At 39.4% G+C, this 144,179-nt stretch overlaps 1 protein-coding gene across 17 annotated transcripts; it reads left to right on the plus strand.

Moving 5' to 3' along the window:
* The first annotated feature begins 4,087 nt into the window (after positions 1-4,087).
* LOC117405356 (LIM domain only protein 7-like) lies at positions 4,088-85,976 on the plus strand. Of its 17 annotated transcripts, none has more exons than XM_034008335.3 (31): positions 4,088-4,214; positions 4,918-5,021; positions 27,730-27,800; positions 32,163-32,232; positions 43,627-43,733; positions 53,449-53,479; positions 54,082-54,195; positions 54,550-54,745; positions 55,997-56,249; positions 63,284-63,313; positions 64,300-64,414; positions 65,607-65,737; positions 68,196-68,697; positions 69,757-70,059; positions 70,647-70,761; positions 72,176-72,337; positions 73,163-73,344; positions 73,670-73,733; positions 74,150-74,206; positions 75,893-75,918; positions 76,277-76,384; positions 76,790-76,882; positions 80,823-81,289; positions 81,653-81,718; positions 81,906-81,955; positions 82,268-82,426; positions 82,694-82,898; positions 83,338-83,637; positions 84,153-84,261; positions 84,978-85,080; positions 85,186-85,976. In XM_034008335.3, exons 2-31 carry the CDS (start codon positions 4,953-4,955, stop codon positions 85,206-85,208), a joined length of 4,281 nt encoding a protein of 1,426 aa, XP_033864226.3. In that variant the 5' UTR covers positions 4,088-4,214; positions 4,918-4,952; the 3' UTR covers positions 85,209-85,976. The 17 variants fall into 17 exon arrangements, with proteins under 17 accessions (XP_033864226.3, XP_058885755.1, XP_058885758.1 ...); XM_059029772.1 differs by lacking the exon at positions 4,088-4,214 and adding an exon at positions 4,239-4,402; XM_059029775.1 differs by lacking the exon at positions 4,088-4,214 and adding an exon at positions 4,239-4,402 and having other exon boundaries at positions 80,823-81,286.
* Positions 85,977-144,179: the final 58,203 nt, after the last annotated feature.

Consider the following 144,179-nt stretch of genomic DNA (forward strand, 5'->3'; position numbering starts at 1 on the left):
ATACGATGAAGGACAATAACGCTCGGATAACTCGGTGGTATCTGGCGCTGCAACCCTTCCACTATACAGTGAAACATCGTGCGGGTAAGGAGCATCAAAATGCAGATTTTTTTTCAAGGGAGGGGGGCCCATTGGGGAACTTAGAATTGGCCGAGTGTGCCTTCGGCATCACTCTGAGGGGTGAGATGTGTGACAGAGAGAGAAAGAATTCAAACTGTAAATCTCCCTCCCGACCAAAGAAGGCGCTTGGTAAGGTGGATCGTATGCTTCCTCCTAGATGGACTGCCTTGACGGTAGGAAGAAACCGGAAGGTGACCATATTAGGGGGAGCGCGTAGTTGCATGTACCTGGAAGGATTCCATTGCAATCAGCTGCGGGGCGAGCCCCTAGTGGAGAAACCATGGCAACGGGTTGCTTGCAGGGATGAGGTTCTGGGTACAAAAGGGGAAGCAGCTACGTTAGTACGCCCCTTGCGCTGATGACGATATTCAGCCGGAGCCTGTGTGTTTGTTATTGTTTTTTTGTGTCGTTATCAGAGGAGGAGTGAGAGTCGGGAGCTGCAGCCGCGGAGCCAGCATTAGACCCGGAGCACGTCCCTCACAGCACAACACAGCACAGCACCAGCACTCACCACGACCCCGGAAGAAAGAGCACAGTTTCGTGCACGGAGGATTGTGGTTCAGGAGTGTCATTCTTTTGTTATTAAGGACTGTAACCCTGCCGTGTTCCCCCCGATACCATCGCTGGGAAAAGGGGGGGGGGTTTATTATTATTATTTATTGCAATTATTGACATTAAAAACACAGACGTTTTTGGGAGAACTCTGGTCTGGACATTGCCTTTATTATCACCACTCACATCCTGTTCACAGAGCCTTATTTACTAAACTTATGTTCAAATGTTTCTATGTTAAATCCAGCTTGCCCAGCAAAGTTTCATGTGTAATGCAAGAGCTGTAGACAAGCACACAATGATTTTCAGTTTTACAAATAATGTATACTTAAAGTTTAAGCCAGTTGTGGGCAAATAATAAAGCTCAATTACATTGCACTGGAGCAAACATTTTATAAATGTATCCTTTTGTACCGTGTTGTTGTTTTTTGTCATAAATTTGCTTTATTCCCTTTTAAAGTAGCTTGGGCTACTGCATCTCTCAAAAGTGTCTTTCTAAACTCCTACTACATATACAGTTGATTAGTCTGTGGTACATGATTTAAGGTGATTTGTTAAATGTCTTTCTTCCATTGATGTAAATTACATTAAATCACTGAAGAGGAAATTTGTCCTAAAAGAATAAAAGGACCACAGCAAAATGAGTTATTTGTTATCCATTCTGGAAAACATCAGATACTGTGTATGGATTATCTGACACTCCAGTGGTTATGATAAGAGTTTGTCGTATAGGATAATAAGCTCTAATTAGGCACACATAACTCAAAGATATTCAATCATGTTCATCTTGCAAAAGGGCATCCCTGGAATGGATTCTTGTTTTGACCTCTGCTTAATTAGTCTGTTACAAAACACTGACTTGAAAATATACATTTTTATTCAGCTAATAATAGGATCTGTGTCCTAAGCTTTTCTAGATTTACTGACCTTACTTAACCTTGTTGTATGTCTTACCACTGCTTTGCATTGTGTTATTGTTTTTCCCAGTACAATTGAAGATAAACATGTGGTAATGGTTACCAGTTCAAACATTACCTGTTTCTGAATATATGCTTTTGTTTATCACAGAGGCTGGCTTATCTCACAGACATCACTATCGGCCATTCTAAAAGGCAAATCAATAGAACGCATGTATTTCACCATGCTGGTATTATGATACACTGTTAAAAAGCTTTTTCAACAAAAATCACATTATACCAATGAGATGAAAGCAGATGAAGTACCACAAGATACTGGAGTACCCCAGGCTACCATAAATCAGGATTTCAGGTGGCTTCATTTGTACAAAACAAATGTATTCCACAAATAATATCTATTTAACTTATCATTTATTGTAAGTTTTGTGTTGCAAACCCAATAGAAACACACATGTGGGTTTAACAGTTAATGTATCATTTTAACATCCAATAGGGATAGGAATGAATTGGTGTCCCATATAAAAATGCAATTGAAAGGCGAAAACCAGGCCTTGGGCATGGGAGTGATAGTTATCCAGTTACCAGACCTTCAGGATCATGTTGGGTCATACTAAATATACTGTGGTGTAATTGCATCGTCTTGTACTTGCACTGAACTGCTCCATACTTTGCTGTGTTCTACTACTGCTCTTAATTATAACTATTTTCTGTATCTTGTACTTGATTTTACTCTTAAAGGTATCTGTATTCATGTTTTTTGTACTTGCTGTTATTTGAAATCGTTTTTACCAATTTGTTGTACTTATTACGTGCTTTTTACTATAAGTTTAGCTGTTAGTCGAATTTGCTGTTAAATGTAATTATTTACTGTATTCTTTATTTTGCTCTTATTTTCTACTTATAATTTATAACTGATCTTATATGTAATGTAATACTTTGTATTGTGATATTTTGTAACAACTGTGTCTCCCTGGATAAGGGTGTCTGCCAAGAAAATAATAATAATAATAATAATAATAATAGAATAACTGGATTAGTAAACAATAGTGCTGTAGTGATGTTTGCTTCTTTCTTGCATTGAATGGCACACAATATACAGTAGTTGCTTAAACAAGCAGGTAAGTGGAGATGAAACTGAAAAATCTTATCTTAAAGGCTACACAAAAGAAGAGGGAGGCCAGCCTCCACAGAAGTGAGGTACAAAATCAGGTCTAGAGATTACCACTCCTGGCAGTTATAGATGGATCCTCTGTTCTTAAAGATGTAAACTACTGGCAAATGAATAACCTGAATGCATGAATAAGAGATTGTATATTACTGGGTTACACAGTGTTATTAAAACTACTCCATGCTTTCCCCAGGTGTCAGTTCAACTTCACCAAACTCAGAGTGGGCCCTGCACACCCATCCACAATGTAATACTTACCAAGTTACCATGCACATTTATGTTTTTTATACAACTGTATTTACCAATAACAACTGGTTAACATATTTTGTACTCGGAATAAAGATAATTATAAGGCCATATTTATCAGAAATGAATTAAACAGGGTACAATTGTGACTACTCTAAACTCACCGACCCCTTTTAACAAACACACACAAGTAACAAGACACAATTAGTGCATTTCCCCAAAACTGCAACAAGTGAAGAAATAAAACATAAAGGTTACTTCTGAAAAAAAGAAAGAATGAAAGAATATTTTTGTTGAAAGTTTTATTTTGGAGGGTTTGTTTATTCAGATGTATTACTGTGCATGTTTTGGCTTGTCTTGATGGCCCAAGTATGGTCAATTCAGGCAAATAGTCTAGCATTGATTTATGAGCCCTGTGAAGGTGAAATGAGTGTGCAAATGCATTAAAACAGCAGTGAATAGTACACGTTTTTTTCAGATGGCTTTTTATTGAAAAATAGAAAAACAGGATATTCCCTTGAGACTAAAGTTCAGTTTTCATGATGGCCTTTGGAACACAAGTAAATAATTACTTACAAAGGATTACCTTATACAACCTTTATAAAAGGTTATCTATGCTCTGCCCATGTGTATAGTAGACAGTATAACATGCTTTAATAAAGTAAAATTTTGCAAAAAGGTGTAATATAGAAGTAAAAAAGAACAAGACAGAATTCAACAAACACATTTAGAAACTTGAACCTAAAGAAGTGTAAGTGTGCAAGTTGTAAACTCTAAGAAGGAAAACTGAATTAAATAAAACAATAACCATTAAAAAAAGCTTTTACAATGGCTAAAAACTATATAAACAGTGCATTATGTAATTTCTTCTAATCTGTACGAATGTAACATTTAACACAACTTTTAATGTAGAGCCAGGTATTTCTCCACTATTATTATTATTATTATTATTATTATTATTATTATTATTATTATTATTATTGGTATAAGTTTGGTTCTTTAATTAGAACCAGTATACCGTAAATTCAGTTTGCAGGAGTGAAATTTAAGTTCTGCCGACTCAACACTAGTGGGCGTGACTTCTACACGGCTTTTTCAGATTAGCTTTGCTCTGATTGCTGGTTTACTGACATTTCATTCACACAAATTCCCCCGAGGTCTTACGTAGTCACCGCTGTCGTGGGGAAATTGATGAGAAACCCGAAGAAAAGGTAAAAACAACGAATGGCCTCTGGGTAGTGTTTTTGAATGAGGGTAGGGCGTTTACTCACCTGTGTGCACAGAAATACAAGTGGCAGAGAACAAGGAAGAGGCACTCAGAAAAAAAAAAGTTAAAAGTAATAAGAAATAACGGATATCAGCTGCATTAACGGAGGGCGCTTTAAGAATTAGATAGTTGGTAAGCAGACATAAAAAGCATACTGAAGTCAAGTGAATGAGACAGAATCGTAGCCTTTTAATAATACTATGACCTGTACAAACCAGATTGCTGAGTATTGTTTTTTGGTGTATCATTTAAGTAGTGGAAGTTGCAGGAATGTTTAACAGTGTTGGTTCTGAGAACCCGAGACGCTCCAGAATAGTTTATTTTATTTATTTATTTATTGAGTTTAAAATAGCATGTATTGCAACCCTCGGCATCTTTTTTTCTTCTTCTTCTTATTGAGCGCCAGGTAGTAAGCAGTTTGAATTCTAGATGTTTATCAAAAGTAAGCTAGGACGCCATAAAGTTTCCCTAGTTTGTGTTTTGAAACATCATGTAGGTTTACAGCTCGGTGATAATTACGCAGTCGGGTTGATGAGATTAGGGCCTCAACGCCCCACCTTACACGGAAACGATTGGATGCAAATATTGTGTTTGCAGTCTCCACAGTGTCTAATCTGTTTTGGTGTCAATTTATTTTGGATTTTCAGGTAGAGATAACGGAGACCTATCAGATTACTACGCGATGGAGTGGAGAGAGAACTCCGATGTCAGCTGTGATTTGGCTTTCACTGAAGCTCAGCGATGGGTGGAGGTAAATTTGTTTGCGTTTATGATACACATTGGTCGCCATCCTGTGAGTGTAGATATAGCGGTAGATGTAGTAGGAAGAATGGTGAATAGGCGATTCAAATTAACACTGTGCGAAGTGGATACATTAACAAAAGAAACGTATGAGTTGTAACCAATACTATAGAAACAGTCAGGTGTCTGTGATGCCCTTACCTTTTTGTGACTACAGAAATTTGCTTTCTCTCACCAAGACCCTCTTCTAATGCATTTTACAGTTTCATGTTACTCTTGGAAACGTTTATGAATTGTCCCCATTTCTTGTTGCTTCAAAAGCTTACGTTGGCAAATCATATTGCTGCACATTTTGACATTAAATTTATTTTTTGTTGAAAGCCTCATGATGAAGGAAGGCAAATATATTATTTGTAATTAAAAGTAAGCAAAATTCAGTTGGTGCAGTTATGTTGTCCTCCACAGAACTGCTCTACAAGGGTTGTGTCAGGTGCATTCTTTGCTAATGTATGTGCCTAGACTTCACAAAACAAAGTATCTGATATTGTCTGTCTCCTGGATAAGCTTTTCCAAATAAGAAAACCGGTGACCATGTACCAATTTAAGCAAGAAGTTGTATTAACAGTATTGAAGAGTAGCAGTTTGTATTCCAATTGCAATTATGTTGCAGTACAAAGGAGTGATAGAAAAAGCTAGACTACTCAAAACAAGAAGCAAGGCACATGCAATATAAATTTAGCTTTGTGCACATTAATTAGGAGTTTGCCACTCTTCAAATGCAGTGGGTTGTGTTGTGAATTTACTTGCCATGTGTAGTAGTTAGAAGTTGTCGTCAATGCGGTTTGGCGCTTTGACACAGAAATCGTGCAGGTTTAGTTGTGGCTTGAAATAAAAGGCGATGTGGGCTACCGACTTTATGTCAATTTCTGGGATAAATGGTTTAAAAACACTGATTTATTATGTTTCTTGTGAAGGGTAGCTTTATTATTGCATTGGAGGGACAATTCAGATGTCATTGTATCATCTTTCATTATTAAAGTAAAATAGTATTTCTCCTTTGTAAACAATAGCAATACTGGGTTGGGCTCACACAAGTCTTGCTGTAAATATTCAGGATTAATATTCAGGGCATGATTATGTTAACATATTTCTAAATATATATTAATTAAAATAATACAGCTTTTGACATACATTTTACAGAAGTTGATCTCATTGTGTTAAAATCAGGCAACAATAGTCATAATTATTGGACTGCTTTGAAACCATAATAATAAAATACCTGTGGAATATGGAATGTTTTTAACTGGAACTTTTTTTGCAGTCATGCCTGAACTTGCAGTCAGCTTAAGATCCCAGCTTTGGTTTAAGAATCCTTGCTTGATGAAAAGTACATGGCCGCTAATCCCACATTTGCATGGGTGTTACTGTAGTACTGTTTTGTCTAGTGGGAAAGTTTGCAAAGTTCTAGCTGATCTGTTATTGTTTTCCATGGGATAATGATAAACATGACCTTAATTAGTGTGTCAAATGTGGTGCTGCACTTGTAAATAACTTGCTATCGCAATGATAAATAAAAATGTTTGATTAAGATTTAAAATAGAATAACACAAAATAGACAATGAAAATGTTAGAACTTGGAGGTTAACTTACTATATTGTTTCTTAAAACTTTTAGAAAGAACTGTACTAAAGCAAAAGCTAATATATCGGGTCTGTAGTATTTTCAGGATAATTGCAAGGAAATGATTATCTTATTAGTAATACCGTATCTGGCCTACATATAGATGGCACTTCAGTGTGAAATATCAGTTCAAGCTTGTGTATTTGTACCCATTCCCAGACACCTGCTGTCTGGCATGTTGCACAATAAAGCTAGGAAGAGTAAGGCAGGCTGGAAATGCAGTGGCCACCTCCACCCCTGTGTACATCCACCTGCACCCCTGTGTACATCCACCTGCACCCCTGTGTTCATCCACCTGCACCCCTGTGTTCATCCACCTGCACCCCTGTGTCCATCCACCTGCACCCCTGTGCACATCCACCTGCACCCCTGTGTACATCCACCTGCACCCCTGTGTTCATCCACCTGCACCCCTGTGTCCATCCACCTGCACCCCTGTGTACTGTACTGAGGCTGGAGAAACATAACACAGTAACAATTAGGGCAGCATCGCTTTGAATGACTCAACTTTAGGCCTAATTAGATATTAAGTAACCTGAAGGTGTTTCTTTAAGGAGGTTGTCATGTTGCCCTTCCTGCTAAAAAGTATTCTCTTTTTATAACTGTGAAGAGCTTGAAGATGTCATTCAAAGCTATGCTGATGTATGGATGATTGTACTTCAAATCCAAAAACCCAGTGTTGTTGATTGTTTAGTAGATTGTCTTGTAGTACCCCCTACAAGACCCCCCTTATGAAACCCTATTCTTTACCTGGTGAATTAAATGTTATCTTACCCCCCCAAACCCCCCCCCCCCTTCACCTGATATTCTGTTCAGTTTCTGATTTTATATATTTAATTTTCCATTTAAAAAAAAAAATGATTTAAACCGTTTAAGAAAATGATAGGATTATCTACTTCAAGATGAAAACAAAATACACGCTTATTCCTAATTTTGTATTGGCCTGGTTCTTGAAGAACATAGCCCTGTATTTCCAAGAATTCAAGATTTGCAGAAACGCATCACAAAGTAAATATAAAGATTCTTAAATATATGGATTTGTGCCAAGGTAGTGTAGTGCTTATTTTAAGTTCTACTTGCATTTTTATTACCACCAGACATCAAGGTTTTACCCTATTTTAATATTTTAGTGGAAAACCTAACATTCTGGATTTCCTTCATATAGACTGCCACTGATCCTGTAGCATTTATTGGATTAATCTGTATTGCTGTGGTGCAGCTCTGTTATTCATACCCCATGACACATGTTGTGAATTGCTTCGATAAGACACGATGGTTTACATATAGAGTAATAGATCCTGTGATATGAGATGCGCATTGCATATTTTCAATGTCATTGACACTGTTTAGGCAAAATGTACCAGTGCCATTTACTTTGACAGTGACCTAATATGTATTGCTGCTTACGGATTATCAAACGCTTTGAGATAATGACTTCACATTCAGCACACAACTATATTTTATTACCCTGTAGGTCAAAACCTCTATATGGCTGCCATATTGAAGTCATATCATTTTGTTTCTTTTGTACAGAGCCAGCGCACATTGTACTGTATTATTCTCATATTTAGTGCACAGCTATATTCTCATAATGGTCTTGGTTCAATAAAAATGAAATGTTTATCTGATATACCAGTCCCCTTACATTGTACCCCTGGGAAACTTTGTTTTTGTTCACTATTCCAGTTTTGATTTTGCCTAGTTGTGTACAAAGAGTGTACTGCCTAGATTTCTGCAAGACATTTGTTGTAGGTCTAAAGAACCAAGACTACAGTATCTCTGTAAAACACAAACTTCTATCTGTGTTTATTTGCAAACTTGATAAAGGAACTGGGTTCCATTTTCAGTAACAACCCCGAACTCTTAATCATTGCAAAGCTTGTAAACATTGGCGACCTTAAAATAACACAATAAACTAAAGTATGAAGGTATGCCACCTCTGTAAATAAAAAGGGCATGCAAGTACTTTCAGAGCTAGTGGGCCATGACAAATCGTGCCTGTGTGATTTTTTTCAACCATGGAGCCAGTGAGAATATTTGAACAAGTTTCTGCTAAAACACCATTGTGTTACAGAAGCTTTTCTGGAAATACACCAATTGGAAAGCATTTCACAATTAGTTGTCAATTATGCTGTATTTTAAACCTGCATCTAAATGTTTTTTTTTTTTTTCATTAGATTAAAAGCCTGAGCAACCAGGGCCTAGACATGTACGGTATGCATTCTAAATGTTTCACCTTCATCTGCCAATGTTTCATTGCAGGAAACCACTGTTTTTGTGGGCGGTATTGTGGCTTGTTTTTGCCAGCAATGCAATTTGTGCTGTCCTCACACTGCATGAAGACCTATAGTCATGTTTTGAATCGGCAGGCAATAGGCTAAAAAAAGCTTAAATTTACTAGAAGATATTTGCTGATTGTTTACATTATTGTGGTACTGGTCTTCCGTAGTTTATATAAAAGACGATAATTATATGTTGGCAATATCAGTTTGCTTCTCTACGTCAAGCAGACTGAAATCTGCCAGGCAACACAGATTTAATGGCGGTGTCTGGACTAAATCCGATGGCCATGTGATTTTAGTTCTAGATTGAAAGATTAATGCTTCAACTTACTGGTTTCATGTTGGGTACACAACTGTATCCTGTGATTCCCTTGGTCAGGTTTGGTGGGTATGAACAGGAAAAAACAACCCCATTGTGTTGGTAATTTTACTAAGCTGCCCCCACCACAGTATCAAAGCCTCATATCTGAGTCCATTCGAGGTAGTGACTTGATATTTAAAGGACATGCTAAATGTAATGGTGACAATAAACTCTGATCTAATATGGCTACCATATTGAGTTAATATGGCTTAAATTAGACACTTTATCAATGGTACAGACCACACACTTTGACATAGTGTCATACTGTTACAGATGGCGCAATGTTTCTTTTGAAATTTGTCAACGATTTGTGTACCTAATTAAGTTTTTGCCTTTTACGTTTCAGTATGCAACATTGTCATATTGGGGAAAACTGGCTGAAGCATTACACTTTTGAATATAGTAATTTAGTGTTAAACTTTGAGAGAATGTAAAGCAATAGGCACGTGACTTGATACAAGAAAAGGAATATTCAGAATTCAGGACTCCCAATGTTTTACAGTTGCAATGCATTCTACTGTTCTGTTCGCCATCTCTCTTTGCTCTTGAGTAGATATGCTGGGACACACTAAATGGTTCTCGTATTTGATTTGCTGCATCATGTTCTTCCTGGTTTCCGATTCAATAGGGAAACGGCCAACCAGTGTGATGCAACTTTTCAACTAGCTTCATTTACTGAGTTTAGTTTGCCTGTGGTAGTAATGTTGTGCTATGGTAGCATTAGGTCCATACACAATCTGAATTGGGTTAGTGTTCAAAATATTTAACATGGCTGAATTTTTAAAAGTAAATTAAATGTTTTTATTCACTATAGCTGGCTTGGCTGAAAGGAGGTATCTCAAAATATAGTACAATAATACCGACATATGTAGTGAATGAAAAACCTGTTTTCAAATACACCAGAATGACTAATCGGAGCATTTCAGTACTGGCTTGTTTTCTTTGCGTTATGTCTAATAACAGTTTTTTGAAGCAAGCAAAGCTCCAAGGCCAGTCAATACATGACAAACAAATGTGTTTGTCTGTACTTGGAGGGGCACAACATAAGCACTTTCTTTACCCCCTACATACTTGTGCCACCAGGACCTCAGTCCTTTTTAAATAGTGACAGTAACTGAGCAAATATTGTTCTTGCTCCATGAGTGGTGAATGGAAATGCTTTCCCTGTGACATCAGCCCTCCTGCATGTGCACACTGGCTCTTTGTAGTAAGCTCCAGGACTTGGCAGCAGCATTATAGAACAGGTTTATGTTTGGTGCTTTATGCTTAGATTGACCAAAATTGAATAGACCGACCAGAAAGTTTTCCTCTGCCTTGGACCCAATGATTAACAGATTGTTGAGCTTTGGGGCATGTGTAATGGATATGAGAAAAATGAGGCGAGGCAAAACAAGAATCTGCTGAAATATGTCAAATGTAAGCATTCCTAAACCAGATTCCTTTGCGGTGTGTTTAATAATTACTGCAGTAAACCAAAGTAGTTAAATATGTGATAATTATCTTTAAAACAAATGAAGAGTAGCGCACTTCCTTTAGGAAACAATTTGCATGTGGCCAATTAATGGGGCTTTGAGAAACCAATCTTTAATGGCTGTGTAACAGGGCGAGCAGCCCTGTACGTATTATTATTATTATTTTTTTTAGAACGGGGTTTCCCCCTCCGCCCCTGTGCAGATTATTGTTTTGTGTTTGTTTTGTTTTATGATTTATTATTGTAGTTGTATTTATTGACGGCAAAGCGCATTTTAAAAATACCTCGTGGGAATGCGTGACTGTCAGCTAGTTATTATTGAATTAGCTGGCAGTCACGCATAATAATTGTACCCGTGTAGATTGTGGCCGAGGGGTAATAGAATAATTGCCAGCTAGTTAAACCCCTCGGCCACGGTATATAAGCCTGCAGCTCTCTGCGCTCGAGGTGTGTGTATGAGGAGCAAGAGTGGAGAGAGCGAGGAGAGAAAAACAAAACTAAAAAAAAATACATGAACAGTGAAGGCTACAGCCCAGCCTGACCTGTATTATTTTGTGTTCGTGATTATTTTTGTTTACCTTTTTTTATTTCGCTCTGTGAGCAAGTCTTTTTTGTTAAAACATTTTATTTATTTTTGCTTAATAAAAACGGCACCGCCGTGTCTTTTTCTGTTTAAAACTGCAGTTTGGTGTCAGTATTTTTAGTTCCTGCCTCTGCCTGACATCACCGCCAAGCCAGCCTGTCACAGGCTGTTAACTGTACAATTCAGTTTGTGAAAGGTACTTGGAAACATATAGAATGGGATACATGGTTTAAATAACTGACAGCTGTACACTATTCTGAATACCCCATGGACAGTAGTACCAGTTTGCAGTTGGTGGATGTAGTTGAATTCTACTGTTCATTGTTGAATAAAGATACTCAATTATCAATCAGATAATTTTAAATGACATGTTTTGTTCTTAATTTGGCCCCTTTTTCACTACCTGTAAACAGAAGAAATGCTTAACCTTTACAGCCTTAAGCATAATAACCTCACTGCTCATAATGTGTTCATGCTTACAGCTTTGTCAAAGTATATTCATGTATTTAAGAACCATAGTACAATGGAATCCCTCTACACTAACAGTACAACCACCATAGGGGTGAGTACAATTCTATTTAATGCATAGAGAGGCTGTGAGGTCCAGTGGTTAAAGAAAAGGGCTTGTAACCAGAAGGTCCCCGGTTCAAATCCCACCTCAGCCATGACCCTGAGCAAGTCACTTAACCTCCTTGTGCTCCGTCTTTCGGGTGAGATGTAATTGTAAGTGACTCTGCAGCTGATGCATAGTTCACACTCCCTAGTCTCTGTAAGTCGCCTTGGATAAAGGCGTCTGCTAAATAAACAAATAATAATAATAATAGAGAGCTTGTTGTAATAGAGGAAGATTGATTGACTTCAAATTGGAAGATACGGACAGACAGTGGTCTTAATTTTGAGTTTTTGTCACAAGAAGGAGAACTTATAGCAGCAATGTCTATTTTGGGAACCTAAGGTTTATACCGAGACTACAATTAATACAAATAATGAATCAGTACTGTATGTTTGCATCAAAAGGTACAGTAAGTGGGAGTTCAATTTGATGCAATTGCAATAACGAGACATAGTAGGATTGGAATAAAGTTTTGGAATTTGGAATATGAAAATCTTTTAATAATGTTTTATTGGTATGAACTTTTGAGTGTAAGAAAAGCTACCCCCTCCCTTCCAGCTGGATTAACATGCTTAATGTAAAATATTTCGAATGTCTTCATGAACAATTCTTTTCTTTCTTTAAGCATTAGGCAGAATGCCACTTAATGCTGACCTGGAAATGCTTGACCATGTGTCGCCTCAGCAGAAGCTCAGGGAGAATTCTGTGCTTTGAGCTTTAATTATTTTGTCAATGTGTTTCTACAAAAATTTAAATCAGTAAAATGATTAAACTTGTATGGATTCTTACTACATTCAAGGATTCTGACAAAGTGTATGTGTTTATTTTTTAAAAGCAATTGTAACACAACGTGTCTGCCTTATATAAATATGCTAGTCTGTTTCAACCATACGTTTGACTAAATGGTCTCAACTTTCAGGCATTTCACCAAATGACCTGTATACAATTTGTAGTCGTTTGGCCAAAACCTTATTTTTTTCAGTTGTTTGTGTAAATTCCTGACCAACACATTGCTTATTTAAAGGCTAGATGCTCTTTGCTAAGAAAGCAGGCTTGTCATCCAACAGGGTCTGAGGATGCAGATCAGGCCCAGGTGAGCGACTGTGTTCCTGCTGTTTGTGATGCAGTGTAGAATACTCTGCTGCACCGTAATGGTATGAAGTGCCATTAATCATGTGATTAAACAAATATTAGGTTCACCTTTTAATTGATAAAGCGATTTGATAAGATGTGCTCTTCTAGTCTGACATTTTTTAAATTAAAAGTATTTTTTTCACAGTAAAACAGGTTTAAAAGGCACTGCATATCAACAGGACACTTAGTACTGCATCTCCAGCCCCGCCCCACCCCTTGTTCGCTGTATTTTTCACATACCTCTTCATAGTCATGCATACCATAAATCATCTCCTGATCACTTGTTTTATCACCAAACTCCTCAATAATGTTATCCAAGTCATTATTTTATTACTATAACATCTCAAAAAGCTCTGCAAATGTCTGTGATGTTCTTTGAGCACTGGATGCAGAAGCAGCTATCTTGTTTGTTCATGTCCGTGGCAGCAGTGTGGAGTAGTGGTTAGGGCTCTGGACTCAATCCCCAGTGAGGGACACTGCTGCTGTACCCTTGAGCAAGGTACTTTACCTAGATTGCTCCAGTAAAAACCCAACTGCATAAATGGGTAATTGTATGTAAAAATAATGTGATATCTTGTAACAATTGTAAGTCGCCCTGGATAAGGGCGTCTGCTAAAAAATAAATAAATATCTCTGTGGTGCCGGGGCTATGTGTATTGCTCAGATCCGCCCCTTTTATTTATTTTTTTTCCTTTGGCTTCTCTCGGCTCCTATCGGTCTCACTCGACCATTAAATGGTTTTCTCAGCTTTTTCCGGAGAAAAAACGACTAGACCTGTGTTTTACATCTTTTTGATGATGTCGACAGGGTCCGACATTGGACCGGAAAGGGTTAAAGGTTGGGAACTACCCTGTTCTTGCTGCCACTACATTGCAAATCTCCCTGGGAATGCAGATTCTATCAACTATAAAGAGATCTGCAATCGCTCAGCAAGAACATTTATTATTTTGTCCTGCTGTTGGTTCTAATGACCTAGTATTATGAACCCGTACATTTCAGGAAATGTTTTATAACTTAAACAAATACAAGTTAAACTAAAGAAAATGTAGTCCATGTAGTTCTTACACTTGAAACTAACTAGATGGTGATGCCTTGTAGTGCTTTGGTTCCCTGTGGACCGTAGACGTAGCGCTTCTTGTCTGACAGCCTTTTCCGTTTTTCCAGTATAAACTGTATTTAAGTGTGTTTCGTTCTTAATTATTTTAGCAATTTTAGTAATCCTGTTTGCTAGGCGTTAAATCATTCTTTGCAAGATTAACAAAGAATGTGTTGCTGTTATTGCACCATGAGGGTACACCTTTTCATATAAATGTAGTATCTGAGTTTATTTCTAAAGTCTGCTTTAGGATCACATGGTTAAAGGAATGTTTAACGTGTTCAGCATACTGTACCTGTACCCTACTGCAGTGTGTGAATGCCCTTAAATAGGACAGGTTTTATTGGGTTATAAATGATTAAGTCCTTTTAGTTGACAATACTGCTCAGTAATTTAATTCAGGGTGTCACAACTGTAAGTACACAAGCACCAGCAGGGGTCAGGCTTTCCTATTTGACTGCACAAGAAGAATAAATCACATTTTCTTCAAGGTGTCTGAGATCTTTGACATCTGTTTGGTGGGACTTTAGAAGTAACCTGACTTTTAACAAGCTATGAAGCAACCTTTTACTGTAAATGCTTTTCCAGTTTATTAACTTAAAAAAACAAAAGCTTACATTTTGTAAACTCATATTTCATGTTTGTGTGATCGTCAAATAGGCAGACCTAAAAGAACAGCTGTTTCATACATTTTTCTTCACTATTTCAATTATCCCATTAATTGTACATACAGTACGCATGCAGTAAACCATTTCACACCCTTTAAGTAACCACACTTGATGCAAGCCAGAGGAGTGGTCAAACTGAAGGAATTTCTCTACATGAACATCCACAGATGGTTATTGCAACATGTACTGCAGTAGAAAATGAAATTTCTGCGTAATCTTTTAAGGCAAACCCATCATTTTGGAAACCTGCACAACTTTAGTATGCACTGAAATATTTTCTTTTTATATATTTTCACTTTCTTCTGCAAATGTGTATGGAGTAGATTAAACTTAATTCTTTCTTTTGGATAATGAGATTCACTCTGCGCTTGGTTGACTTGCTCAAAGCATATGACTCATTGTGAAGTGTGAGGTTATTTTGGTAAATCTTTTGCCCCCGCACTGAGAGGCAGTGTAGGTTTTAGCAGTGTCAGTCTCACATGCATGCACATTTTTTTTTTCTTTAATATGACCAGTTGTAGAGAAAATTGACACTAGCGCATGACCATTTTGAGAGACCGTGCTTACTTTTGTGATACTACTCGTGGTTTGTGCCATGACTGCACTTTCAAAATACAGGATCTATCTTATTAATATTAAACTAAAATGGGCAGTATGATACCCTATTCAGAAAGGACCATTTTAAAACAGTAGGGCCAGAAATGTATCCCATGTTAAATCCACTTCAATCAGTGTAGATGAAGGGGAGACAGGTTGAAGAAAGATTTTTAAGCCTTGACACAATTGAGACATGGATTGTGTATGTGTGCCATTCAGATGGTAAATGGGTAAGACAAAAGATTTACAGTAAGTGCCTTTGAACGGGGTATGGTAGTAGGTGCCAGGCGCGCGCCGGTTTGATTGTGTCAAGAACTGCAACGCTGCTGGGTTTTTCATGCTCAACAGTTTCCTGTGTGTATCAAGGATGGTCCACCACCCAAAGGACATCCAGCCAACGGCAGGCCAGTGGTCGAAAACGGCTCATTGATGAAAGAGGCCAAAGGAGGCTGACACGAATTGTGCAGAGCAACTGACAGTCCAGTACAACATTGGTGCTGAAAAACCCATAAAAGAATGCACCTTGACACGAATGGGGTATGGCAGCCGACGACCTAACAGAGTTCCACTTCTTTCAGCAAAACACAAGAAACTGCGGCTGCAGTGGGCCAAGGAATGAAAACACTGGACACTGAAGGATTGGAAAAACATTGCCTGGTCTGATGAATCCCGGTTCCTGCTGTTTCATGCTGCTGGGAGGACTAGGGTATGGAGAAAACCACATGATTACATGCATCCATCATGCCGCGTGTCAACATTGCAAGCAGGTGGTGGTGGTGTGATGGTGTGGGGTGTGTTTTCATGGCACACATTGGGCCCCTTGATAAAAGTGGAGCAACGTTTGAATGCCACAGGATATCTGAACATCATTGCCAATCAGGTGCATCCCTTCATGGCAGCAGTGTATCCATCTGCTAATGGATTTTTTCAGCAGGATAATGCCCCATGCCACAAGGCTAGGATTGTCCAGGAATGGTTCCACGAACATGACAGTGAATTCAGCTTACAGCAGTAGCTTGCCCAGTCACTAGATCTCAATCCAATTGAGCATCTGTGGGATGAGATGGAACGAGCTATTCGGAGTAGAGATCCACTACCAGCCAACTTGACACAACTGTGGGAAGCATTGGAGTCTAGAGTTGTCACGATACCAGAATTTTGAACTTTGATACGATACCTCTTCAATACCACGGGAAAAAAAAATCTTAACATGCAAAATAAGAGAACATTCCTTTAATAAAGGTAAACAATCTTGACTCTAGGTCAAACGGTGCAGGTGCAGTAAACGTAATTTGCATATTATCACTTAAGAATTTTTTTTTGTGTAGGACTACGATTGACTGGCCCTTTAATAGTTCTGCTTGTTTTTGGTAGTGAAATAAAGAGGATGAAGTTAAACTAAAAGTGGATGAATTTGAGATTTTTATTAAGTGATTCAGGTGAGTGCTCTGTACATTATTGACAGAGAAAAGTTCTCAAAGTTTTTACTGTTATTATATTTATGCTTATAACTGTGACTACAGGGGTTTCAGGTAAGTACCATATGTGGAATAAATCAGCACAAACTGGGGGTTCAGAGAATAAAAAATCCATTATTTGATTTGATACCCAATAAATTTAGTACAGAAATGTAGGGCAGCAGTGTGGAGTAGTGATTAGGGCTCTGGACCTTTGACCGGAGGGTCGTGGGTTCAATCCCGGGTGGGGGACACTGCTGCTATACCCTTGAGCAAGGTAATTTTATCTAGATTGCTCCAGTAAAAACCCAACTGTATAAACGGGTAATTGTATGTAAAAAATAATGATAACTTGTAACAATTGTAAGTCGCTCTGGATAAGGGCGTTTGCTAAGAAATAAATAATAACACTATGTAACACAATTTTTGTTCCTGGCTAGTAAGTGTTATTTCCTAATTGCTTATGCCTAAAGTATAGAAAATGGCTATTATTCCCAACAAACTTTGCTTTTGTGACCAGGACAGTGATATTTTGAAATGTACCTATTTCCACTGAGAAAACGGGCGAATTTGTGTCTTTTCGTTCACATAGTCAGAAAAATCAACATATGAATCCAAATTAACATGTATTTATACTAAAGTAATACAAAAATGACTACAAAAGATTTAGAAGTGAGTAGTTTTTCAAGATTTACGATTATACTGTAAATCAATTTCACGAATCAGCCCCCAAATGTAGTCTCCCATCATGTTCTCGTTATACTGTCCTTGGTAGCGACGTTCAAAGTCCAGTATATCCTGGTGGAAGCGCTCGCCTTGCTCCTCCGAGTACGCTCCCATGTTCTTGAATTTATCAAGATGAGCATCAAGGATATGGACTTTGAGGGACATCCTACAGCCCATTGTGCCGTAGTTCTTCACCAGAGTCTCAACCAGCTCCACATAGTTTTCGGCCTTGTGATTGCCCAGGAAGCCCCGAACCACTGCGACAAAGCTGTTCCAAGCCGCTTTCTCCTTACTAGTGAGCTTCTTGGGGAATTCATTGCACTCCAGGATCTTCTTTATCTGTGGTCCGACGAAGACACCGGCTTTGACCTTTGCCTCAGACAGCTTGGGGAAGAAGTCTTGAAGGTACTTGAAGGCTGCCGACTCCTTATCTAGAGCTCTGACAAATTGTTTCATAAGGCCCAATTTGATGTGCAGTGGTGGCATCAGCACCTTCCGGGGGTCCACCAGTGGCTCCCACTTGACGTTGTTCCTCCCCACAGAGAACTCGGTCCGCTGTGGCCAGTCCCGCCTGTGGTAGTGCGCCTTGGTGTCCCTGCTGTCCCAAAGGCAAAGATAGCAGGGAAACTTGGTAAAACCGCCTTGGAGACCCATCAGGAATGCCACCATTTTGAAGTCTCCTATGACCTCCCAGCTGTACTCATCATACTTCAAGGCATCCAGCAAGGTCTTGATGCTGTTGTAATCCTCTTTGAGGTGCACCGAGTGAGCCAGGGGAAGAGACGGGTACTTGTTACCATTATGGAGCAGCACGGCTTTGAGGCTCCTGGATGAGCTGTCAATGAAGAGGCGCCACTCATTCTGGTTACAGGCGATTCCGATTGCCTCGAACAGACTGGTCACATTGTGGCAGAAGCAGAGCCCATCTTGATGGGTGAAGAAGCTGGAAAAAGGTTGGTGACGCTTCCTCTGATCTGCAACTTGCACACTTTCATCCAACAAGTTCCACTGCTTGAGCCTAGACGTCAAAAGCTCGGCATTGGACTTGGTGAGACCAAGATCTCTAATCAAGTTGTTGAGGTCTTTTTGGTTGGGGTAGTATGGGTTTCTCTCCTCAGCTCCACCTCTGAAATTGTCATCTGGATCTACAACGTCTTCCTCGCTCGCTGACTTGCTGCTCTCTTCTAAAGACAGCTGCTCTCTCTCCGGAGGAGTGGGTACGGGGAGCGCATGGCAGTGTGGCACTGGGGCGATGGATGAAGGAAGGTCCGGATACGTGATAGCAGGTGCATTCTTGCTAGTCCGACGTTTGGAAGGGTCCACCATGCAGAAGTAGCAGTTGCTTGAGTGGTCAGTGGGTTCCTGCCAAATTCTTGGGATGGCGAACTTCATGGCTGTCTTTTCCCCTCTGTACCATCCTACAAAAATACATTTATTTCACCCATGACTAATGTGTAAGAGATTCTCGCAACATTTTTCATATATGATATGTTTTTTCAATAACATTGAAAATTGTAAAACATTTTAAAATTAAAAACTTTTACAATTTTAAAAATTAACAAATTTTATAAAAAATTAACAAATTATAAGATAACAAAGGTGAAATGAGGTGCCCAGGGTTTGTCTTGATCCCCGACAGGCATGCCGAAATATGCATTGTAGGCCTCACACATCTTAGCAGATGCTTCCACTGAGTACTTTTTCGCTCTTGTCTTGATAAATTGGCCGCAGACATAGCAAAATGTGTCTGCCGGATGCTTGCAGCCTTTTGATGCCATCTCAGAAAAATGCAGATATGTATCCACTTAGGCAGCTGGAACTAAACTGAACTGGTGGGCTTAAGGCCCCTGTATTTATACTACTATTTATATTACTGGAAAGTTCTAGAAAGTTCTAGAAGTTACTCCAAGTTTACTCAGCACTGAATCTATCTGGAATGTTCTGGAAAGTAGGTAAGTTTCAAAATATCACTGTTCTGGTCACAAAAGCAAAGTTTGTGGGGAATAATAGCCATTTTCTATACTTTTGAGGCATAAGCAATTAGGAAATAACACTTACTACCCAGGAACAAAAAAAAAAAAAAAATTGTTACACGGTGTAATAAACAAAAAACTAACGAATGGCAGGATGAAAATAAAATATGCTTTTTAGAAAAAAAGAACATTTGTTGTCAATAAATATATTTTTCAGTGCTCTAAATATATTTTTACAATCAAACTTCAAGGTCTTGGGAACATGTCTAAAATGAAAGAATTAAAACTGGAACACCAGAACAAAAGTTACAGCAATTTATAACAAAACTATAGAAAACGCAAGAAATGCAAAATAATATATAAAAGAAGAAAATGATCAAAAACAAGGGAAACGCAATCTTTTTTTATTTTGTTTGGCAATGTTTTCTTGCTATCCTGCGCTTCTGCTCCATCCAGTGCTCTCTCACACAGTTTGAAGCAGTCAGTCGGATTCTCACCGACGTAGCTGCACATATTTGGCATAATTAGAAAGCCACAGTCCGCCCCTTTCCAAGAGTGACAGCCATATGCGCCTATGATATACCGCTCTCGTGTACTACGTCGTAGAAGGCCGAGCCCGGGGCGACCGCAATAAAGCTAGACGAACCTCAAAGAGAAATCTGTGAAGTGTGTTTGATACATTGACAGATAACTAAAGTCGTTATTTGTAACATTAATGTGAAGGCATACAAATACTATCTATCACTCCAACGTAGAGCACAACACCGTACACATTAATCATTAGCGCTAAGTTAGCTAGCTTGCTTTCTTAATTTCACATTTCCCCATCGTTTTCATTGAGGATGTATTTAACTTGTATATGTGATGCATTCATTCAATAATCTACGCTGTCGCTAACCTGTCCGAATTATTTGAAGAAGTCACGGTGCCAAATGCTTCGCTAAATTGAGGTGTTGCCTCCTTTAGTTTGTACCGTCTTAAAGCACCGTTTGCATGTGGGCTTGGATGGATCTTTTGCTTTGCCCTGCTCATTCGCTTCATAAACGAAATATTTCCACACAGCACTCCTACTGTTCTCTTTTTCTAAGAGCGCGGGCCGCTGGGCTTGTGTGCATTCCATCTTAACCTTTTACTCCTGAATCCTGGCTGTCTCGTTGTCGTTGTTTCCACCTGGAGTGTATGGTGTCCCTGTGCGGACATAAAGGGAAGTTGTTGTTTTTTTTTTTTTTTTTTTAGTACGACTCCGTCTTTTACATGAAGGACGCAAACACGCAATTTTCATTATACAAGTACAGAGTCCTCCGATACTTTCTGTTTTTCGTTATTACCGAATGCATAATTAATGAAGCTCAGAACCGTTTTTGAAATTTGGTATCGTGGTAGTAACAAAGTATCTGTATTTTTGACAACCCTATTGGAGTCAACATGGGCCAGCATCCCTGTGGAATGCTTTCGACACCTTGTAGAGTCCATGCCCCAACGAATTGAGGCTGTTCTGAGGGCAAAAAGAGGGTGCAACTCAATCTTAGGGAGGTGTTGTGATCACAAAACACTTGGAATGGACTTAAATTGGTGTTTCTGTTGCATAAATACACTACAAAATTTGCACATTTCAGGTCTTATATATAATGGACATTTTTTGTATGTATTTTGCTATAGGAAATCGCGGTCGGGGGGGGGGTGGGTCCTCCTGTCGTACCCCATGAGTCGACAAACTCGCTAGTACTCTCTTTAGATGCACAACAGTCTTAGCTAAAGAAAATGGGTTCCTTCGAGTTTGTACGACCCACGACCGCCATTGGCCGAACCTTACCCCGATGATGTTTTTATAATGGGATTTGCCATAGGGAAGGGGGTGGTCTCTTATCGTACCCGTATCTCCACGACCCCTGGGCCAACGAACTCAGTTTGCGTGCACAAGAGTCTTAGCTAAAGAAAGACATCGGCCACGGGTTCATACGCCACCCCACCGCCAGATGGTGGCCGTTGCCCCAAAGGGGTTTTATAATGGGATTTCCCATAGACATTTTTCAGGGTGCTATATCTCGGGTTCCGGGAGTCCCCGAGACTTGAAAATCGGTATGGAGGTCCACCTTGGGGCCCCTGTCGATCCCTCCAAGCGACGTGTCCCCAGCTAGAAAGGACACCAGTTAGACTTTTTTTGCCAACATGGAGCTCAAAAGCTATTGGAAATGCAACCTTGACATGCCATCATGCTGAAAATGTGTAAGTTTGTTGAAAATGTAGCATTTGAAAACGGGTGGCTCCCTGTGAAAGAGGGCCCCCAGACATGACCTCGGATGCCAGGGTGTCTTGGCAAAGTGAATTTTTTCGTCATGACATGAGTTTTTGGGTGAACCACCACACCGTTTTAAGGGGTGGTTTGGGGTGCTCTCCTGAGTCTATATCACTTTGAATGGTGGTTCTACATGCTTGGGTTCGAGAGATATGCCTGAAATGTGTTTTTCAACCCTGCCATAGACATGAATGAGGCTGAACGCCCTGAAAATATTTTTTGCAAAGAATTGCTACGGTGGGTGTATGCGTGCAGGGGTTGCTACGGTGGATGTATGCGTGCAGGGGTTGCATGGTTGTGTCTGCGTGCAGGGGTCGCGTGGTGGTGTCTGCGTGCAGGGGTCGCATGGTGGTGTGTGCGTGCAGGGGTTGCGTGGTGGGTGTATGCTTGCAGGGGTCGCGTGGTGGGTGTATGTGTGCAGGGGTTGCATGGTGGTACACGTGTGTGGAGGGGAATTGGAGTGCAGGTTTTGCGCAAAAGAGGGGCGGGGAAAAGACTGGGAAGGGTAGGGAAAAAGAAAAATTACTACATTCATTTATTTTCACTGTCGACTCCCAGTCTACTTACCCTCATGTTATGATTTTATTTTGCGATTATTTAATTATTGTCAAAATTAAACGGCCTTCATCTACTCACAGTTGCAGTCTCATTTCTGTCCAAAAAGAACCTGAAACACTACAATATATGATTTTATACATTTTATATTTAAATATATCGCAAAAACGATTAGATATATGCTACTTGAAAGAAATAAAGTACACCACCACAGAAAGCCAATTCTTACATTCGTGCATAACATGATAATTCATATAAAGTAATCACCCATAGTTTGTTATATCAGTACAGCGTAATACCACATTATATTTTAATAGAAAGGTTGTGGAAAGCAGATCACTCTCTCTCTCTGATCACAATGTTAAAAATGCCTGCAAGCTTTTCCACTCGTGTGACGACATATTCACGTGACAGACATGGACCAATCAAAACGCGAGACTGTTATGCGGTTCCATCCCAAAAACCGGGCCTGTGTCATACCTCTCATATTCCGATCGCAAGATAAGACGCTTGCTAATTCACCTTCAGTTTCATGAATGTAACCCTCGATTCAGTTGCTGTACCCTTTCTGTTGTGTGCGTTTATCAATTTGCGCATCATTGTTGGCCCAGTTGTCGATTTTTTTTCCTGCTTTTATTGGAGGTACACAAATCATCGATTTTACTCTACAGGTCTGTGGCTGTGGCGGCCATGACAGCTTGCACACCAAGCCTCGTTTTCAAATTCAACATGGCCGCTGCATGAATAAAGTCCATTAAGGGAGGTTTTATGGCTGTTTTGAGACTTTGTTTGTTTGAACCCTTTTTTCCATGTGATTACAGGTCATATTCTTCCAAATCTTTATGGCTACTTATTACCATATTCTCAAATGATTGGTTAACAGTAAACAAAGGTAGGACTGGCAATAAAGTTGCACTTTAGGCACGCCCAGTCCCTCAGATAAAATGTACCTTTCTAAATTAAACATAATTAACTTTCAAAGGAATGTACCTCTCGCCAAAATACATTTGAGAATGTTAGTGAACACATTATTTAAATACTACATGTATGACAGTGTGGTTCTAATCTTGAAGTTTAAACAAGTGCCTTACATAGTAGTTTCACTGAAGGTGAATTAGTTGCTGAATATAATAATAAACTTCTCCTATTCCAAGTTCACTAGAATATTCTTGATTTTTTAAGGCATTTTAAATATCCGGCTCAATACAGTCTGCACCACTTTATTGGGATGCCTTGGGAGAAGTAAAAATATCCTGAAATAAGCGCCTGTTCCAAATATACGAGAGGCAATTGAGACGGCATTAGGCACACTTCTGTTTCTAAATGAAAAGAAAAATTAATAAAATTACATCACATAATGATTTAAATGTTAAACACATAATTAAAAATACGAATCATTTTTTTTTTTAATTCCTAAACAAAATTGTTTGTTTTTTTTATTTCTACATTAAATGAAAAATAATGGAATTGGATTTTATCACGAGGCGAGGCACCTGCGATGTTTACACGCTAACTTTCAAATGCAAGCGCAGTCTGAGAAACCACAGGAGACTCCAGTTCCTTCAAGAATTCAACGTGGTTTACACATTTTACGCAAGTCACAGGGTAATCACGTATTCACTGCACGGTGCTACGCGAAACTGCTTTGCTCTGAAAAGCGATCACTGTTCATCATTTGAAAATACTGTTTACCAATTAAACTGACGTCCCAATTAAACAACATAAATAGCATTGGGAAGAACCGTCTCCCAGAGTTACATCCCATTTAAGCAGACTTCCCGATTTATCAGTGTCCCGATTAGGAGCCGCTCACTAGCATGTTCCTTTGCAGTATTAGTTCAACACAACTTCCATCTTCCACCAGATGGCGCTGGTACTTTATATCTGAATGTCTTTTTAATATTCTATATATTCCTTTTGAAGTCACTTGTCTGTTGATGTCTGGACAAATTAGCAGTTTAACTGTCACCATAATTATTCTTGCATGGTCTGCAGGAGAATGGAAAGACAATGTGTTCTGATTTAGAATCAGATCATTCGTTTACCAAAGTGTGAAGTCAGTGTTTCAAGCTTGGTAGTAAATAGTACATCTGTGGTGTGTCATCCAGACAGAGTGCCTACAATTCTCTTCAAGCCCTTGTTATTTTGTCCTGTGAAATAGCAGACTTTGTAATGTTCTTGGGTAGAATAAAACACATTAAAATCATTTTAGAATGGACTTGATATTTAAACATTTTAGATGTTTAAATTGCTAAATTGCTGCTCTAGGTATTTTCCATTTAATTATGTTGCTTCTATTGTGGGAGAAATATATTTATGAACTGTTCAGTGTTTTGAGTAGACATGTTATGCTGCACTATAGACCTAGTAGTTATTTAAAAAATAGGCCTAAAATATGTAGTAGATGAAAACATACTTCCAATTTTTTTAATGATTTTAGGTAGTGTTAACAAGTGTTAGAATTATAGATAACACCTATTCAAGACTTTTAAGGTAAACATTCCCATATCAACTGTATCTGAAACCACATTCCTGGTACAATCGATGCATTACCTTTGATGTTCATGGACTGTGACAGAAATCACGTCTGTTTTCAAATGGACTCGGTCTGGTATGTTTTGTTTGAAACAATGTATCTGTGCTTGCTGTTCATCCTAATCTGCGAGTTTGTTTGGATGCAAGCTAAAGTTGTTTTTTGGCCCTTTTCCATTTTTTTTCAGCACTGAGTCCATTTGTGTACACAATGCAGTTTGCAAGTGCACTCGGCTCATTTATATGGTCTGTGAACCGGATGTTTACAATTACCTGCAATGAAAGATGGCAGCTGTTGAAGTATTGCTCCCAGTTTTTAATAGCATGTTTCAGATTCTTGCATTTTGCTGTGGAAGAAAGCATGGGGACATGGGGGAGCACTTTGCTAATTTAATTAATACATGTGTTGAATGAGTGTAGTAGGAGAATAGGGCTATATTCAGTTATGCAACCCTTCACTGTTAGAACATAAGAAAGTTTACAAACGAGAGGAGGCCATTCGGCCCATCTTGCTCATTTTGGTTGTTAGTAGCTTATTGATCCCAGAATCTCATCAAGCAGCTTCTTCAAGGATCCCAGGATGTTGGCTTCAACAACATTACAGGGGAGTTGGATCCAGACCCTCAGAATTCTCTGTGTAAAAAAAAAAAGTGCCTCCTGTTTTCTGTTCTGAATGCCCCTTTATCTAATCTCCATTTGTGACCCCTGGTCCTTGTTTCTTTTTTCAGGTCGAAAAAGTCCCTTGGGTCGACGTCAGTACTTTTTAGAATTTTGAATGTTTGAGTCAGATCATCGTGTAGTGTTCTTTGTTCAAGACTGAATAGATTCAATTCTTTAAGCCTGTCTGCATATGACATGCCTTTTAAACCCGGAATAATTCTGGTTGCTCTTCTTTGCACTCTTTCTAGAGCAGCAATATCCTTTTTGTAGCGAGGTGTCCGGAACTGAACGCAATGTTCTAGATGAGGTCTAACTAATGCATTGTAAAGTTTTAACGTTACTTCCCTTGATTTAAATTCAACACTTTTCACAATATATCCTAGCATCTTGTTGGCCTTTTTTTATAGCTTCCCCACGTTGTCTAGATGAAGACATTTCTGAGTCAATATAAACTCCTAGGTCTTTTTCATAGATTCCTTCTTCAATTTTCAGTATCTCCCACATTTTTATTGCCTGCGTGCAGTACCTTACACTTTTCTCTATTAAATGTCATTTGCCATGTGTAAGCATCAATTTGAGAAAAGGCGGAATATATTTTACCATTTCTGTGAGTTTTCTTTTGTCCAGTTCAGCTTGGATTTTGGTGAAGAAATTTTTATCTGAGCTTTAGTTTCCAGATTTGCAGAGTGAAAAACTGGTATGTTTTCTTCAATTCACTGAAGCCATACGATATCGGAAGCCGTTAAAATAACAGTATATAATTTAAAAATTAAACGTTGGGTCTATTTATTACAGATAACATATTTTTTTCTTTATATTGTCATCATGTTAAATGTACAAAAAGCCAGATTAAAAAAAAATGGATCAGCGATTAGTATTACCGTTTAAACATGATAAACACACAACACCGTGTAACAAATTATTATTTTTTTTTTGTTCCTGGGTAGTAAGTGTTATTTCCTAATTGCTTATGCCTCAAAAGTATAGAAAATGGCTATTATTCCCCACAAACTTTGCTTTTGTGACCAGGACAGTGATATTTTGAAACTTACCTATTTTCCAGAACATTCCAGATAGATTCAGTGCTGAGTAAACTTGGAGTAACTTCTAGAACTTTCCAGTAATATAAATAGTAGTATAAATACAGGGGCCTTAAGCCCACCAGTTCAGTTTAGTTCCAGCTGCCTAAGTGGATACATATCTGCATTTTTCTGAGATGGTATCAAGAGGCTGCAAGCATCCGGCAGACGCATTTTGCTATGTGCACAGGCCAAAGCCTGTAGAAGTGTAGTAGTCTTGAAGTAGCTTAGAGAGGGTTGAAGAAGTGAGGTAGTCAGTGGCCCGTACAGGGCATTAGCCTTTGGCAGAACTTGCTTATTGTGGAAATATTGTAAATAAAATGTACTTGCCTGCAAACGTATCGAGTCTGTGCCAGTGGTGGGAGCGGGAAACCAGTGATCAGCAGCACTACACTACTGGATCTGTTACACTACGCACAAAATGTTTACTTCTGAGTGGTCTTACCTTGTATAGTTTGTTTCCTATGTGCAAAAGGACTGTCCAGCAGTTGTTCGCATTGAGGTTTAGCAAACGGACCGAGACCACCTCTTTTAGGTGGACTCAATGCGATTCATTTCCCGAGCGGACTTTGTTGTTCACACTTCACACCAAACGTACCGAGTGCGGACCAAACAGTCTAAACGGACCCAGTGTCAACACAGCCTCAGAAGATGAAAGTTAATTTTCCTACATATTTTACAGCACTCTATCTATAGCTTTAGATCACTAGGCAGGAATTTGAAAATGGTAATTCACAATATTGTGACAGTCCTGTAGCAGTCTTGTCAGATGGGGTTGTTGAGCAGCCTCAGTCCAGCAGTGTTTGCTAAAGAACTCAGAACAAACTGAGACAAAGTAAAGATCCACAAGGGTGTGTATTAGAAGACTAATGTTTCTCTGATCTTCCAAAATTATAGTTTTCTAATCCAACAAGGTTCAAATTTTAAACCTGAAAGTTTTCTCTCTTTTTCACAGGAGATCACAAGAAAACAGTTTGGAAGTAATGATTTTCGATCTGCATTGGAAAATGGAGTCTTGCTGTGCAAGTAAGTAAAGCTTTTCAGTGAAATTTGACATTCTACCATGATATGACATCTAATTTTAGAAAAGCACGGAAAGGAAAATGTAATTTAATGAAATGTACATAATTCCTTTTGTAAGGTAAGACCACAAAAAATAAGTGATTATTGAATGAATGTTAACCAATGTTGTTAATATAGCCCATAGAAATGAAGTGTTTGATACAGCAGTAATATAGGAGTTGCCAAGTTGGTTAAGTTAGAAAAAACATATTAGGCTTTTGAAAGATATTTCCTGAATACCATTCTTGCATTTGTTTAGTTTTGTTTTTGTTTGTTTTAAGAAACAAAAAAAGTATTTAGCCTGGAGTTAGCAGTCTATACAACAGCAAGACATTTAATGCTTGGAGAATATTTTGTTTTATTGTTTGTAAAGTAGGAGTAAAGCAAGGTGAAGGTTTAAAGTTCAAGACAAATCCCAACCTAGTTACAGTAAGGCTATTGTCAACAAGGCTTCATGTTTAAAGTATGTACCCACTTGAGTCTCTACAATGCAGTGACTTACTTTATCAGTACCACACAAACATGCTATGATGAGTGGTGACAGTGAGATGGGAGGAGTCCCTGCTTGCCCCAGTCAATTTTACATCCTCCTGTGAAGGCTGAACTCTAGCATGTAATCTACATGTATGATGTAGGTGGTAATCATTACTACTGAAATCTATAACGTCATGACCACCTTCCGGCGCCTCTTCAAGACACACCTCTTCAGACAACACCTGTAAAACTCAACTCTTCCCTTCTGGTCTATATAGCACTCTGCCTTTAATGCACTTTAACTTGCACTTATCTGCTCCTTGTTTTACTGTATTTAACCCTGCACTTAACCCAATCTGTAGTATTTTATATTTCACGTGCACTCGTATCTAACCCTGATGTAACTGTCAGCACTGTTATCTGCTCTTGAACTGCCCCACTATCAAATCATACTGTGTTTTGTATTTGCTCTTATTAGGACTGAAGTCACTGTATTTTGTATCTTGCTCTTAATTTTACTATAATTCTTGATATGCATTTTTTTGTATACAACTGTAAGTCGATGTTTTGCATGCAGCAGTCCAAACCTAATCAGAACCTTTATGCAAGACTTAAAGTAGTCATTTGTATTAATATCTGTGACAAACTGAAGCTAGGAAATGTAATCCCAAAGCATCTTTTCTAAGAAACCAGAGTAACGCTACTGGGAATTTGTAGTTAGTTGTGTTGGGTTACCAACTGCCCTTTGCATTGGTTACAGTAGTACTGTGGATCCACATTTAGGTGCCATATCTGTGACTCAGCAGTATACTTTTTTGACCTGAAAAAAGAAACAAGGACCAGGGGTCACAAATGGAGATTTAGATAGAGGCATTCAGAACAGGAAATAGGAGGCACTTTCTTACACAGAGAATTGTGAGGGTCTGGAACCAACTCCCCAGTAATGTTGTTGAAGCCGACACCCTGGGATCCTTAAAGAAGCTGCTTGATGAGATTCTGGGATCAATAAGCTACTAACAACCAAACGAGCAAGATGGGCTGAATGGCCTCCTCTCGTTTGTAAACTTTCTTATGTTCTTATAATTAATTTGTTCAAATGTTGTGTCTCAGTGTTTTCCACTTTCTAAAATTAGCCACTCATTCTCATATGCTCATGTACCGAGTTTAGTTTGTTAAATGTTATCATACTTGGAAGAAGTGTGTTGTGAATTTAACCTTTTCACTGCCTTATTTGTTTCCTCTTGAATTTAACCCTTTCACTGACATATTTTAACCTCTAGCCATATCAGTGATGAACAAACCATTTTTCACAGAGTAAGTTGTTTTCAAAACATTTGAGATGGCATGCCTCTTAAATAATGCCCCAGGGGATATTTTTAAAACACAAACCAATACCATGCATTGCCAGGAATAATGCAATAACATGACATCACCATTTTGCAGATTATAAAGTATTTATAATATTGTGTGTTTTTTTTAAATTAAATTAAATATTGGACACAACCACTAATATCTCATTATTTGATTAGGCTAAGTTTGAGGCTGGATATAAAAACAAATAATAAAACACTATTAATTGGTATTAAACTGAACAAATATCTGGGCAACTACAATTGTTTCATACTGGTTAATGAATTGACTGGTTAATGAAATGATAGCTTAGAAAATAACTCTAATAGCTTAGAAAATAACTCTAATATTATACCGAAAAGCTAGTAAGGTATAATATTAGAGTTATATATACAGTTGTATGCAAAAGTTTGGGCACCCCTGGAAAAAATGTATGTTACAATGAATCTTTCAGTGAACAGAAGTTGACCTGACCTCTACATGGTACAAAGTTAAACATGACACCTTTCTGCAAATTTTAATACAGGATTACTATTTATTTGCATTTATTACAGATTCAAAATAATAAACAAAAGTGAAAATGGCGTGTGCAAAAGTTTGGGCACCCTTTTGGACCATTCTTAATTACTTCTTAAAAAGATGATTACTAAGGTCCAGAAAGGTTGATTCACTCGTTAGGGCTTCAATTAGTCAGGTGAAGTCAATTCCAGTGTTGAACGATTACTCTGAAGTAACTTCATACCTTCTAATCTGTCAGACTGTGATGGTTGTTCTGCCTGGTTTCAGAAACCATGAGCTCCTCTAAGCAGATGTCTGAGGACTTGAAAATGAAGATAACTGACTTTCACAAAACAGGAGAAGGCTATAAAAAACTCTCTCAACACTTCCAGCTAGCAATTTCAACTGTCCGAAACATTTTCAAGAAATGGAAGTTAAATGGAACGGTTAAAGTCAAGGCAAGATCTGGAAGACCAAGAAAAATATCACATAGACTTGCCTGAAAACTGGTCAGATCTGCACAACAGAACCCACAGGTCACTGCAAAGGACCTTCAGAACAGTTTAGCTGACACTGGAGTAGTTGTTCACAGGTCCACAGTACAGCGTACCTTACACAACAAGGATCTGCATGGGAGAGTTGTCAGAAGGAAGCCTTTTCTACGACCTCATCACAAAAGTCAGCGTCTAAAGTATGCAAAAGAAAACCTTGACAAGCCTGAAGCTTTTTGGAACAATGTGCTTTGGACTGATGAAACGAAAATTGAACTGTTTGGCCACAACCAAAGAAGGTACGTTTGGAGAAAAAAGGGTGAAGCATTTCAAGAAAAGAACACCTTGCCAACTGTTAAGCACGGGGGTGGCTCTGTTATGCTTTGGGGTTGTGTGGCAGCCAGTGGAACCGGAAATATTGTGCGGGTGGAAGGAAGAATGGATTCAACTAAATATCAACAAATCCTAGAAGCTAATGTCCTAAAGTCAGTCAGGACACTGAAGCTGAAAAGAGGTTGGATATTTCAGCAAGACAATGATCCAAAACATACCTCAAAATCAACCATGAAATATTTACAAGAAAGAAGTGGAAGCAGTTATATCTGGCAAAGGAGGTGTTACCAAGTACTAAGTGACAGGGTGCCCAAACTTTTGCACGCGCCATGTTCACTTTTGTTTATTATTTTGAATCTGTAATAAATGCAAATAAATAGTAATCCTGTATTAAAATTTGCAGAAAGGCGTCATGTTTAACTTTGTACCATGTAGAGGTCAGGTCAACTTCTGTTCACTGAAAGATTCATTGTAACATACATTTTTTCCAGGGGTGCCCAAACTTTTGCATACAACTATATATATATATATATATATATATATATATATATATATATATATATATATATATATATATATATATATATATATATATATATAAAAAGTAATACAAATAATAATTCACCAATTATTTGTTGAAGCTAAGCAGGTTTGCCATAGACTTCCAATAGGTTATTCCATTCATGTGTTGCAAACAAGACCAAGAATTTTGTTCTACATTTTTGCTGAAAAGTTCTTCATGCGAACATTGCAACCGATGACTGAAATTGAATACTTGATTATGATGCCAAAAAGTTATCTTAGCAAGTTCCTAAAACATTTACATTTTAAACTGGGAATGTTATCCTTTTTGCTAATGACAGGATGCAGACATTAATAATAAATTGTCAGCTGACGCCTATTACATGTTTTACAAATGTCCCTGTCAGACTAATTGGTTTCCTGTAAATTATGCCCACACCTGTTTACTGTACAGTTTCTGAGTTCATTGCACCTCTATGCACTGCGTGGTTCTCCAAATGAGTGTTCATAATTGTGCAATGCATGTTAGAAACTAAAGTAAACTGAAACCAGGTGAACCAAAGGAAGCTGTAAAAGATGTAATGCTGTGCTGTTTCCACATACTGCTACTGTTGAAATGGCCTATAACACAGTGAACCTCTTTCTCCTTTGCTTTTAGTTTGATCAACAAGATTAAACCTGGGATTATAAAGAAGGTCAATAGATTGTCTACACCAATCGCTGGTTTGGTAGGTTTTCATGCATATTGTTCACTTTTGTAATGCTCACACATGCTTTTTCTTAAAGTGTTTACTCTATTATTCATATGCTTCTATTTGTATTTATTGATTAATTATTTTAGAAGGTGACAAGCACCTGCTAAGTTGACAAAAACTAGAGCCAAACAACAAAGGCATACAAACCAAGGAGTGTATTCAGTTGATCTGAATAGTGATGGATCTAAATTCATTCAAAATGACAGCTAACTCCTCCAGCAGTATGACAGCAGTATTAAGATCTGCCACTGTTCAGATCAATGGAATAGACCCCCCACTAAGTTCACTTGAACACTCTCAGATCAGTTTAGGGTATTAGAGTAAATCCTTTAAAACGCCTGTGGTGTATTCATTTGTGTAGGAAACTGATCTTTACGATAAATTACTGTATTTATACTTACATTTGATGTAGAATGGATAGCACTAGATTTTAACTAAACGTGACATGTCCTTGGACTCGGACACATTTACTGTAAATTCATCAAAAGTAGAGGACCTTAAGGGTTAAGGGCTCCTTCTCGTACAGCTGGACCAGTGTTTGTGTTTTTTAAGTTAGTAAAAGAATCCCAAGTTCCTTGCAAATTAACTGCTGTGGTTTCTTATAATATTTGCTTGTACTGAACCTGATCTGGAAATGGAGCCAAGGGTCCCACTGTTTATTGGTTTACCACATTAAGCACTTTGATTTTAGTGGATATAGACTGAGGAAGCAGTTATAGATGACTTCATGCTGATTGAACTGCAGTGCAGAACCCTCAACGGCTAGGGCAAGGAAGCAGAACAGTATTTTAATGCCAAAGAAAATCAGGCCTTTTTAGTATTTGAGGTTTGCGGGCTTGCTGGTGTTATGAAAAAAAAAAAGTGTGTATGTGCATGATACCATTATTAACATCACATTCAATACTATAACTTTTAAAATGACCCTCAAAACACAGAAAACTACCATAATTCAAGAATATCCACCACAAGGACTACATGTTCATTTTAACACCATTTTATTAATGCTCTACAATGGGCATGTAATGCTAAAAAGTAATTATGTAATGGTTTTGTGTGTGTGTGTGTGTGTGTGTGTGTGTGTGTGTGTGTGTGTGTGTGTTTTTCTAGAACATTTCTGTTTAGGGCTGAGTAACTGTCATGTAATCTGTCATTAACTGCAATATTTATTTCCCAGCAAAAAGCTTTGATGAAATTCTACTGTTTAATAACCTGCAGCAAAGCTGATGTAAAATAATACCAAGTCTGTACATGTTCACTTGTAATTCACTAGTATTATGCTCGGTGCTATAGGGCAGTGTGAAGAAACAAGACACGCACAGTGAACAAATCACTCCATTTCATTCATGAATAAGTACAATTTCCTTTTTGACGTGCTGTAAGACCATATTCGTCAAATGTCAGATGGTGTTGTGAAGTTAATCCCCACACTTCAAAAATGAGGCTACCAGTAAGGAACTGCGAATCAGTAAATGCTACAAAATCATACATTCTGTATCCGTTGTAAAATTCACTGATCATTTGCTTTTACATATATTTACATATATCCCAGATATTCAAGTTCCATGACGCAAGTGTTTTGACAGATTTTATGAACTAAGTCTTGGAACTTGCACAATGAATCACATGAAGATACTTTGTGCTTGCCACGTCTTGGCTAAATGTGATTACAGTAGATTAAAAGCACTGGGCTGGAAAGAACAGTAACATATTTGCCTCTGAGGCCTCTATGTTTAATATAGATGGAGTATGACTCTAAAGCCTCACCTTCAGTCCTGCATTCTATCAAGGCTTGTGGCCTTTTTACAGAGCATACTTTTGTCCAGCACCTCATCTGAACTATCTCATCTGTTCTACTCATTCCATCAAACTGCTACCATGTGAAAAGGTCTTAATCCTGTATTTAATACACAGCTAATAAGAGTAATTATACAGTAGCTAATCTTAATGTGATTGTAATTTGCATTTAATATAAACTGATACCAGCTATCTTATACAGATAAATATCTACAATTCCTTTCTATCAAATTGTTTGTAAGAGTGTGATAGATTGAAATTGTCATGTTAAGATTATCTACTGTACAGTATACGGTTTAATTGTTCCAGTTTATTTACAGCAGACAGGATGGATATCGGTTTGTAGTAATTGAAGCGACATACAGTATGACTTAAGCAGGTGTCCTAATGATTTACATTTGAATTGTGCTGACTGAGTTGAACCCCTGACCTCAAGTCAGCTTTCTGCTCGCTTGTCACTGTTTTCAGTAACTACAATAAGGTACTGTCCATTGGCTTGCACTATACTGTACACAATTGAATTGAATTAAATTAAATGATGACCGTCCGCTTCCGCACAGATACACAAATTTTGAAACGCAGATTAACAGGAGTGTGTGTGTCATATATATATGAAATTTATTTCTTAGCAGACGTCGCTATCCAGGGCGACTTACAATTGTTACAAGATGTCACATTATTTCACATTATTTTAACATACAATTACCCATTTATACAGTTTGGGTTTTTACTGGAGCAATATAGGTAAAGTACCTTGCTCAAGGGTACAGCAGCACTGTCCCCCACCTGATTGAACCCACAACCCTCTGGTCGAGTCCAGAGTCCTAACCACTGCTCTCTCTCGCTCTCGCTCTCGCTCTCTCTCTCTCTCTCTCTCTCTCTCTCTCTGTATGTATGTATGTATGTATATGTATGTATGTATATATGTGTGTGTGTGTGTGTGTGTGTGTGTGTATATATATATATATATATATATATATATATAATATAATATTTATATATATATATATATATAATATATATATAATGTATGTAAGAAAAAAGAGAAAATGATATTTCAGGTGCATAAAAAGGTAGAATAATTGATTACAAATCAATTATCGGGACGTTTCGGACTACAAGTCCTTCATCGGAAAAATCAGAAAAACTGTTTTTTGTATTCAGCCAATGAAGGACTTGTAGTCCGAAACGCACTATGTTTATTTAAACAAAAATAAATAAAATATTTGCACAAAAACACTACTCACAGAGCAAAATAAAAGGTTGAAACAAATCCAAATCTCGAACACAAAATCCAAATAAATACTTTGCTGGTGCTTCCAGCACGCGTAGTAACTGTTTACTTTTAATTTTTGAGTTATTTTTTTTTAAGCCTCCACTCTCGCACACACGTTCCTCCTCTTTGAACACCCACCTACTCTCCACCCCGAGCAGGGGAAACTGCTGGGTTTTTCTATGGGTGACCATCTCCCGAGTAGCAACAAATTAACCAAGTAATTAACTCAGGAGATGGCCCCACCTTCTACACAGGGTTTTTGTGTGGATGGGGCTTCCCCATCTACGCTGTCAAACATTAATAAAATACACGGCTTTCGCAGTCATTATATATATATATAGAGAGATAGAGATATATACAGACGTGCTCAAATTTGTTGGTACCCCTCCACAAAAAACGAAGAATGCACAATTTTCTCTGAAATAACTTGAAACTGACAAAAGTAATTGGCATCCACCATTAATTATTCCATATTTAATAGAAAGCAGACTTTGCTTTTGATTTTTTATTCAACATAATATTGTAAATAAGAAAACAAATGGAAATGGCATGGACAAAAATGATAGGACCGCTAACCTAATATTTTGTTGCACAACCTTTAGAGGCAATCACTGCAATCAAACGTTTTCTGTAGCTCTCAATGAGACTTCTGCACCTGTTAACAGGTAGTTTGGCCCACTCTTCCTGAGCAAACTGCTCCAGCTGTCTCAGGTTTGATGGGTGCCTTCTCCAGACTGCAAGTTTCAACTATTTCCATAGATGTTCGATAGGATTCAGATCAGGACTCATAGAAGGCCACTTCAGAATAGTCCAATGTTTTGTTCTTATCCATTCATGGGTGCTTTTAGCTGTGTGTTTTGGGTCATTATCCTGTTGGAGGACCCATGACCTGCGACTGAGACAGAGCTTTCTGACACTGGGCAGTACGTTTCGCTCCAGAATGCCTTGATAGTCTTGAGATTTCATTGTGTGCTGCACAGATTCAAGGCACCCTGTGCCAGGCGCAGCAAAGCAGCCCCAAAACATAACCGAGCCTCCTCCATGTTTCACTGTAGGCATGGTGTTCTTTTCTTTGAAAGCTTCATTTTTTCGTCTGTGAACATAGAGCTGATGTGACTTGCCAAAAAGCTCCAGTTTTGACTCATCTGTGCAAAGGACATTCTCCCAGAAGGATTGTGGCTTGTCAATATGCATTTTAGCAAATTCCAGTCTGGCTTTTTTATGTTTTTCTTTCAAAAGTGGAGTCCTCCTGGGTCTTCTTCCATGGAGCCCATTTTCGCTCAAAAAGCGACGGATGATGCGATCGGAAACTGACGTACCTTCACCTTGGAGTTCAGCTTGTATCTCTTTGGCAGTTATCCTTGGTTCTTTTTCTACCATTCGCACTATCCTTCTGTTCAATCTGGGGTCGATTTTCCTCTTGCGGCCGCGCCCAGGGAGGTTGGCTACAGTTCCATGGACCTTAAACTTCTTAATAATATTTGCAGCTGTTGTCACAGGAACATCAAGCTGCTTGGAGATGGTCTTGTAGCCTTTACCTTTACCATGCTTGTCTATTATTTTCTTTCTGATCTCCTCAGACAACTCTCTCCTTTGCTTTCTCTGGTCCATGTTCAGTGTGGTGCACACGATGATACCAAACAGCACAGTGACTACTTTTCTCCATTTAAATAGGCTGAATGACTGATTACAAGATTGGTGACATGTGTGATACTAATTATAGAAACTAATTAGTTTGAAATAGCACTATAATCCAATTATTTATTATCTTTTATAAGGGGTACCAACAAATGTGTCCAGGCCATTTTAGAATATCTTTGTAGAATAAGCAATAATTCATCTCTTTTCACGGCTTCTTTGCTTTATTCTATGACATACCAAAGGCATGCAAGTATACATGATAAAATAGCTTTTAATTTCATCACTTTTCAGGAGGAATGAAGCATTATTTCAATGAGCTGTAAGGGTACCAACAAATTTGAGCATGTCTGTATAAATCATAATAGAAACACAAAATACACATACAAAATGATAAACTACACAGGGGTGGAGGGGTACCCCATTCTAAAATAAATAAATAATACTTTATATCAGCATGGCTTTGCTCTGCCCCCTTTCATGTGCAGGGCTCCTAGCCCTGTCACAACTGGATACAGGGATTTATGATGATTTACACAAACACAATGAGTGTCGACCTATCTACAACAGAACCAATCTAACAGCCTGAAAACCTTTTATGATCATTGAGAACCACTTTAGATGAAAATAGCTTTATCCGTTCAGTACTTTACAAGTAAAATTTGTATGTCCATAAATCCTAGAAAAAGTTGTTATACTTTGTCCAACATCATTGTGAGCAAGAATCGGTTGGATTAATCCTCTTTTGGGGAATTAGAAATTGTGAAGTGTGATGCTAATGAGGATAAATACTTGGATTTGCAGCTGGTGACGCTCCAGTGAACATCAGACTAACATTGTGTAAGCTACTTTGAACTAAATATTGTAGCTATAATAATGCAACTTATTTTTGGAAACACTTCCAGTGATCAAGTGTTATAGTACTGTAGGCAAATATTTCAGCTTTCTAAAGACACAACATTATACAAGTTTTTACTGAGAGTTAAATCTAATTTAATGGTGCATCTCCCTCAATACCAGTTGCTACACCTAGTTATGTTATTACTGAAACATCAAAACTTTGGAATGAGTGAGAGGTGTGGCTTTGGAAACTTATACATTCTTATGCATACTTTTTAGACACAACTCACAAGGTCACCACCTTGAGTTCCTTTTTAGAATACTAGTTGTAGTTTAACTTTTTTCTTTTTTTTACAATGGAATCTTTTTATATTACTATAAAGTGCAACTCTGCTTCTGTTCACACAAGGCCTGTCATTGGTGTGGATTATTATTATTATTTATTGTGTAGGTGTAGGCTGCTGGGCAAATTAAGCTTCTGTTGGGATTTTGGAATGACTTCCACGCGCATCATTATATTAACCAGACATCACATCAGTTTGGATATCTAAAGATACACCTCCTAAAATCGTACTGTCCTTCATAATCATCATGGTAGAATATAGTGATACTGGTTCTCCACAAACCACTATTTTTCTATCTACAGAGCCACCTCTTTTAGGTATTTGAAGTTGACATTTGCACATTACTCTTGCTCAAAAACCTGACTAAAATTTGGCATCGCTTTTGTTTGCTCAATCACTAATTGTAGACTTCCCCCTCCTTTTTCCAGTGGTGTCCTGTACCACTGTACAAGCAATTTGGGTTGTAAGATTGAGAAAGGAAAATCATATAACTGGTTCACGACGACACCTTTTGAAGGAGGCTTGCAAAAAGTGTTTTCTGATTTGCAAAATCAAAAAAAATGATAATTAAATGCACAATAGTAATTGTGCTGCTGTCTACTAGACCTACAGTAGGGTGTTGAGGGGTTAGTCTGAGAGAGAAAAAAATAAAGATACCGGTGAGGATGAAATGCAAAATGACATGAATGTATTAGAACACACCTTGTTGGCATCACTTTTGATCAGTCTTAGTTTCCATAGTAAGTTAGTGTTGAATCTGCCTATCAATTGTACTTCTGACACTCAAGAATGTTGCTATTTACTGTTTTGGATGACTTTGAAAGCCACAGTTTTAACCCTTTCTGTTGTTATTATTATTATTAGCAGACACCCTTATCCAGGGCGACTTACAATCGTAAGCTAATACATTTCAAGTATCACAGTACAAGTAATAATACAATTAAGAGCAAGATAAATACAATGACTTTGGTTCAAGCAAGTACAAGTGTGACAAAATACGATTCAATATTACAGCAGATAACAGTGTCAGTGATAGTTACATCAGGATATGATTAAATACAAAATACTACAGATTAAACACTTGGCAGATTACAGTACTCTGAAGTACAGGATTAAATGCAGTAAAATAGGGGGCAGATAAGAGCAAGTAAAGCGCATTAAAGAAAGGGTGATAAGTGTCCCAGGGGAAAAACAGAGGAGTTCTACAGGTGCTGTCTGCAGAGGTGAGTCTTAAAGAGGCGCCGGAATGTGGTCAGGGACTGGGCAGTCCTGACATCTGTAGGAAGGTCATTCCACCACTGCGGAGCGAGGGTGGAGAAGGAGCTCTGGAGGCAAGGGAGCGTAGAGGAGGTAGAGCCAGTCTTCTAGTGCAGGCGGAGCGGAGCGGTCGAGTGGGGGTGTAGGGAGAGATGAGGGTCTGGAGGTAGCTTGGTGCAGTCTGGGTCAAGGCATCTGTAGGCTAGTACAAGAATCTTGAATTGGATGCGAGCAGTGATCGGGAGCCAGTGGAGTGAGTGGAGTAGTGGAGTTGCGTGGGAGAAGCAAGGCAGAGAGAACACCAGGCGGGCAGCAGAGTTCTGGATAAGCTGGAGCGGACGAGTGGCGGACGCAGGGAGGCCAGCCAGGAGGGAGTTGTAGTAGTCTAGGCGGGAGAGTACCAAGGCCTGGACCAGGAGCTGGGTGGTGTAGTTGGTGAGGAAGGGTCGGATTCTTCGGATGTTGCTCAGGAAGAATCGGCAAGTGTGTGCCAGAGTGGAGATGTGCTGGGAATAAGAAAGGCAGGGGTCCAGGGTGACTCCGAGGAGGAAGAGGGAGAGAGTGTGGTAGATTCCAGAGGAACAGAGATAGAGAGATCAGAGGAGGGGGAGGGGGAGGGGGGAAAGAAAAGGTCGTCAGATTTAGAGAGGTTGAGTTTGAGGTGATGCGAGTGCATCCAGGAGGAAATAGTAGACGGACAGGTAGAGATACGGGAGGGGATGGTGGAGTCAGAGGTGGGGAAGGAGAGGACAATCTGAGCATCATCAGTATAGAAATGGTATGAGAAACCATAGGATGCGATGAGGGGGCCCAGGGAGCGGGTGTAGAGAGAGAACAGGAGAGGACCCAAGACTGACCATTGGGGGACTCCTGTTAAGAGAGGGCGAGGTGTGGAGGTTGCTCCATGCCAGGTTACCTGGTAAGTGCGGTTGGAGAGGTAGGAGGAGAACCAAGCCAGAGCAGTGCCAGAGATCCCCAGCTCAGCGAGAGATGATAGTAGAATAGAGTGATCAACAGCGTCAAAGGCAGCAGAGAGGTCGAGGAGAATTAGGACAGAGGAGAGAGAGTCAGCTCGGGCAGACTTTAGTGAGTTGGTGACAGACAGGAGGGCGGTTTCAGTGGAGTGAGCAGAGCGGAAGCCAGATTGGAGAGGGTCGAGCAGAGAGTGGTTGGACAGGAGAGCAGAGAGCTGGTGGTGTACAGTCTGCTCGAGGGTTTTGGAGAGGAAGGGTAGGAGGGAGACAGGACAGTAGCTCTGGAGGGAGGTGGGGTCAAGGGTATGTTTTTTGAGGAGGGGAGTGATGGAGGCTTTTTTGAAGGCAGAGGGAAAGAGACCCGAAAGGAGAGAGGTGTTGAGAAGGGAGGAGATGAAGGGAAGTAGAGCAGGAGCAGCAGCTTGAAAGAGGTGAGTGGGGAGGGGGTCCAGGGCACACGTGGTGGGTTTGTGACCCTGGAGCAGGGAGGAGAGGTCAGAGTCTGAGAGGGGCAAGAAGGTGGAGAAGGAAGGTGAGTTAGTAGGGGATGGAGCAGGAGGGAGTGTGGGGGAGGGAGAGGTGTTAAAGAGTTTGCAGATATCTGAGATTTTAGAAGAGAAGAAGGAGGCAAAGTCATCAGGGGAGATAGAGGAGGGAGGAGGAGGGGGGAGGGTTTAGGAGGGAGGAGAAGGTAGAGAGTAGTTTATGTGGGTTGTTAGTGAAGGCTTGGATTACAGATTGGAAATAAGTACATTTAGCAGAGGAGAGAGTAGAGGAGGAGGAGGAGGAGAGGAGAGTGCGGTAAAGGTCTAGGGCAGCAGGGAGTTTGGTTCTCTTCCATTTCTTTTCAGCAGATCACAGTGTGATTCTTGCTGAGCAGAGCGCAGAGGAGAGCCAAGGTTGGGGAGGGGAGGGGACAGAGGGAGTCGAGGGAGGAGGTGAGGGAGGAGAAGAGGGTGGAGGTAGCAGAGTCTACGGAGAGTTGTGAAAAGGAGTTGATAGGAGGGAGGTGAGAGAGAGCAGTGGAGGCAAGGACAGAGGGGGAGAGAGAGAGCGGAGGTTACGGCGAGAGGTGACACTGGGGGTAGGAGGAGCAGGGAGAGAGGGGAGAGACAGAGAAAAAGAGATGAAATAGTGACCAGAGAGGTCCAGGGGGGTGACAGAGAGGGTGGAGGGGCAGCAGGCCCTGGAAAAGGTGAGGTCCAGTTGACGGCCAGCTTTGTGGATAGGAGGGGATAGAGAGAGACAGAAGTCGAAGGAGAGGGAGGAATCCAGCAGAGTGGCTGGGGTTGGAGAGAGTTAAGAGTCTGTTGAATGTCTCATCTGTGGTTCAGTTATTCAACACTAATCTCTTTTTATAAAGTATTAATGATTATATAGCCTACTTGGAGAGCTACCCAGCCTCAAGTTCTGTTTCATTTGAAGTGGCTACACACTGAGTTAGAAAGGTGAGCTATTAAACCTCTGTTTGGATTTTGGATGACTTTTACCATCTGGTTAGGCTGTAATTGAATGTTCTATTTAGAACCAGAAAACACAGCCTGCAATTACAGGATAGGGAGGTTATGACACATTCACAGGGGTGTGATTGGGTTAGCAGTGATTCCGTTTTGGATACTGTAGTGACTTACAGTTTTTTTTTTTTACACATATAGTTAAAGCTGCAGTAGGGTGTATCAAAACCAGCATAATTAATAATGATATGTAGGTGAGGCAACTTCATCTCATTTGTGATGTTGAAGGGTTGTTGTGAAACCGAAGGTTTAATATGATTCAATGATATGATTGCCATCATGATTTCTGACATATGTACTGTCTGTCTGGTTGTGGCTATCTGTGAATGGTCTGTCCAGCACATCCCACTGTGCCATAGAATCTGGCGACTGTACTGTAGAGCCCACACTTGGGACCCACTCCACTCACAATTTCTGGGCAAACATTTTTTGTTTTTATTTTCACTATATGGTGCAAACAGAAAGAAAGAGAAAAAAACAGTAAATCTTGACCATCACTTTATAGATGTCATACTTTCCAATATGAAAGTTGCAGACATTAGTGTATGCTAAATGTGTGTTTGATCTTTAATGGTATTTTTTTTTTTCATTTAATAAAATTGGTGACTGTCTTTACACTCCTTGTTTCCATGCTGCACTTCTAGTTGAAGGAACATTACTTCTGGGTGTTTCAGTTCTTGTAGAAAAAAAATTCAGCATGTTAAACAGTGTTCAAGACAATCTGAGTTTCAATCGCTGCTTTTCCTGTGACTCATGTTTTCTTTTTCAACTTGGTTCCTTCATGCCACCACTCGGTTTCAAACAAATTACCATAAAAAAATGGACCTTTCCCATAGTATATGTGCACATTTTCATATATAAAAAAGTGAGAGCAAAGAAATGTTGGCAATACATATTAGGTCAAATTTACTAGAATTATTTTGTTAGCACGATGTACTTAGACATACTTCAAATACAGTATGTGATCTAATATACCTGTGGGATAGATCATGAAATCGGATCAGTGTGCTTCTACCACCTGTTATGAGATATTGAAAGTCAGTTTTGTGTGTGGGTGTGGGGAAGGGCTAGATAAAATAACAGAACCATTATCTAATGTATCTGCACATTTAATTTTTAAATAGACCTGTTAAGCATATTTAATATAAAATACTGTGATAGAAATGTAATTTCAGCTTTTAGATTTGAATAATTGGTGGAAATATCCCATGATATCACACCTTAATTGTGTAAAAAAAAAAACAAAAAAAAAACTTGTCTATACTTTTAATTGTCACAGTCCGTATCAATTTAAAAAAAAAAAAAAAAAAAGAGGTGTGCATGGCAACCACCAGCCACAATACATTCTTTGAGTCTTCCTCCAGTGTGGGTAACATGTTGGAATGGAATGTTCCTGCCCTCACCCCCCTGGTAGTTGACAGTTTCTGGGTGGGTCAGAGTGTGTCAAGTGGAGGACGTTTGCAGTGTGGCTCTCGAGGGTGGGACCTCACTCTGACGACAAGCTGGTAGTTACCTCCCACTGGCTCTGTATGCACACTATAACAGGTAATGTTTTAAAGAGGCAATCATTGCGATCCCACCGACTTCCTGCATGAAATATTGTCACTGTTTATTCACTGCTTCATTTATCCCCCTGGCTTCCTGAGAACTGGACTATGGATCAAAGAACTCTGAAACACGTTTGACTGAATCCACAAAACTAAGCACTGATATCCCTTTTCATTTTGCAGGACAACATTAATGTATTCTTGAAGGCTTGTGGGAGGCTAGGCTTGAAAGAAGCTCAGTTGTTTCATCCCGGAGATCTACAGGATTTATCGAGCCGGGTTACTGTAAAGTAAGTGATTCCTTGTACTATACATTATTGATGGTGTGTTGAAGTCTTAAACACTCTGTTAAGGTGTTAGTATTTGGTGCATCTGGGATTGTGAGGAATAGTATTACAGTCCAAAGTGCCTTGTAGTATTTGAATGCTGTTTGCAAAATATTAAGCTATTAATATTAATGTAGTTACTATCTTATGTTTCCTTTGTCCACATAGTACACAAAGTTCATACTTGCGAGGTGTGTTACTTAGTTTATGTGAAAGATGTATTCGTGTTAAATTTCACTTTAAGTTCAATATTAAATTCATGCTGTAAACTTAAACTGAACTTAACCCCCCGATTTTTACTGTAAAATACACAACTAAAATACAAATATATTAGTTTTTTGTGGTCAAGTATGAATTACAGGTACGCATTGATGAAACTGAAGTTACAAGAAAGCACTGATTTATTATAAGACAGACAGCTAGGTGATATGTAAATTGATTTATTGTTAACCTTTGCTGGCCACTTAACAGACCATTTACAAATAGTATTTATAGATGGCTGGACTTTTATAATCAGGCTTTTTTTTAATTTAGTAATCAGCAATTATTTTATTATTTTCTCCCAATTTGGCATATCCAATTATATGTTTAGGCTCATCTCATCTCACCGCTACCACCCCACGCTGACTCGAGAGCAGCGAAGATGAGCACACACTATCTCTGAAGCGTGTGCCGTCAGCCAACCATTTTTTTTCACACTGCAGACTCACCGTGCAGCCAACTCAGAGCTACAGCGTCGGAGGACAACGCAGCTCTGGGCAACTTACAGGCAAGCCCACAGGCGCCCGGCCAGACTACAGGGGTCGCTGGTGCGCGGTGAGCCGAGAACACCCTGGCCGACCTAACCCCTCACCCCCCACCCATCCCCAGGGGGCGCTTGGCCAATTGTGCGCCGCCCCCTGGGATCTCCTGTCTACGGTCGGCAATAGAATAGCCTGGACTCGAACCAGCGACCTCCAGGCTATAGGGCGCATCCTGCACTCCACTCTGAGTGCCTTTACCAGATGCGCCACTCGGGAGCCCACTTAATCAGGCAATGTTAACATGGGGAGATATGTTCACTAGGAGTGGCCACCATGGTCTGTACAGCAATGAAAGTTAAAAGAAAAAAGGACTTCCAATCAGGAAATCTTAACAGACATAAAATTGCTCGTTTTTATTTTTACCCATTTGAAAATGAAATGATTTTAATTGAGGCTGCTTGAGGACCTTGTTTATTGGGTATCTTAAAAAGGAGGTGTGTGTAATGGTAGGCTTCTGAAATTAGTGTTAAAAACTGAAGATAAAGTATGTTGAACAACCTGTTCAGCATCAAACACAGGTGAAAGAGGCTCGGCAGGTGTGTCACAGACACAAAAACAGAAGCTAGGGAAACTAGAAGCAACTCTACAATGATTTATTATCTGTGTTTTCTTCTTTTTACAAGTAACTGCAAAACAATTGCAGCAAAAAGAAAAAAGTTGCATTAACCAGGGCATTGCTTGTAATTTTATAGTATGTTGGGTTAAAAGAGGGTCATTTCTATATTTTTAAAAAAGTTTGATGTACAGTAAATGACTAGAAGCGACTATATGTTTATATGGCTTTATTAGTCAGCACCTTTTACAAAACGGTCTTATTAAAGAGGAGAAAGTACATCCTTTACTTAAACAGGTGTTGCTGTAATCATGGCACTGTAGTTTCTGTGAATTCAGAGCGTAAAATATATATTTTAAAACAATGAGCTCCTTTATTCAGAACTCTGAAAACTGACTATCTTTCAATGTATTTATAATAACTTGGTGGTGCAGTTGACCTTGCTGGTTTTAATTAATAGGAACCCTTTATTTGTCCAAACCATCTCTCACTGTCTATCACTCTAAGATGCTAGCTATCCAAACTGTATTAACCTGTTCTGTGATGTGTGATGATCATGCTTAAGTTTAGAAAAAAGAGTTGCATGCAGTTTGTATTTCTTATCTCCTTTTTAATTTCGCTGGCATTTAAGAGTTGTCAGTACTAGTACTGCAAGCCAAAACCAACAGGACTGCTTCGCTATGTAAGGTTTACCGTGGCGCACCCAGTTGTTCCTAGCAACCAACAACCCGTTCTGATAAAATAAAGTAATTGATGCTAGTATATTATACCTCAAACACTGCCTTGCCAACATCAGTATGCTCAAATCAACAGCAGTTCCATGCTCTGACTTCTTAACTATCTGGAAGGCAATATAATAATACTGTACGTGCTGATCTCCTCGTTCTGGTTTTAGATTTGCAAAGTCACTTTTTGAAACTTGATGCCACCATTCTAAAGAGCTGCTTTATTTCTGATATTTCTATGCTAAATGCAAGTCTGCATTGAAAGTAATTATAGGCAGTGTGAAGTGTCACCTCTGACACATTCAAGACCAGAATGGGCATGTGCAGTATGCTCGCTGTTGCTATTATGGGCAAGAGTGTATGCAGATCTGTATTCTTGTATGTTCCTAGTCATGGTCATGTAATATACAGCATTTTGTGTAACATTTTATTGTTCACTATTTTGGATGCACTTATATTGTACAAAACAAGGATGTGTGCCGTGAACTTTATACAGTGTATTGAGAGAGGGAAAAAAAAGCTGTAAACTTCTATTGTAAGTTTGCATATTGAGGTACAGAACAAGCAGAACAATCATATGATCCTCAAAACACTGATTTTATAATTCTTTACTGGCATTCCGAGGAAAGGGTTCCACTCCCTGGCACTTAAAATATATCCTCGATTTGAAAACTTCAGTGCCAAGCAAAATTAACCTGCTTTTTTCCATTGATGTGGACCTGATGCATGTTCCCCTTACATTTATTAATTGGCTTAAAAAAATAGCTAACCCCATTGGCTAAAAACACCTCGTAGGGGCAAAGGTAGTGTTTGATTTGCAATGCAGATAACTTGTGTACCACAAGAAACTAACATCAACATACCCAAGAGATGGCTTTAAGCTTCACAGAATCTACACATCTTTGCTACTGTGCGCATTCACCTGTGCCAGTAGTTAAATTTATAATTTAACTTGAAACCAGGGATGTTGCAAATTTGCAAATGCAAAACATGAACTGAACTTTGACGAACTCGAACATTTGCTCTTAGGCGTCTTACATCAGAAAGTGTTGGCAAATGTATTTCACTCTGGAGAGCATTGACATTTTTGCCCGTCTGTTTTTGCAGAATTTATTTTAGAGCCAGTGTTAGACAACAGGACCTCAGAAACAAAAAATAAATATTTACAAACCATGTTCCTATGGGATAGGAAGACAGAAGAAGAATACCAGTCTATATTTTTGTCATCATACTTTCCGCCACAGTTGGGTAATAAAACACCTTTTTGTTTGTAATGTAATTGTGGAGTGTTTTACAACTAATGTTTCCTTGAAGCACTCTGGGACGTACTGTAGTAACTGTTTGTAGAGACAAGCTCGGAATACAGATTCATCTTCCAATCAAATTTTGCATTTTTAAAACACTAGAACTGAAACACCACCATTGTTATATTCCTGAAAGCTTAAATGGCTGAAACTTATGTAATGGGAATTTTAAATTATGTCCTGTCGGCATTTTGGTAAAAATCAAAGCATAAATTAAAACGGTTTTATCGTTAATTACAGATTTTTTTATAAAAAGAATGTGATGTTATACCGGTCATTCATTTTTTGAGTATATGAACACATAATGATTGACCCATTTCATTTTAGTAAGCATGATTCAACTGGATGCATGGTTACAATAATAACAATTAGGTGACAGCTGAAAATGAACAGGTTAAAACTCATGAACAATGTTCTTGAAGGAGAGGGGGAAAGACAAACCAAACATTACTATTTATGCCATAAACAGTATTTTAAGGTAATTGTGGGTGTAGGTTTCCAGTATAGCTTTATACTGAGTGCCCTTACTTCCCATCATGACAAAGTCCTGTCCTAAAGTCATGGTTTGAAATTTGGGAGTGTCCATTTGTGTACAGGGGTTGCATCAATTTAAAATAACAATTGCGTGTAATGCATAGAGATTGTGAAAAAAAATCAACAATGCTGCACATACAGTAGCCAATCAATCCACATTCTTACCGTAAATGGTGGAGCCAGGATTGTTACACTTGTGCTCCATTTCTGAGCCGGGCCCCACCCTGCTGTATGACTTTAATGACCAGTTCCTATGTGATTACAGGGATATGATTAGCCTCTGTAAACAACATTATCGGCTTTGAACTTTTGAATTGCAACTGATTTAATGTGATTCCCTCTTCACATGCTGCATTTGAAACCCCCCTCGGCTTTACTTTAATTTCAGTACTGTACTAAAAATGTAATGTAATATGTTTGAACTGGTACGATCTCAGAAACCAGATAGGTACTGACTTTTTAGTTTTGTTTTGTTATGGAAACTCCTCTGGCAAAATCTAACATTGCCCTTTGCTTTGAGCTGTAACCTGGGACCTGACTCTTTTTTTAGCTTTCAGGATAATGCAGTAAATACCTACAGTGTGTGCTTCATATTCTGTGCCAGTCTGTATTCTCTGCTTCTGTAAACCATTTTTTTTTAATTTACTCCTGCTGTGTGGGGTTTTTTTTACATTGTGTTTCAAGGTGTGTTTATTTTATAAGTACTTTTATTTTTGCATGTTGAGAGAAAAAAGATGGCAGCATTGGTAGATATTGGACACAGTAATACTTCACCTGTCATAACATTGTCTGTTTCATCAGGGGTGGATGCCTCCAGTTCAGGTCTTTGTTACATTGTGTAGTTAAAACAAAATCAGGTCCTACAATACTATACTGCAGTTTATAACTGAACTATTGAAATTGGAATGCCCCTGGTCTATACGGTTCAGTCTGTTTTTTTCTGTTGCCAGACATTGGACTATCATATTGCACCCGTGGGTCCTTTGACAGCACTACTGTGATAAACACGAAGACAACTGGTTTACTTAGTGGGTTGATACAAGCAGAACATACATTGAAGTTGGGCTGTGTGCAGATACTGTATAAAAATCTATGACAGTGATGTAATTCAAATATTTACCAGTTGAAAGAAGGAATGTTCAGTATTAGAACATAAGAACATAAGAAAGTTTACAAACGAGAGGAGGCCATTCAACCCATCTTGCTCATTTGGTTGATAGCGTGTTGATACCAGAATCTCATCAAGCAGCTTCTTGAAGGATCCCACGGTGTCAGCTTCAACAACATTAATGGGTAGTTGGTTCCAGACCCTCACAATTCTCTGTGTAAAAAAAAAAATGCCTCCTATTTTCTGTTCTGAATGCCCCTTTATCTAATCTCCATTTGTAACCCCTGGTCCTTGTTTCTTTTTTCAGGTGAAAAAAGTCCCCTGGGTCGACATTGTCTATACCTTTTAGGATTCTGAATGCTTAAATCAGATCACTGCATAGTCTTCTTTGTTCAAGACTGAATAGATTCAATTCTTATAGCCTGTCTGCATACGACATGCCTTTTGAACTCGGGATAATTCTGGTTGCTCTTCTTTGCACTCTTTCTAGAGCAGCAGTATCCTTTTTGTAACGAGGTGACCAGAACTGAACACAATATTCTAGGTGAGGTCTTACTAATGCATTGTAAAGGTAGTGAACTATTCAAAGGAAATATTGTTCTACACGCTGCTGTAGTGTAATTTTCACTGCAGAAGAGTGTTTTGAAGACAGATTCATGAACGGTCACACACTACTGTGAAAACTGATTTCATATTGTATTGGCAACTTCATCACCTTTTGTATTAAGCATTTAAGCATAGCTCTTCGTAGTGGGTTGAAGTGGGCAGGGGAAATTAAAAATGAATAAGACTGGAGAAATGTGATTTTCAAAGTTTTAAAAACCTGCGTGACTAATTGAAACTACTGATTCATGAGTAAAATACATGTTGTTTAAGTATATGGTGTAGAATTACTTCATGTTCCTGAGAGTCAATGTCGATGCTTCTTAAATGTGTATCTAAACCTGAAAGGGTTTAATGTTTACAAAGAAGACCATTTAGCGTTAAGCTGACAAAGTACTAATGCTACTGTATCACAGTATTTGAATATGAAATTGAGAGAATTCCACATGAACACAACCTTTTACTTCAGGGTTGGAATGGTTTTTGACAGCAGAATGTATGTGTTCATATCTTCCAGTAAATAGCGCATGCAGGTTTCTGAATTGGAGGTTAATCAGTGTAAGGTACTGTATGGCACAGTAATGCTATGCAATTCTGGCAAGTTGCTGTTATTTTTTTCTTTTGCAGTAGGTGCATTTGTGTTTAATGACTTTCTTCCACTGAGGTGGAACACACACAAGAATGTAGTCTGGTGGGTTTTTTGTTTATTTTCTTTAAATCTACAAACCAGTTTAAGGTGTTTTTTTGTTGTTGTTTTTTACTTTTGATTCACCTGCAAAAGAAGGTGGATTGTTGCTTGTTTGAAATATAATCCACCCTTTTGTATCTTTTATATGATTACCTAAATAGATTTGCCCCACAAATGTGTTTGTGGATTATTTTTAAACAAACCCTGGTTTCAGTACCTTCTCCTGCATGTACTGTACCTGCGCCACGTCTGGTTGCACAGTATAAAAGTGCACAGAAACTGGACTGTACCGTGTGACTAATCGATTTAAAGAGTATCTGTCCTTAAGATCACCAAGATGTAATGTTTAATAAGCATTACAGTTGAAAATATAAACCCCTGTTTTCTATGGCAGAAAGTTTTACTATAGTGTACAGTACAATCGGTTTGTGGATGCATTGCTGGATTAGGCTGCAGCTGTCTGTTCTTTGAAGACTGGAAAATCTGACTGTTAAGCTTCAGTTTTATAGCAGATACACATGTTTATTCCAAAGTGCTTCCACATGAGCCTAATCTAAATTTTCTCTTTGTTGTCTTTGCCAAATTACATATTAAAAATAATTATATTTAAAAAAAAACGCTTTTGTTTTGAAGAAAATTGTTTATTATGACTAGGGCTTCTGTTTTTCATTTTTGTTTTTTTGGTGCTTATTTTTAGCTGATCAAGTTTATGTAAATCTTTTTTTTTTTTTGGGGGGGGGGCTTTCGCTTTTTATATACTGTTTGAAATAATTGTTTTTGGTTACCTTTTCTGTCTATATATACAACGAAATCCTTATGGTCATGGGCATATTCTTTTGGGTTTTTTGTGTATTTACGCATGTTTTTTCATTTTGCCACAATTTGCAATTCTGTTTCAAATTTCTACAAGCATGTAAATACTCCCTATCGAACTGTAGTATAGCTTTAAATCTTGTGAGTAATTTATTTCACTGGGAAAGGGGTCAAGTCAGTGTGAATTGAGTAACCTTTTCCAGTGTTCTTCGATATACACTGATTTTTTTTTTTTTTTGGGGGGGGGGGGGGCGGGGGGGTTGGGTGGTGTATGTAAAACCAAAAATCAGAAACTGTAATTATGACCCATTAATACCTTGCTAAAAATGGCACTTATTTCTATAAAAATTGTAATGTAAATTAGTGTTTTATAAAATATTTATTGTCCGCTGGAAAATTAACCACCCCCATAAATTTTCTATACTGCCCCTCCTTTGTAAACCATAAAGAAGCCTTTCATGCATAAATTATTGAAAGTTGCTATTGGTTTTGGACACTACTACTTTTTTTCCATTGCTTTATAGGGGAGTGGTGGGGTGGGGTGGGGTGATGGCATCCTCGTATGATCTTATCATGCATTTGCTTCTTCCATGGGACCCCATATATATTTCTGTCCCCATATGAGGTTGCCATACTTAAAAGGGTTCAATTCATCTTCTTTCTCGGCGGTAAAAAAATGAATACAAGTTACAGTAAAGAAGTTAATTGAGATCTGTTTTGCTGAACTGGTCGGCTCCACATGTTGAGGTGGGGATGTTTTGCACGTTTGTTTGGATGCCATTTAAAACTATGGACCTAATTAGCAGCATCAGGTTGATCCCCAGAGTGGCAGATATATTAAAATGGTATGCTGCTTATGTAATGGGATCATACGACAACTGTAGGACTTGCTTGTCATCCCACACTGACCTACCTGGCTCGGTTAAGGGATGAGGGGTATTCCAGATTGTATACAATAAAAGAATGAGGTATTAGTAACATACATTAAAATAATAACTACAGTATATGTAAAATGTAGTTTTCTACCGCTCTACTACGAAATAGTCATTTCGTCCCAAAAGTTTCCAGTCTGAACAGGGTTCCGTCCCAAATATCTCTGATTTACCAAGAGTTTGCAGTACTAGTATTATATGAACTTCCACTTACTGCGTCACACAGCTTTTAACCAGCGTAGTGTACTTAAGTTATTTGGTGTTATCAAAAATAAATAAATCAATCGATAAATACTGGTATGTATTGTATTGTAGTATGGTCTCCTGACCTGTGACTGTGAAGTCAATACATTTTAAAAGATCACTGAGCAAACACACCCACCTATGAGATCACTTGCAAGTAAATCATTATAATTGTCAAATATGTTTATGGGCAATTCACTCTCATTTAAAAAGTTACTCTACCCTTCTGTTGTCCACAAGATAAATTTGAACCCTTTTCATACGTAAACATTTGTTGAAAGCCAAAAGTAATTTTATAATATACAGCAAAGGTTTCCCAGAGACACAATCATTAAGGAGGAAATGTACCTGACCGTGTCGCAAGGCTGACTAGCAGCATTTTATTGTATTGCTCTACAGCAGCGGAATGTTGCACAGTGACCTGCCTAGTGTCTTGCACCTTGTTACAATCTTCTTTGCACATGCTCTTATCCAGCATGGGTAATTGTTATGGATTGAGGCTGTGTACAGCATTCATAGTGCTTTAGTAATCCAGATTATGACAGTTTGTGTGTGTGTGTGTGTGTGTGTGTAGAGCAAGTGGAATAGCACCCTGGTTACCAGTTTGACTGCAGTGGAATTTGTTTGTTGATTAGGATAGCAGACTCCTGTGTTTGGCTTGGAAAATTACTGACCTCCAGCATTCTTGGGGTTCTGTGTGGAGATTCATTGCTTGGCACTGGACATTCCTGATGCTTCTGTCAAATATAGGGAGGGGTGGAGTTATTTTATTTTATTTATTTTATTTTATGTATTTATTTATTATCTTGTTTGAAGGTTGTACAATGTTGCACATTTTATGTACTACCAAAGTTGACATTTAACACTATTTTACTTTTTTATTATTTTTATATATAGATGCGTGACATATTTAGTTATTTTTAAATGAACCCCCAGTAGAAGTCAGTAATTTTCCAAGATTGTTTGTTTATTTATAGTGTTGCGGGTTTAAAATTGTTTTTAATTTGTCATTTTTCTTAAGTGCTAATAGTGGGCCGCAGTGCCTAATGCAGCTGGACAGGTGGGCCTCAGGTAAACAAGTTTGGGAACCCCTGTTCTTGCCGAGCTGGTTTCCTTCTGTGTTGTATCATATTCCTGCAGTTCACGTAAAAGATTGCGGTAGTGCAGCAGAGGCCAAAGGATCTCATAACTACAGATGGGGTGACCTTTTGTAAACTAGGGTGGAGCGCTTGGCTTGGTTGTGAGCTGTTTCATTTTCTAGCTGTTTCAGTGGGTGACGGCACCAGCAGAGTTCAACATGCTCGCAGTTCTTTTATGCACAAGCTTTACCAGCTGGGGATTCTGACTGATGGACTATTTTTATCCTGTTTTAGGCGTGAAGAGACAAACAGGAGGCTAAAAAATGTAAGTACTGTAGCAGATCTGTCTGTGAATGTTTACAGTAGTTTTTCTGTACTTTTATTTAGGGGAACGGCGCCTTAATTGTGAAGTGCTGTGTGTTTAGATCTGTGTGTAAGAAATTGTTTTTAGTTCTCTATAAAAGTGTTGTTCATGTCACTCTAAGTGACTCCACTCGTAAGTGACGGCTCATTACCAGGTCCATCTCACAAGTGTGTGTCAGAATGGCACTTATGAGTGCTCGCATATCAGTGAGATAAATTTAAACCCTCACAGCAGGATTAGAAACACAACCTCAAAAAAAACTGCTCCCAAGTTATTAAAGATTCAGCTGAACGCTTGGGCTCTCCTCAGAGTGGATATGCACATGACTTTGAAGTAAATAGAACCTTTTTCTTTTTGTGATGGATTTGCTCGGAATACTGCTGCCTTTTATGTTCAAAGAAGTTGAAAGCACAAAATTAACTTTATTTTTTTTAGTGTTGTTTACACAGGTAATATATTTAGAGCAACTGGCTTAAGTGTATGATACCTTATTATACCACTAACATGCTTGAAGATACTATAAATAAATTATATTATAAATATATTTTTCATTTTTTTTCTAGGTTTTGATCACAATATATTGGCTAGGTCGAAAAGCACAGACTGATACTGTTTATAATGGACCTTACCTAAATTTAAAAGCTTTTGAGGGATTATTGGGAACAGCTTTATCAAAGGTAAGGCTCTGGTTCTGGGTAGTATACTACAGTTATAAAATAAGAGCATTTTATTTTACTCTGCTCTCACTTTTTTTAATACATTTACAACTTCAACATCCCATCGTTGTCTGTATAATCAAGGATCAATAATAGCCAAGTATTAGTGCGGAAGATAAGTGATTATTCAAATGTACCTCCTGCTAGCATTTTAATCCTGTGTTGAGCTACACAGTAATATCATGTGCTTAATTGTTGTAGTTAAAGGTTTTAACAGAGTGGGTGGTTTTTAGCTCAAGAAATCGCTTAACATAGTGTTTAACCTAGAAGTGACGTACTGTTGTGATGTAGTTGTAATTAATTTCCTTTTCTTAGGCTCTTGGAGATTGTGGCAGTTTGAAACGCAGTGGCAGAGACAGTGGGTACGCTGATAGTTGGTACACAGACAGAGGGGAGCTGCTATCCCTTCCAGCCAGTCACAGAAGAGACGATTCTTTAGATAGCTTGGACTCAGTGGGATCGAGGTCGGCGAGTATTTCTTCAGGCGTAACTTTGAAAGGCAGCAGTGAGGGTAAGAGATGTTTTGTTAATAAAATGTCTCAAGAAAGGAAATGGGCTGAATCAGAATAACAGGATGTTTCTGAATTACAATTTTAAAATTGTTATGACTGATTTAATTAAAATTTAGAAAATGATCAAGCGTTGCATGAAAATAAGATGTGTCTGGTCCTAGCTGATCCCCATTTGATGTAGTGCTCAACTATGAGTAGCATCTTAACTTGCATTTGACAGGTAGTGAATTGGCCCAGAAATTCCAGATGGCTCTACACTGTTGCCTGCAAAGGCTGATTTGAACACCTAAATAGATTCTAGAAAGCCCTGTGTTGCCATGAAACAAACACAACAAATGCCCTCTGAGAACATACACGGGTACAAAGTGTGTATGACGCAGCTCAGGAATGTGTATGACACAAGCTACACAGACATCCGTGTTTGCACATTCCACAGAAATCATTTACCCATGTTGAAGCTACCAAAGTGAATTTAAACTAAAGAAAGAGTCTGGATGCTACTGTTTTTTTTTTTTTTTTTTTTTTTTCTTTTTTCCCCCCATTTTCAGCAATATGTTTTTATGTTCTCTTTCTAGTATATCTAAAAAAAAAGTTAAATTTTGCATAGCCTCTGATCTGTGTTGAGTTATGAGTGAAGTAAATGGCATGCCTGCTATTGTTTCATCTTAGGGATTTATTCGCATACAAATAGCCTGTGGCACTACAAGCTGCCAGACCAGTTTTTGCAAATATGCATACTGAAACTGTGATAGCAACTGAATACATTGACAAAGCTTCAGTATGGACTTGTGTTCACTTTCATTTCTGTATCTACCTCACCAATCCTAATACTCATGCGTGTTTGATAGTTTTAAAATGCATTTAGTTCATTTAGATTAAATCGGATGATTTTCACTTGATCTTTCCTTGTTACATGCTGCAGTGGCAAGCTGATTTTTTGGAATCACATATTATTCATCGTCGTTTACCCCAATGATATATTCCAGGGCATTCAACATGACAACGCAAAGTGAATTCTTTGAGTCTTATCGCTGTTTATTAGCAAATGTCTGAAAAGTATTTCAGTTATTGCCAACATCAGAGTGTGAAATTTCAGATGGAACTTTCTTAAACTGGAAGCTCCACTCAATATAGCTGCACTGCTCTTGTAGCTTGTAGACTGTCCACCTTTTCCCTTTCTTCTTTTTTTAATTTTTTTTATAGTTTTGTTTTAAAAGAAAATCCTTAAAGACTTGTCTCTTTCTTTACAGGTTGTGGGAGTGACCTGTCTGAGTCCGACTCGCCATTCAGGATGACAGAAAACAAGGACAGCATGTCATATCGCCGGATTGCTGCCGTAGAACCAAAAAGCTCCACGCAATTTAACCAGTTTCTACCCAGTAAAAGCAGCCAGTCGGGATATGTACCAGCCCCACTGAGAAAAAAACGGGTTGATAGGAATGAAGACAACAGGAGGAGCTGGGCGAGTCCCATGTTCACAGAATCTGATGGGTCCTTTTCAAGGTATGAATAGAGCTCTTTTGATATGCTTTTTGTTGTTAACATGTATTACAGCATTTGCTTTGTTCTATCACTCTTGTATTAGAGATGCTTTTTTAAACCATACGCAAAGGCAAACTCTGTTTCTTCCTTTCACAGAACCCAGCTTGAAATGTGTTTTGAAAATTACAGTCAATGTTTTTTGTATATATTTTTTTTCTATTTTATGTAATAAGCAAACGACTGGCTTTTGCTGTGGCTGTGACACTGGATCTTGCCACCAAATTATTTGATTTGTGAAATTCATTTACACCCCAATTCCTCTAGTTTTCATTGCAGTAAATCTTTTTATTTATTTATTTTTTAAGAATTCGTGTCAGCAAACAGATATTTTGTCTTGTAAAGTGGAATTAAATTGTTCCCACTGTTTTCTGTGGTAAAACATGTTCTGGGTGGCCTCAGTGGAGAAGAGTTGGGTCCTGGGCACACCTCTCAGAACGGGCAAACTTCCCATGACTACCCTCCCCCAGAAAACCACCAGGCAGCATACCAGTATGAAAGCGGGAGTGACTCCGAGGTTGAAGCCAGACAGCCAGATGTAGTATTGGACGATTTGGCAAGCCGCAGGTTCCAAATGAACAGATCTGTGAGCCCTGCAAACTATGCAAAGCCTTTTCACGTGTCAGACACTGGCTGTCCAAGGTCCAGCCCACAATGGTTGGGCTTTTCTTCTACGACACCTGACCAAGAAGTGGGGTCTACAAGGTTAGAAACAGCAAAGAAGAATAATTTGCTTTTGCAGTGCTGAATTAGACAAAACTACAAGTGCAAAAATGCATAACTACTGTCTTAACACTGCCAGCTTTGTTTGTAATATCCGTAATGTTCATCGTTAACTAAAGGATGATGGCCTGCTCCAACTCTTTGCCTGTCAATAATAAATGAAGGGTGGTGCATATTTTTGTCTACCACTCATGTTTTCTGCAGTAAATGGCTCTGCTGTTTTAACCTGTCATTAAACACTTTCCTGTTGAACCTCCATTAACCTGTTTTGTGAACTAACATGGAATTTGAAGTTACTTTGAGTGGAAAGCATGATAACAGTCATCAATTCTGTATCATGGCAAATAAACCTTATTACTCGGTTGGGTGTTTTTGAGCAGTAGCCTTCGGCGGTGTGGTGGCTCCAAGGTGGAAAGCGGCACACCAGCCACAGACCCATTCCCCTTGAATGACACCTGCAATTACTCAGAGGAGGAAGATGACAACAGTAGCCCTGATGTCTGCAAGGATGACTTGTATGCACGCAAAGTGGGCGTGGTACTGCTGCCGACAGCAAATGTGCCTTATGATAAGTATCTTCCTAAGTATTGGACCCCCGAGGAAGACCAGCACGTACAGAAGATCAAACTGGGATCTCAGCGCAGACCTTGGTACAGGAAGTTCCAAGGTTTCAGGTTTGTCTGGGATACACAGCATTACAGATACAGAACCATCATACACTCTCCAAAGTAAAATATACTGTATTGATAGCTAACTAAAATGTCTGCGTTTTCTGCAAGTAATGCATACAGTTTATAAACCCTGTCCCATATAATAAATATCCAGGTAGAAAATATTTGTATTTGTCAGTCTATCTGTCAATGGCCTTTGTTTCTAGATGGGAGGGGGCTCACTTGTCTTTTAAATATCTTGCATAAGCAGTTGTTATTATTTATTTGGGTGTATCTATTTTCCCCTGCTAATGTCTGTTCTATACTTAGATTTCTTTTCTTTTTCTGCATCTTTTTTTCTGTCCTGGGTGTAGAAGGCGGCAATCTGATTTAGAGGAAGAGGATTCTGATTGCGAAGGCAATCCTTTCAGTGCTTCCTCTCCAGTTAGTGAGCAGCAGAAGCTAGAGACTACCATGCATCTTGGTAACCTGCAGAGATCTGAGGCTGCAGGGCCCGTACCCTGTGAAAGCACACCTGATGTCAGTCGTACAAGAGATTAGTAAAGGTTGATTGACAATTTGAAGACAGTAACCTTGTCTTGAATGCTTCATAATGATAACTTTAACAGAAAAGATCTACCATATTTTGTCATTATTGCAGATTTAGTTTAAAATTCTGTGTATGAATATTTCTAATAGAGAACTATAACTTGCCAAAGCTTAATATGACTTTAATTATGCTTAAGATAGTTTAATGATTAAAAAAACAGAACTAATATGTTTGCTGTAGGATAATTTAAGATAACAAATGCAGCACTGTTCTGTTTAGCTTGTTGAATATTTTCTTTGTACTGCTGATTCACCTTTTTTGTTTTCAATAAAAATGTTAATGCAGTTTGATATTAGTTGTACTGCTTTCTACTCTCCTAGTCACATAGCCATTCCCGGTAATCTGATGGCATTTTTTGCCTTCATCAAATGATTCAAGATAGATATTGGGTCTATTTTAATGATCTAAACAGTGGTAGATCTCAATATCTCTTTAATACGTTCTTTAACTCTGTATTATTCCAGATAGTGTTTTCTCCCAGGGTTAACCAATTAACATTTGCTACATTCAATAGAATACAATTAAATAAGGTTTGAAAATTAAAAATTGGGTTTATACATTTTGGGGTGGCAATGTTAAGATTTGCCGCTGTTGATATCATTTTAAATAGACCCCATTGAGTAATAGAGGTGTTCTGATATACCTAGTGTTGAAGAAGAAAAACTCCTACATGCTTTCAACTGTCCTTTCTACTCCTGTTCTAGTTTTCTTCCACTAAATTACCTTTCTCTTGTTGCTCACTTTCAGTCCATGCACTATAGATCATGACTCGAATGATTTAGAATTAGTGGAGCCCCCTGTCACTATGCCCAGACTTGATGCCGCTGCTGGTCGCAGAATCATAAAGTGTGAAAGAAGCTCTTTTCTAAGCCCTCTCAACCAGCAAGATGGTAAAGCTGCCCAAGAGGGCTTGCTTCCAGATCTGGAAAATGACATGTTCACCTGCAGGACAGGCTCCTTACACAGCAACGTGGACCTGACGCGTTACGAAACCGAAGGCAGGCAAAGCGCTGAGCTCCCACCACAGCCTGATATCAAGATTGTCACTCAGCACAGATATTACCAGATATTGAGAGAGATGATGTGGTCTTCCGTAAAGTCAACTTCAACTCTCAGAAAATGGTCCACTCCCCATCGGGAGCACCTGACGTGTACCACCCTGTCCCAATTCCAGGACCCTGCCTGCCAATCTCCAGTCAAAACTGCTTTGCCAACCAAATCCACCCATGCCTGAAATGGACAACATGTCTGCTCGAAAGCTGGGAAAAGTACCCCCTCCACAGGCTGTGCTGCCAAGTCCTTTCGTTCTCACTTCTTGTAGCAAACAGGACCTGAAGAAATGGGAAGCAATCCGGGAAGGCAGTAGACTGAGATACAAGAAAAGGAAGATGGTTGAGAGGTTAGGGCTTGGAGTTTCAAGTAGTGTGTTTTACGTAAAATGCTCAAACTTTTTCTGTAAATTTAGATCTAACCAAGCATGCTGATTGTGGACTCTAGTATTTGCTGTTGTATTATTTATTTATTTATTTATTTATTTGTGATGTGTGTGGTGTTTTTGTTTATGGCAAGCTGCAAGTTTAGAAAGTTATACTGCAAAGAAAGCATTATGTAAACACACATGCATGAATTGGGCACTGGGCCATGTGGATAGACATCATCAGCATGCTGGCTGGTAACATTGCAATTGTATTCCAGATATATACAGTGCCTTGCAAAAGTATTCAGACACCTGACCAATTCTCTCATATTACTGAATTACAAATGGTACATTGAAATTTCGTTCTGTTTGATATTTTATTTTAAAACACTGAAACTCAAAGTCAATTATTGTAAGGTGACATTGGTTTTATGTTGGGAAGTCTCCTTCTTGTTTGAGCGCTGAGTTTTGAAGGACGGCCTTTTCTTGGCAGTGCCTGGGTGGTGTGATGCAGCTTCCACTTCCTGATTATTGATCCCTAATCAATGCGTTTGTATTACTTTATCTCTAACTTTTGTAGAATGCTCTTTGGTCTTCATTTTCCTTCAGATTCACAGCCTGACCAATGATCCTTCAACAGTGGGGTTTTTATCCAGAAAATGTGACAGCTACTTTAATGGTTCACAGGTGGAGGCCAATGGTAAGGTAATTGTGTCCTCGTTAGGGCAGTTTCTTTCATCGGTGTAAACTGGGAGCTTCCACAGCACAGGGGTTGGATACTTATGCAAGCAAGATATTTCAGTTTTTTATTTTTCTTAAAAATATTTCCCAACATAAAACCAATGTCACCTTACAACAATTGATTTTGAGTTTCAGTGTTTTAAAATAAAATATCAAACAGAACGAAATTTCAATGTATCATTTGTAATTCAGTAATATGAGAGAATTGGTCAGGGGTCTGAATACTTTTGCAAGGCACTGTATGTGTGTGTGTGTGTGTGTGTGTGTGTGTGTGTGTGTGTGTGTGTGTGTGTATATATATATATATATATATATATATATATATATATATATATATATATATATATATATATATATATACACAGCTCTGGAAAAAATTAAGAGACCTCTGCAAAATTATCAGTTTCTCTGGTTTTACTATTTATAGGTATGTGTTTGGGTAAAATGAACATTTTTGTTTTATTCTATAAACTACTGACAACATTTCTTCCAAATTCCAAATAAAAATATTGTCATTTAGAGCATTTATTTGCAGAAAATGACAACTGGTCAAAATAACAAAAAAGATGCAGTGTTGTCAGACCTCGAATAATGCAAAGAAAATAAGTTCATATTCATTTTTAAACAACACAATACTAATGTTTTAACTTAGGAAGAGTTCAGAAATCAATATTTGGTGGAATAACCCTGATTTTCAAGCACAGCTTTCATGCGTCTTGGCATGCTCTCCACCAGTCTTTCACACATACCTATAAATAGTAAAACCAGAGAAACTGATAATTTTGCAGTGGTCTCTTAATTTTTTCCAGAGCTGTATGTATGTATGTATATATATATATATATATATATATATATATATATATATATATATATATATATATATATATATATATATATATAGTGTGTATACAGTGGCAACAAATGACCTAAATTTGAAATCACTGATAGTCAATTAAATTGGCTTCAAATGAAAGCATGATTTCCCATTAGATATTGTGAGACTGAGATTGCAGTGCCAAGTTCACATGAAGAAAAGTTTGTAAGGGTAAAAAAAATAAATATATATCTTCTTTTTTTTTTTTTTTTTTTACCCTTACAAATTTATTTATATATATATATATATATATATATATATATATATATATATATATATATATATATATATATATATATATATATATATATATATATATATTCATGAAAAGCAACTTTAATGTGTATGCTTCTGGAAAATAATTGTAGCTTGGAATGACATCTGAAAAGCAACACACAAAGTTTTAAAACATTATATGTACATGAAATGATGCCAAAAAATGTCTGGCCACATGTATACACCTGTGATCCAGTTGTTGATAGCAATTAATTAAATTCAGTTGTATCCTGAAGTACTTTGCTGTAGGTCCTTAATTATTGATTGATGCTGAGACAGGTCAGTTAAATAATCAAGGGGCTGCTTGGATCAAGGAACGTAGGCTGGAATGGACTTCAAGAGCCACAGGTTGGAGACCCATGGTCTACACGAGGGGTGTCAAACTCAGTTCCTGGAGGGCCGCAGTGTCTTCTGGCTTTCGTTCCACCCGAGCTGTCAATTACTGAATTGGTCTAATAAAGTTTGTTAAAGTTCCATTAATCAAATGAACACCTCTCCAGGCCTCCATTTTTTATAGGTAGGGTACCTTGAATCAAGTGCATTTTTTAAATCAACTGTAAAAGACCTTGAAAAAATCATTAAACATGTCCAATTGAACAAATAATTAGATCACTTAAGTTAATTGAGCTCTTAAGTTGGAATGAAGACCCTGCAGCCCTCGAGAACTGGCGTTTGATGCCCTTGGTTTACACAGTATCTGATACATAGGCGTGGATCTTTTTGCACAGTGTTATGCTGATGTTGAACTTATCTGAAGCAGCAGAGAGGAGCAGCAACTGGCTGTGGTTGAGACGGAAAGATTCTGGCTGGGGACAGGTAAGTAAGCTGGGCTGAGTTGAGTGGGGGACGGAGGGGGGTGATGCTGGGACGCCAGAATCACCGTCGAGCCCTCTTGAGGTGTCGTGGGCTAGTCGACGAAACACTGAGGATGGAAGGTGCCCACTTGAAAACCCCAGAGATGTACCCTACTTAGCTCAATCCAGACGGTTGTCATGCTGATGCGCTGGGGAGGCCGCACTTTGGTTGATCCCCGGAGCCAGCATCGCAGCCGTTGTGTGTGCTGATGCGCCAGGGAGGCAAAATAAGCTAATCCCTGGAGCCAGCATTACACTTCAGCCATTAACACCAGACAGAAGGATATCTACATCATCATATGGAAGGAAACGTAAATGGATGGAGACGCATATGGATCACATTAGTTTACTGTAAAGCTACGTCTTAGTTGGTGCTTATCTTGGCGAGAGCCGAGTTCAAATCAGCATGAAGTTTTAACATCTACTCTCGTGTAATGGAAATCATGATTGATAACTTGTCTTCTGTTATCTGATGCAAGCTCAGACATGGTGCAATATAAATACTGACCTGCATTCAAAAGACATGCAAATCACGGTACTCCAACTGAAATGAAATATTGAACAATACTGTAGGTGTAAATGAAGGAAACAGATCTGGTATAACTACACAGTTCATCTTAATGGTAAACTGGTTTCCTAATGCTAACTGCCAAGTTCCAAAAATGAACCGGTTTCACAGACCCTTACTAGCGCTTAGGCTACCTAATGGGACCTTAGGCGAGCCCATCTGAGTTCTGTGATATTCATGGTCTGTTAAACTAAGATTATTTGTTGTAAGAAGAAAAATAAACTATGGAAGAAAATACATTTTAAAATGTGTACATGGCTCTTTCGGTTGTTTTTGATTTCTTAGACTGCTGCAAAGGTGTTCTAGTGCTGATGGGTAAGTTTGTGCGCAAAGAAGGAATGCAGCATGATTGCATCTGTGCAGTTTTGTGCTCTTTATAGCTCCCTAATGTCGGATGGTCTGCCGAGCTGCCAGTTGCTTTGTGTGAGGCGATCTAGCTATTAAATGCTGACGTGTAAAATGCAGTGAATTTTATGGCCTTTGTTCCCAGGCTAATTGTTTTCAGTTCTAATAATAGGAAAACAAACCTGAGTAAGCAGATAGTCCAAATGAAGCATTTAATCCATCTAACTATTAATATCATTGAAGCCACAAAGCTTTTGTTTTAGACAAACGTCCATTTTTATTATTGAGAATTATTGGTGGTAGATATCAAAAAGTGCAGTCATAGCATTTAATAATACATTCAGAAAAGGTAATGCCACTCACTATTGCTTAACAAGTCGGTATTCAATATGTATGTTTTTGAAGCTGGTTATTGCTTAAGTTTGTCTGCCAGCAATAATGTGCATTTTTTAACTGCATCAATGTTCTGCCTGGCTGCTGGGGTGCTATAAGTTGGCCGTTATATCTAATGCAATGTGTTGCTGTTTCTAACAAAGCTGCACTAGTTAATCTAAATGTTTAAGAATGGTGTGAATGTATCACTGTGAACAAGGTGCTTGGTTTGTATTTAAGTAATTCTTAGTATTACAGGTATTTTGTTTTGTTTAAGTTCAGCTGAATTCTTTCCATTGTTATAATTGTTTCCTTTACAATACCAGAATACTTTTTTTCCTACTTTCACAGGGTGGCCATCCATCAAGATGCTTGTAATAATTACTTTAACAATCCCTATGACTAACATGTTTTATTTTGACTTTTATTATAGTTAACGCCCTTTTAAATAGATCAATTACACTATAAAAGAGAAATGGGAAGAAAGACAGTGTTTTAGTTCTAAAGGCTGTACTAATTGAACCGTCATATTTCTATTAAATGTCTTGTGTCTCAAACCAAGTACTTTTTTTTTTTTTTTCTAGGAGTAAATCTATGAGCGATGTAAGTGAAGAAGCAGTTGCAAACCGCCAGATTCGATTTGAAGAATTACAAAAAATCAAATCTCAGTTACAAGAGCAGGACCAGCAGTGGCAGAATGTGAGTAAACCTGGTTTTCTACATACAGTATGTGGTAAGATGCTGAGCTCTGCTCCTGCTGTGCTACAGAATGCGATGTTATTGTAGGTAATCTGACAGTGTTTGTAATTTATTTGGAAAGGTGTGGCCTATGTTATGACAGGAATCCATTTATGTGTTGCACGCTGATGCAATGTTAAACCATGTCAGCCCCATTTAACTTTAACATGTCTCAAATCCGAACTGCGGTAATCTGAATTTACCATGCTGTCATAATGAAATACATTCTGATGGCAGCAGTGGAAACCCAATTTTTAATCTCATATGTTTTGTAAAGATTCACAGTAGCTACCTGTTTTATTCAAATTGCCGTTACTATTTCTTATAGAAACGACATAATGACTAGGCGTGTCATTTTTTAGTATGATACAAATTATGATCTGTATCCAAACAAATCTCTTTTCTGACTTTATTAGGATTATCGCAAGTCTACTTTAGTTGAAGCTAGAACAGCTTTGGGACAACTTTTACATATAAATATTGTTATTTAGTTGGAAGTAGGCTGTGCAGAGCTGTGCCTGGAACATCTTGTGTGTGTGTGTGTGTACTGTGACGTTATATTAAGTAGGCTGTGCAGAGCTGTGCCTGGAACGTCTCGTGTGTGTGTGTGTGTGTGTGTGTGTGTGTGTGTGTACGTACCTGTGTGTGCACTGTGACATTATATTAAGTCTCCCTTGGGTTGAGGCAAGGCCTAAATCAAGATCTGCCAGTTACAATAAGCGTGACAAATGTCAGCATTAAAATGTACTGAATTGTAGTATTTTAACAGGAAAATCCTATTGAGACATTGACTGGGCAAAAAGATAATAGAAATTTTGGTTTTCAATTGCAAATTAAACCTTAACAGTTCTGTAGGCTATAAATCATATGTTGTGTGGCCAATTCTGAACTGTGGAATCCATCTTAATGAAACATTTAGGTCAGGCACAGCAGCGTATTACACATGGGACACATGGGTCTTGGTGGAGTATCATGTTATATTAGGCAGAATTGGGACACCAGAAAATCTAGTCCTTTCTTTCTGCAGCAGTGTTTGGGCTTACATTGATCTCTATTTTTTCCTCCTGTTCAGTTATACTGACTAGTCTATGTGACTACAGTATTGTAGGTATGGATGTTGTATTTCTCATTTACACAATGCATTTCCCTTTAGGATCTGACAAAGTGGAAAAATCGTCGTAAAAGCTTCACTTCTGACCTTGTAAAGAAGAAAGAAGAGAGAGAGCAGATAGACCAGACAGTCGGGAGAAGAGTAAAGACCTTTAAAGAAATGCAAGAGGAAAGGTAAAAATATATAGGATTATAAACTACAGGTTTTGGTTCAAATATGGTCAAGTAACTTTGCCATGCAGTGTTCATGAAAATGTCATTCAGACTGCTCAGTAGCAAATACTTGACTTATTTTCCTGATTTGTTGACTTCAGTAATTTAATCTTGAAGGCGTTCATGCGCAGCAAAGCTTTTTCCAAAAAGAGGTGCCGACCATAAGGCACTTTATATATTAATGTCTCTGCAGAGTTAAAATAGTTAACAACAATGACATATAAACCATGTGTATCCTGCTCGATGATGCTCACAGAGACGAGGTTGGTCGTACACTCAATCTTTCAGACTTTTAAAAACCTTTATTTTAAAAACGTTTATTATTTATTACAATAAAGCGTAAAACAAACACAGTGCGTTTTGACATAGTGTGTCATCATCAGGTGTTGCAGCCTTTATTAAATAAATTATTTTATTTGTATTGCCAGCTTCTTTTATATTGTATCGGGAAGCTAAAAAATAAAAGATTTGCCTTGTTGGGGAATTTGCATAATGTCCCTTGAATTTGTTCTGCAGTTCTAACCTACTGAAGAGGTTAGAGGTTCAGCTATTTATAGATTGTTCTTGCCCAACTATTCAACAAATAGTATGGTTATTTAGTGGGGAACTGTGACAAAGTGGCTGAGTGGATGTAACTGCAGTAGTGATGCAGTGCATGAATGAAACAGACAGAGATGATTGTAGTCCAGTTTGGAAAGGATTTTATTAATTGTTGCCAGGTCTGGCGACCAAACAATAATCCCCCGGCAATACACACCAATGTGTACTGCACGGGGTAAATGACAAGGGGATTGCAGTCCCAAATAATAAACACAAGTCCTGGGTGCGTGCAGTAGTGCTCGTGGTGGGTGATACAAGTTTATTTCGTGACAGTGGTGAAGTGTTCCAACTTTGTGCTGGCCCAAGGTGACAGCTCCGCAAACGTGTTAGCCACCTGGTAATTTACAAACAAGACAAATTACTGACAGACAAAAACAAACAAAACACTCACGAAACTGTTACGTTCTCCTGGGTCTCTCACAGTCCTTCTAGGTTCTAATACAAAACCAAAGCGAAGGAACAGATTACGATTCTCCTTCCCCTTTTATGCTGTCACACATGACCCCTTGGTAAACGAGTGCAACCGCCTCTCCAATCTCCGGCTGCCACGTCGTTTCCCTTCCGGGTCAATGCGTTATTGCAACGGAGTCTCGCCCCCTTCCAGGCTGGCCGACTTCCTTTGAACCCTGGGAAAGAAGTGTCAGACCAGCCCGTCCAAGGAACTCTGTTCTCGCTGCTTAGCGCCCTCACAGGTCGGGAGGGAGATTTACAACCAAGAATCATTGTATTTGTGTCACAGGAACCCAAGTGTTTATTTATTTATTTATTTATTTTTTTATATAGAGTGTACATTGATATTTTATTCTAAACAAGTAGCATTCTTTGAGAGTAATGTACTTGTACACAACTGATAAAGGCAACAGCTTATTATAATCTCCCAACTATGCATAAATGTTCTAATACAGTACTTGAATGAATGAATGAATATTTCTATTTAAATGAATACATGATCAAACAGAAGTACTTTAATGTATAATTAATGTACTACTTCTAGCTGCTGACTCTGCAGACCAACACATTTCTATCTAATTATCAGTAGGTCCAACATCTTTGGAATGTAGACACACACAGACTTTCATGCTTTTATATATGTGAAAACAGCATGACGGTTAACTTGGTTGAACTTTCCCACATGTAGTCCAGTATAGGGCAGACTTTGAGGGCTCAAGTCAAATGTTTCCCACAATGAATGAACCGGTGCAACTGATCTGTTTAGGAGATGTAGTAAAGAAAAAAGGACAGGAGTCTTAACAGCCCGTCACCATCCTTGCACAGTGTATATATATTAAGAATTCATTTTTTTTATTTTATTTTTTTTAGGCACAATAAATATTACAAATATTATTTAAAAAAAACACACCAATTTTTTTTTTCTGTAAGTTTTTCATCTGAATTATACACACCCTAGTCTATCATTCAAAACATGTGCTCACATGAAATAAAATAATTAAAATGAAACCATATAATAAATTTACCAGTAGTAATGTGCTGATTTTATTACATGACCTTTGCAAAACCGCTGTTCTAGTTAAGAATGCATTCTTTGTCTGTCTACAGTACTTCCTAATCATTAACTTTACAAGCCCATATACTGCATTGCATGTGGACACACTTCAACGAGTCATGTGGTAGTGAAAGCCGTCTGCTGTATTTATTTTGAACTCAAGGCACATTCGTTTTTAGGTGATTGGTCTAAATGTTTTGTTTCCCCCCTTGGTCTGTGTAAAAGTGTAACCTAATAACTGAATACCTACTGAGACCACTCCTACCTGCCCCTCTCTATTTCACCTTCATTCGAAATGTGTTGCTCTTTCCCAAGGCAGGACAGAGAGCAGGGGATCCAGAACACCGAGCCACGTGCAACAAGCAACAGGAGCTTGTATGCCTCCAATGAAGACATGTTTACTGATGAAAAGCCCATGTCGAAAACCCTGCGTGAAAGAAGTTACACGGTCGAAGTGGACACTCCGTACAGTTCTCAGAACAGTGAGGTGACCCGTTCTGCCCCTGTTTATCATCCACAAAAGGACGACACTACCATCACTGCCACCACCTCCACAAGCAAGGCAACCCAGTCCAACAGCAGTGTCAGTAAGGCAGCTGGATCCCAGCGCACATCTCAAAGCCCGTCACAAGAACAGAGCTCTGTTTCTTTGTATGCACACAATTCAATGGATACCAAACCGGGGGTAGCTCGGGTTTCAGCTTCTCTCCCCAGAAGCTACCAGAGACCCGATAGTACTCGACTGACCTCCATCGTTGCACCGAGACCTTTCGGGACCCAATCGAACAGAGTTTCTTCTCTTCCCAGAGTTGTTTCAGTAAGTAACTTGCTTTTTTAGCACATTGTAATGAAACATGTTTTTGTTTGTTTCAGTTGCTTTGCCACATTAAAAAGAGAAAACAAGATTGTTTCCATTGTTGCATGCACAAGTCTTATGTTACCTGCTGTTCCTTGATCCATTTACAATGCTTATAAATAATAGAACAAACTATTATGCTATGCCACTTTAAAGGACATTTGATGACATTACTAAATAAGTTGTCATTGTCCATATTATTTCATAATTAAATTATTATGAGATGTTTTGTAAACTTATAAAACTGTTGAGTATATTATACTGCTGGCATGAAAACCTAGACATCGTTTCCCTGAGTTACATAGTTTCTCTGACCTGAAGTTCTTTACACGGAGGTGACCGTTCGTTTTTCTAATACCTTTAAAATATATAATATGTATGTAAACCCTTTCAGTAAATATTAAATTAATTTTTAGGTGTCTGAGCCTACTAATTATTTTATATACCTATGTAATATAGTTAGAGCTTGAAGTTTTCGGTTTTTGTTTTCCAAATCTCTACCTCCCTTTTTAAATGTTAATTGGTAGTTTTTAAGCTGTCTCTGTATCCTAATAAAGAGAGAACTACAAATTTAAAGACTGGGTTTAAGATAATTGTTTTCTTTGCTACAAATCAAGGAGATTTTGAAATGCTGGACTTGCTATCAGTGTGCATCCTGTACTGGGTATTTATGCTGAAAAGAAAATCTGTCAGGACAACTCTGTTAAGCGAGTGAAAATAACAAAAGCACAACGATACACTAGGCGAGTGCAATAATGAAATGCAATTAGGATCAGCGATGAGCAATTAATGTAATTTGTCACGTCTGTTTGAAATAAAAAATAAGCAACAGAATCGGGCTCAGTCAAGATATGAAGGTAAAAACAAGTGACTTTGTTTTGTAATTAACAGCTTTTTCTGAGTTATTTTAATTAGGAAACAGAATCGGCTCAAAAATGAGTTTAAAGGGATGTCATGTGATGAAATATAAAACCTGCAAACTTCAAGCCCTAAATCTAATATTGTTTTTATCCATTGCAGATGGATAGTGCACATAGCCAGTACAATGGGGACCTGGAAAGCGCTTCCCAGAAGACTTATAGCACCAGCAGATACAGCCAGGTCATGAAGATGGAAGATGATGACCACTCCCAGTCAAGCTCTGTGCTGAGCAGCACCGAGGAGGAGAGGACTCCATCTTCTGCACAGCCTCGAGACGAGCTGACAAGCAGCCATGTCATTGAATCAAATCCTGATCATCCCTCCAACTCTGCAAAAAACCACTATGTCACAAGCACAAGCACAAGCACAACAAAGTTGCCAGAAGCCAAGGTCACCACACAGGTCAGTTCAGAAAAGTAGGTTACTGCAAACATTTCCACTTCACTGTCTGCAGGGGCGTGTTCCTTTTAATAATACTTCACTGCAAGCGGGAATGCAAACAAAGGTGCTCCTAGAAATCTCTGCTTGTGTTTTCTTTGTGGTTGCAAGTGTTGTATCTTTAGAAACTGATGATTTTACTACATATTATTCATTTTATTTTCGGTGCAGTTAAGTTTACCTTCACTGTGAATCTACACCTTGCTGTTTCTGTTGAAATAAACCCTAGATGGGACATGAAATCAGAGCCTTGTCTTTCTCTATTTTTTATTTTATTGGACTTTGACAATTACATAGGAAACTGTAATAGGCAATATAAAAAATGCTTCGAATTTCTAAGTAGAATACAGTATGTGATGAGTAATTTTTGGATGTAAATTATTTGGCACTCTGTCACACTGACAAAGATCCTTGGTCATTGTGATGTTCAATAATTATAGTGTTCAAAATGCCTTGCCCAATGAGTTTATTTGACATGAGAGGATCAGTTTTCCTCCAGGATGTGTGTGTGTGTGATACCAGATCCTCAGGTGTCATGTTCTGTGTTTCAGGAGCAGTACAGCGATATGAGAATCAGTCTGAACCAGAAATCAAACAGCGGTCGGGACTTTGGCTTCACTCCCACCTGGGGCAGCTTTGGTGTCTTTGTGAAGTCCATTGAGCCAGGTAAACCTTGTTCTGTTTTGTTAAATATCTCTTCCTGGATCACAGTACATTTTTGCAACATCAGTCTTGAATCCAGAGTCAAGAAATAAATGACTGTTATTTTGTTTTTTAGTGCTGGGGAAACTTATTTATATAATGCTCTCTAATTATTTAAAAAGCCATGCCTCCTATCGTGGTCAGCACCATAGCTTTGACACGGGGCCTTTAAGGTTAACATAACATTGGGAACTTATATATAATATATATATATATATATATATATATATATATATATATATATATATATATATATATATATAATTTGAAGTCTTTCAAGAATTACAAGTAGCAGGGTGACCTGTATGACTATCCTAGGGTGTTATTGGGGTGAATCAACCCATGCTCTTTCATGTCAAATGGGAGTGTTAAATCATATTGATGGATGATATTTGCACCTCATCCCTGTGTGGAGAGGCCAGCCTTTCCTAATTGATATAATCATTGGGTGTTAGGAATGAACTACCAGATGGGTGTGTGGTTTGTTTGACACTCTTTTCCTGTCTTGTGTTCATACATTTGAAGTCATGTGTACATGGTATCCCAAATTACTTTAAGGAAACATTTTTACACTTAAAGGTAACAAAGCATTGATAAAACTGACCTTTTCAGTTGTACACTTTATGGCTACTGGTATTTGTTGAAGGTTTTAATGTGCAGCGTGTGTGATAATGAAAGTTGCTTGTTTTTGTAAGTGTTTAAGTATGGAAATACATTCTTAGCTAAATGTTCCCTAATTGAGTAAACTGTTCCTGCATATGGTTCTACTGTACTGTATCTTCTACTGTAATTAGTCAGACAGATATTTTATGCAAAACATTCTTCTTATTACATTATCTATCCCAAACTGGATTTTAATGCAGAAGCCACATTTTTATTTTAAGTTGACAAATACTGTAGTTGCACCACTAGCATGCAGTGTTCTTTTCCAAACCCATATATAAGCAGTTAAAATAGTTCTGAATGCAAGAACGACCTTGAAATCCCTCTAATTTACTGGAAAGGTGCTGGGACCTTGAGGGACAGGATTGTGTGTCGCACTCTGGGTTCACGGCTGCATTAGTGCTAGTTGCAAGAGATCATCATGAATGATTGATAATGCAGTGGGCCAGAGCTTCATCTTGCACAGTGTGCGATAACGTGTACCAGGTTTATAGAAGAATGTGCCTGAAAGCCAATTGCTTGATTTGCTTAGAGTGTAGGCTATTTTATAGCTCAAGCAGGTTGACATTTATCATCTAACAGCAAGCAATTTTGTTGATCTTAAAGGAGTTAACTAGTGAGGGGGAGCTACCAGTTTACTGCATTAAGAATGGATACTCATGATCAGTTGGTAACTATGTATAGTGAATTAAGAGCTGCTATTGTATCCTTTTAGGCAGCCCATCTGAACTCTGCCAGGTGCAGGTAGATGATGAAATCCTCGCAGTCAATGGCCTAAAAGTGTCTGACATGGACTACAGTCAGTGGAAAGAAAGCATGGACACATCCGTGAAACGTGGAACCGTTGTGATGGACATCCGTAGATATGGCAAGAATAGTAAGTGACCATCCCATTAACTTTTGAGACACTGCTATTATCAGTTATAACTCTTGGTTTTTGTGTGGTGGTGGTGGTTGTTGTTGTTGTTGTTGTTTTTTAATATTTGTTAACATTAGCCTAACTTTGTGGAGGTGCAGTTTAAATATGGGATGATGCATTTCTGTGATTTCAGGATTGTGTTGTGTTTAAGATGTTCACATTTTACCAACAAGCTTACAGGTACGTAAAGCTACAATGAAACTAGCCTTTCCGTTTTTGTGCACCTAATTCGAAGTGGCGTTCAAATACTGGCTTGCAAAATTCTTGCGGAAAAATCATCATCCAGTTTCATCAGACACCCTTGGCTTGCTCTCCACTACCCAGCAGCCTATAATGTTGTGTTGTGTATAAAGTTGTGGCTATGCAAAATATAGAGAAATTCTGAGTTAATCTCTGCAACCATGCTGGTATTTGTTTAGCTGCAGAACATGTATTCCTTTACAAAAAAATGTGAATTGTATCTGAGATAACAGCCTGTCGGATCAAGTCTTCATATGAGATTGAAACCTTTGTCAAGCCCCCTTCTAAAAAATAGAAACTCGATACTACTTCACAATAATGACAATATACTGTCCTTAAACTTGTTGGTAAAAATGTTTTGTTAGGCTTTTGACTTAAGTTAAACTTGATGCATGATTGGGGAAGGTGGTCTGTTTGCAAAATCCCAAACTCTGTCACTTTTTCTACCTTTCATGTCTTTCGCTTGCCTCATTTTCATGTTTGTTGTTTTGAACACTTAATATTAATAAAACTCATGACTTTATGCTGTCATACATTATTCAGACTGGGGCAGAGACCTACCTTCCCTACAATATAAAAGCCATAAAACCATCAATATGACCAGTATGGATACAACACTTGTAGGTTCATCTGAAAAAGCAATCCACGCCAGCTCCAGAGATTATACTGCTTATGAATCTTCAGAGAAGACCATGAAACCTGACGTCAACAGACAGCCTGTAAATGTAAGTTTAAATACTTTGTGTGTGTATTCGTACATGTGCTAATTAGGAGGCTTGTAAAACTGAGGTCCTATTGTAAGTAACTCTGTAGCAGCATTTGTGATGCATAGTTCACACCATAGTCTCCAAGTCACTCTGGATAAAAGTGTCTGGTAAATAGCACATTGATATTATTAATAATAATAATAATAATAATAATAAATTAATAGATGCTTATACAAAATGTTAAATCTCAAAGGATACACACTTGCATGTTTTAATCTCAAAATGGCCATCCAAATCAACCTCATACTAATTCTACCCTCCCCCTCCCCCCCACTGTTTGCAGGATGTTGGATTTAAAGGAATGAATGGAGGATTCCGTGAAGAATCCGTGACAATGAGACATAAAGGTAACGCAGCATTAAAGACAATCCAATGTTCGCTTCCAGTATGAATATGACTGCATGAAGTAATATGAATGGAGAATACAATATCTTATCACAGTTAGTTGCATAATAAGACAGTGTTTTGCATTGGTCTGCATTGCTAATGTGTATGCCTGTGTGAAAGCTGCTATGAGTGGTCCCTGGAGAAATGTTATAAATTGAAATTAAAAATAAATCTAATGCTGCTTTTTTTTCTTCCAATAGACTATTCTGATTTTGCTTTTTAGCAGTTTAAAACATCCGATATTACTGAATTCATGTGACATTTAACCCCCTCAGCATATAATAGAACTTCATTTCTGCAAACAGTTCTTGGATATATTCATAATGTGGATTTATTCCTTTTCTATTTTTTTTATTTTTTTTTATTTCTTATGTAGAATCTGAGCCAATTTCTTTGAAAAACTTACAAAGGCGATCACAGTTTTTTGAACAAGGTAAAAAATCTAAAAGTGTGTACTCTGGTGGCGGCAGCAAATGTTCACTTCATCTTGGTAGCGGAATTGTGTCTCTGGGTACTAGGCCTCTTCATCTTTGTATTCATCTCGTGTAACAAAACAATATAATATATCCTGTACTTTCTTCAGGCTCATCAGGGTTTGCATTCAGTTAATTGGTCTACCTTTGTGGTACTAGGCCTTCGTGTGTTGTGTTAACCTCTGCAGCCTGCTACGATGATATGCTGTTTTTAAACAGATTTTTTTCATACAAAAGGGTGAATTGGATAAGTTTGTATTTTAGCAACACATCAAACATTTTGTCCAACATTTTGTTTTTTAAATTCCATTTTTAAATAAATATGTATTTGTGTTTTGGGCTTTTGTGACACAAATTATTTATTTGTAAGTCTAGAGGGGGTGGGAGCATAAAATATAAATAGCAAACTGTGGCTTTGCCATGCTCTGTTTAACAGCATATCCTCAACCATACCACCATACACACAGGGTAACAGGTACCTTTTTTGATTCCTATGTGAATTGGTTTGTTTGAAATATTTTACTTTCTGTCTTAATTTCCTTAACACTTCACAGAAAGACGATCTTTAAGTGTACCTGTTGTTGGCATACATTTACTTGCATAATTCAATTTATACTAGTTATTGATGTAAATCCATTAGTTTCAGTTAAGTAAGCTATTACCTCACTTTTAATTATTTAACATGATTTTACATATGGATCCACCAACAAAATAGATGAATATGGTAACTTCCCTCTCCTTTTATCAGATAATACAGCATCACTGGTTAAAGTGACCGTGTAACTGTAAAGAAAACAGTTGATCCACATTTCAGAAACTTCCTCAGGATTAGGGAATGCAGTTACTTTAATGGGAATCAATGTGTAGGTACCATATGCATTGGAAATGCATATACAAGTAAAGCAGCAGCAATGCTTCTATCCATAGATCACAGTACTACATGTGTGAGTAAGTATTTGCCAATATCAGTATTGATATCAATTTGGTATCATTTTGTTTCAAACCTAGATATATGCTGGTATGGTTTACAGGTTGTCTGAAGTGAATGTTTTTTATTTTTATTTCCCCCCGCCCGCCCCCCCCCCCCCCCAACCACACTTTTTTGCTTACTAATATCCAGTGCCTGGGCATGTGTGTGCATGTGTTTGGTGAACTAAAACATTTTTTTTTTTCTATTTAGATTGTGATCATTACTAAAGATGATGTTGACCTGAAGAACTTGTATATTTAATGAGTCAATGTGTTATTGTATTATTGGAACCAATAGTACATGGCAAGTCTAGGGTTATCAATAATAATATAATAATAATAATAATAATAATAATAATAATAATAATACAGTAGTAATAATAATAAAATTGTCCAAAGAAGCAAAACCTTCTAACATGTGGAACATTTACAATATTATTATTATTATTATTATTAATATTATTATTATTTATTTCTTGGCAGATGCCCTTATCCAGGGCAACTTACAATTGGTAAAGTACAGTGAATTGTGTAACCTGCACGTCACATAATTGCTTACACCTGAACAGATGAAAGCACACTTACAGGCTAAACACCCTTTCTGCTTTGGACTTGAGTGTTACGAGCAAACTGATCAAGACCTGCCCCTAACGCTGTTTCTGTTTACTTTTGTGCAGGAGGCTCTGAGTCTGCCATATCTGATGTAAGTCATGTGCTGCTGCTTTTTTTTGTTTTGTTTTTTTTTTGTTTTTTTTGTTAAATAACAATAAAAAAAAAAACGAATTTCTTTAAGCTTGCATATAATTCCAAAAATTATAATTAACATTATGTTGCTTGTATTTTGATATTTTGAGTAGTCCTCCAGAAAATATTTGGTCTTGGAAACCAGATGTTTATTTTGAAAGTGTACCTGGTATTTTGTGAATAAGAAACGTTTGCTGTGGCCTTTTTTTTTGTCACATGCAGAGTGTTTTATCAAGTGCTCTTGATTGTGTATGAGTAATACACATGTGCTTTGTGTGACACAAACTAATCCATCCCTTTCCACTCAAACCCAATAGTTGCAGGTCCCTTCCATCAGCACATCATCTAGACGCTGGGCCTGGGACCCAGAGGAAGAGAGAAAACGACAGGAGAAGTGGCAGAAGGAACAGGACCGTTTGCTACAGGTAAAAGACAAACTTGACTGTGACCATGTGTCACAAACTCTCTCATGTTCTAAACCAGATTGAATGAATGATCTCAATGGTTTAATCTGAGCCAATGAAGCCTCCATCCAGACCCTGTTCAACCTGGAGTGGAATGGCCATCCAGGACTGTGATTGGCCACCCCTGATATAAACATCTTAATACCAATTGTTATATACAACTGTTTATATTAATAAAATACCCTCAATGTGCCTGGTGCTGGCATCCTTGTTGTCCAACAGACATGGACATTTGACATGGTATCTGATTTATTTATTCTTTTTTTTTCACTTGAAACTCTGATCTGGAGTTATTACATTCAATTAGGATACAATTATTGATGTGCTGCTTACTGACTCCCTTCATGTAACTTCTTCTCCACTCAGGAGAAGTACAAACAAGAGCAAGATAAACTAAATGAAGAGTGGATGCGGGCACAGCAAGAAGCTGAAAAAGAAGGCTCCAAGTACTATGAAGAGGTATGGATGTACTTACTGATGCACTGTTCTTGGTTTGGATAGTAGCCTGCAGTGTGCTGTGGTCTCTATTCTCAACTTTCCAGATTACCTATGTTAGATTAATGGTAAAATTTCACACTGAAAAGTAAAGTACTATCCATTTTGTTTATGTACTTAATAGGTAATTGAATGAATGAATAAAATGGCAAATGAAATACACAGCAATATTAAGGTAGACCTTTGATGGACAAGAAAAGAAATTGAATTATTAGATACCATAGTAAAACTTGAAGAAGGTTCAATTGAGACTGACCTCTTCTGTAAACCTACTGACATGCACCAGTATTTACACATGTCGTCTGCACTTCCAATACACACTAAAAGGGCAATCCCAAAGGGTCTAGGAATAAGAATACAAAGGATATGCTGAAAAGAAAGTGACTATGTAAAACAAAGAAATGTATAAAAAAAGAATGAACCAATAGTACAGCACTTCACCAGTCAAAGACATGACAAAAATGATGTAAAGTTTGTAGTATTAGAACAGCTAAAATTAGACAATGCAACATATAGAAGAATAAAAGAAAGTAAATGGATAAATAGACTGAATGTGATTATGCCAGTGGGACTCAACAGGAAAGAATAAACTAATTAACTCCCATAAATAGATAACATTTAAATAAATAAATAAACAAAATTCATTCAAAAGTTGTGCACGCTGATGCGCTGGGGAGGCCAAATCAAGGCTGATCCTTAGAGCAAGAATTGCATGATAATATAAATATAAGTTATATAAAATAATGTTAATTAGAATTAATACAGATTTAAAGATAGAAGTAAAAATGATGTCACAATATATAGAACACCATTACATCATGTAGGAATAAATCATGGGTTTGAAAATAAACAATAACAAGTAGTTGTCATGCCGTCAAAAAGCTATAAAACATTTACTCATATATATATATATATATATATATATATATATATATATATATATATATATATATATATATATGGGCTTCAGTGAGTTTCAGCAAAATAATTCCATCCGGGATTTATGTCACGTCATAAAGTACGAGACTGTTAGGTCGAGTGCTTTATAAACTGTCACAGAACCCCAAGATGGAACTATTTTCCTTTAACGCACTGAAGCCCATCTATTATTTTTTATAATACATGGATTTTATCTGTGATTAAAAGAAAGACAATAAACGGGTGTTAAGGTTCGAATTGCAATGTAATTTAATAAATAATACGTAAATTAAGTCAATATTAAAAAATCTTAAATATAATTATTTTTGATAGTTCAGGAATGGTGAATTCAACTGAAGATAATGAACTGCAAAAAATAACTTATTTTTTAAGGAATAGGTGTTTCAATGGGGTATGCTTTTTATTTTTTTTCTTGGTCTCTGTCCAAGTCGAAGATTATTTGTCTCGCTCACTTGTTTGGTGGACCCATTGGTGGAGGATGATTGTAAATCTTCACAGAGACAGATTTGTTAGAAGTGGCTAAAAACCATGAATTGTGGGTGTTGGAGTGATTGAAAACGAGACATTTTGTGTTTGAAAGTGGTCTCGGGGGTACACAGGAGTCAAATATGGGTCAAAGGTAAAGTATAATCTTCTTGACGAATATGCCATTTTGACGTCAATACTGTGGTATGGTGCCTTTTTAAAAAAAAAATTTAATTATATATATATATATATATATATATATATATATATATATATATATATATATTTTTTTTTTTATATATACAGACGTGCTCAAATTTGTTGGTACCCCTCCACAAAAAACGAAGAATGCAAAATTTTCTCTGAAATAACTTGAAACTGACAAAAGTAATTGGCATCCACCATTGTTTATTCCATATTTAATAGAAATCAGACTTTGCTTTTGATTTTTTATTCAACATAATATTGTAAATAATAAAACAAATGAAAATGGCATGGACCGCTAACCTAATATTTTGTTACACAACCTTTAGAGGCAATCACTGCAATCAAACGTTTTCTGCAGCTCTCAATGAGACTTCTGCACCTGTTAACAGGTAGTTTGGCCCACTCTTCCTGAGCTGCTCCAGCTGTCTCAGGTTTGATGGGTGCCTTCTCCAGACTGCAAGTTTCAGCTCTTTCCATAGATGTTCGATAGGATTCAGATCAGGACTCATAGAAGGCCACTTCAGAATAGTCCAATGTTTTGTTCTTATCCATTCTTGGGTGCTTTTAGCTGTGTGTTTTGGGTCATTATCCTGTTGGAGGACCCATGACCTGCGACTGAGACAGAGCTTTCTGACACTGGGCAGTACGTTTCGCTCCAGAATGCCTTGATAATCTTGAGATTTCATTGTGCCCTGCACAGATTCAAGGCACCCTGTGCCAGGCGCAGCAAAGCAGCCCCAAAACATAACCGAGCCTCCTCCATGTTTCACTGTAGTTATGGTGTTCTTTTCTTTGAAAGCTTCATTTTTTTGTCTGTGAACATAGAGCTGATGTGACTTGCCAAAAAGCTCCAGTTTTGACTCATCTGTGCAAAGGACATTCTCCCAGAAGGATTGTGGCTTGTCAATATGCATTTTAGCAAATTCCAGTCTGGCTTTTTTATGTTTTTCTTTCAAAAGTGGAGTCCTCCTGGGTCGTCTTCCATGGAGCCCACTTTCGCTCAGAAAGCGACGGATGGTGCGATCAGAAACTGACGTACCTTCACCTTGGAGTTCAGCTTGTATCTCTTTGGCAGTTATCCTTGGTTCTTTTTCTACCATTCGCACTATCCTTCTGTTCAATCTGGGGTCGATTTTCCTCTTGCGGCCGCGCCCAGGGAGGTTGGCTACAGTTCCATGGACCTTGAACTTCTTTATAATATTTGCAACTGTTGTCACAGGAACATCAAGCTGCTTGGAGATGGTCTTGTAGCCTTTACCTTTACCATGCTTGTCTATTATTTTCTTTCTGATCTCCTCAGACAACTCTCTCCTTTGCTTTCTCTGGTCCATGTTCAGTGTGATGCACACAATGATACCAAACAGCACAGTGACTACTTTTCTCCATTTAAATCTGCTGAATGACTGATTACAAGATTGGAGACATGTGTGATACTAATTAAAGAAACTAATTAGTTTGAAATATCACTATAATCCAATTATTTATTATCTTTTCTAAGGGGTACCAACATATGTGTCCAGGCCATTTTAGAATATCTTTGTAGAATAAGCAATAATTCATCTCTTTTCACAGCTTCTTTGCTTTATTCTATGACATACCAAAGTATACATGATAAAATAGCTTTTAATTTCATCACTTTTCAGGAGGAATGAAGCATTATTTCAATGAGCTGTAAGGGTACCAACAAATTTGAGCATGTCTGTATATGTGTATGTATATATATATATATATATATATATATATACACACACACACACTCATTACAATACTGTGAACACTGTTGACATGTTTATCTGCTCTATGCTTACCATGGATAAATCTCTAGAAAAGTGAAAACAAAATAAATGTATGTTGCTATTGGTTTATCACTCGTGTCTTGGCAGAACACAAGTAGTTTTGTTGAAGTGTTAAAATTGACCATATTGTGAGCCATTCCTCATATGCCATCTAGTGTCTGGATGAGATAAGGAGAATTGGGTTGACCAGAATACCACTAATTATTTAGGTTAGCAAAAGCCATACCCCAAACAAAGCCATTTTCAAGCAAAAATTAAAATGAAAGGTTGCATGGTATAAAACTAACAAAGTACATTGATTTAACTGATTATTCCTGCAAGTGTTTTTTTTGTTTTTGACTTATTTATTTTTTCTTGCTAGTTTTATAGTTGTATTTGTCATGTTCGCACAAAATAATGTTTTCGGTGTTCAGCCCTTCAGGCTTGCATCTCTTTACAGCTTCATCTATCTCAAATACTATTGTAAGTTTATTTTATTTATTTGTTTCCCTACATAGGAGTGCAAGATACTGAAAGTGAATACCCCCATATCTTCCTCAAGACAGGGAGGCACCTCTTGGGATGACCAAAGAGAAGAGGAGGCCTTGAGACAGGAGGAAGAAGAGGTGCAGCACCTCCAGCAGCAAGAGAGTGCAAGACAAGAGCATGAGGAAGAGGAGCAGGAGAGGAGGAGACGCCAAGAGGAAGAGCAGCACCAGCAGTGTTTGGAGGAGGAGGAAGAGAGGAGACGTGAGGAAGCAGAGTCGCACCGGCAGCAAGCGGAGCTGCAGAGACAGAGGGATGAAGAACAGAGGCGCCAGGAGCGGGAGAGGAGGCAGAAAGAGCAGGAGCAAATACGCAGGGAGGAGCTCAGACGAAAGCAAGAGGAGGAGAAGGAAGAGAGGAAGCAGCAAGCGGCAGCAGCAGCTGAGAAACATCGGCGAGAGATGGAGAGAGCTAGGCAGGAACAGCAGCAGCAGCAGTGGTAAGATGACTTGATTAATTTATACTTGCCAAGATCTGTCTAGACATCATTGAACTTCTTGGTTTTAGTCCTTTCCCCTTTTATAAATTGCTACTGGAAGAACATTTGAAAAAAAGGTTTTCTGTAGTGCTGTAGGAGGGCTCTTGAGAAAGTTTGAAATTGAAGATGGTAATGCTATAAAGTGGAATTGAAGATCAATACTATATATTGTGGTCACAGACTGGTTTATATCCTAATATTCTTCAGTAAATATTTGTGAAATTAACCATTTTCAGCTTTTCTGCATTTCACCACTAGCATTTCCTGCTGTGTTCTGTTTGCTATAAAACCTGCTTTTGCCCTTTTTCTGCTGCTCTAATACAGGCCTGGTGAATCCTATGAATTTTCTCAAATCCTTCCTGATACATCAGAGTTTGCTATTACGGAGAGGTTAGTATCGCTGTAGAATGTCAACACACTTCGTTGACCCTACCTGCACTAACATTGAATTAAAGCTTCTTTTTCTCATGGTGGCTGAAGGTGCTGAATTGTTCTGGTTTTATAAAACATGATTTAAAAATGTTATGTACCTGGTAATATATTGATTTGGTTTTTGGTGTGTTTTATTTTTTTTTAGGGCCAAATCGAAATCCACTTCAGAGCTTGATGTACATACTGATACCCAGGGTAAGTCTGCTTTAGAAGACGTGTCAAAATCAAGAGAACCATGTATTTCATGGTTGCTTTTAAGCAATTTCTGCTCATCTTCAGAGGTTTCGTTCATGGTTTTATGAGTAATTTCTACCAACCATATACCACAGTGTGTTACCGTTGATGTCCTTGGATTAGAAGCTTATGAGAGGAAAGCTTCTAAGCTTATGAGGTGGCTGCTTGTGTTAGTTTGGTAATGTCCATTTGAAACCCATAATTACTGTAAAATACTTCTAGGCCAAACTTGTGATCCTGTAATCAGTTATATGCATATAAACATGTGCATAGGTATATATGGCAGACCTGGTGGCATGGCCCAGTTGCTGCTGGAAGAGGAAGTAAAGCGAAGGCAAAGTGCAAAGGTCCAAAGGATGGTGGCAGCATCAGAACTGGAAACTGAGAGACAGCAAATACTTTATCAGATGAAATATGCTGACCCTGAGAGAGGTGGGAAAAAACAATTTTAAAGCTGTGGCCCTTCCTCCACTCCAATCAGATCTCACCAATAATCAAAACACCATTTCAAGTGATTTTGGTCTTTCTATAGAAAGATTCTTGAGTGATGCCAACCCCACCCCCAACTCCAATTAAGCAAATTATATTGAATTGGTATCTTTTAACTGCGATTTGAATCACAAATCCATAATCATTTACTTTTAAATGGTCCTTATGTTCTCAATTTACACTAACCGTGCATTGCTTTTGTTGGTTTAGCCAACAACAAGTGTGCAGACGGCTCCTGGAGCAGAGGAGACTCACAGACGAAGGATCAGTCTGTTTCTTATGCAGAGCAGGAAAGACAAAGGATCCTTGATGAGATGAAAAAGAAGACCCAGCTTTTGACTGACAACAGCTGGATAAGACAGCGCAGCGCCAGTGTTAACAGAGAACCTGCCAGTCTGCCTGGAACAATGAGGAGGTACCCCCCTTTATGAATGCACGATGTTTAAATGTAGGTGTCATTGTTATTGCTACAGCGTGTCCCAGAGGTTTTGTGATCTTCCCTGTACAACAAGCAGTGCACATTTTTATTCTAACCAAGAACTATCCTCTACTTCAGTAGTACTCATCTCCTCGATCTTATCCAGTCCAGGTTTTACTCCAAGCAGGTTCTAATGTAGTTAATTGACGCTGCTAAGAGGCAATTAACTAATTTATGACCTGGTTGGAGTAAAGACCAGGACTAGAATAGATCTCGAGGGCTAGAGTGGAGTACCACTGCTCTACTATTAAGTTTTTCACAGTATTCTTTTTTTTAAATGATGTGTTGCATTACTCTATTTTAAACCAGTGACTCCTGAGGAAAATGCTAGACCATTTGCTCCTGATGCATTTAAAATATATTCTGTTTGTTTTAGAGGAGAGTCTCTCGACAACCTTGATTCTCCTCGATCAAACTCCTTGAAGCAGCCTCCATGGGTAACCAATTATACTGCCTCCTCCACCTCCTCGGTGCAGGACTCCAGTCGATATCCTCCTGTGGTGCCTCCCTCCAACCGGTCCTTCATACGCACGCCTTCCACCACCTTACCTGCCTCCTTATCCAGTGGCTCAATGAAGACTGGGTACTGGGGGCAGACCTCGTCCGTGTCTCCAACTTCTCCACCTCCATCTGAGTCTATCTCAAACACTCCACGCACCCCTTCACAACGCAGCAGGTAAAACTCAGAGTTACATCATCGCTCTTAGTAATGGGCATATAATATTCCTTTTTAATATTTGAGCTGTCTTAAATGCAAATGTTGCATAAGTTTTGTTCCACAAAAATAGGTTTGAATGAAACTGTATGCATGTTTACAAGAATTTACATATGTGAGTTTTTATTTATATCATATAGCTAGGGCAATTATTTATTTTTGCAACACCCTGCGAGTCATTTTAGAAAATATTTCAATTTAAAATTAAATGTACTGTTCCCCAGACTTGAGTAAGTTTTGCATTTTGGGTTGATTTGTTGACAGTGTCATGAAGTGGGTTTAGTGTTCCTTTGGCATGCTTTTGCCTCTGATGAAGAATCATGCCTCTAAGGACTACACTGAGATGACCACCCCCATGACTGCTGTGAATAAGGCTGTTTTCTTTGTTTTGGTTTCCCCAGTGTGGTTGAGAGAAAACAAAGTTTGCCATCTAAATAAATTCCAGATCCCCGTCACATTTCCATTCTATAATCTAGGTCAATCCGTGGGAAGAAGATCTGTACATACTGTGATACACCTTTGGGCAAAGGAACTGCTATGATCATAGAGTCTCTGGGTCTGTTTTATCATTTGAATTGTTTTAAGGTGAGACCAAGGACCCAGCAACATAGCAAGATCATGCTCTTCTGCTAAAACTGTGCATGCCTGCATTTCACCTTGCTGGAAATGGAGGTGGGGGGTGGTGGTGTTCCACTAATCACTTGTATTATCTCTGTATTATCCATGCAGACCTAAAGACTTAAAACTTTATTTGGAAAAATCAATAGTTGCTTTAAATGTTTTGTAAACTTTTTATATTTGACATTTATTGTTAAAGAAATGCCTAACGGCTTAATTTTGGCCTTTAAACATAAATGTGTTCCATACTTTTAAAACTATCAAACAAAAATATTGGTAGTCAACTTGCATGGAATCTGCAGTGCCAAAACAATGTCTCTTTCTGAACAGTGATTAACAATCTTGTTTGTTTGTAAGAATCAAATAACCCATTTTTCTTGTCAAAGTAGTTTTTTTAATCTTTACATTTTTTCAGCCACCGCAGACCTTTTCATCTTGCTTGTTTTTTTAAGTTTTATTTCAGCACAATCATAATCCCATGTGCATCCTAACACTTCTGGCTTTCGTTAAACCCTTTTGTAATTTGCATTCCTAATCCATTACCTCACTGGCTGGTGCTTTGGCTCAGGGTTTAGGCTCCTCTTTCACAAGCAGCTTGTTTTATTGCTGTGAGTTTGCTGCAACTTTTTTGTTTTGTAAGTACAGATGTTAAAAGATGTTCTCTTCTAAATTGTCCTCTCCAGTGTATCGCATGTCACTCCGAACTTGGGGGCTCAGAATCTGGAGCTGAAGTCAGGATTCGAAACCATCAGCTCCACTGCAACAGCTGCTATGTCAAGTTTAAAAGTAAATATATCATCTACAAATGTAATCAGCTATATTAGTAATCCAATTAATATCTCCTTTTTGCACGAGTAAACTTTATTTTTTTCCCTCTCCTATCGCCATCAGCTGGACAGCCCACTAACATGTGACACGACTTTGAAGACAAGTGATTCACTGGGTCAGATTGAGGAAGAAATCTCCTATAACAACACAGATCTATGAAAAAGGATTGCTGAAAATAGATTATAATGGTTTCCAGAAAACATCTTGATGTATAATTCTGTATTGTAATGTTTATTGCGAGAGGGTGAGCTTAATTGGGTGATGTGTTTATACCAAAATAGCTTTCATTGCATTGGGCTTGTACAGAGTATAAGAGGCACGCATATATATGATAGAACTTCTATTAGAAATTATTTATAAGAAATGCATTTATCAAGGTGTTGAATCATTCTGGCTAGTTACAGGTAGATTTCAGAGCAATGTTCTTTAATAGCTTATATAAATAGATTTGCAACTTGCTATTTTATTGCTTAAGTTTTCAGTGAGATCACCTTGCAATGATATCAGATATTTGGTTGCTATCTGAAATATTTCCTATGGTGTATCAAAAATGTGCCTTTTGAATTCATTTTTCTTTTTTTCAGTAAAGCTGAACGTTTAGAATATGCAATGACATACATTAAGGGTTTAAAGTACTGGCATGAATGGGTAGAAAGTAAATGTGAGAATTGTTCTGTTTTTTCATTGAGGAAATTAATTTGATATATTTTGCAAAAATAGATTTTGCCAGTTCTAAAAAAAAAAAAAGACAAGACTATTCTCAACATAACTGGATTCTAAGCACATTGTTCTGTCTTCAATGATGTTTGTAAATAAAATGACCAAATCTGCAAATATATCCCGTCTCAACTTGATAGATATGTGTTGTTGTTGTTTTTTGTATTATTATTATTTGAGACAAGTAGCAAGAAAGTGAAACTTGTTGGGTGCTTCGCTTCTTTTATTTCTATGGTTGCCAGTCTTCAGCTATTTAAAAAATATAGATAGGGACTTCCATCGCAGCCGAGACAGCATTGAGTATTAATCTGATATTTGTGACTTCATTGTCCAGGGTAACTTCTTTGCTAAGTAAATAAAATAAAATAAATAAATAAAGCTTTGCACTTTGAAATTAAAAACACAATATTTCCACTCTGAACTGGTGTGAGACAAGACCACTGGAACGCATTTGATGTACACCCCTGCCCTTGACTGGATGTGAACCTTCATATCCCTGTGTCAATCCTATGAGCCACACTGCTCCTCCCAAAGCACCAGCAGTATTTAAATGCAAATATGCAATTTATTCATGGCTGAATTCATTTATTATAATTATGCACTTCAGAACTTTTTTAAATGTTACAGATGAATGTGATAATTATGTGCAATGGTAATGATGGTCACAATTTAAAATTGAAGTGTAATCATAACCTGCTGTATTTCAATTGTTTATTAGTTTGCACTACTGTAATATTGGTTGATTGCTAATAATAATTGTACAAACATCACTATCAAGTTGCTGGAATTTGAATGTTTACAGATGAACAGGTAAAATATTAATTACATTTTTTTTACCATTAAATGTACATGCAATTAAGTCATACACACACATATAATTGTGTGACTTAAAATACAAGTTGTTTAACTTTGAAAATGCACGATACCTTCTTGCACAAGGTGGCAGTGTTTGTGTGCTGACCAGTATTGTGTTTTTACTGCACAGGAAACACAACATGCTCATTCTTGTGAACTTTTTTCAAGAGACAGCATGTATAAAATTAATTTTTATAGCTGATTTTGTTTTTTAAACACTGATACATCCCCATTGTTGTATTTCTGTCGCTCTGTGAGTATTTTAACAACAACAACAACAAAAAAAGTGTTAATGTTTAAGAAAACGGCACAAGGAAAGTGCTTGATTTGATTTGCTGTGTGACCTTGGAGACATAGCAAATCTCCCAGCTGTAAAGAAGCGAGACCCTGCTGTGAACATGGTGCTACATCTCTGTTGCTGAAGAATTGTTCCAAATGGTCAAAACACCAGCCTCTCATGCTTTTACGTCACAAAACCACAAATGTCTCACACCATAATAAAACCTACAGTTTTCATGATAGATTGTATACGGTAGAACAAACCATATCTCCTGGATTAAAAGCGCTAGTATTATTTTCAAACCGGTAAAGAGGAATTCGAAACAATTAGCCAAATTAGATATTCACAGAATGCTTCTAATAAGAAGCACTGATAATTAAAAAATATATTTGATTCTGAGCAATAAGAAGAAAAAGTAATCTATGTTTAAATATATTAACATTTAGAAATAATGTTCATGAAACTTTAAATTGATTTTCCTTTGATACATGTTGCTTAGATTTTCTAGTTATATTGATAACTTTACACAAATGTCTGTAAATTCTTTACAAATTCTTATAAAAGAAAATAACAGCCATTCAATTAGAAAGTCATAAAGATTGCCCATATAAAGTGTTATCAACAGTTAGGGTGCCATCTTTCATAATGTATTGCCATACAATTTCTGCAAGGTAGCATTCACTGAAGACAAATATCTACCCTATGTATGTGCTTGAACTGTCCTAACTGTAATACAAAAAATACCTTGTGCTAGGGCAGCTCAATAGGTGGTTTTTTTTCTTTTTATCTAGCTTTGTTTATTCATTATTTGTCTAATGACAAAGTCTCATGGAAAGTCATGTTGGTGCATTATAAAAAAAAAAAAAAAACTACTGGTACTAGAAAGACTTTAGATCAGTTTGAAGCCAAAGATTAAGATATTGCACTGCTCTATTTAGATTGCACATGACCTTGGGACCAATTGGTCTGTAGCGTCAGAGTGGGTCATAATATCGTTCTGAGTATGAAATTAACAGAATTGAAATGTACAGGGGGGAAAGGGGGATCCTAAGCTATTCTCTGTGTCTTCTTGATTTCTGGTCACAAACTCCCCCACTGACAAAGAGTGCTTTTAAAAAGAGTAAACTAAATACTGGACAAATGGCTTATCTTCATGATCGCTGAATGACTCCTTTGGCGCTGCAAGCCAGACAGTTTTGGGTGATTTGACACCTAGGACAGAAAACAGTCCATCTCATAAATCCAGACGACGGGGCGGAATAGCAGACCAATTGAGAACAAGGGGTCGCATCAGAACGAGAACAACCAATGGGAAGCACTCCACATGGACCACCCAAAATAACAAACTAACCAATCACAGGGGTAAAGAGAAGATTACTAAAGCATAAGCGCGACACTCAAACAGGGCCCCTGACACGAAATCCAAGGTTATCGATACGCAAACAAGTCTATGAACTGTGACAAGCTGAAGATCCAGCCTGCCACCAACTGGAACAGAGGTACCGTTTTCAGACACTAATACGAGATAACTATTCTAGTGTTTGCCTTGGTGTGGGAGTCCGCTGCGTAAAACGTCTAAAATCCTAAAAGTACTTGTAATCAAATCTCTAACTTAGCCCCGATTGATCACCGGAGAAAGTTTTGGAAGAACATTTGAAGTCGACATAAATTGAAATATATTCAATTTATTGAGCTAGCAGTGGTGAAGTTTTGTGGTGAAATATCCCAGACATAACCGGATGAATAATGCACATATTGGTGGAGGAATTGTTGTTTTGGTGGAATACCTAAATAGTTGATGACTCTTGTTCTTTGCAAGGACATTTCTTTCGTACCCTGAACTGGAGACAAAATGCTAGGAAGGCAGACCCCCAGAACCTGGACCTGTCCTTGCCAGCAAGAGAGCCTTCGAGCGCCTGTATTGTTGAAGACACGGATCAGCTGGAGGAGGCAGCGAACGTCCATTAAGTATTCAATGAGTAGTGTTTTAATCCTCTTATGAACTTGAGAATAAGCAGACCTTAAAGTAACGTTTTGTTTTAGAATGTAAGAAAAGTATTATTGCTTTCAATTCATGCTTTGAGTTAATGAACGCTGTAGTAATTGGTTATATGTGATTTATACAAATTGATGTGGGTTTTACAAGGCAATTGTCATTCTGCATTAGAAGCTAGAATCCAAATTTAGTGGTCTTGAAAATCGATAATTCTTGATAAGTTGTCTGAACGCAGAGAGCGTCTATCTTGCAAGAGTGAGAACTGCCTTCTGAACCAAAACATATATATATGAGACTGATTTAACGATGCTTTGATTATCAAATATTAACGAAAGTAAATATTTGTGTTACTAACGACACCCCTGTTAAGACTAACCTTCATCTTAAATAGCTGTCAGGAATGCAGTTGTAACCTTTAAAGGAATCTCCCATAGATTGCATTGGATCGCTGATCAACCAGCGGGAGTGGAGTGTCGTTGTTTATGTTTTCTTTTCTGTATTGTTTAGTTTAATTCATTCTTCCTTTCTGTATTATTTTAGTTTAGTTGTTGCACCTTTAATTCTTCCTTTATTTTGTTTTATTTCTAATAAAATTGTTCCTTTATATTCACTAGAAACATTGTCTAGTCTCATTATTTTGATAGAGGTTGGGTTCTACATGATTTGAATTCAAATAAGGTATTTTATTATTACAATTTAAACTAGTCCGAATACAAATATTATACCTTGCACACTACAGGTCTTTGGTTTTAACAAGGAACATATACAGTGCCGTGAAAAGTATTTGCCCCCTGTCTGATTTTCTGCATTTTTGCACATTTTTCACATTGTATTTGGTCAGATTTTTTTGTGGGTTGTAGTAGTATATAGAGGGAGTCTGAGAGAAAAAATGACACCAAAGTTTGGTGCTTCTTTCATTTGTTTGGTGTGCCAGGTAATCAAACATGCAATCTTCAGGCGCGAAAAAGTTATTGCCCCTCCTAGTTAACTCAACCCAATTAAAGGGATAATTAGGATCAGCTGTTTGAGTACTTTGGTTAACAACCAGGCCTGATTTGGGCCAGCCCTGCCCAATATAAATCTGACTAACTTTGGCCCTTACCATCAGAGTGAAGTTGTCAGCACACAGGTTCTAGAGGCACATCATGCTACGAACAAAAGAAATTCCTGAAGACCTCCGGGAAAAAAAGTTGTTGATGCCTATCAGTCTGGAAAGGATTACAAAGCCATTTCTAAGGCTCTGGGGCTCCACCAAACCACAGTCACAGTCATATTGTCCAAATGGAGAAAGTTTGGGACAGTGGCCGTCCTGCCAAAATCTCTCCAAGAGCAAGGCATAAAATCGTCCAGGAAGTCACAAAGAACCCTAGAACAACATCCAGGGATCTGCAGACCTCTCTCGCCTCGCCTAAGGTCAGTGTTCATGACTCCACCATCAGAAAGACACTGGGCAACAATGGGATTCATGGCAGAGTAGCAAGGCGGAAACCATTGCTCAGTAAGAAGAACATGAATGCTCGTCTCGTTTGCCAAAAAGCACCTGGATGATCCTCAAGAGTTCTGGAACAATGTTATATGGACAGATGAGTCAAAAGTGGAACTTTTTGGCTGACATGGGCCCCATTATGTCTGGCGAAAACCAAACACTGCATTCCACAGAACCTCATACCAACAGTCAAGCATGGTTGTGGTAGTGTCATGGTTTGGGGATGCTTTGCCATCATTGAAGGAACCATGAATTCTGCTCTGTATCAGAGAATTCTACAGGAGAATGTCAAGTCATCTGTCCGTGAGCTGAAGCTGAAGCGCAGCTGGGTCATGCAGCAAGACAATAATCCAAAACACACAAGCAAGTCTACATCAGAATGGTTGAAGAACAAGAAATTGAAAGTTTTGGAATGGCCTAGTCAAAGTCCAGACCTAAACCCCATTGAGATGTTGTGGCAGGACTTGAAATGAGCAGTTCATGCTCGAAAACCCACAAATGTCACTGAGTTGAAGCAGTTCTGCATGGAGGAGTGGGCCAAAATTCCTCCACGGCGCTGTGAGAGACTAATCAATAACTACAGGAAGCGTTTGGTCGCAGTTATTGCTGCTAAAGGTGGCGTAACCAGTTATTGAGTCTTAGGGGGCGATTACTTTTTCACACGGGGGCATTGAGTGTTGCATAACTTTCTTTAATAAATAAATGAAATATGTATCAAATTTTTGTGTTATTTGATCACTCAGGGTCCCTTTTATCTAATATTAGGTTTTGGTTGAAGATCTGATAACATTCAGTGTCAAAAATATGCACAAATGCAGAAAATCAGACAGGGGGCAAATACTTTTTCATGGCACTGTACCTGATGCCTCTTCTGCCCTGTGTGCTGAATTCACAAGCAACAGCTTTGTTGATAAAAAACAGCAGACAGCTAGTGCAATCTAGGACAAATAACTCCACAGTTAACCTGGCCCAGTCTTTGATGTACACTTATAATACTTAGATTACAATGTAAGACACAAAGTATCAGTAGCGGACTGGCCATCTGGAGCACCGGGAGAATTCCCGGTGGGCCGGTCGACCTGTGGGCTGGTGGGCCACGGGACCCCATACAATAGATTATAGATGATATATATATATATATATATATATATATATATATATATATATATAATCTCCCGGCCCAGGCTGTTCAACTGGGCCGGCCCAATGGTCCAATTAATGGGGGGGCTAGAAAGTTGAGCAATGTGGGCCAGCCCACTGGTCTATCTCTCCCCCGGCCCCGGCCCTTTGGTCCATTCCTCCCTCTGTGCAACGGCTGCAACCCTTAACCCCGCCCCCTTCCCTCACACACACACACACACACTGACAGTGACATAGCCACGGGATATCAAGAGAAGTCTGTTTCAATTTTGGAAAACATCATGGAAAAGCAACACAGTAAAAAATGCAAAGGTGGGGCTGAAAAGTTAAGGGAGAAAAAAGTCCCTTGAGTCAGATGCAGCCAAATGTAGGAAGTTAACCGACTTATTCGGTAGTAGTGCTGCTAGTAGTGCCAATGCCAATGCCAACAACGTGCATGTAGTAGTCCATGCCGAGGAGGATGCCGCAGCCCCGGTTCAAACTAGAGTAGTAGCAGAAGAAGGAGACAGCGACAGCATTGCCGACGACGATTGAGAGTCTAGCACAAGCAAAGTCAGTGCAGCGGCTGCAGCCGAAGCGGTAGGCAATGGGGAGCCAGGGCAGGGAGGGAGACAGATAACACAACATCAATATTGTGCTAGCTAACTAGGCTAACTAACTGTACCAGTAACATGATTCCAGCCAGACAGTTTGTTGATTAATGTACATGCCAGCCATATCAGTCATTTCATGCCCTATTCCTCAACTTTTGTTGAATAAGAACATAAGAACATAAGAAAGTTTACAAACGAGAGGAGGCCATTCAGTCCATCTTGCTCATTTGGTTGTTAGTAGCTTATTGATCTCAGAATCTCATCAGGCAGCTTCTTGAAGGATCCCAGGGTGTCAGCTTCAACAACATTACTGGGGACTTGGTTCCAGACCCTCACAATTCTCTGTGTAAAAAAGTGCCTCCAATTTTCTGTTCTGAATGCCCCTTTATCTAATCTCCATTTGTGACCCCTGGTCCTTGTTTCTTTTTTCAGGTCAAAAAAGTCCCCTGGGTCGACATTGTCTATACCTTTAAGGATTTTGAATGTTTGAATCAGATCGCCGCGCAGTCTTCTTGGTTCAAGACTGAATAGATTCAATTCTTTGAGCCTGTCTGTATACGACAGACCTTTTAAACCAGGGATAATTCTGGTTGCTCTTCTTTGCACTCTTTCTAGAGCAGCAATATCCTTTTTATAACGAGGTGACCAGAACTGAACACAATATTCTAGGTGAGGTCTTACTAATGCATTGTAAAGTTTTAACATTACTTCCCTTGATTTAAATTCAACACTTCTCACACTGTATCCGAGCATCTTGTTGACCTTTTTATAGCTTCCCCACATTTTCTAGATGAAGACATTTCTGAGTCAACATAAACTCCTAGGTCTTCTTCAATTTCAGTATCTCCCATATGATATTTATAATGCACATTATTATTGCCTGCATGCAATACTTTACACTTTTCTCTATTAAATGTCATTTGCCATGTGTCTGCCCAGTTCTGAATGCTGTCTAGATCATTCTGAATTACCTTTGCTGCTGCAACAGTGTTTGCCACTCCTCCTATTTTTGTGTCATCTGCAAATTTAACAAGTTTGCTTACTATACCAGAATCTAAATCATTAATGTAGATTAGGAATAGCAGAGGACCTAATACTGATTCCTGTGGTACACCACTGGTTACCTCGCTCCATTTTGAGGTTTCTCCTCTAATCAGTACTTTCTATTTTCTACATGTTAACCACTCCCTAAAACATGTGCATGCATTTCCTTGAATCCCTACTGCGTTCAGTTTGAGAATTAATCTTTTATGCGGGACTTTGTCAAAAACTTTCTGGAAATCTAAATAAACCATGTTGTATGCTTTGCAATTATCCATTGTTAATGTTGCATCCTCAAAAAAGTCAAGCAGGTTAGTTAGACACGATCTCCCTTTCCTAAAACCATGCTGACTGTCTCCCAGGATATTGTTACCATATAGGTAGTTTTCCATTTTAGTTTCCATAAGTTTACATATAATAGAAGTCAGGCTTATTGGTCTGTAGTTACCTGGTTCGGTTTTGTCTCCCTTTTTGTGGATCGGTATTACGTTTGCTGTTTTCCAGGGTGTCGGTACAACCCCTGTGTCAAGAGACTGTTGCATGATCTTGGTTAGCGGTTTGTAAATAACTTCTTTCATTTCTTTGAGTACTATTGGGAGGATCTCATCCGGCCCAGGGGATTTGTTTATTTTAAGAGCTCTTAGTCCCTTTAACACTTCTGCCTCTGTTATGCTAAAGTTATTTAAAATTGGATAGGAACAGGTCGACATGTGGGGCATGTTGTCCGTGTCATCCTTTGTAAAAACCTGTGAAAAGTAATCATTTAATATATTTGATATTTTTTTTCTTCATCTATGATTTTGCCATTTGTGTCTCTTAGACATTTAACCTCCTCTTTGAATGTTCTCTTGCTGTTATAATATTGGAAAAACATTTTGGAATTGGTTTTAGCCCCCTTAGCAATATTGATTTCTATCTCTCTCTTGGCCTTCCTAACTTCCTTTTTGACTTGTGTTTGCAGTTCCAAGAACTCTTTCTGTGTACTTTGTTTATGCTCCCTTTTAAACGCTCTGTAAAGTGCCTTTTTTCGCTGAATATTTTTTTTAATTGATCTATTAAACCATTTTGGCCATTTTGTTTTAGATTTAGATTTGTCTACTTTTGGGATGTAATTGTTTTGCGACTCTAGTACTACATTTGAAAAAACAGCCATCCTTTTTTTGTGGATGTTTTCTCTATTTTACTCCAATCTACTTCTGTTAGTCTCTGTTTCATACCTTCATAGTTTGCTTTTCTAAAATTGTAAACCTTAGCTTTAGTCATTACTTTTGGGGTTTTAAAAAATACTTCAAATGAGACCATGTTGTGGTCTGAGTTTGCCAATGGCTCTCTGACCTCTGTTTTAGTTATTCTGTCTTCATTATTTGAAAAGACAATCAAGGCATGCCTCCCCTCTAGTCGGTGCCTTGACAAATTGCGTTAGGAAGCAGTCATTTGTCATTTCCACCATTTCAATTTCGTCCGCTGTGCTCCCCACTGGGTTTTCCCATTTTATACTGGGGAAGTTGAAATCCCCCATTAGTATGGCTTCTCCTTTTCTACATGCATTTCGAATGTCATTGTATAACAGATAGGCCTATAGCATGCTCCTATTATTATGCCCTTTGAATTTGTGTCCATTATTCCGACCCATACTGATTCTGCATTGTTTTCTTTGTCCTGATTTAACACTTGGGCTTCAAGACTATTTCTTATGTATAGCGCTACCCCTCTGCCTCTTCTGTCCTGCCTGTCTTTCCTATACAGTGTGTACCCACTAATATTATATTCGTCTCCATCACTCTCAGACAACCAAGTTTCTGTAACACCTATCGCATCCTAGTTACTTGTTAGTGCAGTAGCTTCAAGTTCTAACATTTTGTTTCTGAGACTTCTAGCATTAAGATAAATACATTTAATAGTTGTCTTATCTGAGTTGTTGCCCTTGTTTTGATGTGGTCTCCCTTCTGTGTTTTTGTTTTCTCCCCCCTTCCTTTCTAGTTTAAATGCTTCTGGACCTCCTCAAGGATCCTTTCTCCGAGTAGATTGGTTCCCTTTCTGTTTAAGTGCAGTCCGTCCCACCTATATAGACAGTCCATGTTATAGAATGTGCTCCAATGCTCAAGAAAGGTGAAGCCTTCCTGTGTGCACCACGATTTCAGCCATGCATTTTGATTTTGTATTTCCAGCTGTCCATATGGTCCTTTGCAAGGTGCCGGCAGTATCCCAGAAAAAAACACAGTTTTGGTCTTGTCTTTTAATTTCCTCCCTAGCTCTCCGAATTTGTTTTGCAGGGATCTTGGTCTGTCCCTTCCAATGTTGTTTGTACCGATGTGGACAATTACTATCGGGTCGTCTCCTGTTCGGTCAAGTAGCCTGTCCACGATCTCAGTGATGTGCTTGACAGAGGCTCCTGTAAGGCAGAACACTGTTGTAGTAATGGGGTCCAAACTGCGAACTGAACTTGCATGTCTTTCTCAATATGGAGTCCCCAACAATCATGACTCCCCTTCTTTTTGCTGCCTGGCCAGCACTGTTTATAGGGTCCTGGATGTTGTTCCTTTCATTCTCTTGATGTTGGTTTTGGTCATCTAAATGTTGAAGTGGCTCAAATTTGTTGGATGTCTGGATTTCTGGTGGTTGTGTTTGACAAAGTTTCTTTTTTTCCCTGCTTCTGCCTATCTGAACCCAGCTGTTTCGACTCTCTTCCATCTCCCTGGTGGCTTTCAGTCTGCTAGGGGTGCAGACTTCCATGAATTGTGGGTGTGTCAGCTCCTCAAGCTCCTGTTGCTGTCTCATTTCCTCCAGCTCCTTTTCTAACAGACTTACTCATTGAAGCAAGTCCTGGATCGTGTGGCACTTTACACAAACTTGGTTGAGCTCTGTTGGGTTTTCTCGGAATTCCCACATCATGCAGTTGTCACAGATTACTGGCTTGAAGACCATGTTTTATTATTATTTTTATTATTATTATTATTTTTTTTTTTTTTTGGAAGTTCAGTTTAGCTTCTGCAGCTGTCAACCTGCTTTCAAACTGCTTCTAACTGCGCTGTACTTGTCCACTCATACTTCTCCCACGCTGTCGCCTCACTCTCTGTCGCTCTGAACACTGGCTGCCTTTTGTTTGTTACTGCGTTGTGCTGCGGGCTCCGCCCCTCCCCCGTGTCTCAGAATGGCGCGGAATTTGAATCAGCTGCTCCGAGTTTCAGCTTGTTATCAGAAAAATACACGCGGCTGTTAGACTTTAAGCTGCAATGTTTTCTGATTAAAGCAATTCAAAATTTAATTTAAAGATGTAATTCCTCCTTTCTGCTTCTAACTGCGCTGTACTTGTCCACTCGTACTTCTCCCACGCTGTCACCTCACTCGACAGTACTTTGTCCAGTTGCTGACAGAGATAGTGGAGAAACTGAAATTGGACATGAGCACGTGCATTGGTAATGCTACAGATGGAGCTTCCAATATGCAAGGCAAATATAAAGGCTTCTCTGCTCTGTTGTCCTCAAAGTCCCCGTGTCAAGTGCACGTGTGGTGCTATGCACACGTCCTTAATCTGGTTTTGGCTGACACAACTGAAATCGTCATAGCAAGTGGGTCACTGTTTGCTCTCCTTAACGACATTGCTGTGTTACTCCGTGAATCCTACCAAAGGATGAATGTGTGGGAAAAGCAGAGCCAAGACACGCGACACAGATGCCTCTCTCCAATCTGAGAGACACGCTGGTGGGCTAAGGATAGTGCTTTGAAGAAGGTCTTTGGTTTCTTCGGAAAACCGGACGAGGGTCTCTATGTCGAAGTAGTCCTCAGCCATACAAGTACAGGCAAACATGAAGACAACTGTACAGGTCAAGGCAAGAGGATTTACTGAGGCTCTGCTCAGGTATGAGACGAAACTGACGGCTCAAATCTTTCTCCGGATTTTTGAGATCACGTCACCATTGTCCAGATACCTGCAGACAAGTGGGATGGACATCCTGTCTGCCCATCGAATGGTTGTGGCTACACAGGAAAACCTGACAGGCATTGCAAGAGACTTTGACACCATTAAGGCAGCTGCAGACACATTTGTTCAGTGGGCAAATAATATCCAAGAACAGAACGAGGAGACAGAGCTGGAGGAGGTGGAGGTCACTCTGCCACAGAAAAGGGCAAGAAAGAAGAAAAACATGCCTGGAGAGATGGCTCAAGATGAGGCTTTGACAGAGGCAGAGAGTGCCTATAAAGTTGAAGTCCACAATCAAATCATGGATACAGTCACAGAGAGTATCCACAGACGATTTCTAGCTATCTATATGCTGACCTAGGCCTTCTGGACCCCAGAAACTTCTCCCAAGTCACATCCAGTGCCCAGACAGCCCTTCAAGAGCTCAGCAAATGTTTGCTTAGAATTGATATCAGAGCAACTGTTGACAATTTGCAGTGTGAGCTGAGGAGCCTCGCTGGAAGAGACTGAAAACTTCAGGATTGGAGGAATACATGACCAGGACAGTGGAGGATGGACCTGATGGAGAAGAAGATGAGGTGGAAATGATAAATAAAAGCTGCTCATCCTGCAAAGAATGTCCACTGTGTTGTTAACAGGTACTGTTACCAGGTACAACTTGCTGACTGATGCATACCATATCCTTGGCCTTGGATACAAGTTTCTACTCAACCTCTCAGTCACCCAGGTAGCTTGTGAGCGAAGTTTCTCTACCTTGAAGTATATCAAGAGCAGACTCAGGAACACCCTCTCACAAGAACACCTAGAGGCCTTCATGCTGATGGCCACTGAGAAGGACATCCTAATGGCCCTGGATACTGATATGGTGATCGATAGAGTTGCAGAGTAAAGTGAGCTGCTGAGAAAACTGCTCCTCCAATAAGGTAGCCAGGACATATTTTTCTATAACTTGCTTATTTACCATTTTCTTTACTCTCACATTTCTGGTGTCTATTTTTCCTGGTTCACTGTGCTATCTGTAGTAGTGCTGTCTACTGTGTGTGACTTAGAACTGTCTACTACTTTGACAGAGTGAAGCCAGCCAGCCTTCCCTGAGAAGCAGCCAGACAGTGTTCTATGTCTCAGTGAGTATTCTAGCTATTATACCATCTCTGTTTTATACTAGGCTTCAGGTGATGGGATGTTGTTCAATCATGACAATTCAGTATGTGTTCTGTATAAATCTTATAACAGTGTACAGAGTGTGTGTGTTCTGTAGCACTCTGAAAATAGTACTGCATTAGTGTACAACAATAGCTGTGATGCAGCTAGGTGGTGGTATTAGGGGCTGGTGTGTGAATGTGTGTGCGTCGGTGGGGCGGGGGCGGTGAAGTATCCGTGGGCCGGTTGTGGTGGGCCTGTCTGGGTCTAAGTCCAGGGCCGTTTTTTAGTCCCAGTCCATCCCTGCAAAGTATTCAATTAGTTCTCTTAGGGTTTATGACAGAGATCAAATGATTCTTAGTGTTAGATCTCCCTCCTGACCTGAGAGGGCACAGTGTAAAGGGAACAGAGTACCCTGGACTGGATGGAACGACAGTCCATCTAGTCCATCTAGAAAGGGGACAACTTGAAAAGGACGAGATGAATCGCTGTATTTTAAACTCTGGCAAGGTTCCGTTGCTGCATCACTCCAGAACAGGAAGAAAAATCAGCTCCTGCATCCATTAGCCAGCCCCGCTGCTTCAGTGTAGCGTTATGATAGTATTCTTTTTTAAAAGAAACACTGTGTACAAAAAACTTATCAAAATAATCACACACTCTTACACTGAAAGCAAACTGACTAAAAAACTATTATAAATTCCCATATGGCAGCTATTTAAGAAAAGGACACCACGCCGAGCAGGAACCTGACATCTCACCGGAACAGCAGACAGGTAAGGAAAGTAAGCTCTCTCAAACTCCCACTCCCGACGAATAAATGTACCCAGAAAAGGGCGTGACCAATAGAACAAGCTGGCATAATTATAGACCTTCCGCCGTTTGTTTTTTTTCCTTCTTATATTATTAAAACAACAAATGAAAGAGCATCGAATTTAATGCCTGGCCAGGATTTCTGTCGTACAATTAAGTATGGCAGGTGACACGCTTACTGTGTCACTTCTTTATGTGGGCACGGCCACAGTTGAAAAGGAGTGTTTGGTCATTAAATGGGCTACTTACTCTTTACGATACTACCTGCTGGGACACTCATTTGATCTGGTCACTGACCACGCCCCACTCAAGTGGTTAAGCACAATGAAGGACAGCAATGCCCAGATAACTCATGGTATCTGGCATTGCAGCCCTTCATGTACCACATGGTATACCGTGCGGGGAAAGACCATCAAAATGTGGAATATATTTGCCGGGAAGGGGGAGTAATGGGAAAAGTAGATTTAGCTGAGTGTTCCTTCGGCTCCACTCTGAGCGGTGGGGTATGTGACAGAGATCGAGAGATCCTGACCTGAAAGGGTGCAGTGTAAAGGGAACAGAGTACCCTGGACTGGATGGCACAACAGTTCATTCCCAGGGTTAGGTGGAAGTCGGCCATCTAGAAAGGGGACAGAGCTACGGTACACGAAATCATTGACCCGGACGGGAAGTGACGTGGCATCCGCGGATAGGAGGAGCGGGTGCACTAGTTAACCAAGTGGTCATGGCTGACGGTATATAACGGGGACGTAGTGATGTGATCTGTTCCTTGGTGAATGGTTAAATTAAATGACCAGAAGGAGAACCTGCGTTGTGAAAGGTGAGTATTTTGTTTGTTTTGTTTGTTGTTAATACTGTTTGTAATTATATGGACGGCTAAGACGATCCAGAGCTGTCGCCAAAGGCCAGCAATAAACCTGGATCAACAACACTGCACTTTGTTTGCACTAAAGAATTGTATTCACCACAAGCACTAGAGCATGCACTGTGGACTGGTGTTTGTGTATGTGTTAAGTGTGGGTGAACTGAAACGGGACTGTTATTATTTCAGGGCTAACCCACGGATTACAAATAAGTAATACACGCCACTGTATTGCTTCATTAGCATTGTAATTATTTACTGTTGTTTTGCCATCAGGCCATTGGATTTAAAAAACATTAAACAACATTGCACCTGGATTATCATTGTCTGTCTGTTTATTAATCACTGCTGCATTACCTTCACCTGCACACTGTTAACCACTTTGCCACAGGATTGTATTAAGTGCAAGTTACTTAGTGCTGAGTTATAGTATCATACTTTTATAAACAGTACTGTATAAGTTAACAGAAAAATGTGTGTGTGGCAATGTGCCCCGCCCCTGTGTGCATTTGTGTGTTGTGTGTTGCGTGTTGCGTGTGTAAATGTTGGTGTATAGTCATTGGTACACGGGATATAAACGGGTCTGTGTTTCACGTGTGAGTTAAAATTGTATAATTATATTTAGGCACGGGATTGCACGGAATCACTTCACGTGCATTTAAAGTATGTAATAATATGTGAGCACGGGGTTGCACAGAATTAATTCACGTGCTGGGATTCAAGTGAATAATTAATTAGTAATTGAATCCCAGCACAACAGTATATATAGATGCACGTTTCTTTCACTCGGGGTTGTGTGTTCAGGGCGAAGGAACGGGAGAGAGTGAGGAGATAATCAATAGAGAAGCAATTGCTACGTGGTACGTGTTTGTTTAGTGTTCGTCCCTGTGTGTCAGTGTCTGTTCGTTTTGTTTATCTGTTTATTTTGGCGTAAGTGCCGTGTCCTGTTTTGTGTTCAAACCTTTTATTTTCTGTTCTGTTTATTTACTAAATGCTGAGCGAAAGCATACGCTCAGCTCCACCAAACTCTACCTCTCGTTTTGTTTATTTATTTCCTGCTTCTGGTCTGACGCCACCCACTCCGGCAGTCTTTGTGATAGTGTGACACAGCGTTTAAAAATAAATTTGCTGTGTGGCCTTGGGCAAGTCAAATGACCACCTCATGTTTCTCTCCTGCCAGTGGTAAAGAAGCAAGACTCCACTGTGAACATGGGGGTACGTCTCTGGTGATGAAGCTAGTATTTTTTATTAAATAAATACATTTTCTATCGATTCATTCAAAGAAAAATGTTAAGAATTGTGACAGAAAGACAATGATTCTTGGTGGTAAATCTCCCTCCCTACCTGTGAGGGCGCTAAGTAACAGTAACAGAGTACCCTGGACTACTTGGCCTGACACTTCATTCCGAGAGCTATAAGGAAGTCGGTCATGTAGAAAAGAGACAGAGCTTTGGTACACTAACTCATTGACCCGGAAGGGAAATGATGTGGTAGCCACGGAGTGGAGGAGCGCCTGCAATCGTTTACCAAGCGAATAGGGATCGAAGCAATGTTATTTGTTCCTGCGTTTTGGTTATTTATGAAAGTGACCCAAAAGGACCTGTATTGTTGTGAATAATCGTGAGTGTTTATTTTGTTCTGTCTATTTGTTTGTTTGTATTCACTAGACAGCTAACACGTTCGGGAGCTGTCGCCAGAGGCCAGCACAAAACCTGAATAGCACCTGCACTCATATCACTATAAATTGTATCTGTACCACAATCACTAATTCACGTACTAACTGAACTTGTGTATGTGTTTTGTGTTTAATGTGGGGATACAATAACGGGACTATTATTTTGGGACCAGCTTGGGGATTATAAATGTAAGTAATACACGGCGCTGTATTACTTACCAGCATTATTATTTACTGTTTGTTTTGCCGTCAGGCACTGAACAAAAACAAATAAAAACAAACCTTTGCAACTGGATTACAATTGTCTGTCTGTTCTTTAAACACCTGCACCTACACACTATTAACCACTTTGCCACAGAATATATGAATGTACAGAAAACAATCTCTCAAGAGTACTGAGTTATCTTGGATGCTTGTGTATTGATGCTATCAGTCTCAAATAAACTCAACTGAAATCTTCTATTAAAAGGAAATTCACTAACCGAAATGAGGAAATGCAAGATATATGTATTTTGAACAGGTGAATTTTATCAACACTTATAATCTCTAAAATAAGGGGGAGTCTGGTGCTGTAAAATGCTCTAAAGAAAACCAGCTTTTTGGTGGGGTATCCTGTAAGGTGATCCAGTCAACCCCTAACCACTCCAGAGACTTCAGCTTTACTGTAGATGCCCCCCTGTAGAATATGCAATCTAAAAATGTAATTCCTTTAAAAAAAAATTATAACAATTCTTCAAATAGGACCCGTTGTGTCAATATTTAATAAACTTTTCATGGATAAAATTAGACAAGCCCTTAAATGCCTTTCTTATAATCCTCCCGATGTTCCAGTCAAAGTAACCTTTTGCTGAGCTCTCTCCTGCCCGAAATGCCACTTTTCCCTGCAGAGCAACAGCAGTTGTTATGCCATGTAGTCAATATCTTTAGTAATTATTTAACATGCTGGGGCAGGCAAATGAATGCAGGTAGGCTCATCACAGTGGCCCAGCTCACACAGAGCATGCACACAGTCTGGCTGCTTTACAGAGCCAATTAATCTGTAAGATTCAGAGCCAGCAGGTCTAAAAACATATGGGATCCCACATGGAGGCAGGTATTGTGTTTAGACCACCGCAGTAAGTTACAGTGGCAACAAGGCTACAGGAAAATATGCAACCTAAGTTTTATTTTGTTTGGAACTCCCATAATTAGCAGCACAATACTAAAATAATCACAATCTGTTAGACACTTTATACACTACACTGCAGTCTGGATCTAAGTATAGTTGCTTATAAGTAGTGTAAAACAGTATAAATTGATTGCACTAATATTAAAAAGTATGTTAAACTAGAAAACGGTGATTTTTGAAGGGCAACATATTACACAACCAACCACAAAAAGTGCTTTGATTCCTTGTTTATTTTTAAATTGGGCTTTAGCGAAAAGGCTGTACCAGTTTGTGTTTTGTTACCTTTTTTTTGCTGTTAAGTTTCAAATCAGTCCTGCATTTACTGACTCGGCTGTTAAAGTGTAATCTGTAGATGGACGATAAAACAATTTATGTTTTTAAAAATGAAACCATGCAAAACACACAATTTTTCATATCACTAATGCATTTTTAACCATTGGAATAATGTGCAGTGTTTTACTGCAGATGAGCTAATTTACCAAACATTGTCATTCAAAAAATCATGCATAGGAAAATCATTTTTTGTTCGTCTTTATTTTATATCACATACGACGGTGGTAAATGGTAATGGGACAAAGTCTCACAGGCTTGCACAGCAGCAGATCTTCAATGCCGCTACACAGGAAAGATGGGTCTGGTATTGGCAGAGTTTACAGATCACGTCTGAAAACAAAGCTGAAATGTTGTTTGAAGCCAGAAGCCATGAATAAGTTGGTTACCAAGACCTAAATTTGGATACTTTCTAGAGCAATACAAATTCCTATCAAATTGCAAAAGTTACAACTCCATAATTGGTATTATGTCGTGTATCCAAACTCATTTTACTGTGGTACCAAGCTGTAGAATTTGATTGAATGTATTTCATCAGAGACACATATTGCAGTTTATTGGGGCACCAGCTAATCTATATGAATAGGAATAGGTACCATTGTGTTATGACAAGATGAATGAGCTTCATCTGAAAGAAAACTAACTTGTGAAAACACTAACAGATATACAGGGGGGTGGGGGGTTGTTATACTAATGAGCATTTGAAATCTCATTAATATGCTATTTAAAGTCACTGTTATTACCAGCCTAACCTTTCCAACCTATTCCACGCTGAAATAAGAGGTAATGTGCAGGAAGACAGTCTCTACTATTATCTGTGATTAATTCTTCAACTTTCCAATTAGGACTGAGTAGGTGTAAAATTTGTCACAGCTGCCAAAATTCAGCCCCTTGGTCAGATTTGCCAGTATAAAAAAAATGAATGATGGATGGGCAGGGAGGTCTCCAAATTTCTAGCTGAATTTTAAATGGTTCATTTCAGCAGTTAAAGTGCTGTGTGGGTGTCTGTGCAAGTGGTGAATAAAAGGTTCCTGTGAGTCTTGGTGTTGGCCTTGTAAGTTGAATTTCAATTGCTTTCTCAATATAGACCATTGGCATCACATCTGTTATTTCAGAGATTGAGTCAAATGGCTGTATACAATTTAACAATGATTGGCAGAGTAGAATTCCCAGACAGGAAGTTAGAACTAGACCAGAACAACTCTTTGGCATTACAATCTGTAGGAAAACTGCTAACAGGAACCTGCTGTGTGACTGTCTGCCAATCTAAATTCTCACATGGCATGGTCAAGAACGTGGGAGAGGCTGGCCAGGAACACCATGGAGACAGGCAAGTGGAAAAAGTAGTAAGGGAACATCATACGAGCTGACTCAACAACAAATACATTAAATTTAGGGAGCCACCAGTCAATCCATCAGTACATAAGAAATGCTGAGATTTATTGTGCTGGTAAATGTTACAGTATATAAATGTTATATCTTCAGAACCTAAAGCTCACAAGGATTAAACTTTACATGGTGATGAAGACTACAAATCTCCAGATGTGTACGTCACGGGTGGGGTGACCTGAGATAACCCTGACGATAATACCTATGTAGCTGACGACTATGTCACTTTGTTTTTAATAAGGCAAGGACCTTAGTAACCGAATGATAATTACACTATGTAACACAGTTTTTGTTCCTGGGTAGTAAGTGTTATTTCCTAATTGCTTATGCCTCAAAAGTATAGAAAATGGCTATTATTCCCCACAAACTTTGCTTTTGTGACCAGGACAGTGATATTTTGAAATTTACCTATTTCCAATGAGAAAACGGGCGAATTTGTGTCTTTTCGTTCACATAGTCAGAAAAAAACAACATATGAATCCAAATTAACATGTATTTATACTAAAGTAATACAAAAATGACTACAAAAGATTTAGAAGTGAGTAGTTTTTCGAGATTTACGATTATACTGTAAATCACTTTCACGAATCAGCCCCCAAATGTAGTCTCCCATCATGTTCTCGTTATACTGTCCTTGGTAGCGGCGTTCAAAGTCCAGTATATCCTGGTGGAAGCGCTCACCTTGCTCCTCCGAGTACGCTCCCGTGTTCTCCTTGAATTTATCAAGATGAGCATCAAGGATATGGACTTTGAGGGACATCCTACAGCCCATTGTGCCGTAGTTCTTCACCAGAGTCTCAACCAGCTCCACATAGTTTTCGGCCTTGTGATTGCCCAGGAAGCCCCGAGCCACTGTGACAAAGCTGTTCCAAGCCGCTTTCTCCTTACTAGTGAGCTTCTTGGGGAATTCATTGCACTCCAGGATCTTCTTTATCTGTGGTCCGACGAAGACACCGGCTTTGACCTTTGCCTCAGACAGCTTAGGGAAGAAGTCTTGAAGGTACTTGAAGGCTGCCGACTTCTTATCTAGAGCTCTGACATATTGTTTCATAAGGCCCAATTTGATGTGCAGTGGTGGCATCAGCACCTTCCGGGGGTCCACCAGTGGCTCCCACTTGACGTTGTTCCTCCCCACAGAGAACTCGGTCCGCTGTGGCCAGTCCCGCCTGTGGTAGTGCGCCTTGGTGTCCCTGCTGTCCCAAAGGCAAAGATAGCAGGGAAACTTGGTAAAACCGCCTTGGAGACCCATCAGGAATGCCACCATTTTGAAGTCTCCTATGACCTTGATGCCATCTCAGAAAAATGCAGATATGTATCCACTTAGTCAGCTGGAACTAAACTGAACTGGTGGGCTTAAGGCTCCTGTATTTATACTACTATTTATATTACTGGAAAGATCTAGAAGTTACTCCAAGTTTACTCAGCACTGAATCTATCTGGAATGTTCTGAAAAATAGGTAAATTTCAAAATATCACTGTCCTGGTCACAAAAGCAAAGTTTGTGGGGAATAATAGCCATTTTCTATACTATTGAGGCATAAGCAATTAGGAAATAACACTTACTACCCAGGAACAAAAAAAAAAAAAATTGTTCCATGGTGTTACTCTCCAGTTCAGGTTCTTTGATCCCCAGGTTCCCACACACAATGAAACCGTATCGGGTAAAACAAATTTTATTGTTCTCAACAGGGTACTAAAAACACAGTACAAAAAAAAAAAAAGATTGCTAGACTAAAATTGAAAGAAAGAAAAAAAAAAGAAGAACCACACTAGGGAATGCCAAAAACAGAACAGAAAAAAAAGCAAAAATCCACAGCACACTAAGGCAATCCCCTCCTGTCGGTCACTGGCTCAGAGAACAAAATAAAAACATAAAAAACAAGGTCCACATAAAGCACCAGTCACGGACGTAACACAAAGATGGGACAAAACAGAAAGAAATAGTCCGGGGATAAATCCCACACTCCCGGGGTCTCCCCCTCTGTCCACTGTCCACCGCTGTCCCCGTTGCACCTGGGAAAGAGGAGTGAAGCAGGAGGAAGCGTCAGAAACTGACATACAGGTAAGTAAATCACTACTTCCACCCAGAAGCTCCGGTCACTTCCCTTCAGCCAGTCTTTCACTTCGCGTTTCTTCCCTCTCTCCCACGTTCCTACCACACCCTCGGACCTCGCCCGATCCTCTGCGTACTGCCACCACGCCCGACCTGGAAGCTGGACTGGAAAACCTGGAGGTAAGGCAACACACCGTAGGCCTCGTATACACCCAGAAGGGTGGTACGGGGCCGACCAGCGTAGACAAGTAGTTTCTTTTTTTTCTGCAATAAAAAAAATTAAAAATAAATAGACTAGAAATTTGTCCGTCTGTGTAAACGATAACACAAATAGTCCTTTCTTGTTATTTCTTTCAGCGCGGGTAGAATTCAAAATATAACCCCTCTCCCAGTGAACAAAAGGAATTAAAGTGTCCAAATTAAATCAACAATAAAGTAACAAAAAAACATGAATCCCTTTGTTTTTTTTTGTCTTGATAAGATAGCTATGTTGGTTATCACATAGAATAACAGCCACAAAATACAGCCTTCTGTCCTATACTGTCCCGCACAAAAAGATAATAAAAAAATATAATTTTTCCAAACCCGTTGGATCCAGTTCCCTCAGCAGTGTTCCTGCCAGAAGAAAAAATATCCAAACAGTCGATTTCCCAAAATCATTCCTCCAAGGCTACGCGCTTCTGCCTGCACGCGCTTCTGCCTGCACGCGCTTCTGCCTGCACGCGCTTCTGCCTGCACGCGCTTCTGCCTGCATGCACTCCTGTTGCCCTGTCCAGTCTTCTGTTTCCTGCCTCCACATCTCTTCCTGTCTGTCGCAGATCCCTGCCTTATATAGTCCCACCTGGAGCGCCATTGGCCGTGGCACTAACCAGACGGGGCTTCCTGTTGCTAGGCAGAACAGCACCCTGTCCATGAATCAGCACAGCAAAAAAAACACAGCAGGGTTTTAAGAGGAGCAGATTCCACACAATTTAAAATATACAAAATAAACACCCAGGAACCCATTAAAATTTGTCACTTGTGACATATACAGTATCTTAAAAAAATAGAACATAAACAATAAGAAATGTCGTTTTTTATACAGCCTCATTTTGTCAATACAATTATTTATTTAATTTTTGTAGGACATTATAAACAGCAAAGACAACTTTAAAAAGATTGTAAAACTTTGCAGACCTCTATTTTCAAGAACATTATGAAATGTCCTATTTTTAGTAGGTCAATGCATAGCATAAACTGGCTAAATGATATGCATCAGTCACCTAATTATTCCTACCTAATGTCTGAAGAAAAAAAAAACAGATGCAATTAAAAGTCTGACTAAATATTTTCAGTAACCGAATTAATTTTTTTAGCTTGTGCTCCTTCTTAATGGAACCCGTAGAACTCTTTTAAAAGACATTATCAAAGGTAAATGTAATTATATGCTTCTGTATGTTCTTTAAATGCCCAGTTATAATCAGATACACAGTGTGCTACTATACACAGTGTGCTGCTATCAATAACCTCGTTTTCACAATATTGGTAACAGACTCCAGGATGTTGGCCAATTTGGAGTGTTGTTTTCGAGAATATACTCAAACAAAAGTGCTGTGTTTTTGATCAAGCTGGTGCACAAAAGACCTATCTGTCTTATACAACTACATTTCCGGAATCTGCATCTTTGAAAACAAAAATGTAAATTGCAACCCAGAACCTCTAATACATTTTTTATAAACCACCAGGAACAACTTACTGTTTTTCCTTTCAACTCGCTCCGCATGATTTTTTAAGAGTGGAACATTGGTCTTTATTTCACACAATTGATTGTTTCCTCATGCTGTGACCAGTTTATTTTTTTGGGCTCATACTGGCAAATGCATTCTCTTTTGAAACCAAATGACTATAACCAGTGGTGCTGGAATAATATTTATAGTGGGGGTGCTAAAAGCCAGCGAACAAAAGCCACGCATTCGGTATCTATTATATTAAACATGTTAAGAAAACGAAGCCAGCATCAACACCTGTTTATCTATTTGTAAAAAAAATAGTCTTTGCTGCATAAGAACATAAGAAAGTTTACAAACGAGAGGAGGCCATTCGGCCCATCTTGCTCGTTTGGTTGTCAGTAGCTTATTGATCCCAGAATCTCATCAAGCAGCTTCTTGAAGGATCCCAGGGTATCAACTTCAACAACATTACTGGGGAGTTGGTTCCAGACCCTCACAATTCTCTGTGTAAAAAAGTGCCTCCTATTTTCTGTTCTGAATGCCGCTTTATCTAATCTCCATTTGTGACCCCTGGTCCTTGTTTCTTTTTTCAGGTCGAAAAAGTCCCCTGGGTCAACATTGTCTATACCTTTTAGGATTTTGAATGTTTGAATCAGATCGCCGCGTAGTCTTCTTTGTTCAAGACTGAATAGATTCAATTCTTTGAGCCTGTCTGCATACGACATGCCTTTTAAAACAGGGATAATTCTGGTTGCTCTTCTTTGCACTCTTTCTAGAGCAGCAATATCCTTTTTGTAGCGAGGTGACCAGAACTGAACACAATATTCTAGGTGAGGTCTTACTAATGCATTGTAGAGTTTTAACATTACTTCCCTTGATTTAAATTCAACACTTCTAACAATATATCCGAGCATCTTGTTGGCCTTTTTTTAGACATTTCTGAGTCAACATAAACTCCTAGGTCTTTTTCATAGATTCCTTCTTCAATTTCAGTATCTCCCACATCATATTTATAATGCACATTTTTATTGCCTGCGTGCAGTACTTTACACTTTTCTCTATTAAACGTAATTTGCCATGTGTCTGTCCAGTTCTGAATGCTGTCTAGATCATTTTGAATGACCTTTGCTGCTGCAACAGTGTTTGCCACTCCTCCTATCTTTGTGTCGTCTGCAAATTTAACAAGTTTGCTTACTATACCAGAATCTAAGTCATTAATGTAGATTAGGAAAAGCAGAGGACCTAATATTGATTCCTGTGGTACACCACTGGTTACCTCGCTCCATTCTGAGGTTTCTCCTTTTATCAGTACTTTCAGTTTTTTACATGTTAACCACTCCCTAACCCATGTGCATGCATTTCCTTGAATCCCTACTGCATTCAGTTAGAGAATTAATCTTTTATGCAGGACTTTCTAAAAAGTTTTCTGGAAATCTAAATAAACCATGTCGTATGCTTAGCAGTTATCCATTGTCGATGTTGCATCCTAAAAAAATTCAAGCAGGTTAGTTAGACACGATCTCCCTTTCCTGAAACCATGCTGACTGTCTGCCAGGATATTGTTACCATATAGGTAATTTTCCATTTTGGATCTTATTATAGTTTCCTTAAGTTTACATATATCCTGATGTAACTATCACTATTTAATCATATCCTGATGTAACTATCACTATTATCTGCTGTATTATTGAATTGTAGTTTGTCACACTTGAACAAAAATTATTGTATTTCTTGCTCTTATTGTTGTATTACTTGTATTGTAACACTTGAATGTATTTGTATTTGCTTGCGATTGTAAGTCGCCCTGGATAAGGGCGTCTGCTAAGAAATAAATAATAATAATAATAATAATAATAATAATAATAATAATAATAATAATATAATAGAAGTCAGGCTTCTTAGTCTGTAGTTACTGTACCTGGTCCGGTTTTGTCTCCCTTTTTGTGGATCGGTATTACGTTTGCAATTCTCCAGTCTGTCGGTACAACCCCTGTGTCAAGAGACTTTTGCATGATTTTGGTTAGGAGTTTGTAAATAACTTCTTTCATTTATTTGAGTATGTGTCAATGTGCCCCGCCCCTGTGTGCATGTGTGTGTTATATGTTGCGTCTGGTGTGTTAATGTTGGTGTATTGTAGTTGGTACATGGGATATAATGTGGGTAATGAGTGTTTAAAATGTATAATTATATTTAGGCACAGGGATTCATGTGAATTTAAAGTATTTAATAGTATCTGAGCACAGGGTTGCACAAATTAGTTCACATGCTGAGATTTCAGTGAGTAGAGAACGGGAGAGAGAAGGAGAGTAAAGTCAACTAAAAGAATAATTGTTACTTGTTTTGACTCACCGTGTTGGTCTGTTAGTCCACTGTTTGTTTGAGTGTTAGCCTGTTTTGTTTCTCTATTTATTTTGGCCGCAAGTGCAGTGTGCTGTTTTTGTTTAAAACCTTTTAATTTGTTCATTATTAAACCGTGCAACAATACAATTCACATTTCACAGCGCCTCCAAAAAAAAGGCAGAAGGCAGCAGCCACAACACCAGCTGTTACTGCTGCTCTGAGCCTGGGCATTCCAGCAAAAACTGTCCCTGGTACCCCCTCGGACAGCTACCCCAACTATGCCCCATCTGTGGAGGTGAGCACTACTTGGCCCGCTGCCCTGTCCATCAGGAGAGGGAGGAGCAGGGGTCGCCTCAGTCTCCACCACCAGCAGGGGGAGATAGACTGCTGCTCCCACCACCCCAGCAGCAACTGCAACAGCGGCCAGAGGAGCCAGAGAACCTGTTCCCCTGGTGCACCTGGTGTGGAAAGGTGGATCACCGCTGGAGGGACTGCTCCGAGGTGCCACCGAGCTGGTGTGGGCGATGTGAGGAAGGGGGACACGACTGGTCGGGATACCCCTATGCCAGCTCGCCAGTGCCCAGACGGGGGGAGCACAAGCTTCCAACGCCGGGAGAGGAGCCATAGCTTCCGCCTCCAGCGTCAGAGGGAGATGAGCCAACGCTGATGTCTCCAGCACGAGGAAAGCCGCACCAGTCCCCTGCAAGTGAGGGAGAGCCGCACCAGTCCCCTGCAAGAGAAGGAGAGCCGCACCAGTCCCCTGCAACAGGGGGAGACTACATGCTGCTCCCACCTTCGTCGCCAGGAGACTACATGCTGCTCCCACCTTTGTCGACAGGAGACTACACGCTGCTCCCACCTTCGTCATCAGGAGACTACAGTGCCTTGCGAAAGTATTCGGCCCCCTTGAACTTTGCAACCTTTTGCCACATTTCAGGCTTCAAACATAAAGATATGAAACTGTAATTTTTTGTGAAGAATCAACAACAAGTGGGACACAATCATGAAGTGGAACGAAATTTATTGGATATTTCAAACTTTTTTAACAAATAAAAAACTGAAAAATTGGGCGTGCAAAATTATTCAGCCCCCTTAAGTTAATACTTTGTAGCGCCACCTTTTGCTGCGATTACAGCTGTAAGTCGCTTGGGGTATGTCTCTATCAGTTTTGCACATCGAGAGACTGACATTTTTGCCCATTCCTCCTTGCAAAACAGCTCGAGCTCAGTGAGGTTGGATGGAGAGCATTTGTGAACAGCAGTTTTCAGTTCTTTCCACAGATTCTCGATTGGATTCAGGTCTGGACTTTGACTTGGCCATTCTAACACCTGGATATGTTTATTTGTGAACCATTCCATTGTAGATTTTGCTTTATGTTTTGGATCATTGTCTTGTTGGAAGACAAATCTCCGTCCCAGTCTCAGGTCTTTTGCAGACTCCATCAGGTTTTCTTCCAGAATGGTCCTGTATTTGGCTCCATCCATCTTCCCATCAATTTTAACCATCTTCCCTGTCCCTGCTGAAGAAAAGCAGGCCCAAACCATGATGCTGTCACCACCATGTTTGACAGTGGGGATGGTGTGTTCAGGGTGATGAGCTGTGTTGCTTTTACGCCAAACATAACGTTTTGCATTGTTGCCAAAAAGTTCGATTTTGGTTTCATCTGACCAGAGCACCTTCTTCCACATGTTTGGTGTGTCTCCCAGGTGGCTTGTGGCAAACTGTAAACAACACTTTTTATGGATATCTTTAAGAAATGGGTTTCTTCTTGCCACTCTTCCATAAAGGCCAGATTTGTGCAGTATACGACTGATTGTTGTCCTATGGACAGAGTCTCCCACCTCAGCTGTAGATCTCTGCAGTTCATCCAGAGTGATCATGGGCCTCTTGGCTGCATCTCTGATCAGTCTTCTCCTTGTATGAGCTGAAAGTTTAGAGGGACGGCCAGGTCTTGGTAGATTTGCAGTGGTCTGATACTCCTTCCATTTCAATATTATCGCTTGCACAGTGCTCCTTGGGAAAAGCTTGGGAAATCTTTTTGTATCCAAATCCGGCTTTAAACTTCTCCACAACAGTATCTCGGACCTGCCTGGTGTGTTCCTTGTTCTTCATGATGCTCTCTGAGCTTTAAATGGACCTCTGAGACTATCACAGTGCAGGTGCATTTATATGGAGACTTGATTACACACAGGTGGATTCTATTTATCATCATTAGTCATTTAGGTCAACATTGGATCATTCAGAGATCCTCACTGAACTTCTGGAGAGAGTTTGCTGCAATGAAAGTAAAGGGGCTGAATAATTTTGCACGCCCAATTTTTCAGTTTTTTATTTGTTAAAAAAGTTTGAAATATCCAATAAATTTCGTTCCACTTCATGATTGTGTCCCACTTGTTGTTGATTCTTCACAAAAAATTACAGTTTCATATCTTTATGTTTGAAGCCTGAAATGTGGCAAAAGGTCGCAAAGTTCAAGGGGGCCGAATACTTTCGCAAGGCACTGTACATGATACTCCCACCTCCACCACTTCCACCGCCAGGAGCAGAGCAGCAGGAGCTGCCTCTGCCTCCACCACCTTCACCAGCAGGGTGAATACCTGCTGGTTCCGCCTCCACCGCCGTGGGAGGACTGCTTGCTGCTCCCACCTCCACCGCAGAGGGTGAATGCCTGCTGGGTCCCTTTCCACCAGCAGAGGGTGAATGCCTGCTGGTATCACTTCCCTCACTGTCACCATCACGAGGAGAGGAGCTGGAGCTGCCTCTGCCTCCACCATCACCCCCAAGAAGAAAGGAGCAGGAGCTGCCTCTGTCTCCATCACCAGAAGGACCAGCAGGATGCCTGCTGCTCCGCATCGCCTGGGGTTGCCTGCTGCTCCACATTGCCTGGGTTTGCCTGCTGCTCCGCATCGCCTGGGGTTGTCTGCTGCTCCGCATCGCCTCCCGAGGGCCCGCTGCTGCTGCCATCACCTCCCGAGGGTCCGCTGCTGCTGCCGTTGCCTCCCGAGGGTCCGCTGCTGCTGCTGCCGTCGCCTGGGGGCGTTGGGGATCCTGCTTCGCCTGGGGTCGTCGAGGGTCCTGCTTCGCCTGGGGTTGCTACACTGTGGCGGGAGCCCCACGGAGGGGAGGTGCCGGCCATGAAGAAAGGGGGGGAGATCAGGAGACCAGCTCCCCTCGCAGCAGTTTCGCTGCCGGATAGTGTGTGGCAGGAGCCCCGGAAGAGGGAGCTGCCGGCCACGAAGAATTGGGGGGTGCCGGACCTCCCACCATGGCCACCCCCATGGACACTGTGCTTCCCCCTCTTCCGGGACTTTGAGACTGAGGGGGGAGGTGGCCATTTAGGCCATGTTGTGCTGCGCACAAGGAGGGGAGGTGTGTGATGGGGTGCAGCCTATTTTGTGGTGGTTTTGTGTTTTTTGTATTGTTTAGAGTGGATATGAGTGAGTTTGGGGTGTGGTTCAGTGAATTTGTGTGAGGAATGTGTGGAATGTGCCTGGGCTAATGAGGTGCGAATTGCCCAATTAGCCCAGGCACCTGTATAAAAGGGAGTGGTCGGGTATGTTAGTTGGTGAGTGTTTGTGAGAGTTAGAAGACCTGTGTGAGAGAGTGAGTGATTCTTTTTTGTATAGTTCGGGTTTAAAGCCTGTTTTTGTGTTTGTCTTTTTGGTTGGCCATCGTGCATTTTTTATTTGTGTTTTGTCAATTAAAATATTTTGGTTTCACTGCATTTTCTGTCTCGGAGTCTTCCCTCTGCTGCTATCCTGCCACATTCCTTCATTTGAATTCAGACCAGACTTCGTGCAGTACAACTGCTCTTCGGCATCGTCACTGTTAGGTTCACTTTCGGTTTCATCTGAACTGACGTTTTTGCATTTAGTTTCTAAGTAGTGTGTCTTTTTCTGCTGTCGATGGTAAGCTTTGGTACGTGGCCTATCTGTATATGCTTTGATCAGTCTTTGATCTGTATGCTCGCTGTATATTCCCCTTTTTCCACAATTGCGACAATCAGCTGTTTTCCATTGATAGTTTTCTGAATTATGCCCTTTTCCATTGCAACGATAACAGGAGGTCTGAGAATGTGTATTCACTGTACAATATTGACTTCTACAGTACTAGAATGTGCTTTCATATCCCCTGCTTGTTTCTCTGAGGTCTCAAATCCTTGAGCAATATCAAATGCTTTTTTCAATGTCAGATCTTGCTCAGCTAACAATCTGCGCTGAATTCTTTCTTTTCTTAAACCACACACTAAGCGAACCCGCAGCGCTTCATCCAGGTAATTTTTAAAATCACAATGCTCCGCAAGTTTTCTCAACTCAGCCAAAAACTGTGAAATTGACTCACCCTCCAGCTGGTCTCTTCGGTGAAGCTTGAATCTTTCTGCAATAACTGCTGGTCTCGGACTGAAGTGTTTCCTCAGAGTCTCCACAAGCTCTGTAAAAATTTTCTCCGCCGGCTCTTCAGGGGCCATGAGATTTCTCAGTAGCGTGTAGTGTTTTATTCCAATGACGGTCAGGAATACAGAGGCCTTCTTTTCCTCTTCAATCCCATTCGCTATGAAAAACTGTTCCATTTGTTCAATATAAGCCACAAAGTCCAATTGTAGCTGGATTGAAAGCTTCTAGAGCTCCAAATAATGAGGATCCCATCCTCGTGGCCATTTGAAGTGTTTCTTTATGATGCAGTGCAGAAATAATCACACAAATGAAACTGTAATCCAGTTTGGAAAAGGGGTTTCTTTTTATTTCTAAAACTCCCGGTATGACAACCAAACAATAATCCTCCGGCAATACATACCAATGTGTAAAGCACAGAAGGAAACGTTAATAACTGGTTTGCAGACCAAATAATAATACACGTTATCTGCCCCACAATAATACAATACACGGTCACCAATCTGGGTGCGTGCAGTAGTGTTGGTGGTGGGTGATAACAATTTAACAGTGACTGTGGTGCAGTGTTGTTCCGGGTATTGCTGGCCCAAGGCGACAGCTCTGGAGACGTGTTAGCCATCTAGTGAATTTACAAAAACAAAAGACAATTACTAACAGTGACCAAAACAAACAAAACACAAAATCTTTTCACAATACAATCTGGGAACTCTCCCGGTCCTTCCAGTTCTGTGCTTCTCTGAACCAAGCAAAGGAAAAGATTTACGATCCTCCGTCCCCTTTATGCCATCACGCATGACCCCTTGGTAAACGAGTGCAGCTGTCTCTACTGTCTGTAGCTGCTACGTCGTTTCCCTTCCGGTTCAATACACTCCTGCAATGGAGTCTCGCCTTCTTCCAGACTGACCGACTTCCCGGCCCGGGGAAAGAACTGTCAGGCCAGCCCTTTCGCTGCTTAGCGCCCTCACAGGTCGGGAGGGAGATTTACAACAAAACTCATTATATTTCTGTCACAGGCCCTTACAGAACAAGCTTCAAATGGCATTTTTATCTTTTCATTGTCCCATTGACTATTTTATAAGTACCAGGTGAGTGTGGTTAAATTGAATAGAGATTGATTTGCAATTTGATTGGTTTCCACACAGCTTTCTGTAGTTGTGTGTTCCCATTGAAGTGTATTGAAACTATTGTATTGCTTAAGTAGTGTCTTTAGCGCAGTTTAGCTGCTATTAACCAGTTCCCTTGCAAAGTGAGGGTGGAGCCTACTTAATGTACTAGTGGTCAGTCTACAGGTAACCAGAGTCAGAGGCAGATAGGTAAGTGATCCTGCTTCAAGTAATTAACATTAGCTGTGTTTAACTAACTAATTATAAAGGTAGTGTTGTTTTAATTAGGTGCTTTACTGTTAGGTGCTTTATTGTTTGTAATTAGTACCAGGTGAGTGTGGTTAAATTGAATAGAGGTTTGCAATTTGATTGGTTTACACCAGCTTTTATCCATCTAGTTAGTATAATAGGAAGCTATTAGGAGGTTGTGTGGTCGAGTGGTTAAAGAAAAGGGCTTGTAACCAGGAGGTCCCCGATTCAAATCCCACCTCAGCCACTGACTCATTGTGTGACCCTGAGCAAGTCACTTAACCTCCTTATGCTCCATCTTTCGGGTGAGACGTAGTTGTAAGTGACTCTGCAGCTGATGCTTAGTTCACACATCTTAGTCTCTGTAAGTCACCTTGGATAAAGGCGTCTGCTAAATAAACAAATAATAATAATAATAATAATAATAATAATAATAATAATAATAATAATAATAATAATAATGCTCCAGCCAACCGAAGAGCCGGGAGTCTAGCTGTAGGAGTTTAGTGAGGAGAGGCTGTTGGAGAAATTCCAAACCTAGCAGCGACAGGTCTGTACCCTCCTCCACCGCTCCTGCACCATACTACTACTGTACCTATCTGTCTCACCTGTCCGGCTGTGACTGTCTCTCACATCGCTGTTATTCTGTCCTCTCTCCACAGCTGCTCCCCTAACCTCATCCCTCTGCCTCTCCCCTCCCACACTCTCTCTGGTGCCCTCTGGAACTGTCACTCCTCTGCTAACAAAGCTGATTTCATCTCTGCCTTTGCCTCCCACCTCTCTCTCGATTTCCTTGCTCTCACTGAAACCTGTCTCTCTCCTGATAACACTAACTTCTGCTGCCCTGTCCTCTCTCTATATCCTGTCCCATACTCTCCGTCTCACTGGACGGGGAGGTGGGACTGGTCTTCTCCTCTCTCCCTCTTTACTCTTTTCTGTCTCCTCTGACCTCTTCTCACTCGGTTAACACCTTTGAATTTCATGCTGTCCAACTAACCTCTCCCTGTCAACTCCTGGTAATTGTACTGTACCGTCCCCCTGGACCTCTCACTCACTTTCTTGATTAACTCGACTATCTCCTCTCCTCCCTCCCCTCTCTGTCTACCCCGACTGTCCTGTTAGGTGATTTCAATATCCATCTCTCCAACCCCACCCACTCTGTCCGATTCCTTCCTCTCTTTCACTCCTTCAACTCTCTCTCTCTCTCTCTCTCCATGCCCTCCTACCCACAAAGCTGGCCGTCAACTGGACCTCACCTTCTCCAGGGCCTGCTGCCCCTCCACCCTCTCTGTCACCCCTCTGGACCTCTCTGATCACTATTTAATCTCTTTTTCTCTGTCTCTCCCCTCTCTCCCTACACCTACTCCCACTGTCACCTCCCACCGTAACCTCTGCTCTCTCTCCCCACTGTCCTTGGCTTCACCGCTCTCTCTCACCTCCCTCCTATTGACTCCTTCTCCCATCTATCTGTAGACTCTGCTACCTCCACCATCTTCTCCTCCCTCACCTCCTCCCTCGACTCTCTCCCCTCTCAGACTCTGACCTCTCCTCCCTCCTCCAGGGCCACAAACCCACCACGTGCGCCCTGGACCGCCTCCCCACTCACCTCTTTCAAGCTGCTGCTTCTGCTCTACTCGCCTTCATCTCCTCCCTTCTCAACACCTCTCTTCTCTCTGGCCTTTTCCCTCTCCCTTCAAACAAGCCTCTATCACCCCCCTCATCTATCGACCCGTTCCTCTCTAAAATCCTTGAGTAGGCAGTACACCACCAGCTCTCTGCTTTCTTCTCTAACCACGCTCTGCTCAACCCCCTCCAATCTGGTTCCCGCTCTGTTCACTCCACTGAAACTCCACTGCTCTCCTGTCTGTCACTAACTCGCTAAACTCTGCCTGTGCTGTCTCTCTCTCCTCTATCCTAATTCTCCTCAATTGCTCTGCTGCCTTTGACACTGTCGATCACTCTATTCTCCTATCCTCTCTTGCTGACCTGGGAATCTATGGCACTGCTCTGGCCTGGTTCTCCTCCTACCTCTCCGACCGCACCTACCAGGTAACCTGGCACGACTCAACCTTCAAACCTCACCATCTCTCAAAAGAGAGAGGGTGAGGTGTGTGGGCAGAAGTGTGGAGTAGTGGTTAGGGCTCTGGACTCTTGACCGGAGGGTCGTGGGTTCAATCCCAGGTGGGGGGGACACTGCTGCTGTACCCTTGAGCAAGGTACTTTACCTAGATTGCTCCAGTAAAAACCCAACTGTATAAATGGGTAATTGTATGTAAAAAATAATGTTTAAAAAATAATGCAATTGTATGTAAAAATAATGTGGTATCTTGTAACAATTGTAAGTCGCCCTGGATAAGGGCGTCTGCTAAGAAATAAATAATAATAATAATAATAATAATAATAATAATAATAATAATAATAATAATAATAATAATAGGAGTCCCCCAATGATCAGTCTTGGGTCCTCTCCTATTCTCTCTCTACAGCCGCTCCCTGGGCCCCCTCATCGCATCCTATGGTTTCTCATACCATTTCTATGCTGATGATGCTCAGATCTTGCTCTCCTTCCTCCCTTCCGACCCCACCATCCCCTCTCGTATCTCTACCTGTCTGTCTGCTATCTCCTCCTGGATGCACTCGCACCACCTAAAACTCAACCTCTCTAAATCTGACCTCCTTTTCTTTCCCTCCCTCTCCCCCTCCTCTGATCTCTCTATCTCTGTTCCTCTGGAATCTACCACTCTCTCCCTCTTCCTCCGCTAAGAACCTCGGAGTCACCGTGGACCCCTGCCTCTCTTATTCCCAGCACATCTCCACTCTGGCACGCACTTGCCGATTCTTCCTGAGCAACATCCGAAGAATCCGACCCTTCCTCACCAACTACACCACCCAGCTCCTGGTCCAGGCCTTGGTAATCTCCCGCCTGGACTACTGCAAACACTCCTGGCTGGCCTCCCTGCGTCCGCCACCCGTCCGCTCCAGCTCATCCAGAACTCCGCTGCCCGCCTGGTGTTCTCTCTGCCTCGCTTCTCCCACGCAACTCCACTACTCCGCTCACTCCACTGGCTACCGATCACCGATCGCATCCAGTTCAAGACTCTTGTACTAGCCTACAGATGCCTTGACCAGACTGCACCCAGCTACCTCCAGACCATCATCTCTCCCTACACCCCCACTCGACCTCTCCACTCCGCCTGCACTAGAAGACTGGCTCTACCTCCTCTTCATCTTCCCCCTCCTCTGATCTCTCTATCTCCATTCCTCTGGAATCTACCACGCTCTCTCCCTCCTCCTCAGCCAAGAACCTCGGAGTAACCCTAGACCCCTGCCTCCTACTCCCTGCACATCTCCACTCTAGCACGCACTTGCCGATTCTTCCTGAGCAACATATGAAGAATCCGATCCTTCCTCACCAACTACTCCACGCAACTCCTTGTCCAGGCCCTGGTACTCTCCCGCCTAGACTTCCGAAACTTCCTCCTGGCCGGCCTCCCTGTGTCTGCCACCCGTCCGCTCCAGTCCAGAACTCCACTGCTCTCCTGATGTTCTCTCTGCCTCGCTTCTCCCACGCTACTCCACTGCTCCACTCACTCCACTGGCTCCCGATCACCGCTTGCATCCAGTACAAGACTCTTGTACTCGCCTAACAATGCCTTGACCAGACTGCACCCAGCTACCTCCAGACACTCATCTCTCCCTACACCCCCACCTGACCTCTCAGCTCCGCCTGCAGTAGAAGACTGGCTGTACCTCTGCTACGCTCCCCTGCCTCCAGAGCCCGCTCCTTCTCCAACCTCGCCCTGTAGTGGTGGAGCGACCTTCCTACAGATGTCAGGACTGCCCAGTCCCTGACCACCTTCCAGCGCCTCCTCAAGACACACCTCTTCAGACAAGACCTGTAAAACTCATCTCTTCTCTTCTGGAAAATATAGCACTCTGCCTTTAATGCACTTTAACTTGCACTTATCTGCTCCCTATTTTACTGTATTTAATCCTGCACTTAACCCAATCTGTAGTATCTTGTATTTCACTGAAATCATTGTATTTTGTATCTTGCTCTTAATTGTACTGTAATTCTTGATATGTATTTTTTGTATACAACTGTAAGTCACCCTTGGTAAGAGCGTCTGCTAAGAAATAAATAATAATAATAATTGTTTGCAGTATTCTGAGATGTTCTGTTGCCCCAGTGCTGAATTATTATATTTTTTCTGTAAATCTCCTCTTAGCTGGCTTGAGCTGGGCTCCAGATCCTAAGTACCTGCACTGATCATCCTTCCTCATTCCATCCAATGCATATGACAATATGATCGTTAATCTCTGCCAATCCAGTATATACATATGTAGAGTAGATGGAGCTTAGGAAGGCTGTTTATTTCAAGTATTTAGCAATCTCTAAGCAAGTGTAGATACCCATTCATTAAGTACACAGCAACAAGAGAAATTCACTAAAATATATCCTTAACTAGACATTTATACTGCTAGAGATATATTTATAGCTATGCTGTTATACTACAGCCCCGGATGTAACCTGCATAACAGTTGAATTAGACTCAAAGTATGTGACTTGGCTCTGTTCAAGCACAGCACATTAATAAACTTCTATACCTGACGCCTCTGTACTGCACTGGAACAGCCATCACAGAGTCACAGCATCTGTCCTTCCTCAAGCCACACAGATAGAAGTGGTGTGAACTTTAATATCCAAAGCACTGCATAAAATCAAGCAGTGTCAATTTATAATCAAGCAGTGTCAATTTAAAATCAAGCAGTGTCAATTTATAATCAAGCAGTGTCAATTTATAATCAAGCAGTGTCAATTTACAATCTTAGGAATAATTACACTTGGCCAGTGCAAACACTTGCTTTCATCTTACATGAATATTTCCTTGGTAACCAGGTGATGCTAATGGATTATTCCATATTTTTACTCTGAAATATTCTACAGTATGTAGCAGGAGGTTAAGACATGCTATTATTTATAGTTTTATATATTTCAGACTAACATTTATGTGTACTAGTATTTTACTATTTTTTTTTTCAAACAGGTTCACGTTCTGTGTTCAAATCAATGTGTTTATTCTATCCAACGTACAGTGTGTGTATCAGTATATACAGTCTCAATGCAGGCATTCGTTTTCTTTATTTCTTGTTTGTCTGTGCTGGTGAAGGAGAGCATTTTCTGGTAGGAAAGTTTAAAATCGTTAAAAAAATACACACTGAGAAAAACAGAAACTAAAATAGAAACTAATTTGCCTTCAGTAATAGTTTGCATATGTGGCTTTAAATCTAGTTTATTTGCATACAAATCTTATTTAGGCAAAGCAACAAACACAGAAAAGAGTGTAACAAGCAAGAACAACAAAACAAAGCCACCGTCAGTGCAGTTCCATTGCAACGTATTGTATCCCAATTTTGAGTTTCTAACAATACTCTAGCAGGTTGTCTTATAAACAGACCACCACCATAATTATGGGCTGTGGCTGTGGCTGTGGCTCTGGCTGTGGCTCTGGCTCTGGCTCTGGCTCTGGCTCTGGCTCTGGCTCCTCCGGCACCACAGTCTGCCCTGCTCTCTGCCTGCACTGTGCTGACAACACATCTTTTGTAGGGGAGTTAGTGGTTTAATGTGGTAATGGGTAACAGGTGATGCAATTAGGTCCCTCAGAATGTCAATCAGTTCTATCATTTGGTCACCAGTGTACTAATAATAAATACAACAAAATAGTAAACACATCAAGCAAAAACTGAACATAGTAAGTAATAAAAAAATAAAAACAACCACATAATCACAGCAAAATTATAACAAACAGTGCAAATCAATAAATCAATGATAAGTTGTATGGTATTCTCAGATTCCTTTTGATACTTGATCCAGCAGGTTTGGGGGAGAGATGGATGCTGACAGGGGATGCTGCAACTAGATGAGGTGCTGATAGGAGAGTTGGAAACCCAGATAGATGACAGGTGTAGGAAGTCAGAGATTTGTAGTTGGACATGGGCGGTACTGTAGTTTTTAAAGAGTCCGTTGTCAAGTTCTGCTGTGGAGTCACCTTCAGTCTCAACAGCCATGGAAGAAATGCTACCACTTCCATGGGACTTTGTCATCAGGTGCAGTGATGTGGTGTAAACAAAAGACTGTCCAAACAATATATCTCCCAAAAATAGTCAGTGTTTATTGTAACATAAACAAAAGATCCACCCCTCTACCAATGATGGTATAAGGGGGTACACGGCGGGCTTTGCAAACCCGAAAATAATACTTTTTAAAACAAAACAATAATCCAATAGATCGTGATGATCCGCCGTTCTCCGTGCCGCAAGGGTGAGAACTGGACGTGCTGAAAGTGCAGGGAAGTTGTAGCAATTCCCATGCTACATAATGTGGGTGTAAGTCTCACCCACCTGTCCCTTTAATTAGGGTCAGTAGCCTGGCCAGGTTAAAACTTCATTTCCCTTAGTTCCTTGCAACCACCCTCTGTTCATCCTCTCTCCCCATTGGCTCATTCAGATTTCCACCACTCCAATCTCAGAGCTCCTTAGTAGCCAGCACTTGTATTAAAGCTGGCTGATCAGGCCTGAGGGAGACTCCCTTTTTCAGAGGAATCCATTAAACTAACTTTTCTCTACTTAAATTTCAGTGAATCCATTACCATCCTTAGATTATTCCAGTGCATCCGTTCATTTTCTTTTGTCGCTGTGCTTTGTCTAAGCTGCTCTTTTTGGTTTCACTGTTACTTGTTTAAGTTTAGCTGTTTTTCTAGGTCTGTTTAGTGTTTGTTGTTTTATGTGTGACAGCCTCCATTTTTTTCCTGATCCTCCTGATTTTTTCCAAACAACTGTTCACCATTCAACTCAACACTACTGGACAGTCTCAACAATTTCAACGTACTCAATGTTTTCAACCTTCTACAATCACCATCATTTCGGGACACTTTGCTGGACTGCCTTATTTGTGGGTGAGATCATTTCTTTTTTGTTTGGATTTTTTCTACTTTAATTTGATACTTTGTTTCCTGTATTTTTGGTTATTTTGTTACTTTGTATGGATTTCAATTACCCTGCTATTACTGGACTTGTTGGGCCTACCTGTCATTCTCCCACCATTGCCATAGAGACTGTTAAATGTAATTGTTTCCACAAGTCACTGTTTTTCATCTGTATCTATTTATTTATCTTTTGTCTATCTGTGTGGATTGTGTTTGTGAGTGTGGGTTTATTGGAGACCCTCCGGACACCATTCATTTTCTACTTTGTGAATCTGTTTAGCCTTCTGTTTGTCCCTACATACTTATCTGTACCAGCTTTATTCTTACCTGTTACCTGCAATTATTTGAATTCCTTTCTTATCATTATTCATTTCATTCATTTGTTCATTTTTTCATTTGTTGACATTATTGTTCACAATAATAAACCGATTGTTCTTGAAATTGACACCTCTGACGTCCCTGCTTTTGCTGTCTGTCACTCTTGCTGACTTATTTAGCTATAGGAATAGGGCCAGTAGTATCTCCTTAGGGAGGACAGTGCAACTGTTTCTCAGTTGTGCAGAGTGATCGTTACAAAGTGCTCTGGTGATCATGCTCAATCCTCCTCTGCAAAACACAGAACACAAAACCGTAACACAAAATCAAAACAAACACTACCGGCTCCAGCCGTCTGGTTACGTTAGTCAGTGCAAGGCGGCGTACTGATGTAGCTGCTTCCCCTTTGTACCCACAAAGCCCTCCCTGCAATCAACCCGAGCCATGGTTTCTCCAATAGAGGTCCGTCCCGCAGCTGATTGCAATAGAGTTTTTCCGGGTATGTGCAACTATGCACTCCCACTAATATGGTCACCTTCCGGTTTCCGCCTACTGTCACGGCAGTCCATATAGGAGGCAGCATACCACCGTCCTTACACAGTGTCCTTTCCGATCGGGAGGGAGATTTACAACATCGACTCTTTCTCTCTTTATCACAGACTTAAACAAAGTGATGAGGAGATGTCATTAGAGGCTAGGGCCAATAATGGTGCCAGGTCACCTTATGATAGTCCACACACCTAGTATGAGAGAGATTGTAGCAGATGCTGCTTGTGGACTTGCTTCATCCCAGATACCCAGATGGGTCATTTGGGTCAGGCAGCAAATTCAATACAGACCACAATTTCTGCCCTGTACAGCCCTGGTGGATTTTCAGCAATACAGTAGCAAGTAGCTAACCTGTACTGGGCGATATAAAGTGTCCTGAGTGTTTCCCTGGTGCATTTTTCAAGGTGCAGAGCATTAGGTTATCATCACATACACATATTATTCATTAACTGGCTGTTACATTTGAACAGTTATCGATGTTCAAAGTGTTTTAGCAAGCTGGCAACAAATACATGTTGTAAGATAGCGGGTTGTGAGAGACAGCAGGGAGGGGGTTAAAACCTCCCTGCGAGAAATGCACCTTTTTGTTTAATTTGTGTTTCATTTAGTTTGCTAATTGTTTTATTATTTAATTATCATCCGCACCTGGGCATTATTGGAAATTAGGCCCAGGTGCGGGGTTTAAAAGGAGAGCAGGCAGTCTGTTCGGGGCTGCAGAGTGGAAGGAGGCAGAGAGGTGCGCTGTCTCCAGGTAGCCAAAGAAAGAGAGCGAAAAAGTAAGTGCGGTTTCAAACCGGTGTGTTTTGAGAAGGGCGGGTAAACAGCATAGCTGTCCCGCGTTAGTCAGGGTGTTACAGAAAGTTGAGTTAGTGCTCCAAGAGGAGCTAGGTGTTTGTTTTGCTTTTGTATTTTGTTTGTGTTATTTTTGTGTTTATTAAAAAAATTAGCGCGTCAGCGCTTGAAAAATCCATTCCTGTGTTCCTGGGTCAAGTTCTTAAAGGGGCAACGAACCCGAGCGAGGGTAATCGTTTTACATATGGTGGCAGAGAGTGTGGGCGCCCCTAAGACCCAGAAGATGAATTTATTGCAAATGATCGAACAGATCACCAGAAATGCCGTTGCTCAGAAGGAGCAACTTGAGAGATGGGGGAGAGAGATGGGGTTGGCACCGCAGAAAAGAAGAGAGCCAACCGAATTGGAGCTGTTACTCCAAAAATGGGAGCAGGCTAGCGGAGCTCCGCAGCTTCCAGAGCCCAGAGAGGAGGAGCCGCCGCTTCCGGAGCCCAGAGGGGAGGAGCCGCCGCTTCCGGAGCCCAGAGGGGAGGAGCCGCCGCTTCCGGAGCCCAGAGGGGAGGAGCCGCCGCTTCCGGAGCCCAGAGGGGAGGAGCCGCCGCTTCCGGAGCCCAGAGGGGAGGAGCCGCCGCTTCCGGAGCCCAGAGGGGAGGAGCCGCCGCTTCCGGAGCCCAGAGGGGAGGAGCCGCCGCTTCCGGAGCCCAGGGGGGAGGTGAAAAGTTTACCTCCACCACAGCCCCGACCACCGCCCCTACGGTCCAGTCCGGCACCGCTGCGTCCAGTCCCTCACCCTTTGCTCCAGGACACCCGGCCGGTCTTCCCGGACCTTCCTGCGCTGGACCTTGAGCCCAGGAGTGTGCAGCACTGGCCACAGCTTTTCCCCTGGTCCCCTGCTCCGCTCTTCCCGAGCACCCAGACGTCGCTGGGCTGCTGCCAGACGTCGCTTTTGCTCCCCCTGTTCGCTGCTTCGCTTCCCCTGGGTGATCGGACGTCACTGCGCCGGTTCCCAGGGGAAGATCTCTGCCCACTGCTGCATCCTCCAGTGCCACGGTATACGCTCCGGTCGCCCCTGTTGAGCCGTTGGGTCCCCTTGTCGCCGGTGCGAGGTCCCTACCTGGCTGAGCCGGGACGTGGACCGATCCACCCTCAAGCCTGCCCGTGGAAGAGGGCAAGAAAGGACATTTATGGACTTGAGGGTGGGTGGTTGTGTTTTAGGGGAGGAGGTGGCCGTCTCGTGGCCTGTGTCTTGTAAAGACAAGGGGGGGGAAATGTAAGATAGCGGGTTGTGAGAGACAGCAGGGAGGGGGTTAAAACCTCCCTGCGAGAAATGCACCTTTTTGTTTAATTTGTGTTTCATTTAGTTTGCTAATTGTTTTATTATTTAATTATCATCCGCACCTGGGCGTTATTGGAAATTAGGCCCAGGTGCGGGGTTTAAAAGGAGAGCAGGCAGTCTGTTCGGGGCTGCAGAGTGGAAGGAGGCAGAGAGGTGCGCTGTCTCCAGGTAGCCAAAGAAAGAGAGCGAAAAAGTAAGTGCGGTTTCAAACCGGTGTGTTTTGAGAAGGGCGGGTAAACAGCATAGCTGTCCCGCGTTAGTCAGGGTGTTACAGAAAGTTGAGTTAGTGCTCCAAGAGGAGCTAGGTGTTTGTTTTGCTTTTGTATTTTGTTTGTGTTATTTTTGTGTTTATTAAAAAAATTAGCGCGTCAGCGCTTGAAAAATCCATTCCTGTGTTCCTGGGTCAAGTTCTTAAAGGGGCAACGAACCCAAGCGAGGGTAATCGTTTTACAATGTATATTTGTCAGACCCCAATGATTTGCAGTGTTTTCAAGATAGATTCGTTTTGTGAAACTTGCAATCTTTTAATTTTTTTTCAGATTTTTGCTAAATTGTGTTATCCTCTGTTCACTTTGTCCCATACATGTTGCAGAAGCAGTATCAGTATTCGTTTTATTTTATAAAAGAGTAAAGGCGGCACAGGTTGCAAACATAAAAACAACCAGCTGGAGATTGTCTGCAAATATCATTACAGGATATAATAAAAAAAAAAAAAAAATCTTACTTTTAAATACCAACATTTTAAAATGTTACTGCTGTATTCTATTTTTACATGACATTCATGTTTTTAAAGGTTTCTTCCATTCTGAAGATCAACAACTGATATTCAGTAAGCCATGCAAGACATGAACGAGTGCCCTGAGCGTGCTCTTTTGTCAGTTTCATAGCGGTTGTCAAGAAAGTAGATCCTAGGTGGCTACGTCACAAACAGAGTAAAGTCCCCAGTGCAATATATAGCATGATAGTGTGAACAACCAGCCATATGAAAACTGACCCCCTTCCATTGAATATCCATTTATTTTGGACCCTGTTGATTATGTAAAACAAGCAGAAAAAATATACTGGCAAGTTCTAGCATGGTGCATGTTCAGCGTTGTAACAAATATATATCACCATTTTTTTATGCCATGTACCTATGTATATGTGACAATCCCATGGTAAACTTGTGGTAAAATAAGCTGCTAAAAGTTCTCATTTTCTATGCATTATTTTGGGGATTTCTATTACACTTGCACTTCCTGGGCCAGTTTGCCTCAGCAGTGTCTTCTGGGTCAAAGCATGTTATTGGCTGAAAGCATGTCAATCAATTGGTCGGTTAATGACAGGAAATAAGTAATTCAGGTGAAATGACCAAGCAAGAGCAAAACTAAATGAAAGAATCCCTTGATTTAGTCTTTTCAAATAATGAAGACAGAATAACTAAAACAGAGGTCAGAGAGCCATTGGCAAACTCAGACCACAACATGGTCACATTTGAAGTATTTTTTAAAACCCCAAAAGTAATGACTAAAGCTAAGGTTTACAATTTTAGAAAAGCAAACTATGAAGGTATGAAACAGAGACTAACAGAAGTAGATTGGAGTAAAATAGAGAAAACATCCACAGAAAAAGGATGGCTGTTTTTTAAAAATGTAGTACTAGATGCGCAAAACAATTACATCCCAAAAGTAGAGAAATCTAAATCTAAAACAAAATGGCCAAAATGGTTTAATAGATCAATTAAAAAAAATATTCAGTGAAAAATGGCACTTTACAGAGCGTTTAAAAGGGAGCATAAACAAAATCATAGATGAAGAAAAAAAAAATAGCAAATATATTAAATAATTACTTTTCACAGGATTTTACAAAGGAGGACACGGACAACATGCCCCACATGTTGACCTGTTCCTATCCAATTTTAAATAACTTTAGCAAAACAGAGGCAGAAGTGTTAAAGGGACTAGGAGCTCTTAAAATAAACAAATCCCCTGAGCCGGATGAGATCTTCCCAATAGTACTCAAAGAAATGAAAGAAGTTATTTACAAACCACTAACCAAGATCATGCAACAGTCTCTTGACACAGGGGTTGTACCGACAGACTGGAAAATAGTAAATGTAATACAAGGAAATGCATGCACATGCATTAGGGAGTGGTTAACATGTAGAAAACAAAAGGTACTGATTAGAGGAGAAACCTCAAAATGGAGCGAGGTAACCAGTGGTGTACCACAGGGATCAGTATTAGGTCCTCTGCTATTCCTAATCTACATTAATGATTTAGATTCTAGTATAGTAAGCAAACTCGTTAAATTTGCAGATGACACAAAAATAGGAGGAGTGGCAAACACTGTTGCAGCAGCAAAGGTCATTCAGAATGATCTAGACAGCATTCAGAATTGGGCAGACACATGGCAAATGAAATTTAATAGAGAAAAATGTAAAGTATTGCATTCAGGCAATAAAAATGTGCATTATAAATATCATATGGGAGATACTGAAATTGAAGAAGGGAATTATGAAAAAGACCTAGGAGTTTATGTTGACTCAGAAATGTCATCATCTAGACAATGCTATAAAAAAGGCCAACAATATGCTCGGATATATTGTGAGAAGTGTTGAATTTAAATCAAGGGAAGTAATGTTAAAACTCTACAATGCATTAGTAAGACCTCACCTAGAATATTGTGTTCAGTTCTGGTCACCTCGTTTTAAAAAGGATATTGCTGCTTTAGAAAGAGTGCAAAGAAGAGCAACCAGAATTATCCCGGGTTTAAAAGGTATGTCGTATGCAGACAGGCTCAAAGAATTGAATCTATTCAGTCTTGAACCAAGAAGACTGCGCGGCGATCTGATTCAAACATTCAAAATCCTTAAAGGTACAGACAATGTCGACCCAGGGGATTTTTTTTACCTGAAAAAAGAAACAAGTTTACAATTTGTAAACCTTCTTATGTTCTTATATTTTCATTATTTTTAGTGGGACAGTTGCTTGTCTTTTGTCTAGTTGTTTTGAAAACCATGACAAATGTGTCAAAATGCCACCCCATTCTGACAACAGTGTTGACAATGGGCCCTGTGAATTCAGTAACAAGGAGCCTGATAATATGGAGTGAGTTCCTGAGATACCAACTTCAAAACCCTTGCAAGCAACAAGCAGCGATGCTGTTAATGGATTTTTACAGAGTTTCCAACGTCTCTTTGTTCAGGATAGAAAGGTGGGTTTTGAAAACCATATGGTTGAAAGCAGGGTATAGAATTTCTTATCTGAATGTCTGTTTTGAAGGATGTTGGGTGGTCCAACATCTTGTGTTCATTAATTTGACAGGATTATCAATGACAAACAGGATGTTAAAGAACAAGTAAGATCTCCGTGACCCTTATACTAAAAATATTGTTCATGCAATTCTAAGACCTGTTGATGTATTTTGTTTAACTCAGTGTTTACTTCTGATTCTCAAAATGATACTACCATTAACATAGTATCAATTGCTGGCAGGTTTGTTCTACTTTATGTACTTTACAGGTTTTTTAAATGATTTGTTTTTGTACAGTGATAGCAATCATTTATTTTCCACATTGAACACAGACACAAGTTGATTGTCACGGGGTTTAGTATATAATTTCAAGTGTATCAACAGATTGGGTCCGTTTCCTGTTATTTCATGACTTGATAATACACACATTCAGTTATTTAGGTACGTTGACTGTAGATGTTGCACCTGCGATTATGGCCTTTTATATTTCCACTCCAAGTAGGGGTGGCTAAAAAAAAAAAAAGAATTAGCTCATGCTACATTTATAAACCCTAAAAGAATAATAATGTGTTTAGCACAGTTATATTCGTGTAAGCTAAAATATGTTGAATGCAATTATGATTTTATTACCATGCGAATAATGGGTGTCTGAATCCATTTGCAATTGGTGTATAACACCAACAGGAACAAAGCCTTTATCTGTGCTCTCTCTCTCTCTCTCTCTCTCTCTCTCTCTCTCTCTCTCTCTCTCTCTCTCTCTCTCTCTCTCTCTCTCTCAACTTCAAATTGGCTTTATTGGCATGACATATATATTTTAGTCGGTATAGTAAACAAGCTGCACTCACTCACGGTTCGTTGCCCCTTTAAAACACAGACCCAGGACACAGAATTGGATTTTTGAAGCGCTGAAGCGCTATTTTTAATAACAAAACAAAAACAAAAATGAAAACAAACACCTAGCTCTTATGAGCCCTAACTAAACATGAGCAGGCACCTACTCTATATAAGCCGGACAGCTAAACTGTTTACCGGCTGAAAACAAAACACAGTTTTCTTTATTGACACACACAAGTGACACACAGTACCTCTCAGTGGCAGCTCGGCAGCAGGGTACACCTCCTGCTTCCTTCTACTCAGCCATCCCGAGCAGACTGACTGCACCTCTTAAATACCCTGCACCTGGTTCCAATTTACAACGAAAACAATTAACAAAACTAATTAACCAAAATGTGCATACACACGTTTTATGCAGGGATGAATCATACCCGCTCCCTGCCATCTTACAATATATATATATATATACACAGTGTGTGTATATATATATATATATATATATATATATATATATATATATATATATATATATATATATATATATATATATATATATACACACACTGTGTATATATATACAGCTCTGGAAAAAATTAAGAGACCACTGCAAAATTATCAGTTTCTCTGGTTTTACTATTTATAGGTATGTGTTTGGGTAAAATGAACATTTTTGTTTTATTCTATAAACTACTGACAACATTTCTCCCAAATTCCAAATGAAAATATTGTCATTTAGAGCATTTATTTGCAGGAAATGACAACTGGTCAAAATAACAAAAAAGATGCAGTGTTGTCAGACCTCGAATAATGCAAAGAAAATAAGTTCATATTCATTTTTAAACAACACAATACTAATGTTTTAACTTAGGAAGAGTTCAGAAATCAATATTTGGTGGAATAACCCTGATTTTCAAGCACCTTGGCATGCTCTCCACCAGTCTTTCACATTGCTGTGTTTACCAACAGACAGAGCACTGAGGGAGTCTTCTATTTTTAATTCAATTTCCATATTAAAAGGCAGGCCAGGAAGCCATGCTAGATTTTTGAGTTATTAATGATCATTTATTTAAAGATTTTGTATCGGGAGAAAAAAACAAATTCTTACCACCAAAAGCACAAGTGAGAGTGTGCAGGACAGAGGCTATTACAATATTCATATGAATGCTTATTCAATGTTAGAGCAGGCTAAAATATTGACTTTTTACAATCTACTAGCATTGACTTACAAAGCTTCTGCATTCTTATTTGGCTATTCTTTTAAGACAGGAATGGTTTGAAGCAGTTGGCATCGCCTTGAATCTGTGATATTAATTCTGTGGACAGGAGCTATTGAACCTTAATTAGTTCTTCTAGACAAAACAGTCACCACTCAAACATGTTTCAATGTTACATCATCTGTTTCACAGTAAGACTCCACTCCGGGTGCCTGACCTGGTTTTCAAAACATCAATATTCATCACCAGTTTACTATCTGAAATTGAAAAAGTTAAATTCAATTTCTACTGTAAATAAAGTTTATTTTGTTATTTTTTTTTCAATTGGTATTCAATATTAGTAGATCAATTATAATTATAATCACTGAGAGCAGAAGTTTGAATTAATATTTTATTTATATTCAATACCAGTAATTTAAAGTCTACCTTTACAGTTTCATATCTAAATACAGATCAGTGTAACATTTTGTTTTAACTTAAAATAAGTTTATAGTGAGCTATTAGAGACTCTATGAAAGTAATATGTGTTGCTTAACGAGTTACCTGAGATACAGGAAGATAATAAATTACCATTTACAAACTAATGTACTTTAAAACAATCCTACTAAAGAATTGAGGGTTAGTTTGTGTTTGGTATATTTGATATAATGCTGGAAACAGTGTGTTCTTGCTGGGATACTAATTAATGTAACACATTCTACTGTTCATTTGGTAAAGGAATAATTTGATGGCCTATTAAAAATAAATTTAAACAGAGCATGACTAGAATTACAAACACACCAATGTGAATACCAGAAAAGGATAATTGGCCACGATTCATCTTGAAGACACAAAGGTCAGCTTCTTATGATGACAGTGTGAACAGGATGGCTTGCAGGGGTGACGTCAGACCAGAAACACACACTCAGGAAGTAGCCCGGCGAAACTGAAACGGTACAGCGTTTAATTATTTTATTAAATAATAAAACAAACAAAAGATTTAAACTAACACAAAAGACACAAGGAAAACAAAAGACGCGTTGGCCAAATGAATAAACAATAAACTGACAACAAATAAGTCCTGTGCTGGTGTTTAAACCAACACGCTTAGCAATCGTTCTCCTTTTTTTTTTAACCTCTTGTCTCTTTCTCTACTCCGAACCCTCTTTCTCTGAACAAAAACAGCTGCAGGCTTTTATATTCTGGCCGAGGGGTTAACTAGCTATTAATGATCTTATTACCCCTCGGCCATAGTCTGCACGAGTTTAATAAGGCTGCATGACTGTCAGCTAGTTCAATAATCAGTAGCTGATCAGTTACGCATCCTCACAAGTTTTTAAAATCAAAACTACAAAATAATAACAAATAATGGCAGCGGCTTTATATCTGTGTCGCAAACAATAATAATACAAATAATAATAAAACAGCGCACATATATTTATAGGGGCGGGACACACCGCCACAGACAGTCACAGTGTTCTCAATGTGTTGACTGACATTAGATCTAAAGGTATACAAAGATGAAATGTTAATGGAAGACAGACGTTGTATTTCATAACTGCTGCATGTTCAGCAGTTCAGAGTGCACCAGTCTCATTGTATTTCATCATTGCTGTATGTTCAGAGTGCACCAGTCTCATTGTATTTCATCATTGCTGTATGTTCAGAGTGCACCAGTCTCATTGTATTTCATCATTGCTGTATGTTCAGAGTGCACCAGTCTCATTGTATTTCATCATTGCTGTATGTTCAGAGTGCACCAGTCTCATTGTATTTCATCATTGCTGTATGTTCAGAGTGTACCAGTCTCGTTTGTATTTCATCACTGCTGTATGTTCAGAGTGTACCAGTCTCGTTGTATTTCATCACTGCTGTATGTTCAGAGTGTACCAGTCTCGTTGTATTTCATCACTGCTGTATGTTCAGAGTGTACCAGTCTCGTTGTATTTCATCATTGCTGTATGTTCAGAGTGTACCAGTCTCGTTGTATTTCATCACTGCTGTATGTTCAGAGTGTACCAGTCTCATTGTATTTCATCATTGCTGTATGTTCAGAGTGTACCAGTCTCGTTGTATTTCATCACTGCTGTATGTTCAGAGTGTACCAGTCTCGTTGTATTTCATCATTGCTGTATGTTCAGAGTGTACCAGTCTCGTTTGTATTTCATCACTGCTGTATGTTCAGAGTGTACCAGTCTCGTTGTATTTCATCACTGCTGCATGTTCAGAGTGTACCAGTCTCGTTTGTATTTCATCACTGCTGTATGTTCAGAGTGTACCAGTCTCGTTGTATTTCATCACTGCTGCATGTTCAGAGTGTACCAGTCTCGTTTGTATTTCATCACTGCTGTATGTTCAGAGTGTACCAGTCTCATTGTATTTCATCACTGCTGTATGTTCAGAGTGTACCAGTCTCATTGTATTTCATCATTGCTGTATGTTCAGAGTGTACCAGTCTCGTTGTATTTCATCACTGCTGTATGTTCAGAGTGTACCAGTCTCGTTGTATTTCATCATTGCTGTATGTTCAGAGTGTACCAGTCTCGTTGTATTTCATCACTGCTGTATGTTCAGAGTGTACCAGTCTCGTTGTATTTCATCATTGCTGTATGTTCAGAGTGTACCAGTCTCGTTGTATTTCATCACTGCTGTATGTTCAGAGTGTACCAGTCTCGTTGTATTTCATCACTGCTGCATGTTCAGAGTGTACCAGTCTCGTTTGTATTTCATCACTGCTGTATGTTCAGAGTGTACCAGTCTCGTTGTATTTCATCACTGCTGTATGTTCAGAGTGTACCAGTCTCGTTGTATTTCATCACTGCTGCATGTTCAGAGTGTACCAGTCTCGTTTGTATTTCATCACTGCTGTATGTTCAGAGTGTACCAGTCTCGTTGTATTTCATCACTGCTGCATGTTCAGAGTGTACCAGTCTCGTTTGTATTTCATCACTGCTGTATGTTCAGAGTGTACCAGTCTCATTGTATTTCATCACTGCTGTATGTTCAGAGTGTACCAGTCTCATTGTATTTCATCATTGCTGTATGTTCAGAGTGTACCAGTCTCGTTTGTATTTCATCACTGCTGTATGTTCAGAGTGTACCAGTCTCATTGTATTTCATCACTGCTGTATGTTCAGAGTGTACCAGTCTCATTGTATTTCATCATTGCTGTATGTTCAGAGTGTACCAGTCTCGTTGTATTTCATCACTGCTGTATGTTCAGAGTGTACCAGTCTCGTTTGTATTTCATCACTGCTGTATGTTCAGAGTGTACCAGTCTCGTTGTATTTCATCACTGCTGTATGTTCAGAGTGTACCAGTCTCGTTGTATTTCATCACTGCTGTATGTTCAGAGTGTACCAGTCTCGTTGTATTTCATCACTGCTGTATGTTCAGAGTGTACCAGTCTCGTTGTATTTCATCACTGCTGTATGTTCAGAGTGTACCAGTCTCGTTGTATTTCATCACTGCTGCATGTTCAGAGTGTACCAGTCTCGTTTGTATTTCATCACTGCTGTATGTTCAGAGTGTACCAGTCTCATTGTATTTCATCACTGCTGCATGTTCAGAGTGTACCAGTCTCGTTTGTATTTCATCACTGCTGTATGTTCAGAGTGTATCAGTCTCGTTGTATTTCATCACTGCTGCATGTTCAGAGTGTACCAGTCTCGTTTGTATTTCATCACTGCTGTATGTTCAGAGTGTACCAGTCTCATTGTATTTCATCACTGCTGTATGTTCAGAGTGTACCAGTCTCATTGTATTTCATCACTGCTGCATGCTCAGCAGTTCAGAGTGCACCAGTCTCCGTTACATATCATAAATAGGGTTTCTGTCGGTTTTAATAATTACATTTTTCAGTGCTTATTTTTTTTTTTTGTTGTTATTTTTGACATTTATGTAAAAAAATGTTTGTTATATATAATATGAAATTATTATTTTTGGTTACTTTTCCAAAATGTAACCCCCTATAAAATAATACATTATTTTATTATTATTTTATAGTGTATGTTACTAACAAAGGACTATAGTTGTTTTATTACTGTTAAAAAGTTCATTAAATCAAAATAAGACTTTATTAATATTTAGTCGGCACACTTATTTTAATTTGGCACCGTACCTTTAAGAGCCCTTAATACATGTGCTCTCCAGTGAATATAGAAAACTGAGATGGACGCCGCCAGGCTGTGATGTGTGTCTGTGATTTTAGGATCAAATCCTTAATAAAAGACCTGAAGTAGCTGAGAGGGCTAGGAATATTTTAGTTCTCAGTATTTTATTTTAGGTTGAAGAACTACGTTGAACTGCGATCAAGACTTCACACTGGACATCGCTTTAAGGATCAGACGAGTGTTAATCAAGGACTTGTATTGTTTTAAGGCACACGTGTTGCTAAAGTGGTACCACTAAAAGAACTACATTTATTTTGTAACTTTTAATGGCCATATGTTTATATATTTATTTTTTCTTTTGTATTCTTTTCATGTGTTGATGCCTATGTGATTGTGCATTATAAATATGTACAGCTGCCGTTTCGTTATTTAAACTGCAGCAGTAAAGAGAAATCCAAACTGATTTGTGGGCTGACTCGTTATTTTAGTTATAGTTAAGAGAACGCCAGCACTATATAGGAGGCTGTGTGGTCCAGTGGTTAAAGAAAGGGGCTTGTAACCAGGAGGTCCCCGGTTCAAATCCCGCCTCAGCCACTGACTCATTGTGTGACCCTGAGCAAGTCATTTAACCTCCTTGTGCTCCGTCTTTCGGGTGAGACGTAATTGTAAGTGACTCTGCAGCTGATGCATAGTTCACACACCCTAGTCTCTGTAAGTCGCCTTGGATAAAGGCGTCTGCTAAATAAACAAATTATATATATACACAGGTATAAACAAATCCCTATCCAGTAAAATTACACTTGGGCGTTTTTTTCTATCAAAATATGTATAGTAGTAACTCGACAGCCCTTGCACACTTAAGTTGTACCTTCTTTCCTTTGCTGTCTTCCACAACGAAATCCTTATGGTCACAGGCACATTCTTCTGGGGTTTTTGTTACATTTCACCATAATTTGCAATTCTGTTTTTAATCCTCTGTATCTTAACTGTAATACAGCTTTAAATCCTGCAAACACGCTTTCATTCCTAATTGTAATCTTGTAAAATTGTAAAATATAAATCTTGCAAGTGTAATCTCCAATAGAAATGTAGGAATGTACTGCCACTCAGTAGCTGGGGTGGGTATTCAGAACGAATCAATGATAGATACAAGTCCGGAAGGAGGGATATTGCCCAACTGCACTGGGTAGTATTTTATTTTTATTTTAATGAGAAAGGGGTGGTCAACGTGAAACTGAGTAACCATTTCCACTGTTTTTCCAGTATGTTCCAGTGTTAATTGGATGTACACCAATTTCTTTTTTTTTTTTTGCATTGGGGGTGTTTTATTGGTTTTTATCGGTTAAAAGCGAAAATCAGAAGCCCTAGTCATAAAATATGACTGTGGAGCTAGAACATGTATGGGTTAAAGCAGAGGTCCCCAATCCTGGTTCCTGGATAGCTGGTGTCCCTCCTGGTTTTTGTTCGAACTGTGCCCTAAATTAATTTATTGGACCAATTAAGCTTCATCCAGGACCAGGATTGGAGAGCCCTGGTCTAAAATGTTAAAGCAATATACCAATATATAGGCTATTTATTTAATTTGGCCAATGTTCCCTCCTCTCAAGTGTCACGCTCTTAAAAGAGGACCTTACACTTACATTCTGTAGGATGAACCTTGACTGTCACATGCACCCCCCCCCCCCCCCCCCCTCCATTATGGGAGGTTACCACATTGTTTTTGCACTTCCTCATTATTCACTTTCAATGCTAATTAGTCCCTACTATAAGTGTAGATTGAGAGGAACATGTATGTTTCCCTTGCACTGGAATGGCACTTTCTCATGCTGTATTACTCTGACCAGCAACCATCCTATTTATGATCCCCCAACGCTACTTCCACTGTGGAGATCCAATTGCACATAAAAGTCAGTATCTGAATAGCACATTTTAAAATAATATAAAACACTACAAACATCAATCATCTTCCATTAACTTTTAAACAAAGACTACTTATGTACATGATATAGAAGGCTACTGTTTCAAATACACTATTTTAGTCACAAATACATACTGTGCTGTATTGCACAACGTCTTTGATAATGATGCACATGTTTTGAAACAGAGATGCATTCTGTTATTTAAATTCTGTGAACTCCCTGATGTACTGTGGTTCGAAAGCCATTTATTCCAACAGCAGAACAGAACAAAGATGTGTGGCTATCAAACATTTTAAAAATAAGTTGCCATGATCTATTAAAAAAAGACACAATTGGAAAGAAAATAACACGAATGCCATGTGGAATAGAAGGATGATTTGTAATCCATAGCAGTTAAATGAAAGCTCTACATGGGGATTATACTGTAAATTCAGTTGGCTACTTCACATGCTGTTGTGGGAGAATCGAGTCAGCAGTTTATTGGTGCTTTTTATTAAACAACAGTAAAGAAAAAGTCTTAGTTCCCATATAAGAATCTGCTATTTACAGCAGCACAAAAACAGCTTAAGGTGAGCCTTAATAGCCATGTATCACGCAGTAGTATTAACTTTATTGTTTAAGTTAGGACCAATTACTGTACTGTTGAATAACATTGCCAGGCTGGGGTGCAGTAAAAAAAAAAAGTCGGCTCTGTGGAGTACAGTATATGTAATGCAGCTGTAGAAGCACATTAGCAACACATGCTATGATTATTTGTAATGGAAGCAATGGAATATATAAATCACTCCTCGTGCTAAAGATCATGAGATACACATTGATCATTTTACTAAAATAACATTTAAAGTTTACTACGGTTGCAGTTTGCAACGAATTTAACCGTGTTTATGCCATGTATCTGCCTTGCTTTAACTTATTTTGTGATTTACCTCACTTGCCTGTGGTTTACCATACATTCAATAGGATTTTACTATGCTTTACGACACTTTACTATGCTTTTAACACATTACACATCGGTCATGCCTGGGACCAGCCTGTTGTCCACTACTGGAAAGTGCAGCTTGTAACCTGCACAGTGTCTGTTGTGGAGGGGTGTATTGCAGTATCTCAGGAGGAAAGGGGATTTCAGCTTCATAGTAAAAATAGCTTTCTTCAGGAGTCTAGTATGGATTTAATGATTTAAGGATACCAGTGACAGGCTGACTTTTGATGGTAGCTGAAGGCATGACATGTAGTTGTTGTTCAGCTAACCTATGAGGGTTTGTTAAATCTGAGTTAGAATCATTAGCTAAACAACCATGGATACAGAGAAATGTAATTAATAAGTAAAGAACATGGGCCTAATTGGCAAATATTTGCAATGCATGTGTACGCTGGTCATATTTGAACAAGTGAATATTACGTAACTCTCCTTTGTATTTAAACTCATAAATGTCTAAGAAAGTACAGATACGAAAGAATGGCTGCCTGTGGTCTTTTATTCAAATGATTAAAAAAAAAGTTCAATTAATCTAAGCTGTCATCTTTGATGCCTTTTATTTTGCTGTGCTAATACCATAATAAACCAGGGCTAATGGAAGCTGATACTTAGGAAGCTAGCGGTTACCAAGGAAACAGTGATTCCATCATGACTGTGACAGGTCTATTACTCTCTGAGCAAGTGAAAACTAGAAATAAAAGCACCAAAATGAGACATAAAATAGCCAATGCTATTTAGCTTAGAACTAGAGCCAGCAAACTGAATTGTAAAATAAGCGCATAGGGAGGTCAGAAATTAGAAGATAGGGGGAAGGGCATGAGGTCATGTTATACACAGAAAAAAGAACGATTCAGTGAATTGGATTTTATTTATTTATTTTTTATTTCATGGATAATTTGTCCCCCTATACTGGTTTTAAGAAATAATACAAAAAACTCTAAAAATACATACCCGCTATACATATTCTATAGTTAATATATAAAACAAAAAAATACACAAACTGTACAGTATTAGATTGCAAAGAACCTGTGTCATATCGATCATTCCCCACCCAATCCAGTATAAATGTTTTGATAAAAAAACATTGCTGGACTTGTTTGTCAAATTGTGTCGACAGCATTGCGGAAGTGGAGGATTGAAGATGTATGGGACTGATTCCCAAATACAACAAGAATGACTGCATGTTCACCTGCCGATTGTTATCCTGGTGAGTTTAGGTGCACAATCATAATACTTCTAATTGCTGTCCTACATCATTTTGTCATCACCACAGCATTTTTGAACCTCTCATTTTTAGGGTCCTGTGACAGGGTGACTGGGCGGTGACGTCAGGCCAGAAGCAGGAAGGAAAGTACTGACACCAGGCAAGTACTGCAGTTAAAGGCTGTGCCGTTTTTATTCAGCAAAAATAAATCAAAAGTTTAAACAAAAAGAAACTGTGCTCACAGAGCGAAAATAAAACAGGTAAACAAAACAAAATCACGAAAACAAAAGTAATAAACAAAACCCAGGTCAGGCTGAGCAATTGCCTTCACTGTTCCTGGAGTTTAATTTTAGTTTCGTTTTAATCCTCTCTCTCTCTCTCTTGCTCACTCTCTCCTTCCAACACCCACACCCCGAGCTGGAGAGCTGCAGCCTTTTTATATCATGGCCGAGGGGTTTAACTAATTAGTAATCATCCTATTACCCCTCGGCCTCAATCTGCACGGGTTTATTAATTATGTGTGACTGCCGGCTAGATTAACGACGCACTAGCCGACAGCCACACATTACCACAAGGAAAAACAAAAACACACAGCACTTCACCGTCACTAAATTTAAATACAACACGATAATAATACAAAATAACACGGGTGGAGGGGGACCCCGTTCTAAAAATAAATAAACAAAACAATGTACAGGGCACCTCACCCTGTTACAGGTCCTCATTAACAATTTGGGGATCCTTATACACCGGTCGTGTCAGTCTGTCATTCCAACTTGCACACTATACCAGCGAACATGATAGCTGCCTTGAAGTTGCACTGATTTTCATCTGTATCTGTTCTAGGTACTGTTGGTGTGCATACACATTTAAACAACACATTTCCTTTGATTGCTAGGCAATGTTTTTAACCAAATCGATTGTAGAGCTACTTCATTTATTTTAAAATGCCCACAGCCCATGACTATGAATATAATGCATCTAAATTTGAACTGTTACATAAATTGAATCAGTGTTCTAGAAAGTACAGAATCTAGTATGATTTATATTAAGTATTACTAAAATTAGTATTATACATTTAATTTCACTATTTACTGACCTGCATGTCTGTCTGTTTGTCTGTCTGGCACACTCTATATGGTGAACACGACTGTATAACTGCATTGACTTTGCATCCAATCTTCACTTCCAATCTTTATTATTCAATAAGATGTCATTTGACTATAGCTTTTCAGTGTGCTTATTACAGGATTAGAAGGTCTGGGGTTTCACTCCCTTGTGTCATTTTATAAATATTTTGGACTGCTGTTTTTTTCATACACTATCTTGAATCAACAGACATTTGCCGCTGGTATTTGTTAGGACTTTGAATGCGTTCATTTCTCACAGATTCCTGTTGCACATAACGCTTTTGCCAAAGCATAAAAACAGATATATGCACTGCTTATCTTGCCTCTAAAATACAACTTTGGTCAGCATAATAGTCTTACTGTAATGTGCTGAACCTCTGTGGTCTTTGACAGCAAAGATAAGGAGCACCAAGGGTCATTGTGACTCCATGTGAAAAGCAAATAGTGGGACAGGAAATAGTGTTGTCTAAAATTAAATGGGGATGAAAATGCAAAACTTTGCTGCAGGGGTGTTATGCAAAAAAAGAAAAGAGAACAACAATGCAGTCTTTTAGAAAGGCTTTAAGGTTTCCCACACACATTGGTTTATTATAGCCTGAGCTTTTCTGAGAATATATTCATGTTGGTATATGTTAGCGTCTTTTCAAAAGAAATCCAATGGTGGTAATATCATGGTACCATGACACAAAAATAGTAAAATGGGCCCAATTTCACCATGGATGAGAATGTTTTTAATAATTAGGTGCTTAAATAATAGGACTCCAATATGATATTGCCTGAGGGAAGTTGTCAGTAATTCTTGCATTTACTGTATATCATTCAGTTTACTGTCACAGTGTTAGTATAACCTGGTAAAATCAAGTCATTTGAAATGAAACCGATCAATCAATCTCTTAATGTTTTTAGCATTTAGAACAGCGGCAGGGTTATGTCAGCTTTAAACAACAATCTTTAGTGGTGATGAAGTAGCTAATGTACAGTTCCATATGCATTGGCCAGCGTCTACAAAAGTGCGTTTAAACAGGAAGTCCCTGGGTGTTTCCTGCTTCATATGTTGACCTATGTCTAAGCACCTTTCATTCATTTAACGTAAAGTTTACAGCCTTGCCTAACCATACCAGACAGGTTAAAACTATGATATTGTAATTATGACACAGCTTTATTTAACAAGGTAACATTTGTAAATTGTTGATTTTATAATTTAATTAAGTACATGCAACATCCTGTCTGCCCCCTGATTTTTAGATACTATCTGTACTGTTGTTCAGCAATGATCATACCATAATGAAAGCTGAAAGAGAACATTTTGACAGTATTATGTACACAAGGACAGTAATGTATAGTAGGTGCAACTAGCACAATCTAGTGACAACATACTAGCTACAATAACAACTTGCTACATTTATTTAAATGCTCTTGGTTTTTTTTGCCCAATTATGAAATTGATTAAGGGTAATCCTGTGGACACTGCAGTTTTAGTTTTATACTTAGTAAAGACCTTTTTTTTTTAAAAAAAAACTATATATACAGGGGTTTGCAGAAGTATTCACCCCCTACCAATAATGTCACCTTTTGATGAATGACAAATAATGTGTGCACAGTTTTTCAAACAAACTTTTTTATTCAAAGCTGTAGTGGTTAAACTGAACACTGTTATATGAGGAGGAGGTTAAATGTCAGCAAAACTTGCAAAGAAAATGTACAAAATGAAATTTACAGCCCCTTAAGTCAGTACTTGGTAGAAGCACCTTTTGCAGCAATTACTGCAATGAGTCTTTCTGGATAGGTCTCTACTAGCTTTGCAGAGTAAGATGGTGAAATTTTTGCCCATTCTTCACTGGAAAATTGCTCCAATTCTGATAAGTTTGTTGGGGATCGTCAATGGACTGCAATCTTCAAGTCTCACCATAAATTTTCAATTGGATTCAAGTCAGGACTTCGACTGGGCCACTCAAGAACATTAATTCTCTTCTTGTTCAACCACTCCAGTGTGGCTTTGGCTTTGTGCTTCGGGTCATTGTCCTCCTGAAATGTGAATTTCCTCCCCAGTTTCAGAGTCTTGGCTGACTCAAACAGGTTTTCCTCAAGGATTCACCTGTACTTTGCACCATCCATTCTCCCCTCTATCCTGACAAGCTTCCAGTCCCTGCTGAAGAGAAGCATCCCCATAACATGATGCTGCCACCACCATGCTTGACAGTTGGGGTGGTGTTGACTGGGTGATGTGCAGTGTTGGGCTTGCGCCATGCGTAACACTTGGAATTTAGACCGAAAAGTTCAATTTTTGTCTCGTCTTACCACAAAACCTTTTTCCACATGTCTGCAGTATCATCTACATACTTTTTTGCAAACTCCATACGTGCTTTAAGATGAGGCTTTTTGAGTAATGGATTCTTTTTTGCCACCCATCCATACAGGCCAGCTTTGTGTAGGGACTGGCTTATTGTTGATGTGTGAACACTGACTCCCATCTCAGGCACAGAACTTTGCAGATCTCTCAAGGTCATTGTTGGCTTCAGAGTGACATCCCAAACCAGTTTCCTACTTGCCCGGCTGCTCAGTTTGGGAGGGCGACCTGATCTGGGTAGTGTCTGGGTGGTATGATGCATCTTCCACTTCTTAATGATGGACTTCACGGTGCTGAGAGGGATAATCAGCACCTTTTGAAATGTTCTTGTACCCTTCTCCTGCTCTGTGCCTCTCTACCACTTTATCCCTGACTTGTTTTAAAAGCTCCTTGGTCTTCATAGTTGCTTTGTTGGATCACTATGTGAGTTGCAGCTTGAAAGTCTTTATATACCTGAGGGAAATTATCTACAAGTTAAACCACTAGTGTGTAGGTGAGCACTGGTTTTTCCGACACAGACATGGGGAGCAACAATACGAGGCAACCCACTATGGTGGTGGAGACTGGGGCACAAACTTGATACCTTGCCAGCCCAGTCTTCTATCAAGTGTCCAAAAGAATCCAGCTCATTTTAATGAGAAGTTACAGACCTGAGGTATTGCCAGTCCTTGTTCCGCCTGGACCCTCTTCTCTTCTGGCACAGTACATACAACCACACCAAAAACCGGATTTATAATTATGCTACTATAAATATACTTAAACTGTTTATCCTAGATAAAAGTAGTCATCATATTTGCATTGGGGTTTTACTTAATCCCTGCTGATCAGGCCGGGGGACTCTGTACCCCTGCCAGCCGCAACACAGCTGCAACCCTAATTTC

The sequence above is a fragment of the Acipenser ruthenus genome, chromosome 9 (assembly GCF_902713425.1).
Source record: "Acipenser ruthenus chromosome 9, fAciRut3.2 maternal haplotype, whole genome shotgun sequence".
Taxonomy (NCBI): Eukaryota; Metazoa; Chordata; class Actinopteri; order Acipenseriformes; family Acipenseridae; genus Acipenser; species Acipenser ruthenus.

Excerpts from the sequence above, each read along its gene's own strand:
- LOC117405356 (XM_034008335.3), top strand. The coding sequence starts at position 4,953 with ATGGAGTGGAGAGAGAACTCCGATGTCAGCTGTGATTTGGCTTTCACT. Across the intron at positions 70,060-70,646 it reads AAGCCAAGGTCACCACACAG|GAGCAGTACAGCGATATGAG; the intron begins GTCAGTTCAGAA and ends TCTGTGTTTCAG. Across the intron at positions 82,899-83,337 it reads CTGCCTGGAACAATGAGGAG|AGGAGAGTCTCTCGACAACC; the intron begins GTACCCCCCTTT and ends TGTTTGTTTTAG.